Below are 116,067 nucleotides of genomic sequence, written 5' to 3'. Positions count from 1 at the left end.
ATAATGAATTTCTCATCTAAATTTAAATATGTTCATACAACATGCATGATCTATTTTCTCATAATTTTTTTTTTTTTTTGTCTTATATGAGTTAAATTTTTTGGAATGAGCCGATTTTTTGTGAGAATGATCTGTATGGTCTGGAGATCATCCTTACAAAAAATCAATCCATTTTGAAATTTCTAACTACATCAAAACTGATTTCTAAAAAAATGGACAATTTACAATTCTTGAACTTGTTTTGATAGGGTGAGAAGTTTTGCAATGAGCTGATGTTCTGCGAGGATGATCTCTTCATTATAGAGATCATCCTCACCAAAAATGACCTTATTCCGAAAGTTTTAACCCATATAAGACAAAACAATTTGACTATGGTGTGGATTGTCATACTAATTTGTGGGGGTACTTATATAATTATTTATGGAAACATAAGAGATAATATCCTTTTAAGTTTAAAGGCATATTTACTCGTGTCAAAAAAAATCAGTGCTTATTGCTTCAATGAAAAAATTAAGTGACCCAACTTCACTTAATTTTCAGTCATAAATATTAAAAATATAGAATAAACAAACATATTGATTTGATAAAAATAATTTTTTTTTAGCATTAAATACTGAAAATAAGTGCAAACAAACAGTTACTTAGCAAATTTTTAATAATCCAAATTGAGTGGGGTTAGTTTTTTTATTTTAAGTTTTGTTGGTTTCCTTCCAGAGCTCTGTATTTAGCTTGATTAATTGAAAATTTTACTTAGATAAATAATAATAATAATAAAAAACTGAAATATGGGTCAATATATTGGATGTGGATCCACATGGATCTGACCCATTGAGAGAGAGAAAAGCTGCACCTGCACGCATTAAATAGCATATCCCAGTAACGTGAGGCGTGGCCTAAGCAGATCCAAACCATCGTTATCATGCTCATTACATTTGCATATTTGGGGCGCTCTCTCTCTCTCTCTTTTTTAATTGTGCGAGGCCCATTTATCATCCCAACACATTAAAGTTTTGTCTACTCACACTCACACAGTGGTCTAGTATAGTAGCCGTGTGGTAGAGTAGTATATAGATAGGAATAGGACCACCCACCCTATTCTCCTTCAAAAGCAAACTGCATCTGTCCTAGGTTCAAGTATTCGGGTTTCGCAGGCCACACCCAACCAAAAAAATACAACTTCGTCTGCAATGCCTCTCTCTCTCTCTCTCTCTCACACACACACAACACGCACACACAGGGGAGCTACTTTGTCTTAGCTATTTGTCTTAGCTATAGATCACCAGTAAAGTAAAGGGTTGTTAAATCCAAATCTTTTGCCGCATTATACTTCAAACGGACAATGGTTGTCGAAATTTTCAGGACTAAACGATTATCGATTGTAATTATTCTTTAAAAAATCATTCAATATTTTCAATATTCTATTAAATATCTTTTCTTGAAAATGTATATATATATATATATATATATATATATATATATGGTCCCGTTCGCCACCCTTAGTTTTACCACACACTTTAACAAACGCGTTTTGTCTTACATGGGTTAGAAGTTTCGGAATGAGCTGATTTTTGGTGAGGATGATCTCTATGGTGAGGAGATCATCCTCACCAAAAATCAGCTCATTCCAAAACTTCTAACCCCATCAAAATTGATTTACAAAAAATGGACGGTCCACGATTTTTCAACGTGTAAACATGGGGCTAAACATTTTGGAATGGGCTGATTTTTGGGGAGGATGATCTTCTAATCATAGAGATCATTCTCACCAAAAATCAGCTCATTCCAAAACTTCTAACCCATGTAGGACAAAAAACATTTGTTAAAGTGTGTGGTAAAACTTAGGGTGCTGAACATTTCCCATATATATATATATATATATGGGTCCCGTTCAGCACCCTAAGTTTTACCACACACTTTAACAAACGTGTTTTGTCTTACATGGGTTAGAAGTTTTGGAATGGGCTGATTTTTTGTGAGGATGATCTCTATGGTGAGGAGATCATCCTCACCAAAAATCAGCTCATTCCAAAACTTCTAACCCCATCAAAAATTGTTTGCAAAAAATGGACGGTCCACAATTTTCCAACGTGTAAACATGGGGCTAAACATTTCGGAATGGGCTGATTTTTGGGGAGGATGATCTTCTAATCATAGAAATCATCCTCACCAAAAATCAGCTCATTTCAAAACTTCTAACCCATGTAGGACAAAAAACGTTTGTTAAAATGTGTGGTAAAACTTAGGGTGCTGAACATTTCCCTATATATATATATATGGGTCCCGTTCGGCACCCTAAGTTTTACCACACACTTTAACAAACGCGTTTTGTCTTACATGGGTTAGAAGTTTCGGAATGGGCTGATTTTTGGTGAGGATGATCTCTATTGTGAGGAGATCATCCTCACCAAAAATCATCTCATTCCAAAACTTCTAACCCCATCAAAAATTATTTACAAAAAATGGACGGTCCACGATTTTTCAACCTGTAAACATGGGGCTAAACATTTCGGAATGGGCTGATTTTTGGGGAGGATGATCTTCTAAGATCATCCTCCCCAAAAATCAGCCCATTCCAAAACTTCTAACCCATGTAAGACAAAAAACGTTTGTTAAAGTGTGTGGTAAAACTTAGGGTGCTGAACATTTCCCTATATATATATGAGTCCCGTTCAGCAACAAACATTTTGGCAAAACATTTTTCAAAATAGGGGTTAGAGATTTTGGAATGGGCTAATTTTTTGTGAGGATGATCTTTACGGTGAAGAGATCATCCTCACCAAAAATCAGCTCATTCCAAAACTTTTAGCCCCAGTTTACAAGTTGAAAAATCGTGGACCGTCCATTTTTTGTAAACCATTTTTGATGGTGTTAGAAGTTTTGGAATGGGCTGATTTTTGGTGAGGATGATCTCCTCATCATAGAGATCATCCTCACCAAAAATCAGCCCATTCCAAAACCTCTAACCCATGTTTTAAAAAATGTTTGTCAAAATGTTTGTTGCTGAACATTTCCCTATATATATATATATACGGTCAGGATTAAGGGACATATGAAAAAACGTATGTAAAAATAATATAACATTAATAAAATTTTAAAATATGAGTTAGAAGTTTTGGATTGAGTTGATTTTTTATGAGGATGATCTCTATGATGGAAAAATTATCCGAAAAAAAATCAGTCCAATCTGAAACTTCTAAACCCATTCAAAATGATTTAGAATGTGGACCATCGATTTTTTATCAATTTTTGTCAATAATTTGTAAATCACTTTTAATGGATTTAGAAGTTTTAGATTAAGCTGATTTTTTGTGATGATGATCTTCTCATCATAGTGACCATCCTCGCAAAAAATCAGCTCAATCAAAAACCTCTAACCCATATTTTGAAAAACCATTGTTTTTACATATGTCCCTTGAACCGCCTCGATATATATATACTTCACCTAAAACATTATTAGGTGTAGGGATGTCTATGGGTACCCATTTACCTGGAACCGAACCGAAACCGAAATCAAAAATCCCGATTCCGATTCCCTTTTTATTGGAACCGATTAGAGTCGGGTCTAATATGGAATCGAACTGATAGGAACCAGAACCATTAGGTTCTATCCAATGGGTACCCACAGGGTACCTGGAATCGATTTATTTTGTCATTTATTTTTATATTATACATGATTCAAGGTAATCCTATATTTTAAATTAACATGTATGATATAAAATTCTTCAAATTTCATATAAACTAAATATTTGAGTTTAAGAAGAGTCATTTCTTTTTAAATTTATAACTCGTAAAGGAAATACATTTTAATGTTTGGAAATAAAAGTCATTAAATCATCATTTTAGTGGAACAAATTATTATTAAGTTGATACTTTACAAATAATATGTTATTTTTTAGAAGAAATTTTTTACTATAATGATTTTGAAATAATTTTTCTCATTCGATTGTTGAGAATCGGAACTGACGGGTACCCATGATTTTTGATGGTTCCGGTTCCGATTTCATTTATTTTAAAATCGAAATCGGAATCGACAAAAATCAAAACCGATAAAATATAAAGGTTATGGTTTCAAATATCATAGGAACCGAACCGGAACCAAACCATTGACACCCCTAATTGGGTGCTGCTTGGACATAGAGAACACGATTTTAATAACTCTATCAAAAAGTAAACTAAAAAGAAATTTGACTAAAATCTTTGATCATGTATTTTTCTAATTGAATATAGATAATCAACTCCAGAGGCTTGAGGTGTCATTTGGACCAACATTGGCAGTTGAGATAATCTAAATAAGGATCTCAATGTAGGCTTCAGTAGATCTTTTGGTCCATATAACATTTTTCGTATATATTTCTTAATTGCTTATCAAAGAAGAAAATTTGATGCAATAAACTAAAGATGATCCCATAATATTCAAGATAATTAAAGATGAGACTATAAGGTTAAAGAATGGAGGAAAACCCCTTCAAAGCAATTATTATGAGGAAGATCTCCTTGAAACAATCACCTTTATTTTTTTCTACGATTCGTGTAATACATGGAGTTCAGGTGAAAATTTGAAATCAACAAAGACTTGAAAAATTGACTATGATTAACGAAACATTTGAAGGTTGTATAATGATTTCTCAAATTTCAATCTTAAGGACAAGGTTGTCTGTAAAACGGATGGAATGGTACATACTTAAATTATATAGGGTAGGAGGTGATTTATTTTTAGTGTATTAGTTGTATGGGATCATTATTAATTGTGTTTATGCAGGAAATGAGAAAGCATCATTTGTACGTGAGTTGATTAGGTAGGCGATTAGGTTCCTTGAGTGGGTAGGCTCGTTAGAGAGTTATTCTATTTTTAGGGAGTAGTAGTTATTTTAGGAGAGGGGATTCTATATATTTAAATCTATAGGATTGTATGGAATATTAAATAGAAAAATAAATGAGAATTCTATTTGAATTTGGAGACTATTTCAAAGTTCGTTATGAAGGTCCAATCTCCCTCAAATGATATCATATTTATCTTTTTTCTTATTTTTATTTTTAATGTTTTCTAAATTTCTTTTGGCACGATCATCATGGTTGAACTACTTTTTTTAAAAGGTCAACAGGGTTAAGGCAAACCCAGACCAACTTTACAAACAACCTCCAAACAATGGGAGGAGAGAATTCACAAACAACCTAAAAACAAATGAGGATAAGTAAGGAAGTCAGCTACCTTATTGGCTTCCCTAAAAACATGGAAGAACTTCACTTCGATGAAGCTATTGGTCATAAGGTTTAAATGTCCAAAACCAAGTGAAGAACACACCATGGGGCAATCCATTTGTTATTCAACGCCTTGACAACCAAAAAGGAGTTTGATTGAACATGGATTCTGGATAAACCTTTGGAATGAACAAGACTAAGACCCTGAAAATACCTTGGAATTCATGGAATATCATAGATTTTGGCGCCTCACATTCTGCCAGAGCAGCCATGACTTCTTCCTCACGCTCCCGAAAAATAACACCAAACCCACCTCTAGTAGAAGAAAAAGACCCATCAGTGTTGAGCGCACAAACACCAAGAGTAGTAGAGTCTCGGCTTATGGACAAAGGAAGCCTTAACCCCCCAAGCATGCATGAAAGCTCTATTGTAATCAGAGTCCTCTACCCCCTCAATATCATCATCAAATATGATCCACACATCCTCAACTATTCGCTGAATGATTATGTCCGGGCTACTGAATTTGCCTTAGTATATTCTAATGCACCTTTCCCTCCACATGTGGTAGACAAAGGCATATAAGGCCACCTTCTTCATCCTTTGAATAGGGTTTTCTCCTTTGACATTGATAGTAGTCCACTCATCTTTGTCAAAACCCACTCTTTGACTATTCTTCTCACAAAACATCTCTTTAGGATCTTAGACCACACCCATTTAGCACAGGGGCAACCATTAAGAAGATGGCTTGTGTCCTCATCTTGATCTCTACACATATCACATGTAGTTACCATTGTAATGCCCCATTCCTTAAGTCTATTAAAGGTCTTCAATCTACCCTTAAGAGCCAACTAGGTAATGAAGCTTTGCCTGAGAATGCAACTATATATTGTCCCAAACAAGGTGGGACCCAAGAAGGAAAAGCAACTCGAGTAGTCGATGTTTTTACAACTAATCTGATCGAGAAGAGGCCATCAACATTTCCCTTCCACACCACACGGTCTGAGGCATTAGGAAGAATGGGAACTTGATTGAGGAGCATAGAGATAGTAAGCAAGGAATCATCCCTCATAGGAAGTAAATAGTCTTCCTTCAATCATGGTTGAACTTAAATAATATAAGCATTGTTCTTGCATATGTAATTCCAAAATGAATGAAATATTTATTTTTTCATCGATAAAGATAAGTTTATTGAATCAAATTTTCTAGTATATCAATTTAAAATATAATTATTAAAAGAGAAATATTTTTCTTACTTTTTAAGATTTTAAATCTTAGTAAGGGTTGCTTTGCTCAAATGGATTACCACATTGGCAATCCAACACCAGGGACCTCTAAATTTTATGAAAAAATTATTATTTAAAATAATTAAAAAAAAAACTTGAGCTTGATCCAACATTTTGAAAATTGACAATTATCGAACTTTCACGGAATTCTCAAATTTAAAATTAAAATTCAATGATAAAAAATAATTATCTTTTTTAAATTCATAAAATTTTATTCTCTACAATCCTGTGGCATTGGATTGTGTTTTTGGATGCCACCAGATTAGGTCAATGATCCTTAATAAGAGTTGAAATCTTAATAAGATAGTAAGAATAGTTGGACAGTTTATCAAAACCTAAGTATTGGGTGTCATTATCACGTATGGGTTGTGAGGTCCACATTTGACCATAATTACCATAGATCAGTTTCCTTGATCAAATCTTAAAAAGCCAAAAAAAAAAAAATTTAGGATTCGACTCTAACAATCCAAAGTCTAAACCCTATAACACTAATGTTGATAGGGATCCTAACTTCATCATTAAAACTACATCCAAACTTCCATCCTAGTTTTTAGGTCCAATTTGACTAAATCAGCTATTTTATAACATATGCTACTGCTAGGACCTCTAAAGATATGAGTAAAAAGTTTGCTCCTTCAGAATTTGGGGATATCTGATTCCACAGAGATTTAAAGTAATATTTTCTTTTAACCACAATTTCATAATCCCAAATTAAAATCTGAGATGATTATTTTTATTTATTTTTTTACTAAGGATTAAATTAATACAGAAAATTGTCAATATCAAATATTAGAGGGGCATGCATGTCCCTACAAAAGATTTGATAAAATTTGCATTGTCTAAAGAACTTGTAAAAATAAGAAAAGAACAAAAATATATTTTAATTGCACATAATTTATGATGTAGATGACTTGTCTAAATCATCTCTAACATCGTTTGTGAATGAGATGAGACACCATATTTGATATTTGCGAACAAAGTAATAATGCAACAAAAAAATGGAGATTGAACAAAACATATAAAATCAAATCACTATATTTTTGGAAAAAATTATAGTCTTTGAGAATCCAAACCATTATGAGGTGGCGAAAGTCTTTTCTCTATTTTAGATACTAATTTATTCACCTAAGAATACTTGTATAAAAAATATAAAAGAGTCATGATAATCTAACTTAGGCACGTGTCATACTCAATAAACTTATTTGACGTGACAAACTTGCAAACTGTAGATGTGCTCTCATCGGGATACAAAATTGCACCTTTTATGAAAAATCATAGTTCTGTATTCTAAGGAGAGTACATCTACGATTCTCAAAGTTGTCACATGTCAAAGTTCAATCGAAGTAGTTCTTTGTTTTAATCTGCAAGATATGAGATACTTATCACAACAAAGATCCACCTTCTTCTCCTCCTCTTTTTCAATTGGTAAAATTATACAGATAACCTTTGTCTCGCTTGCGCGTGTAAAAAAATATTAACCAATAAGAACAATTCCCATGAATCAACAATTTCAATTAAAGAGGATAAGATTTTAAGGAATCTAGATCGCCAAGTAAGCTTGCACGCGACAAAAAGCCAAATTACTTTATTCAAAATCAGGTACCTTAGTCTAGGAGTTAACATCCCACAAACTGAGTACGTTGGGATGTTATAAATTGAACAAGCAGTCGTGAGAAATGGAAAAAGGTCCACAATCACAAGCGAAAAGATATAGTACTATATAAATAACCAAAAAAGGTACACACTAATTCCCACCATAAGAGGTTCGTAAAACTAGTTTTTGACTTTAAGCATCGGGTTGTTTTGTAGCGACCGACATCTCCACACACTATCCTCAAAGTTCATGTGGTTAAATCTAAACCTCACATTGCCTAAGATATAGATGGAGTCATCTTAAAGTCATTCGTGCCCATACAAGATGGGAATCCAAGATTTAAAATCAAGTATATAAATGAATTTTTTGATAAATCGTTAAAATAAAAAACCTTTAATGATAATCAAATATGTGTCGATAGTAGGATCAACCGACTAAATTAATATTTTATCAGTATGATGAATTTTTTATATTATCAATCCCTTCTATCAAAATTAAAATCTAGTTTTACTTTTACAACTATATGCATATCATCCTTCAATAATCAAACCTATTTGTCAAAATTAAAATCAACTTGTACAATTATACATGCATTCCACCCTTCCAAGTATACATGTCAACTTTTGTCTGAATAAAGGTTGGTTTCCTAAATCCACAAAATGTGAAGGTGTCTTTGTGATTAGCTATATTTCTTAGAGGGAGTGGTATTAAAATAAGTTTTTCTTTTATGATATTAAATAAATAGAAGCTAAGACCTAATCAAAGATCCATAGGTATACCCAGCGCCCCCACCTCCTTTCCTGCCACGCCACCCTATTCTTTCCCTCTACTTCTGCCCTATAGTCGGCTCCCCAGCGTTCCGTCTCCATCTTTCTGTCTCTTCCGTACATCTGTCTCATCTTTCCTTCTCTCTCTCTCTCTCTCTCTCTCTCTCTCTATATATATATATATAACATACTTCAAACATCATGTAATCCAATCCAGCACCACTCATCAAGTCCTTCTTTGGGTTTCGTTATTTCTTTCAAAACTAAACCCTATTTTGTTATTTTATTTGTTCTTATTCTTCTTTTGTGCCGTGGTCTTCGTTCTGTGGACCCCTTAACAGCATCATTCTATTTAGAAAGATAAACAAATGTAAAGAAAATTTCATTCCATTGTTGTTTGAATTATAGCGGAGTATTGGGTTTCTTTGTCTCCTCTCTTGTTATTTAGGCCTCTCTACTTTCTTTCTCTTTTCTTCATTGAAGATGGGAAGCTGAACCCGAGTTTCAACGTAGACATGATTTTTCCTACTAAGTCTCTAGGGGAATTAGTGAAGCTGCCAGCATGATCTAGCTTTGGATGGTGAAAAGGAATTACATTAGAGAAGAATATACTAACCCTAGCTAGGTCATGCTCTGACAGCTTCATTTGTTCCCCTTTTAGGGGCACAGATTCTTACACCACAAGAGAAGAAAAGAAAAGAAAAGAAGTCAGATTGTAGAGAATCAGCTGTAAGTATATTCCTTGCCTTATGTTCTGCATGTGAGCCAACATTCACCTAAATATGAACAATTTTGCTTTTAGAGTACAGTAGAAGCACCTATTGATCTATGGTGGTATATACATAATAGGCTACTAGTTATTATCATTCTTGGGCCAAAAGATAGAACATGACCTGTTTTTGATGATGTGCTCGCTACCAATTTTATGAAAGATTTCTGTTAAATTGGAGACTATCACATGAGTCTGGTTGGATCGACGATTTTCAGTGATAAATACTTGAATGGATCAAGATGTCTTGTTGACCAATAAATGGATGGTTTTTTTTTTTAAAACTTTTATTTGGTTATATTGGTAAAAATTAATTTTTAATCATTTGTCAATTAATTATTATAAAATACAATATTATTTTTGTAACGAAGTTCCTTTATTTTTAGGGAATGAACACAATTATTTTAATTATTTGTAAGTACTAATTTTTTTAAAATAAATATAGTAAGTATAAGAAATTAAATATTGTAAAATACCAGTAACATTTAATTATCAATATTATTAATATAACAGATAACATTGATAATATTTAATAATCGATATTTTTTATTTTTCAATATTCTTTTTAAGGATTATATTTAAAAATAAATTTTAAGATTATATTGCAAAGTAAAAAATAAAGAATTAAATATTTATAAGTAGGGAAAATTATAGAAATTAATATCTAATTTATAGTTACAAAAAAAAATATAATGAAAATTATAAGATTGTAATTATAGAATATAAATACTAATTTTTTTTTTTGACACTTAGAAAGAATTATATTTTTCCATTATTTTTTAATAATTATAAAATAATATAATTTTGGGAAGTTACTATAAATAATCTTTAGGAATGGTAATAATGTTACTAATGAGAAATAATTATAATTATTTATCATAAAAGTTAGAAAATAAATTATTAAAGAAGTCATATTAATTTATAATCAGTAGAAAAATTATTTGTATTCATGTGTATTTATATCGATGGTTGTGCCTTTGAATTTTGCAAAAGTAAATCGAGTTTAAAATTGACGGTTTATTAATTTTGTAATGATAATTTTACATAATAATATTAATTATTTTTAATAATTTTTCTTAATGTCTAAAAGTCCCACTAGGTTAATTTAAGTTAGTTTGGTGTTCACTCACTAAATGTCCTCGGAATATCTTTTGAGGTATTCAAAAAATAATTTTGAACTGTTTAATTTTAATTTTAATTCTAAATTTGGGAGTTTGGTAGTCCTTCAATTTCTAAAGCTTTGGATCCAGTCCATATTTGGTGGTTGTTGGTTCAGAAATTTTCCATTAAATCTAGATGGTTGTGTATTTAGATTGCTTATGTTGTCATTCATTTTGGGTAAAGTGAAAATGACCTTAGTAATCCTTAAAATGGTACTTTTTTTCTGGGGAGTTAATGTTAGATGTGTACATTTGTGTTTGTTGGATCAATTTTCAGAGAAAATGTAACTAATCAATGTTGGCCGTTTTGTGAAGTGCTTTTATTTTATATTAAATTAATGCTGGAGTGATCTCAGTGGGAAACACACAGGGACATCTCGATGTGCTGACGTGTACGTAATTTTATTTTCATCTAATTTAATTTTGTAGTAAATGTTAGAAATTAATATTTTTATTTCGAAAGAAAATTTGAAACTATGTATATAAGAAACGACTAAAAGAATTATTATATTTTAGTATGAAAACCCTTAACCCTGATTTGTGGTTTAGTTTAAATCTTCCAACTGAGGCTTGAGCCAGTTTCTATAGAACATAGTAAGCTTTTGAAACGTCTCTTGTTTGAATTCCACAAATGAACAAGCATGAACACGTAGCTGAACAGAAGAATCACGTTAGTCGACAGAGTTGGTGGAAGGTAATTGTTAGGTGTTCGTCTTTTTCTCCATTAAGGGTTAGGTGGGAAGCAAAGTGTTGAAGCCATGCCATGTAGAGCTATTAAAGTAAAATGGAGCTTACAATCAATCACCTTCTTATTTCCATCGTACATTGAAATATATTTTAATATGTTCGTACTATAGACATCGGTGCGACTACAAGAAGCAACACTTTTCTCAAGTCCATATTTTTTCATGTAGGTTAACACTTAAATTCCATTGAATTCTTGATCTAGATGAAGATAAAGTAAAGGAAAAAGGACTTGCCTATTAATATAAGTTAGGCGGCATAAACTTCCAAAAAATATAAATAATAATGACAGTTGGCGTTCAGGTTGATGACCTCAGCGTGTGACATATGGCGATACTTGGCATGATTATATATATGTGGATGTGTTTTACTCGTATCTTGTAGAAATGCGTTTATGTTGTGTGGTGGCGCATTCCCATCTTTGTCCCCCTACTGAGGTCACTCCAGCATTAATCTAATAACAACTAGGCTGCGTAAATGTAGTTTTGATATGTCCGTATAAGTGTTGTCTTGTGTCACGTCATTGCTTGTACAACGTAGATGAGTCTTTTTAAGGCATTTGGCACATGTTTCTATAGCAATTCTGTGCCACATTTTAATCGGTTTCTATAGGAAATGTGTGCTACGGAGGATTGGCTCCAATTTTATCGTTGATGTGGTATTCTTCCAGTCGTGTAAAATGTGATACAGGGTTTCTATTGGAATCTTGTGCTATTAAGGATTTACTAACCTAAATCGAGCAATGAGTCAAGAGACCAAATTCATAATGCCCTCCGCATGCCCACCAGCTTCTGTTTTGGTGAATCAGAGCCCTTTGAAGGGTATTCAACACAATCTGCAACCCTCACTTTTCAAGCAAATTTTGGAAAATAATTAAAACAATATGGTACAATATGTGTGGGCGGTAAATATTGGGCAGCAGGTTTGGAGTGTATGCCCCTTATCTGTCAGGTTTGACTCCACAATGGAATTCGAAGTCACAACAATGACTAGTCTTTAACACTAAATGCCTTGGGAATAATCGTAGTTCTTTTACATAAGAGAGATTTGCCACCAAACCTTGGTCCTCGTAATTAAGAAGGAAAAGAAAAGAAACATTCTTCTGGAAAACGATCAGAGGAAGTTGAAGGGAATGGGATCATACTTGCAAGCGAGGAGGAAATGCAAGCGAGGAGGAAATGAAGGTTTTAATTACTCATTCATTTTGGAAGGAGGGAGACGAAATAAAGAAACTATTTCTATCCTCAATTCTAATAAGACTCCATTGAATTAGACGGTTAGGATATATATATATATAGGGAAATGTTCAGCAACAAACATTTTGGCAAAACATTTTTCAAATATGGGTTAGAGGTTTTGGAATGGGCTGATTTTTGGTAATGATGATCTTTACGGTGTAGAGATCATCCTCACCAAATATCAGCCCATTCCAAAACTTCTAACCCCATCAAAAATGGTTTACAAAAAATGGACGGTCCACGATTTTTCAACTTGTAAACTAGGACTAGAAGTTTTGGAATGGGTTGATTCTTGGTGAGGATGATCTCCTCACCGTAGAGATCATCCTCACCAAAAATCAGCCAATTCTAAGACCTCTAACCCATGTTTTGAAAAATGTTTTGCCAAAATGTTTGTTGCTGAACGGGACCCATATACAATATATATATATATATATATATATATATATATATATATATAGGGTCCCGTTCGCCACCCTTAGTTTTACCACACTTTAACAAACGCGTTTTGTCTTACATGGGTTAGAAGTTTCGGAATGAGCTGATTTTTGGTGAGGATGATCTCTATGGTGAGAAGATCATTCTCACCAAAAATCAGCTCATTCCAAAACTTATAACCCCATCAAAATTGATTTACAAAAAATGGACGGTCCACGATTTTTCAACGTGTAAACATGGGGCTAAACATTTCGGAATGGACTGATTTTTGGGGAGGATGATCTTCTAATCATAGAGATCATCCTCACCAAAAATCAGCCCATTCCAAAACTTCTAACCCATGTAGGACAAAAAACGTTTGTTAAAGTGTGTGGTAAAACATAGGGTGCTGAACATTTCCCTATATATATATAGGGAAATGTTCAGCACCCTATGTTTTACCACACACTTTAACAAACGTTTTTTGTCCTACATGGGTTAGAAGTTTTGGAATGGGCTGATTTTTGGTGAGGATGATCTCTATGATTAGAAGATCATCCTCCCCAAAAATCAGTCCATTCCGAAATGTTTAGCCCCATGTTACACGTTGAAAAATCGTGGACCGTCCATTTTTTGTAAATAATTTTTGATGGGGTTAGAAGTTTTGGAATGAGCTGATTTTTGTTGAGGATGATCTCCTCACCATAGAGATCATCTTCACCAAAAATCAGCTCATTCCAAAACTTCTAACCCATGTAAGACAAAACACGTTTGTTAAAGTGTGTGGTAAAGCTTAGGGTGCTGAACGGGACCCATATAAATATATATGGGTCCCGTTCGGCACCCTAAGTTTTACCACACAATTTAACAAACGCGTTTTGTCCTACATGGGTTAGAAGTTTCGGAAGGAGCTGATTTTTGGTGAGGATGATCTCTATGGTGAGGAGATCATCCTCACCAAAAATCAGCTCATTCCAAAACTTCTAACCCCATCGAAAATGGTTTACAAAATATGGACGGTCCACGATTATTCAACTTGTAAACATGGGGCTAAACATTTCGGAATGGGCTGATTTTTGGGGAGGATGATCTTCTAATCATAGAGATCATCCTCACCAAAAATCAGCCCATTCCAAAACTTCTAACCCATGTAGGACAAAAAACGTTTGTTAAAGTGTGTGGTAAAACTTAGGGTGCTGAACATTTCCCTATATATATATAGGGAAATGTTCAGCACCCTAAGTTTTACCACACACTTTAACAAACGTTTTTTGTCCTACATGGGTTAGAAGTTTTGGAATGGGCTGATTTTTGGTGAGGATGATCTCTATGATTAGAAGATCATCCTCCCCAAAAATCAGCCCATTCCGAAATGTTTAGCCCCATGTTTACAAGTTGAATAATCGTGGACCGTCCATATTTTGTAAACCATTTTCGATGGGGTTAGAAGTTTTGGAATGAGCTGATTTTTGGTGAGGATGATCTCCTCACCATAGAGATCATCCTCACCAAAATTCAGCCCATTCCGAAACTTCTAACCCATGTAGGACAAAACGCGTTTGTTATAGTGTGTGGTAAAACTTAGGGTGCCGAACGGGACCATATATATATAGGGTGCCGAACGGGACCATATATATATAGGGTCCCGTTCGGCACCCTAAGTTTTACCACACACTTTAACAAACGTGTGTGTATATATATATATATATATATATGTGGGAAATGTTCAGCACCCTAAGTTTTACCACACACTTTAACAAACGTTTTTTGTCCTACATGGGTTAGAAGTTTTGGAATGAGTTGATTTTTGGTGAGGATGATCTCTATGATTAGAAGATCATCTTCCCCAAAAATCAGCCCATTCCGAAATGTTTAGCCCCATGTTTACACGTTGAAAAATCGTGGACCGTCCATTTTTTGTAAATCAATTTTGATGGGGTAGAAGTTTTGGAATGAGCTGATTTTTGGTGAGGATGATCTCCTCACCCTAGAGATCATCCTCACCAAAAATCAGCTCATTCCGAAACTTCTAACCCATGTAAGACAAAACGCGTTTGTTAAAGTGTGTGGTAAAACTAAGGGTGGCGAACGGGACCCTATATATATATATATGGGTAGCGTTCAAGGGCAAACTTTTTAGCAAACTTTTTGGCAAAACATTTTTCAAAACATGGGTTAGAGGTTTTGGAATGGGCTGATTTTTGGTGAGGATGATCTCTACGGTGAGGAGATCAATCTCACAAAAAATCAGCCCATTCCAAAACTTCTAACCCCATCAAAAGCAGTTTACAAAAAATGGACGGTCCACGATGTTTCAGCTTGTAAACATGGGTTAGAAGTTTTGGAATGGGCTGATTTTTGGTGATGATGATCTCCTCACCATAGAGATCATCCTCACCAAAAATCAGCCCATTCCAAAACCTCTAACTCATGTTTTGAAAAATGTTTTGCCAAAAAGTTTGCCAAAAAGTTGGCCATTGAACGCCCCCTTATATATATATATATATATATATAGGGAAATGTTCAGCACCCTAAGTTTTACCACACACTTTAACAAACGTTTTTTGTCCTACATGGTTAGAAGTTTTGGAATGGGCTGATTTTTGGTGAGGATGATCTCTATGATTAGAAGATCATCCTCCCCAAAAATCAGCCCATTCCGAAATGTTTAGCCCCATGTTTACAAGTTGAAAAATCGTGGACCGTCCATTTTTTGTAAATCATTTTCGATGGGGTTAGAAGTTTTGGAATGAGCTGATTTTTGGTGAGGATGATCTCCTCACCATAGAGATCATCCTCACCAAAAATCAGCCCATTCCGAAACTTCTAAACCATGTAGGACCAAACGCGTTTCCCGTTCGGCACCCTAAGTTTTACCACACACTTTAACAAACGCGTTTGGTCCTACATTGTTTAGAAGTTTTGGAATGGGATGATTTTTGGTGAGGATGATCTCTATGGTGAGGAGATCATCCTCACCAAAAATCAGCTCATTCCAAAACTTCTAACCCCATCGAAAATGATTTACAAAAAATGGACGGTCCACGATTTTTCAACTTGTAAACATGGGGCTAAACATTTCGGAATGGGCTGATTTTTGGGGAGGATGATCTTCTAATCATAGAGATCATCCTCACCAAAAATCAGCCCATTCCAAAACTTCTAACCCATGTAGGACAAAAAACGTTTGTTAAAGTGTGTGGTAAAACTTAGGGTGCTGGACATTTCCCATATATATATATATATATATATTGAATTAGACAGTTAGGATATATATATATATATATGGGAATGGTTCAACAGTCCTAATGTTTGTCAAGTTTAGTGTCAAATATTTTTTGTAAATCATTTTTGATGGGGTTGGAAGTTTTGGAATTGTTTGATTTTTGTTGAGGATGATCTCCTCTTCACAAGGATTATCCTCACAAAAAATCAGTTCTAAAGTTTTTAACCCATATTTTGAAAAATGTTTGGCACCAAACTTGGCAAATGTTAGGGTCGTTGAACCGTCCCTTATATGTATTTGTATATGGGAGGGTTGTTGAACCGTCCCTTGTATATGTATTTGTATATGGGAGCGGTGCGGCAGTCTTAAAGTTTGGTGTCAAATATGAAACTTTTAACCTTAGTTTACAAGTTGAAGAATCGTGGACCGTCTAATTTTTGTAAATCACTTTTGATGGGGTAAGAAATTTTGGAATAGGCTGATTTTCGGTGAGGATGATCTCCTCATCGTTGAGATCATCCTTACAAAAAATCACCCCATTCTAAAGTTTTTAACCCATATTTTGAAAAATGTTTGGCACCAAACTTGGTAAACATTAGGGTTGGTGAATCGTCTTATATGTATATGTATATGTGGATGGATGGATGGATGGATGGAAATGCCCTAATTGGGATAGAAGTTTTGGAATGGGTTGATTTTTATGTTATATATATATGTGGATGGATGGATGGAAATGCCCTAATTGGGTTAGAAGTTTTGGAATGGGTTGATTTTTGATGAGGATGATATCTATGATTAAATCATTCTCATCAAAATCAGTTTATTCCAAAATTTTAAGTCCCATGTTTACAAGTTGAAAAATTGTAGATCTTTTTTTTTGATGGGGGGGGGGGGGGGGGGGGGGTTAGAAGTATTGAAATGAGTTGATTTTTGATGAGGATCATTTCTTCATTTTGATGAGGATGATCTCTTCATGAAGAGATGACCTTCACCAAAAGTCAGTTCATTCCAAAATTTCTAACACGGGCTTGTTTAGTAAAATAAATTTTGTTTTCTATCTGATAGATCAATTTCGGCTTCAAATTTTAACTATCCACAAATTTTAACTATCCATTGATTCAACCCTATAGTTGGGAACAATGTTTACCCAATTCGTAGGACTAATTGTAATCACAATCTCCCAAGTAGTAGGATTATTTGTATTAGGTTAGTATATTCAAGCGAATAACAATCCCATCAAATTTTGGGAGGGTTGGCAAATCGTAGTGAGAAAATTTGGCTTTGTCAGGTGAAACAAACAAAATTTTTGATTGATTTTTTTAAAATATATTTAAAATTTAGATTATTTTATTTATTATAATTTTATAATATTATAATTTTAATTTGTATACTTCAATTATATATATATAATGTATATAATGCACAAGCGAACCCAGAACCTAACAAGGAAATCAAAGCGGACACAAAAATGAAATTTCTCTACTGCTACGGAACCATTTAATTCAAGATTGGCAAATAACGAACTCCAAACCCTAATTCGAACCCACGAACCGAGTATCATAGCTCAGGCAAAGTAATGACGTTTCCTCCCATCTCATGTCTCAACCACAATTCGGCTACGAGCCTTAAAAGTGGTTTAGAGGTTAGAAAAGATTTTTGTAAGAGATAAAAAGTCTCAGATTCGAGTTTGGAAGCGTCTCCAGTTGGGGACATCTCGACGTGGTGACATCTTCGTAGAAGCGTTTTACTTTGTGTCTTGGAGAAAACAGATCTATGGACATGTGTGGGCCACCACATCAAGATGTACTCCCACTAAGGTCCGTCCAGCATTAACCTTATAATAAAAGGGGCTTGGACAGGGTGACAGCTAAAAACCTGAAACCCATTTCTGTGGGCCCAAATTGTTTCTAAAATGCCCGTCTTGTGGGCCCAAATTGTTTTTAAGATGGCCATCCCAATCACACAATCCAAAAGTAATTCCATCGTCTAAGCACCCATTTATCAAGTAAACCAAAGCCCTAGTAGCATTAGTCAATCCAACTAAATCAAATCGTTTTTGATAGGGAAATTCTACAATTGATTTTTCATTGAAAATTTGAAAAACTACTTGAATTGATTTTTCATTGATTTTTAGAGTATATACCATGTAATTAATTATCATTTTATGAGATTTTACCTAATTAAAAAAATCTAATAATGTTGAAGCCACTAATGACGATAAGACCAAAGTCAATGTTAATGACACTTTCACCCCCTCATCATTGCATATTTGACTAGCATAAGTCAAGATTACAAATGTAATTGATAATCTTGAAGGAGTACATTTGGGAATTGACTTCATTTTTATCCTCATTTGAAGTACATTATTAAGCCAAATTTTTTTACAAGTACAAGAAAGAGATCTATGATCATGAAGTTGTTTATAAGAACATCACCTTCGATTATATGAGACATATGGTTTGCAAATACTCGTTAAGATGTATGTATTTGCTACCAATGCAGTTTGGGATGTAGGTGATTTTAATTTTGTGGGCAAGTTCGTTTCAAGATGGGCCAGATATTAGGTATAAAATTTTTAGTAGTTAAGAATATACCAATATTATACATTAAATTGTGTGATACTAAAATTTAATTTCGTATTTTTAGATTAAGATGAAGGATATTTGCAATGGAAACTCACTAAAAATTTCATGAAATATGGTAGGAGGTCTCCAAACTTTGGAGGCGATATCATTTCATCCTCTTTATTTTTATCTTTGTTTTCATATTATTTAGAATTGTTAGGAAGATAGGTTCTTAGCAAGCCGAAGGTGATTGGAGATGATGAACCTAAATAAATGATAGGCAATGGTGATGTAGTTCACTATGTGTAGAAAATTTGATGGTCTAGGGTCGTTGTAACTTGTGTTGTTCCATAGATTCGATGGTCTAGAGTCATCAAATTTCAAATTGTCATATTGATGTTTCTGACCCGTCCTGAAGAAAAAATTTGACAATGAAAAATTTGATGCCATGATCAATCAAATTTTATGAAATTTGTCGGTTCTGGGCCGTTGAATGAGTTTTTTTCACCTTGTGGTTGTCCTTCAATGTCATTGAACATCAGAGGATGAGGTCTACTTGTTAGAATGGTGTTGTCATCAGGACTCTTGTGATATCAAAGCAAATCACTGTGAGAGGCATGTGACAATGGATAATAGTGTTGGCAACGGTTTTGTATCTTTTGCTTATGATTCCAAAAGATAAACATGTGTAAGTGATTGATTGATCATAAGAACTAGAAAGTGTTATTTCTGTGTTGTAAGATTGGAAAAAATATACAGAATTTTTAGGCTGTCATCCTCCATTAATTTGATGTTTTCGATCTGTTGGAAGAAAAACTTCAACAATGAAAAATTTGATGCCATGATTTGTCAAACTTTACGAAATTTGACGGCTTAGGGCTGTCGGATATGTGCTTTTTTCACCTTATGGTTGTCCTTCAATGTCTTTGAACATTAGAGGATGAGGTCTACTTGGTAAACTGGTGTTGTATCTTTTGGTAAAATGGAGAGGTAACGTGGATAAAAGTTTTGGTAACAATATTGTATCGGTTGCTTATGATTCCAAGATAAGCATGTGGAAGTGATCGGTTGATCATAAGAACTAGAAAGTGTTATTTTAGTGATGTAAGAGTAGAAAAATAAGCAGAAAAATGATGTGGAATGAAGTACCAAAATAAATTATAAATATTAAATATTGTAAAAATATTATATTAATGTTGAAATGGGCGAATCTTGTATTGGACACAATAGTCTTAGTCTTAAGACATATTTCGTCCCTATAATGTGCTAACAATCTTTGGACGTTTATTTTTTAAGATACAATATTCTATACGTGTACAAGACAACACTCCTAATTTAAATGTACAGAATGGCATTATGCAAGTAATAACTCGAAAACAAATAAGAATTAGAAGTCTCTCCAGGTTGAAAAGTGTGTTTGGGTTGACTTTTCGAATAGTCACACATGTTTGTAGAGTTTGGGTTGTTATTGTTTGATCGAATCTCTTAGAATAGTCACGAGTTGTAATACATTGAGTTCAATTTGGTTCAACAAAGTTTTAACAAAAGTGGACTTTTCACATGCATTTACGCGTGATTTAAATTTGAAGATTTTCACCTCCCATGTGTGTGTATTGCATGCGCACACACGCACTAAGATTTTTCGGATCAATGGGTCTAATTTTCTTTTAGAACTCATGGGCCTCCACGTAGGCTTGACCTATATCTTTATCACACTTACTACACTATGTGAGAGTTTCTAGATAAAAGTTACACTCTTTAGTAGTTTCTATTAAATGTGGGACTAAAATTTTACATCACAACATTTGTTCTAAGGATTTTCATAAAATGATTGCACCATCAAGTGTAAATATATAATCACTGGTAGATTTTGACTCTTCAGAATTTGATATCCTATTGGCATCACTATTTCTTCAAGTACAATCAAATATCTATTATAGTCCAATTCATATTTTAAGGTGTACCTCAAGTATCTTAAAATCTTATCTAATGCTTCCTAATGAGTAATTCCAAGGTTATTCGTAAATCTATTTGGTTTTTCAATTAAGTAAGCAATATCCGATTTGTGTAGTTTTTCAAACAAATTATGTAACTCTTACTTTCACTTTTTTTACTTTTACTTTTACTTCTACTTCTATTAGGATAAATCTCACATTAATCTAACAGAAAGTACAAAGTAAAGGGTATGAGGCAATAAGCTAATCAATTATGTTGTAGCAATGAGAAGATAGATGTATCTAAAGAGATAAGACACAAGATAATGGTAGAATTATAAAAAGAGTCTTGCTGGGGCGACATTGGATTTATTGCGACATTTTACATTTCTAACGTGAAGGTGCACACATAATTGTAGATGTTGTTTCTTTGCGTTGCGAGTAAACACATCTATGGTTACGCGCACACCTCCACATTGGAAATGTAAAAATCGTAGTAAATCCCATGTCCCTCCAGCATTGGTGTTAAAAAAAATAAATGCAATATTAGTACCATTGACAATGATGAAAGTGGGAATGAAAGGGGCGGATGGAAATTGAGTGGGAAAGTTTCGGAAGTCGCAACAACTTTGCTCTAACTCTCAAGGCAAAGAGGTCTAAAGAATCCTAAATATTCTTATAGGTCATAAGATGCAACTTTTCCATTTTAATGATATAATCAAAAGTGACTGTCTCTCACGCACATTTATTCAATACACCTCTATAATCTAATAAATTGGATGATTATTATATGAACCCTAATAGGAATGTTATAGAAAATTAAATTGATTAAATAAGAAAGTAAACCTAATCTGAAGAATCCATATTGGCCTAGATCTTTTCTAGTTTTGAAAATGTGAACTATTTCAAACCCCAATTAGACAATTTTAATTAGTTCTAACCCAACTTAATATTTTTCCATTCATCATAGCCTGTCATTGGTAATGACATACATCAGTGATGATTCAATGCATCTTATGTATCATATTACATTGCATCATTTATATGTATCTTGCCAACTCATGATATCAGTGATCTTGACGAGTTTGATGAAATCTAAAACCTTGAAATTAGTTGAAAAACCCTTGAGATGAAAAGTTGCCCAACTAGATCAGAAAAATGCAAATTTTGATCCTAGTTCCATCTATATATAAACCCACTAAAGGAATCAAAATAAAATAGAGAAAAAGAAATAAGTGTCCTAATCACAATAACTTTATCAAAATATATCATTTTCTTAATTCCCTAACGAGGTTGATCACTTTGCAGTCTAATGTTCCAAGTGTTACCTAATCCATGGTAATGTCTTTATAACTACTTCTAATGTTTAACTGGCACCAACCAGATGCAAGAGTAGCTGGCATTCAACAAATGGCAAACAATGTTAACAAAGATAAAGTTGATCATCACTGAAGAAAGAGAAAGATGCTTATTAGGACTGAAATAAACACATCAAATAACAGAGAGAGAGAGAGAGACTTTTCTTTTCTTTATGTGTGAACCTTATGCAATACCTTAGAAGCCATGCAAGATGGTCCCCCATATATCCCTTGTGTTTTACACCCTTTTGCTTACATTGTGTGTGTGTGTGAGAGAGAGAGAGAGAGAGGGAGAGAGAGAGAGAGGTGCATGAGAGGGTCCCCCCACCAAAAGTTATTAAAAGCTTATTGTAAATCTAGAAACCTTCACTAACCTGTCTGCATGGTTGTGGCGTGGGCACGACAATATTCAATATGTTTCACTTGTTGGGACCACTTCTTCCTTTGTTTATTACTACTAATCTTTTCAGTCCTTAATACTTACAAAATCACTGATAACTAATATAATTAAAAAATATATTTCACTTTGATCCCTTTCTTCTACATCTATTTATATCCATCATCACACTATCTTCTCTTGTGGAAGAGCCCAAGAGAGAGAAGATAAGGGAGTGATGGAAAAACATCTCTATCAACTTCTTTACATGTGGGGTGCGTATTCTCTTATCGTGCATCACTAACAGTTGAAGCTGCCAGCATGATCTAAACTACCCTCTTTTTAGGGAAGATCAGATCATGTGGTAGTTTCACCTGTTGATGGAAGCATGAGAAACCCTAATCACCACTTTGGTTTCTCCCTAAAGTTTCAAGATGATAAATGTTCATTATGGTTTTCTTTCACGAACCCTAAAAAAAAAGGTTTGTGATCCTCTCTTATTTTTCATTTTTTGCTCATATGGGTATCCTTGATTTTGTATGTTTATAGTATTTTAAGGTATTTTATAGATTTTTTGAGTATTATTTTGTTCTTTTTCAGTCTAAGATACGGGAGAATCTTATCAGTTGGCATGGGTTGAGGTTTGCTAGGGTTTTGAGTGACAGAATTTCTCTGTTAAACACTGTTGGTTCTTTTGATAGCTCTTTGTAGCCTGGGGGAGAGAGCTTTTTTATTCTTTCTTGTACTATTTCTGTGTCGAGTATGTCTTGCTTTTTCATATATTTTGATATTTTATTCTCTACTGTTCTCTGTTGAACATTTCATGAAGTGGGGTTGGTTTGTTTTTGAAAGGTCACAGGGGGGTTAAGGCAGACCCAGACCAGCTACAACCTAAGGAAGAGGAAACCTCTTTTATCCTGACAAACAAGAAAAGCTAGAGAGCAAGATATAGACCCACCATCAATTTCTAAACTACTCACAATACTAATGAACGAGGCAAGATGATCCGCCACCTTGTTGGTTTCCCTGAAGACATGAAGAACTGAAACTTTTTGGAAGCAAGGTAAAAGCTTTTTAATCGACAAAACCAAATGAAGAACTCTCCACGGGGAATTCCACATACCATTGGATTTTTATTATTAAAAACAAAAAAAAATTCTTACAAACTTGTAATTTGATTGATCCAAATGGCTAGATTCACACCTCTTAACCTCGAATGTTAAAGTAGAGTACCTACTCCAAGAGGTTTGGGGTAAAAGTTTGTCTTCCCACCCTATCCATTGATTTTCTTCTATAATGCATGTTTTGGGACCCATTATTATCTCTCTTTCTAAACCTTTTAGCCTAATTGACATTATTCTTAGAGAGGTCATCTAATTAAAGACTGGTTTATGGATAAAAGTCTCAAGTCATCTTAAATTTGTTCTTCTTCTGAAAAAAGAAGGAAGAATTGCATGTAGTAAATCTCTTAGTAGACTACAATAAATTAATAAGAAGCAACAAATATTACTGATATGTTGAACTGTTCTTGTTGCAGGTTTAATTGGTTATAAGAAATCTCTATTTGAGTTTGGGAAAGATTGAATTATGGGTTGTAAAGCATTTTATGAAATTAATATTTTCTTCTTTGGGTTTGGTGAACCTTCTTGTATTTTCCTCTGAGTAAGAGCAAAGAAGAACTATTTCTTGTAATTTCAAGTCTCCATAAATGCCAGCAAATCTAGTTATTTTTTCTGAATGTGGAAACAAAAGGGGGAATCATTTGAAGTAATTCTCAAATCTCTTGAGTAATAGCTTGCTCTCTCTCTCTCTCCCTAATCTTTCTATTTCTTGAAAACTTTGATGACTAATTGATATTAATTCATCTTTAGAGTTTATCGCATTAAAGTTGAGTTTTGGATTATGAGTATCAGACACTTTTGATTTGTTCATTTTATAGGGGTCAAAGGTTTTCATGAAACAGAAGGAAGAACACCTACATCAAGAATAATGAATCCCACTAGAGAGATTTTGCAAATTAATTTGTTTGACAAATTTTAATTAATAAAGGTTAGGGGGGAAGATTGAGTTTAGACCTGATATCAAAATAAAATTTTATGTTCTAAGTTTTGTAAGCCCACTATTATTCACTCCCCCCCCCCCCCCCCCCCACCCCCCACCACCACCACCCTCCTTTAGGTCTCAGAAGCAAAAGATAAACCCATTTCAAGCAATTTCAATTTTCAAGTTTCCAAGAGGAGCCAGTAAGTCCAGTTGTCTTTGTTTCTAAATGTTGAAGCAAAATAGGCAACCATTTCAAGTGATTCTCATCTCTCTCTAGAAATAGCCTGTATACACATGTTGTATTTTGATTGTTTTCTCATTATAGAAGTGAATCAGACTGCAATTTTGGGTATTATTATTAGGTCTCCTGAAAATAGCTTGTAAGCCCACTTATGATTTCTTAATTTAGGAGTAAAATAGACACCCAATTGATATAATTTTTACTTTGAAAAAGAACTGACAAAACCACTTGTCTTTTCTCATGGTGTTAGTTCATAAAACCTGTTGGAATCTCTCTCTCTCTCTCTCTCTCTCTCTCTTATTTATGTGTGTATTTCACTGTTTTGAATTTCAAGACTAATTTGATTTTCGCTTTAAAGTATGTTTGATTGCACATGAAAAATAAGATGAAAAATCAATTTTCATAGAAAATGATATTTTTTGTGTTTGATTGCATTTTTCTATGAAAATTGATTTTTTACCCCAATTAAAAAATTCACCAAAATATGGATTTTACTTTCCACACCCATATAGTTGGGAAAGTGAAATCAACGCATATTTTGCATCTTCAAAATATCATCTTTTTCTTCTCCACTCATATTTTCTTCTTCCCTACCACCACTATTACTAATATAGTCACCATCACACTAACTCGCTGTCGTCACCAACGTTGTCGTCGTTGTCGTAATTACCATCTCCCATCACCTTCTCTCTCTTCGTCTTCGTCTTCTTCTCCTTCTCCTTCTCCTTCTCCTTCTCCTTCCCTCACCTCCGTCGCCACCACGTCCTCCCCCTCCGTCTTATCATTTCCCAAACCTCTTCTTCTCCGCCTTAAGCCTCTCCCCTCTTCTCTCATTTTCTTTTTTTCACTACGTGAAAACTAGAAAATTTGACAGGAAAATTTGATGGGTCAAAGTCCATGAATTTTAGAAATAGAATTTTGATGGCCTAGGACTGTCAATTTTTTTATATTCCCCAAATTTGATAGTTTAGAGTTTTCAAATTTCTTCGATCCTCCATTAATTTGACGGTTTCAACCCGTCAGAAAAAAAAATTCGACAATGAAAAAATTGATGGAAAAAAAAGCCTTGGTCTGTCGAATTTTATGAAATTTGACGGCCTTAGACTGTCAAATATAGGTTTTTTTTACATTGTGTTTTTTCCATCTATCTTAGATAATTTTTTCATAATTTTATCCAACTAAAATCAAACAATGGAATTTGATTTTTCCAACCCTACCTATTTTCCACTATTATTTTTTTCATGGATTTCAAAGTCCATGAAAAGTTATTTTCCATGCAATCAAACATACCCTTAGTTTTCTCTTATTTGAGGGTCGTGAGTAGAAAATGATTTTCCTAGAAAAATGTCATTTCCACCTCATGATTACACCTTTTTTTTTTGTAAAATTATTTTCTCGAGGAAATCAATTATCTACTCTTGGTGGGAAAATAGTTTCCCACATAGCCCCTCAAAAAGATTTTTTCATATGTTTTGTTCCCTTACTATTACTCCCACTCTAAAATTAAAAACCAACTCTCTTTTTGACATTAATATCCTTGCAACCATCATTATCAAAGCCTTATCCTAACTATTTGAGATTACTTAAATGGATCTTTTTCCTCCATTCCACTCGTCCAAGTCACATCTTCTTGATTTTATTGAAATTTCCTATGGCCAATTAAATATTAGAATTCATTTTCCCTAGAAGTTTATTTTTCCATATACTATTTTCTAAAGAATCCATTGTCCCTCTTAAACATTTCTCTACGATCATAGAGACCCCAAGTTTCAAATAGGCTAGTTTGATACTCTCTGTCTTGGTGGTTGGGGTTGGCACCTAATTTTTGGCAGGAAGCTGTATTAGGCTAGAGTCCTGATGCCTTCTATGATTCTCTTAGTACCCATTTATCCAAAAGCATTACTTATTTGATTCCTTCTCTCTTTCTATGGTTTTGATTTGTCTTAACTCGTCAATGAAGGTATCATTGGTTGAGAGATCAATTCTAGGGTTTGTTAAATTCTATTTATGGAAACTTCCCATGAATTATTTTTGTGGTGTGTTGCCATCACTTTAAGGGTGGTAGTTGTCTTATGGTGTGAAGGGTTAAGTTAAGACCATTGGCAGAACTTGTGATGGGGTGACGTGGGTACTTGTAGAACAGAAAGTTGAAATTGACAAGTATTTGCTATTTTTGGGAAGTGTTTGGTGTAGGAATGTGAGCCTTAGAGAGGAGTTATTTTTACTAACTAGGAGAACAATATGAGGATTAAGCTTGCATTGTGGGCCTGAAGATTATGTAAAGGAGGCTAATAATTGGTGTAAAAAGGATGTCACTACTACAAAAGGGGCATGTTCGGCACCGTACTATATATCCTACGTTTTGCCCTATGTGTTTGACTCTACATGGGTTAGAAATTTTGGAATAGGCTGATTTTTGGTGAGTATGATCTTTATGATGAGGAGATCATCCTCACCAAAAATCAGTCCATTCCAAGCCTTCTAACCCCATAAAAAATGGTTTACAAAAAATGGATGATTCACAGTTCTTCAATTTGCAAACAAGAAGTTTCGGAATGGGCTGATTTTTGGTGAGGATGATCTTCTCACCATAGAGATAATCAGTTCATTCCAAAATTTTTAACCCATGTAGGACAAAACACGTAAGGCAAAACGTAAGGCACATAGTAGAGTGTTGAACATTTTCCACTACAAAAGGTGTATAGATGACACCGTATAATAACATTTTCCACTAGAAAAAGGTGTATGATATTGTTATGGTCATCGATCAAATAGACTTCTTATCAGATTTGGTCTTCATTGGATCCCAAATCCATGTAGCTAGGGCTTATTCCGAGGTCCTCATTTGGCTTCTACTTACTGCAATGTAGGTGTAAAAGATACCTCAACCCTATGGTCAATTTCAGGTCTAGACTACATTGAAAACAAATTCAATATATATATATATTTTGTGATCTAATTAGGAGGGTCAATGGGTACCCATTTAATCGGAATCAAAACTGAAAACTCCAGTTCGATTCCCTTTTTATTGGAACCGATTAGAGCTGGGTTTAAAATGGAACCTAAATGATAAGAATCAGAACTGTTATGTTCTATCTAATGGGTACCTGAAATCGATTTATTGTATAATTTTTTTAATATTATAGATGATTTAAGATTTTCTTTTATTTTAAAATTAATACATGTTATATAAAACTCTTCAATTTTTCATATAAATTATGCATTGGAGTCTAATATGGGCCATTTCTTCTAAAAATTTATTACTTGCAGAGATGATAACTTTTAATTTTCAAATTTTAATTTATGTCTTTAGTAGAACAAATTATAATTAAGTTGATAATTTGATAGATAATTCGTTAATTTTTTGAAAGGAAAGAAAATATTTTATAGTGATTTGATATAATTTTTCTCTTTCTATTTTTCGGAACTGGAACTGATGAGTACCTATGTTTTCTGGAGGTTCCAATTCTATCTATGTTAGAAGAACTAGAACAAACAATAATCAGAACCGAAAGAAATAAAGCCGACCCATTGACACCCCTAAATCTAATACTTGAAAAATGGATGGCCATGGAGTTGATCTCAAATTTAAAATCAAAATTCAACAGTGAAAACTCAGTAGAACTATTAAAATTTTATGCTATATGGCTTTACAACCATATGTCACCCAATCATGTTTTTGGGCGATCCATTGAAGTGGGTTCCATATAGATAGGTGGCGTATACACACATACATATATTGATAGATTAGTAGGTACGTGAGATTAGTAATCAGTAATTATTAAGTGAAGGCAAGTTTTGAATCCAGTTTCTTAGGGAAGAAACACCTGCTTTGCAAAGGCACCTAGAGTAAAGTCTTCTTAAGCCATGTTTGTTACTTATTTGAAGAATTTTAAAAGATAAAATATTGTTTTATTTATATTATAATAGTACAGATATTTTTAATTTATTAATATATTTATTCAAGTGAGATTTTAATTTTAAAAAGGAATTAATGTGAATTTCAATCAAGAGTACTCATCTTCTCTCATACATACATATACATCAGATACTAACATCCAAGACTTCAATGTGACATTAGCAACAACATGTAATTTTCATATTTGATCATAAGTTTCTGAGCTTTTGTGACATTTACAAAAGAGTCGGGATTTTCTGACACACATCCTCATACTCCCCCTGACATGACATGGCATGTGCTAGAGTCATAGATTTTTCTCTTGGGATACACAGCTGTACATCCCCATAAATATGTACAATTGTGTATCCCAAGGAAAGGAATCTATGATTTTAGCACATTTCACGTCAGGGGTGTCAAAAAATCGTTATTCTTTGCAAAAATATCATAACACAATTACAATAGCTTTTTAACCAAAAGATAAAACAGGAAATAATTTTTAGGGGTAAATATAAAAAATGCATATTTTTGGAGGTTAATGTTCTTGTAAAGTCCTCAATTTTAGCAATAAACAGAATTAAGTCACAAAATATACGATATAATTTTCATATAATATTTGATTAGAGGATGGTTGATCCACAATTTTGATCACTTATTGGATTGGGGCCTTGTCAGGTCCTAAAACCTTGACTTGGATCCTAAATTATGGGATTAGATCAAAGAATCCTTATGTGTTCTCCCTAATGTTTGTTCTTATCAGCTTAATCTTTACATTTGAGATGAAAAAAAATAAATTCACACCCTAATGATGTGTTACGGACTTCACATCATTTTTATTATGCGAGGAGTACGTAAATCACACTCTGACTCGAAGGTGCCAAGTTAGCTAAGTTGGTAAGACATGTGGAGAGTTAATCCCACGACCGAGGTTCAAAATTAGTTGAACCTACTTTCATATTGACCACTAAGAGCAACTCCAACAAAATAGGGCTCGGGTTCTGTATATTCTCTGAATTGTCATTTTATAGAGTTAGAACCTTCCAAAAGCACTCCAACACACTCACGCTCTGACTCTTTAGTTTGAAATATTTTGGAATGTGATTTTTTTTCTCTCACTCTCTCACTACTGGTTGGCGTTAAAAAACGGTAGCAGTTGTGAAACATTTTATTATATCTGTAGCTGAATTTGTGGAGAATCATTTAATTTTGGCTAGTATGATTGGAGTGAAGACCCCTACTTGCCTAGCCAAAAAAAAAAAAAAATCGGCTATAATAATAGTAAAGTTGTTTAATTATGTTATATCCTTATTTTCGAATGCATTTTATATTATGTTCACATGGATTAAAGTAGTAAGAAACGATATAAATTAAGGAACACTTGAACATCAAATATGTGATCCATGATAGAGTTGAATGACTAAATAAGATTCATGTTGGGCTCAGGATGACTTGCTTATGCAGAATCCTTATATAGATTGGATTTAATCTATGGGCTTGATAATTATGAGCCTGTGCGGGTTTATTACTGAGTGGGCTGCCCATGTTTATGGGTCAATTTGGGGAAGCCCAACCAATCCGGATCTACGATCCTTCCATTAACGTAATACATTTACAGCCCAAAACGTTTGTTTTGGGCTTTTTGTATGTTTATTCGTTTGGCTCATAGCAGTTTGATTAATTATAGAGAGAAGGTCATAAAAATGGGTTCTCCCAATTGACAAGAGTATCTAAGTCTAACTAGGAGTGAAACTTGATTCAGTTTGAGGTCAAATTGGAATCGAACCAACATAAGTCAGTTCCACTAAATAAGAACTAGAACCGAATCAAATTTCATTGAAACCAAATCAACTCAAACCGAACTAAAATCGGTTTGATTCTACATATTGTCAATATTCTATAAATTATAAGTAATATTTTTTAATGTAAAAATAAATATAAAATTTCATACAATAATCATTAATCTATTCATAAAAAATCATTAGTTTGTCCATAAAAATACTAATCCATATCCTATCTCTTAAAATAATTCATAATAATAATTATCTTCATATATATTTATTTATTGCATAGGAGTTTGGTTTGATTCTTTACAAGTTTGATCCGAGAATCGAACCAAATTAATCAGTTCTCCATTTTTATAATCCGGAACCGAATCACAACTTGTTCCAAATCGAATCAAATCACTCCAAAACGATTGGTTTGATTTGATTTTCGGTTGGAAGCGGACCAAGTTGCACCCCTAATTCTAACCCAAGAGGTCGAAGACGGAGCTATTTTCGTTATTTGACATTTGTCTCTCATAGAAGACCGCAGTAAGATGAACCAGCTTTCCTTCTCTTCCCCGCACGTTCCTGGAATTGGAAACCAGTTTCAAGAAGTTTTGCAACACGATCTGACATAAGGGTTTAAGCCACGTGGCACAATCGGAAGGTTGACGCTGCATAGAGAGAAGAACGATAGTTGGAAACCCAGCTTGACATCACTGTAAAAGAAGAGTGGGAACTCTCTCCTCCTTCCTCTTTAAACAGAAAACTCAACCTTATTTGGGTTTTAAGGTAAGAAAAATTGGTTCTAAGTTTAATAAATTTCTGGGTTTAAAACTTTTTCATCTCTGAATTTTGCCCAAATGTACAAAATTTATGTAAGAGCTTTGGATTTCCATATCTTCTTAGACTAATGGGTATCCTCTGATTATGATTTTATTTTGAATCCAGGTTTGCTAAATATGATGTGAAACCACGTATCGATAGAGATTTAGTTTAGGGAGATTTACAATTTGATTATGAAGATTGATTGATTGCTAGTATGAATATTTTAAATCACTTGAATTGAGAAAAAATAAAATAAAAAAATTAATGGGTATTCTTGTGTGAATTGTTACAAAAATTTGAGAACAATCTTCAAATAAGGGACCAGCCAATTAAATTGACAAACTAATCATCTTCAAAAGCTTCTAAATTTCACTCTTACTTGAGATTATTTAACCTTTACAAGTAATTGTCATTTGTTGTTGGTGTTTGAATGTGTGTGTTACCATTGTTTGTCATTGCAAGCCATTTGAAGAAGATTTATTACGTATATCTGTTTGAGATGTTAATCATATATACTCTTTGGTTTATTATTGATTTGTGTATGGGTCTTTTATCTTGTATGCATTATGATGAGTAATATGTGCTTTCTTCGGAAATCATTCTCCTTATTACTTAGATTTCATTTTGTGGGCATCCTTGACTGTACCATTGTAAGAACTATATCTAACAATTTTAAGGCATTTTGGAGAGCTTTGAATGTAAATGTTGAAATATTGGAATAATTTGAGCAAACCATATGGACTGATTTCTTTTACCCATAATAAAAACGTTCACTTAAGACTCTTTGTAATAGGTAACCTGTTCAATGTTGTAAATTGGCTCATTGAGTCTCGTATTAGTCATGGAATCACTTCCTAGGATTGGGTCTGTTGTCATGTGGGATGGGCGAGCTATCAAGATAGGACCTCAATTTGCATAAGGTGAATGAAACTTGGTTGGGAAACTTTGACTGGTAGAAAAAAACGCGGTCATTCTTTGAAGAAATACTTTAACCCATAGACTTTTATTCAGCTAAAGCTACATGTCGAGCCTTCTTGCACCGAGGCACATATTAAAGGGAAGACAACTGATATATAACTAGGCAATGTGCATAGGATCTGGGGATAAGGTCAAGTTGTGGTTAGGTAGAGAACTGGGTTTCCCAATGCCTACTTCTAGGCCAAATCACACCAAATAGAGTTGGGGATACGGATATGTCGGGGGCATCGGGCATTACAGATGGAAACCATACTTGTGCAGATGCCACATGTTTATTATGTTACATAAGATTTTGGTATGAGCAATAATTCCTTGGGGCCAGCCGCGAGGACGCACCCTCACTTACCTAGTGTGTGTGATGTGCGGGCATTGCATGTGCCCGGGGGATGGGACCCACATGCCTTGGCCCAGCCTTTGGCTCTCACTCTTCCGGTCCAACTAGTCGGATCTAAGTTCGGATACACCCGTCATAAAAAATAAAAATAAAATTGTTGCATATGATTTGTACTCTTTAAGGTTTTTAAGTTGGGTACTTTAGGTTAACCCCAAGGGGTTGGCCTAGTGGCAAGCTGAACCTTGATAAGCTCCTCAGGAAGGGTAGGTCAAGTGTTCGAAACTTCACAAAGCTATGAATTCCTTGGGGCCACCCTCCAGGGTCTGGTTGACCCTCGACTCAACCAATTGCACGTAGGACTTTCCGAGGGGGTGGTGCGTGTGATCGTGGTATTAGTCTCACCCAAAGGGTGGGGATACCCACGTTAAGCAAAAAAGTTGGGTACTTCAGGTTTTTCATAATGTTTAATCATCGACATCATCAAAGTCCAAAAACTGTGGTCGGCTAAACGAATCCTGTTCCTCCATTTAATTCTGTCTAAATCCATGTCTTCTATTAATTCAGATGTATCACTACTGCAATCCTCATCTTTTTAGGTCTTCCTTTTTCGTTTATAACATTTAACTTTCTTTCTCATTATGCTTAATTCGATTCTTAATTTTAAGCAAACAAAAAAATATTTTTTCCAACAAAAGTAGACTACCTAAGTTACACCACTCACTAATGGTATTCTACTAAAGCCATTAGTCAAGAACATAAACCAAACAAAGAAAACCCTTATAAAATGTAGTGGAAGACATACAATTATATAAAAATATCTGGCAAATGAATTATGATAGAAGCACTCTTTTACCTTATTTTTTATTTTTCCATCCCAAAAGAATTCATATCAAGACTGAGGATTCTTCTGTCATCACTTCATGAGCTCCATTCCTTGAGAAGATTGAGAATTGGTTTATCAGGAACTGGAATGAACTTGACAGCCCAACCAATTGGCCAAGTCACAGATGCAATTCCGATACACGCACCCCATTGCACCCAATTCAACCTCTCTGTATCTGCAAACGTCTTTAGAAACTCCACCATCACCACCTGAAGAACAACCGTAATCCCCACAATCCCTAGAAACAACGTGTTCTTATGTATTCCCTTGAACACATTCTTTTTCTCCATCTTCCTTGCATTGAACTCGTTAAATACTTGACAAAGAACGAACGTATTGAAGATTAATGTGTCCTTAACCTTATCATTTACACCGAATATAGTCTCACCTTTAAACTGTAGAGTCAAGAGGACTGTTATCTGATATAGAGCCTGAGCAATAAGGTTCCGCCACATTACATTGGTTATTAGTGGTTCGGTTCGACCAACGGGTGGCTTCTCCATGAGCTCTTTTGTGGGCTGCTCCGTGGCTAAAGCCAGAGCCCCGAGTGTGTCCATGATCAGGTTCACCCACAATAGTTGGACAGCTGTCAGTGGAACTTCGCCGGCAGAAACTGCAGCAATGAAGTTTATAACGAGAGCTGCAACATTCACAGTGAGTTGAAACTGTATGAATTTCTGAATGTTGTTATAAACACATCTCCCCCACCTTACAACTGTGGCCATGGAAGCGAAATTGTCATCCAAGATTATGATATCTGAACTCTCTTTCGCAACTTCAGTTCCTTGAATCCCCATCGAAAGACCAATGTCCGCCTCTTTTAGTGCTGGCGCGTCATTTGTGCCATCTCCTGTGACCGCAACCACGTGTCCTTTTTGTTTCAAACACTGTACCATCAAAAGCTTGTCAAAAGGGGAGGACCTCGCCATCACACGTATTATGTCCACCTTTTGCATTCTTTCCTCCGTTGTGTAATTTCTGAATTCGAATCCTTCCACGACTACTCCACTGTTTAATTCCTGATTGGGATCAAGTATCCCGCATTCAAAGGCTATGGCTTTTGCAGTGTAAACATTATCTCCAGTGATCATTTTGACGTTTACTCCGGCTTCTTGGCAAGCTTCCACAGCTCTTCTCACACCCGGTCGACATGGATCCTTTATACCAACTAGCCCTAATAAGGTGAGCCCATCTTCTTTTAACGATTCGTGGGTCATTCCATCTTCTTCTAGAATTTGTTTATGGGCAAAAGCAATGCAGCGGAGGCTATTAGCTGCCATGCCCTTAATGATTTCTTCAAAGATTGTCCTTTCACCTTCATCCATTGTTTTCATCAGTCCATCACTCTCATAATACTGTGAACACATAGCTAATATCATCTCAGCGGCACCCTTCCAGTGCACATGGGTTGTGTTCTCTTCATTCTTCCTAATCAAAATTCCGCTTCTTTTCTTCTCTGAGTTAAAGGTTTCGACATGAACAATGGAGCAATTATGTTTCAGTTCTTCCATATTCATTCCCATTTCGAACACAGCCCAAGACAGAATGGCTTTCTCAGTTGGGCTACCCGAGAATTCGGGCTCTTTTCCTGATGTCGGTCTGTAAACACTACCTGTTGTGTTCAGACCGACTCCTTGGTGAAGCAATTTGAGAATGGCTGGCGCAATTTTAGAGAAATCATCGTCTCTCATTTCTTGTTGGCCGAGCCAAAACTTGGTCACCTTCATCTGGTTCAATGTTAGGGTACCTGTTTTATCGGTACAAATCGTGGTGGCCGAACCCATGGTCTCACATGCTGGTAGTTTCCGAACCAAAGCTTGATCAGCCATCATTTTTTTCATGGAGTAAGCAAGAGTTAGTGTGACAGCTAATGGTAATCCCTCCGGAATTGCCACGACCACGATCGTAATCGCAGCAGCGAAAATTCGCAGAACCGAGTTCATCACAGCGTTGAACTCTGTCTTGCCACCATAGAACTCCCGATTTCCATTCTCGTCTTGTGTGTTCCCAGTGAAGTAACGCACCAACAAAACTATGAGAACAAGTAGTGCCACAACCAAACCAACTATCCCAATATATGAGGTCAGTTTGTTGAGCCGAGCTTGCAATGGGGTTTGTTCGTTGGTATCTCTGCTTATTGTACTCATCATCTCACCCCATGTAGTGTTCATGCCCACTGATGTTACAAGCATGCGAGCATACCCATCTACTACCTTGGAGCCAGAGAACAAGAACGGATTCCTACGTCCATCAACTTCTACATGATCGCTCTCTCCTGTCATGCTTGATTCATCCACTTGTAAAGAGTGGCCATCTAAGAACAACCCCTCAGCCGGAATCTGATCTCCGACACTTAAATATACGATTTCTCCCACAACAATGTTGAAAATGGATATTTTTTGTCGCCGACCATTTCTTATGACATCAACTTGGATGTTATTGCTGACACTCGATAGCTTATCAAATTGCTTCGACTGTCTAAAGTTACTTACTGCAGAGACCAAGACCACTATAAAAACAGCAACAAATATACTCCCGCCATCGTACCATCCGTCTTTTGCCCCGTGTTCCCTGATACCAAACCCAAGAGAGAGAGTTGCACAGGCCAAAAGTATGATAATGGTTGTATCCTTGAATGCTTCCAATACAAAATAAAAAAAGCCCTTTGTAGGAGGCTTGTGATAAGTGTTGGAACCAAAATCATTCTGTCGGCGGAAGATATCTTCAACGTCACCACATATTCCATTCTCCTTATCAGAAACAAGAGCGTTGGCGACACCTTCAACTCCTCCTATTTGACATAGACGATTCAAATCCTTCTCCTTAACTATTCCAATGAGGTTTTCCTTGTCGACTTTGGGGAAACTTCTTACCTCATCGATGATAATATTTATGTCATCTCTATCGAGATTAGTGTAAGATGGGATATCTAAGATTCCAGTGTAGAACTGATTGTTCCTCTTGGTCAGAGAGAGAAGAACTCTAGTGGTGTAAATGGCTATGAAAGCCAATCGCCATTTCTTTGCAGACTTGGCAAGGGTGCTCATCGATCCTACAATAGCCGTTGTGACACCTTCAAGTCCTCCGAACTGATGTAGACCGTTTGAATTCTTCTCCTCAAGCATTTCATATACGCTTTTCTTGTTGACATCAGGGAGACATGTGTGATCAACACTACCATTTTTATCGTCAAGTAGTATTTCGAGTGCGGTGTAAGACGGAGTATTTAAGATTCCGGAGAATAATTGTTGGTTATTCTTCTTCTTCTTGGAAATGATCTCTTTTGCTAGAGAAACAAGAACTCTAGACGAATAAATGGCCGCGAAAGCTAATCGCCATTTATTCCTAGGCTTAAGGAAATAATCATCAGAATCGTAACGATGTTGTGGATGGTTTTGATGGAGTTTAGAGCTTTGCATTGTGATGGGTGTTTATTGACTGTAAAAACAAAGCGACGATAAGAAACCAAAGCAATTGTTGTTGTGTACAGCCTGATTCAGTCAACAAAATGAAGCTCTTGTTGTCAAAATGGTCTGCCGTGTCCATGCTTCTTATAATGTGGGAAGAAGATTGACAGTGAAGCCTAAAAGCTTTGAGTCATGCTGGGGTGACACAAGGGTGAGAATAAGCAGTGGTGGCTCACACATCACCGTATATGCTTTTCCGTAAGATACAAGTAAAAAGCATTTATGGTTATGTGCACGCCACCACATCATTTTTCTCACCTCATTTGTGTCATTCCAGCATTTTCCAAAAGCTTTTGCTGTTTTACTGGGGCCATGTTTGCTGGACTGTCCAATAAAAAAATTGCCACGTGTCTAGATTATTGTGGGTCCAAGGCTTTTATACTTTTAAATTTTCCAAAAGCTTTTGCTGTTTTACTGGGGCCATGTTTGCTGGACTGTCCAATAAAAAAATTGCCAGGTGTCTAGATTATTGTGGGTCCAAGGCTTTTATACTTTTAAATTTTCTTCTGTATCAAATACAGTTTTTTTTTGCCTATGGGGCACAAGATATGTTGTACGTTGGACTTTTCTAATATCCAACTACAATTGACGTAGTGTGCAAGGTAATCGGTGGACTGATTCTATAATAAGCTTGAGAAGAATGGTGGATTTTAACTAAGTCCGTCTAAGCTGGACAAGAATGTTCCGGCACCTTATTTGCTGGCGATGTCCTGGTTTTCTGTTGCCATAAATATATGAAAATAGTTTGAGAGATACTTAGATACAAAATATCAATTCTTAAAATAATAAATAATATTTTCTAAAAAAAAAAAAAATCATAAAAACATGTTGAAAAATGAAACATAGAAGAACAAGAGGCATTTAATGAGCTATGTATTTATTATTATTATTTTGATAGAAATCAGCTATATATACTTCCAAGTGTTTCAAAATTTTGAAGGAACCCTCATCGTTACAAGATATGTGACATTTTGAATTTATTTCACATCCTTACATTTCTGTCAAAATTTGAAATACCTCCTTGGAAATGCCCCGTGTGATGCAATGGAGAGGGTTCTTTCAAAATTTTGAAGCGGCCTGCCCCCTTCAAAGTTTTTTCCAATTTTAAAGGGATACTCTTGGAGAATAAGGCACGTGATACTTTGTATTTGTTTTGTGTCGCTACATTTTTATGAATATTTAGAATACCTCCTTAGAAATGCCACTTGTAATCCAATAGAGAGAGTTTCTTCAAAATTTTGAAGTGAGATGGCATGTTCAAAGTTTTTTCCTATGTACTATTATCAAATATAAATGATTGAATCTAAAATTGATAGATCCCATTGTAATTGTTTCGCCCAATGTTTTAGAAACAAAACATTGATTCAACCGAAATTCATGGTAAGTCCAACACTATGGTTGGATTGATTTATATTAATTAAAAAATTAAAAATATGTAAAAGAAAATTTTAAAATAACAATTTTTTTTTTCCTTTGGTCTCATACAAAATTCATTCGAATTTATTTGGCCTAAATTGACTAAAAAGAGTTGTTCTAAGCTGACTTCCTTTGACATTGCAATCAACATTGTGCAAACCATAGAATTCTTTTCCTCGAGATTTTAGTGACCTCAAGATTGAACCTCATTTTGCACACCTTGACTTGAAAGAGGATACTTTCGAGGTTACTCTAGCATTATTCTTTTGACCCATCACTCAAGGCGTAAATTTGCTTCCTGTTTTCGTTGTGCCTTTCACCCTCTCGTTGTTTCAAAACCGATGTCATGCTTTCCTTAACTCAGTCTTCTGCTATATATTAATAGAAAATGACATAAATACCCTATTAAAGAAAAAATCCCTCTTTTCCTTCTTCTAAACCAGTCATCATCAACCTTAATATTCTACAAGATAGAATTTTTGTGGAGGTAGAAAACAAGAGGATTATAGGGGTAGAAAAATAAATGAATTTTTTTTTTTTCTTCTTTTTACATAAATAAATTGAAAGATGAGGCTGAATGGATTTTTTTTTTATATTAAAGTCTTGAAGATGATGTATTTTGGGAGAAAAATCAGGGTTTTCTATGTTAGAGATTGAAGTTAGCATTAGTCTATAATAATGTTGTGTTGCATATTTGCTAGATTGATTGGTGATTGGTGATTGATGATTTGTGAGAACAAGTCGGTGGAAATATTTGTAAACAATTAATCTATAAAAGTATTTTTGACATTTTATGGGACGGACCTAAAGTCTCTCGAAACCTAAAGTAGTGTCTCCAAAGGAGGTATCCCAAAAAGAAAAAGGGAAATGCTGAAATGACACAATGTATTAGTGTGATTCTCCCAAGTCTGACGTGCGATGTGCACATAACTATAGATGTGTTTACTCATGATACGAGTAAAATCCATCTACAGTTATGTACGCATCTCTACATCAGAATTTTTGGAGTGTGAAACAAGTACAAAATGCCACTTAAACAAGACTCACCTAAACTTCTCTTTAAAGATCATTTCCCACCTAAAAAGTGGTTGCATTATTGAAGTAAAACCGCAAAGATAGACCTTACATTATTAAAGTAAAAGGATTGATGATTCAGTACCCACCTCCACATCAGGAAGATATGAAATTAGGTTATACCTACACAACTCTGTCTTCTTCTTAATGGATCTTCTCAAATTAGACAATATCAAAATATTTTTTTAGAATAGTGTTGGAGTGACCTTAAGTTGGAATCTTGTATCGCACATCTTGACGTGAAAGTGTATGGGAATCATATATGCTTTTTCACTCATATATGATTCTCATACATTTTCACGTCAAGATGTGCGATATGAGATTCCAGCTTGAAGTCACTTCAGTATTATTCTATTTTTTTAAGAGATGTACTGGAGTAACATTAAAATACTTGATAAAAAACATCTATGATTCTGACACACATCCACGTCAGAAATGTCCCTCACGATGTACATTTTAATGTTATTTCAGCATTATCCATTTTTTAATTAAAATTAAATATTAAATCTTTCTTATTACATTTTTCTAATCTTTGATTTTTCAAAATTTTTCTTTTAAAAAAAAAAAAACTTATTCAAGTGATTCATTGTTGATGTAGTTTATTAAGAATAGTAGTATGTGGATGGCCTTTCAATTTTATTTACCTTACAATCACTTGTGTTTATGAGGGCCATTATTTTCCTTATATCTATGTTTAACATACACATTTCCAATCTATACTTTTAACTATGTTTGGAGAAGTTTTTAAACTTCTTAGTAATGATAATGGGTGTTTTTTGATGTAAGAAATCCACCCCCCCCCCCCCCCACCCGACACTCCTAACATGGCATGTGATAGAATCATATATTATTTTTCTTGGGATACACAACAACACATATTTATGAGGATGTACAATTATGTATTTTGTTAATAAAAAAATCTATGGTTCTAACCCATGCCATATCTCGAGTGTGTGTCAGAGGGGAATCACGACTATTTTATTAGAGGGATTTGAAGGAATATTATCTTTCTCTTGAAATGAAAGAAAATGTTCTACTATAGTAAAGTTTGACGATAATGTGGAAAGGTCTCAAGAAGGATAAACATGACCTTCGAGAATTGTTGGATTACTATGAACTTGATCATATAAGAAACCGATTGGATTCTTTGAAAAAAAATATATATATTTCTTTCAAATTTTGATTTTTAGAATTCTATCATATAATAATATATGCGTATGTGTATATAAAACTTTTGTAGGGACTCATAAAATATATTTAAATTACAGATAGGTTGCTTCAGACATGACGGATGACTTTTTGGTGGAAAAAAAAAAAAAAAGGTGAATCTTCCCATTAATTTCCAAGTAACTTCCGTGAGAACCCTTTTTTCTTTTTTCAAAGAATATGACGCGTCGTACATCCCAGAAGTCTAAAATAAAATTTTTTCTGTAGAAAAGTCGGTTGGTCACAGCAGCACAAGAACAATGATGAATACACACGGGAAACATACGTGGCTGATGTGGTAAGGTGTAAAATTGTAAATCTTTTTCCCTGTGTATCCCGAGAAAAAAGATCAGTGGTTCTGTGCCCTTACCATGTCAACTGAGTATCATTTACCGCGTACAGTCAGCTCAACTATTATAAAAGGGGGCACATTTTAAAAAGTCATGCTGGAGTGACCTGCGAATGTACCTTATATCACATCCTGACGTGGAAGTGGGTAGGAATCATAGGTGCTTTTTGACTTGTATCTCGATGAAAAACTTCTATGGTTCTTACACACTTTCACGTCACAATGTGCGATATGAGGTATAATATTAGAGAAGATCACTTCAGCATCCACAATGTGAAAAAACCTATATTTAACGATTTTCGACCGTCAAATTTCATAAAATTTGATAGACCAAGATGTCAAAATTTTATTATCAATGAATTGAAATCGTCAAATTAATGGAGGATGAGAGAAATTTGATAGTTCTAAACCATTGATGTGCGATTTGACGTATAATATTGATAGGGTCACTTCAGCATTCTCAATGTGAAAAAAGCTTATATTTTTGAATTTCATAAAATTTGACAATCAAAGCATCAAATATTTGTTTTCGACGGATCGAAACTATCAAGTTAATGGAGGATGAGAGAAATTTGATCGTTCTAAGCCAATGAATTGGGGAATATAAAAAATTTAAACGGCCAAGGGCCGTCAATCGACTTACCTGACTTACCTTATGTGACATGCTTGGAAATCATAGATCTACTCTCCTCAGAATACAAAATTGCAGTTCCCCATAAAAATGTATAGTTTTGTTTCCCGAGGAGAGCAAATTTACAATTCTTGAGCCTGTCATGTCAGGTAAATCAATAGAGTAAATCAATTGATTATCACAACTCTTTAAATAAAGAAGCATTGATAATACATGGCCCCACACAATTTCAAACTGATGATGACATGGCTTTATACAAATGAAAATTGTATCTTCAATTATGGACTAATGAAAAATGTTTATAATGCTCTCATCGTCAATCACAATGATAAAATATTCCTTACTTCTCGAACTAAGAGGTTCACTTGGGATCTTGATGCGTATAGATATGAATGGTTCAATAGGAGTAAGAATTTTCTGAAACATTTCATTTATGAACAAAAGAGTTGTTTTCAAGTGGTATTCGATTGATTACGTATTATTTAATATTTGTTTGATTAGTCTGAGATTATCTACAAATAAGATTTGTCTAAGTAATTTCATTTATTTTTATTTATGAGAAAGAAATTGCGTGAATGAGAAAGTTGATTTGACTCAATCGATGTGATATTATCGTTTATTATTGTACTCATCAAATAGGATTTGACACTTTACATATTCCACCTCGTGAATCACCTTCCTTACTAACATAGTAACATTTTAAGACTTACTAAGAGTCATTTTGCTCAAATGGAATATCACATCCGCAATCCAACACCACAACTCACTACTCACTAGGTTTCGTTGACAAACTCAGATAAAAGATAATGTTACTGCTTAATTGTGGAAGAGTTAAGGGTGGCAATTTTACAACAAATATTGTCTGGGTGTTTTGTTTTCTGTTCAGTTTCTTGACATTATGAATGTACCTAGAACAATTGTCGAAGCATAATCTCTTGACATGAACGTCAAAAATTGATTAACATTATTGCTTGATTGTTGAACATGAAATAATAGGTATGATGAAGGTGCTACTTAGCTAAGTGGTAAAAAAGCTCGAGGAGAGTTGATCCCATGACCTAGGTTCAAATCTCGTTGAACCCAATTTCACCTTCATTAACCACTAATCACTTAGCGAAAAAAAAGACGTTACAAGTATGATGGTTGCCGGACACATTACAAACTATTAGCCACGGCAATGTTATCCAAGAAATATTCTTATTAAAGAAGTCAAGTTTACACGTAAATATTATTTAATATTCAAAAGTAAAATTTTATTGAAAATAAATTGACTTGAACATCATAATGTGATTTGTAAATCTCACCACAATTTAAAGGAAAGAAAAAAAAAGGCAATCTTAAGGTGTTAAGATGGTTTTTACCTTAACACCTACTAAGGGGAGGATATTCATTTTGCCACCCCAAGTAGGGACACATTCATTCTGGGGTCACCGGCCTATTAAAATTTGTTCACCTTTTGTTTGTTTGATAGACAACATTGTCTGTATTTATTTGACCTATCTGAACATATACTTCGAATAATTTAAAAGCCGAAATAGGTAAAATACGGGCAGGTGTTCTCATTGGGATCATAACACACGTTGGGGGTTCGGCTCCATGCTTGCTTGCAAGGAATTGGAGGCGAAAAAATACACATTTGAGTACCATTTTAGTTTTGTTATTCTTCCATGGGGTTTTAAAACTTGTTTGTAGGTCTCATCTAGTCCATGAACGAGACTGAGTTATCTCAAATGAGTTTTCCGATACATTTGAGTTGTCTCATTTAACAATGAGAAAAATGAATTGTGGATTTAAATCCTATCGGATACATTTGACTTGTCTACCCGGTCTGTTTGGTGAGCGATACTGATCGAGACATATCGGAGGAGTCATCTTGGTCTCGGACGAGATTTATAATCATGTATTCGATGGATCTTCCATAAAAGGTGAATGATTTTCGGACTCAATTTTTTCACTTGATCTATACTCGGCTGGCAAGGCAAGGGTACAGAACAATAGATCTTTTTCCTTGTGTATCCTGAAGAAAACAATCTATGGATCGCCATGTCAGTTGAGTACAAATTGAGGGAAAAAAAATTGAGTTTGGAAATCACGACTCTTCATAAAACTCTCATAATTTTCAACAATGGATTAAAATGAGATTGAAGACGATGAATCGAAGTTGAGGTTAAATATATTAAAAATAATTTACCACATAGTAATAAAATTAAGTATGGGTTTTTGGTTAAAAAAGATATTGAGTTCAGTTTTAATTGATCTATAAAAGAAGACCAACGTCAAGAAATATGCCATCATCAGCTTTAAAAGTACGGGACATCTCAAAAAACATAAATAATCACATTTCTTTACTTCACGTCTTCTCCAAACTTGTGGGATGCTACTTTGACTAAGTCAACACAGACCAATTAGTTTCTAAACACATGGATTGGACCAATGATGTGGTTGGTTGGTTACTTGAAGAAACCTCAACCCCCATATTCAAAGAAGTAGGTACATTTCTTATATTCATGAGTTCCCATGGATTGTACGACCTATGTTATCTGGTTCGTGGACTCGAGCACTCAGGTTCAAATGTGGGTTCATGAGTTGTTTTTCTAAATCTAAACTAGCTTGTAAGGGTACAGAGAGAATTCGTTTTATAATTTGTTCGCTTTTGTTATTTCGATTCAATTTCGTCACGAAAATAAATTATTTGTTGTTAGGTTTGAATGTTTTTTAGTTAACTGTTTATCATTGATTTTTATAATTAATTTTGAAGATTCAATTTCCTTATTAAATCTAGTATCTTTCAACCAAATAAAAAATAAAAATAAAAAAAAACTTATTTATAGTCAAATTAGAAGATTAAGATGGGTGACAACGCAATTAAAAAACATTAAAAAAAGAAATTATTATAGAAAATGAGGTCTGGATGGTAGTATTGACCAGGTATATGCAGTCCGGATTAGAGGTAGACTGGGCTCACCTTGCTTATTAGATGTGTGGGCTTGGGTTAAGATTTGAGGCCTGATCATCATTAGCCCACTTATGATTGGGTCCATAGTGAGCAGTTCCTCGAATTGATCACGAATTATATTCTAATTTACCAAATAATACAAAAATTGATTAAAACTATCATTGTACTCCTTAGAAGAATTCACGATTTTTTGAAGTTTTCCAAATTATTCACGATTTATTCATTTTTTAATAAAGAAAAAAACAAGACTTTATTGCTAAAGAGGGATAAAAATTAGGGGTGCAACTTGGTTCCGGTTCAAACCGAGAACCAAACCAAACTGATAGCTTTGGGGTGGTTTGGTTCGGTTTGGAATAAGACGCAGTTCGGTTCAAGGTTACGAAAATGGAAAACCGATCAATTTGGTTTGGTTCTCGGATCAAGCTTGTGTAGAACCGAAAACCAAACCAAACTGAGAACCAAACTAAATATATATGTATATTATAATTATTATGAATTATTTTAGGTGTTAGGATATAGATTAATGATCTTCTATGGATAAATTAATGAATTTTTATAGATAGATTAATGATTTGTTGTATGAGATTTTATGTTTATTATATATTTATTTTTTTCATTAAAAAATGTTACTTACAATTTATAAAACATTGGCAATCCATAGAACCGTACTGACTTTATTTTGGTTTGGTTACAATGGAATTTGGTTCGGTTCTAGTTCTTATTTAGTGGAACCGACCTATTTTGGTTCGATTCCAATTTGACCTCAAACCAAATCAAGCCGAACCAAACTTCACCCCTAATAAAAACACACGAGCTCCTTTTATAATATATACTTTTCTTTCTATCTCAATTTCCATGGTCTTTTGTTCATTATTCTTTCCCCATGTTTCACGGTTTCTCGCTATTTAACAATTACTAATTATCTAAGTCAACCCCGAGGGAGTGGCTCAATGGCAATTTTGGATCCAATAAGCGGTGAGAGTCCATATGTTGTGAGTTCAATACCCAATATGAGCAATATTTCCTCGAGGCCACCCGTCAGGGCGCACCCTCACTTACCCGGTACATGTGATGTGCAGGCATTGCACACGTCCGGGGGAGGGACCCATATGCCTTGGCTCAAGCCCTAGCTCTTCGGATCCCCCTAGTCGTTTGTAAGTTCAAAGACCCCCATCATTCAAATCTTTTTTATCTAAGCCCAAGGTTATCAATCAACATTTTGGTTGTTTACTCTCTTTTTTTTATTTCTTTGTTCCTTCTCCTCCACCTAGTATTTCTAGAAAGGAGTCTTGGTGGAAAATCTTATTCAATTAAGTAAGAGAGTCAATAATGCAATTAGCTTATAGAAAACTTTCAAATTGTTTTAATTTCAAATTTATTATATATTAGTTTAGTATACAAAAAGTTAAAATATCGAACAAAAATCTATAGAAGTATATCCAAGTATTTTTGGTTTGTAGAACTTCATAAAGTTTCAATTGCACTCTTTGGCTGAATTTTAAACGAATTGTTGATTTTATACTCCGAATCGTACATGAATTAATTTTATAATGAATTTTCTTCTTTTACACTTAATCGCTAACTATGGTCCGTCCCCGCTTCGTTGAGAGCCCTAAGTTTGATCTGAAATTTAATGAATATTAGTTCAATTCAAATAGAACCAGAAAATAAATCAGGTTTTTTTTCGAGCGAAGATGCAGTCCAAGATAAAAGCCTAGCAAATAATGGATTAGAGTAAGGCCCAGCAAGAAAATGGGTGGGATTCAAAAGCCTAGCAAAATGTAATGGACCAGGATAACTTGCTTAGCAAATTAATGGGCCGAGCAAATAAGTAATGCACAGAGCATAAGAGTCTTTGATCCAAGAGCCTCTTTATAGGCCTGAAATTGATAAAGAAAGCCCAATAATATGTTCATCTTCAACCTTGAGATGTTAGAATGAAATGTGGTGAGCACATGGTTTTAATAGTTGTTCGAGTCCGAAATAACTCAGGGGCACCGACCGATATATCCCCTGTGAATCACCATTCACATCTCAGACAATTTTTTTATAACTCGGCCCAGTTGACTGATTTTGATTTTAATCAGCCTAAAAACTATTCAAGGCCTGTCCCATTTAATAATTGGGCCGGGACTCCGAAAACGTCACATTGTTTTGGGTCTTCTGGTTTTTAAAGGATCTACAATTTTAAATTTTCTTTTAATTAGAGAAATAATAGACCTTTATTGAATATACCCTAATCATCCCATTCGATTTATTTTTTTTATATTCTATCGTCCATGAATGTTGATATGTATATGTTCCATAAGAAAATCAAACTTTTTAAAATTTTAATTACTGACTAATTATTTCTGATTTGTTTTGTAAATTTTCAAATTTTTAACGTCAACGAAACTCGAGGAAAAACAGATGTACACATACGTTGTGTTGGAATTCCTTATCGTACATGACACTAATTCAATGAACTTATGAATTAGATCTAGGAATAAATCGGCTGACACCTCCTTTAACCTTGCCTTGCTATGGTATATAATATTTGTAAATATTTCACTTTTGATAGCTTCGTATGAAACTTTTAGCTACTCATGTATTTTCTTATATGCTTAACATTTTAATTTTATTTTTTCTAATCTTTCCACTAATCTATATCAACATGTTTATTTTTTCTGTGCTCAATTTAATAATATGATACTCAAACTCACTGACATCTTAGGAAATGGTGATTATGACATAAACTTATTTAACTTCGCTTCAACTTTTTAATTAAATTCTAGAGTCCTTTTGGAGAAAAAGTAGAAAGTAGTTAGCCCTTTCAAGAGAAAGTAACTTTTAGAAAATAGAAAATAATTTTTTTTTGTTTAAAAAAAAATTAAGATTCTTAATTTTTTAAAAGTAATTTTTTAAAATGAATTGCTCAAATTGATCCCAATCATACAACTTTTCAATGTAACGAAGTATATCACCACACCAAAAAAGACACATCGAAATACTTCTTAGCGTTAATTGAGATTCCTTTTGAGCCAAAATCAGTTGAGTTTTAAGCTCTTCACCAAAATGGTACATGAGAATTAGTTCCTGGTGACCTTGCTAAGAACTTTTTAGAGTGTAAATGCGTCTTTAAAAGCAAACTTCACTAAGATCGGTCATAGATCCCATTAATATTGAGATGCCTAGATACAACAGCATGATCGAATGAAGATGCCAATTAACTTAGTTGGTAAAGTCTATGAGTGATATTCACCAAGGGTTAGTTGAGATGGTAAGAAGCAACTAGGTGTGCTCCACTGATCGTGACTTTGAATCTCTACATGCCCCTCCACTGAAAAGGTGGCTACTTATTTGGCTTTACGTGACATGGTGGGATGGTGCGTGTTGTCCGAGGATTAGTCTTGTTGGATAAGGTTGGTTGCTTGGGTCAAGCAAAGCCTGAAGAATCAAACTAGGCCGCCACTACAACAAGAATCATCTTGTTCAAAAGAAAAAAAAAAGTCTATGGGTGACGACACCGATGTACAAATCTCATTAAAAAAAAAAATAGATTTATCAATAAATAATAATAATAATAACTAATAATCTGATATGATCAGATCAGATTGATATGCAATTTCTCTTTTGCCTTCCCTTAGGTGGGTCCCCTAACCGTGATTCATAAGAACCACTATTATAAAGGGTCAGGTCCACCCTTGTCCATGAACAAAGGATTGGTTTTCATTTTTTTTCTTTATTGGTCATACTTGCCACATGCAAAATATCTTTTGACTTGAAAAAATGACTATAATGTATTATTTTTTTTCCTTAGAATAGAGGGTTTTTTATTCTAGTTAGTCATAATGAAAAATATTTAATAAAATCCATACCAAATTAAAACAGACTTTTTAAGGCAAAAGTAGCCATTGAAAAAAGGTAGTTTTTTTTTTTTTTTTTTTTTAAATTTTTTGTCCGGATGCGTGTGTGGGGGTGGCGTGGGGGGCTTTTTTCTTTTTTGTGTGTGGGGGGTTGGGTTGGTGTGTGTGTAGTTATCGTGCATATCCCCACCTTCTGGTAACACTGGTTCCACGGTTGCACGCACCTCCCTCTCGAAAAGTCTTATGTGCAATAAATTGAGTCAAGCCTAACCCTGGAGGGTGGCCCTAAAGAATTTATTGTTTCGTGTGGTTTCAAACTCTTAACCTACTCTTTGTGGGTTCGGGTGCTTGATTGCTCTTTGTCAACCACAAATGATTGCAAATTTGCATGCATACTCGCAAATTCCCTTGAGAAATCATAATATGAGTTTGGATTTCTAGATATAAAAAAAAAAGTTGCACTTTTTTAATCTAGAAATGCCAAGAAAAAAGAAACAAATATTTCCCTACCTTCCTTTTTCTTTTCCTTTATGATAAAGGCTTTTTGTTTATTGAAATATGTTACTTAATTCATATTACATGAGGAAGAAAAGGAGTAGAAAGATGGAAATCAAGTTATGATTATGGGAATGTAAATAAAAATAACAAGGAGAGTGGGTACTCTGATTTTAATCACCTCCAACAACAAATACAATAATTGATTCCTAGAAATAAGAAAACAAATTAAATTAATTAATAAGCCTTGTTTCTTCCATCCGTTTTTATCGAATTATCAATCAAACAGCCATCATCATCCTAACAAATTCCTCATAGTTAACTTGGCCGTCACCATCTAAGTCGGCCTCTCGAATCATCTGTTCCACCTCTTCGTCCGTTAATTTCTCTCCTAGATTGATCATCACATGCCTCAGCTACAAACATACAAATTATAATATAAAAAAAATCAAATCATCAATAAAATGGCAGAATAAGAATGATTAATTGGTTTAATGAAAATGATTTTCTGTAAATTCACCTCGGTAGCTGATATGTAACCATTTTGATCCTTGTCGAATACTTTGAAAGCTTCTTTTAGTTCCTCTTCGGCATCGGTCTCCTACAAGAAAAACAAACAGATTAAGACTTACCACCATCTCTAATATGATTATTTGGGTTAAAGATGATAATTTTTAACAAAGTTTTATAAATAAAAAAATGCATTATATGGATCTTAATATTCGAGATAAGACATTGATGATGATAATTAAAACTTGATATATAAAAGCATTAAAGGTAGAATTTATTGTAATAAGGTGTATATGAATACATCGTATCGTGAATTATGGCATATATTTTAATAAGATATGTAATTTATATATCAAATTATGATCTCATTAAGATTACTTGATTAGATATAAACGTCCCATTTAATAGAATTTCATTTTCTTGACAAAAAATGTGTCACTGGGACTTATTTTGCCGATCTCAATATTTTGGGTAAGACATGATTAATAGCAGTTATTGCATGGTTTTAAAACGTGTTTTGACGTCTTGTCTTGTCTATGAATGTGACTGAGTTGTCTCGGACGAGATTTTCAATACGTTTGAATTGTCTTGTTCAACAATGATAAAAAATGAGCTGTGATTTTAAATCTCCTCCAACATGTTTGACTAGTCTATCCGTCTTGTTGGTGGATGTTACTGAGACATATCGGACAAGTAGTCTTGATGAGATTTAAAACCATAATTATTAAAGATTTGATTTAGAATTCATAAACGTCTTGAAGGAAAAGTACTTAGTGGTGAGGCATACCTAAATGGTCGAGTATTTTGTGAGTAATATATCTATTTTCATAAACATTTATTTTTAACTTGAGTTTACCCTTATACCCTTCTTTTCAAATTCAAACAAATAAGTTTTCTTTTAAAAAAAAGAAAGAAAAGAAAACTACCAATTTAGCTGAATTCACCTTTATATCCTTATTTTCAACATGAAAGAAAGCCTAAATATAGTTTAGACTTTTCCATAATTTTGTTAAAAAAGACACATGGTCTTTTATTTGAGGTTCACAAGAAGGCTAAAAAAATGGTAAAATCACAAATGTGACACCATACCAGATATCTGTCTTGGTAAAAATAACTGAATACCAAAATGGGTGCGTGGCTCTTTTGACAAATATTTTTAAAAACATGCTGATCTAGTCATTTTGATCTCATACATGACTGTTTTGGTACTTTTCCCTTTTAAAAAAATTGTTTCATTATCTCACCTTCATTTTTCTTGCCATGAGATTCAAGAACTCCCCAAATTCTATAGTCCCATTCCCATCCACATCAACTTCAGTTATCATGTCTTGGAGTTCTTCCTCTGTTGGATTTTGATCCAGTGATCTGATCACTGTAGCTAACTCTTCAATTGTAATGCAACCTATACCAGATCAAAACCCAATTAATCAATAATTTAAAAATAAGAAAAAACTAAAAAATATTTTACTAAAAAGAGAGGGGCATCAAAAGGAAGAAATAAAAACAAACAAATTATAACTCTTGAAGTAGAATCTTCAAAAACTCCACAGACCCATATAAGAAAAGAAATAAAAATAAGAAACAAAGAAAGATAATTAACATAAGAGTATAACAGAACACACCATCTCCATCTTTGTCAAACAGACAAAAAGCTTCCTGAAACTCAGCAATTTGTTCTTCATTCAAGATATCTGTCATCTTCTGTTTGATTTTGAAACAAAGAAACAAAGAAATTTGCAGGAAAACAAAGAGAAAGATAGAGAGAAGTTCTCAATAAAGAGGAGAGAAGGAACCTTGGAATGATAAGGGTAACTCAACCTTCATTGGTCTTTATGTAGAGTTCTTCTTGGGAGTTAGTAAGAATTTCTTGTATTATAATTAAGGACAAATATAAGAGTCAAATACACTTTAAGAATTTTTTATTTAGTTTTTCTTAAAAGTATTATTCAATGGCCATGATGTTGTGGTCTTGGCTCAACAACTTAGTCGACAAGACCACGACCTTTCTTTTATTTTATATTTTGTTTAGAGGATCTTTGGGGTTGATCACTAAGACCTGATCCACATATGATCACACCAAATACTGCCAAATAAAACTCTCTTTGGACTCACTAACATATGCTCTCATGGTAGAGAACCAAGACATGATCACCAATCAGATGTAGTAGTGAACAATATCAAAGGTTTCCCTATTTTTTATTTTGGACTTTATTTATTTATTGATTGATAATTAGTTTTTTGTTGATGAGACAGCTGTATGGTCGGATGTTTTGGAGACAAAACCATTCAAAGAGAGGAAGGAGAAGATATAGGGAGATGTGCACCAATTTTCAAGAGTCAAAGTTTCAAAGCTGTGGAGTATGCTCACTTGCTTGGACAAAGGAAGGGTATTTAAAGTGCATAGACTTGGTATTTTCATCAAAATTACTTGAATGGCATTTTTTTTTTTATTTATAGATTTTCAATTTAAATATTTTTTTTAATTGAGAATTTAATCGTTGAAGATTAAATAAACTTAATTTATTAACGTATACTAGATTAACCACTATGCACGGAACCTTGATCGTCATTATTGTAGTATTAGAGTTCAACATCAGAAGAAGAATAAGATCGATAAAAAAAAAAATGATCTAATAGTGTATTATTATGGATCCATTTTTATTCAAGTTTGACCGCAATTGAAACATAAATAATATTTACGACATTTTTAATACAATAGAGGAGTACTTGAAGGTACCAATTTGGTAAGTTGGTAAAGTCTATAAGCGATAATAATATCAAAGATCTGGGTTCATCACCTTTGTGTATGAAAATAACAAATCAAGTAAGTGATCAATATACAAGATACACGATAATAATATCTTGTATAGATCTACTAAAATAGAAATTATGTACCTATCAAATCTAATTCAAGGATTATTGTTTTAATTTAAAATAAAAAAGCTTCATCTATATACCAAGTCAAGCAATAATTATATTATCATTTAAATCCATGGTTTTAAAATTTGGTTTCGCGTCTCGTTCAAAAAAATCAAAAAATTGAATGTGATGTATTAAATCTCGATAAAAAAAAGTGACTTATGAGTTGTTCTCGTTCAGTTCTGATATCGAGTTAGCTCGAGCAATACATCTCAGTATTGAACGAATTTTAAAATCACGTTTAAATCAAAATCAATCCATTAACAATCCTATAATAATTTTTTGAGTAATTATCAATGCACATGACAAAGGCACATAATCATAGATCTTTTTCTTTGAGATACACAAGGGAAAAGATCTACGTTCTGTGCCCTTACCACATCAACCACTTACACATTAGACTGCTTATGATTTATTGCGTGCATTCATCATTTTTTTTTTTTTTTTTTTTTGTGTGCATGTGTGTCTTTTTTTCCTAATAGGGAAGTGGATGAAGGTGGATTACGAGCCTGAATTTACTGTATTAGATTTGTGTAATTTACAACACGGTCACCTTCGATCTTTCATGGACATTTTGGACAATTTAATAATTTACCAAATCACGTGAGATCAACTTTAAAAGATTCATCAATTAAGAACAAAGCTCATATATATATATTTTTTAAATCTGAGTCAGAAAATGGTTGTAAACTTGTCGGTCTTATTTTAAAAATTGACACCTTGAAAATGTCGTGCAATCTCTATTTTATGATATATATTTTTTAATTATTTATTAAAATATATAGAAATACAACTAAGATAAAATTTAATATTTATTTAATTTTATATTCCATAAGCTTCACCTATTCTTTTGGATAGTTGAAAATAATGTGATAAATTAGAATAAAAACAAGTTTGATTCCTCAGACATTTGTATCGTAATTGATGAATGTATGATAAGGAGTGTGACACGTGTTATTTGATTACTGTATCCTCTTTGTACGTAAGAAAATCCACTAAAAATCACCACGTGGCAAACGTATATATTGAATCATCGTGGCAGCATCATAGGATCACTACTAACATGGAATTTCTTTGATGACGTGGAACCCACATAAACGTTTTGTACGGTTGGTACGGGATTCGAGTATATGGTAACGCGGTTTCTCTCTCATCACGCGGCTTGTTGACTTCTTAAGCGTTGTCGCGTGCAATGAATGTGAGTGAAGGGAGTCTAAGTTTGATGCGATCTTTTTCATCAAAAATAAGATACAAACACGCTAGAAATCAACACGTCTTGTTATCAAGAATGGGCGAATGGGTCTAACGATGGCGTTTGTGAAGCAAATGTGGAAACTAGAGAATTCACACGTGTAAGGACTTTTACTACACAGCATGGTCCACACGTAGGGCTTTCAAAGTTCAACAATTGCGAAGGATCTGGACTCTTTTTAAAATGTCAAAAAAAAAAATAAAACAGATGAGAGTAACACGTGGCAAGAGATATGGAGTAAGAAGACCGATTGTCTAGGTAGCCTATATTTTCTAACCACGTGTCATTATATTATTGGTTAGTTTGACATTTTAATTTTCGCAGCAACTAGAAGTGCTCTTGTTGAAGTTCGTCGTACCAAATAACACGTCTTCCTTGTCCCCTAAAATGTTTTGAATCAAACAGAAACTTGGTAAACACTTTTATGTAGAAGGTAAAGACTGGAGACAACAATGTCTTATTATGAGAAAATGTGTTGTGTATTTAACCATATTATTTTGTATAAAATTTGTATTATTTTAAGTCCTACGTTATTAGGAGTGCATATGATTCGAATTGATTCTGATTTATTGTAAAATCAAACGTAATCGGTTCTATAAATTTGAAATTGAACCAATTCAATTACCCTATAAAATCGAATCAATCCAAATCAACCTTGGTTCGGATCGATTCTCGATTCTCATACTTATTATTTTCAATAGTAAAATTTAAAATTAAATTAAATAAATATTATCTCTTCGTGACACACTAACACAATTGAGAGAGAGAGAGAGAAAGAGAGGTGGCGAGTGGCGAGGTGAGAGAGACGAACGGCTAGATTTTCTTCAAAGAACTTGAAGAAAAGAGAATAGATGAAAGAAACTAAGAAAGAGGTTTGAGACTTTGAGTATTGTTTGAATGTTTTTACCTATGATCTTTTAAGATTATATTATATATATATATATAGTAAATATAAAAATTGATTCGGTTCTTGGATTGATTTGGTTCTATTATATCCCTAATCCGAAATCGAACCAAATCAATCGATTTTTTTTACAATTTGTACTTGAACCAAACCATGCTCAATCCAAACCACTCCAATCTAAAAGATTTCGGATTGGTTTGGTTCTCGAATTTACCCGATTCAGTGTGCACCCCTACTACGTATAAATCTCTATATCTTAACCTCATTCCATAAGGTCGTAATTCTTAGAATAATTTATGAATTATATCTTGAATAAAGCATAATATTCTTCAATATATAAATGAAAGTTAACAATATCCAAAATCGCACAAACAAGAAGGAGAAATAGAATGCACCATATACATTAGAGGACTTGTACAAACTATGTTTTCGTTTTCTTTGGAAACTACAAAGAATGATTTAGATTCGACAGCTTCAACCTCCAACCAAAAACACTTGTCTTTTCTCTTTGAAATATGGTTATTCAATCTCAGGATAACTTTTTTTTCTATCTCCTTTGACCATCAGACCTCACTAAGAGTAACTCCAATCGATATCTATATCTCTATATTTAGAGATAGAGACATCTGAACCTAACACCAATTGGTATCTTAATTTTTGACACACCCTCTAAATCACTATTCATGTCTCTAGAATTGGAGACGAAAAAAAATAGATGGTCTCTATTTCACTATTCATCTTGTACAAATACCAATTGTGTCCCCATCATTTTACATAAATGCCATTCTCAATTCTTTTTTTCAATAAAAATATGTTTTAAATATAATTTTTGTCATTTACTTATTTTTAATTATTATTATTCAATATTTTTAATTTTTTATTAAATATTTTAAAATTCAGATTTAATCAATTGTTCTATCAAATTCGACAAAAATTATAATAAAAAATAAGTTTGATCATAATATATTTTTTTTGAATTTGTAATAACTTTTCGAAATAATCTTGGGATTTCCAAAAGCCTTGTTGGTGGCCAAATTGCTACCATGTTCCTCCTTTTAATGCCACCATTATTTTAGGATATGTTCTGGTTCCAATAATAAGGTTGCCTATATCGCCTTCCAAACTTCAACAATCCCTTCTGATGGGTCAATATTTTATGGAAACTTGTTAGCCATACTGCTTGCCTTATATATAACTTTTGAATAATGGCCAGATTCTTTATTGTTTAATTGACCCTTTCAGAGGTTAAACCTTTAATCCAAACTCCATCATAGAGAAAGCACACACACCAACAACCCTTTCTGTTCGCCCCCTCTTGCATAGGAAATTTCATGTGGTAGGGAAAATGAGAATGAAACATTATATATAACTTTAAATTGCATAATAAAAAGAGAACCATCACAATTCCCCACACTATCAAGCTACCGAGTCATTTTTTTAATGGGTACAAGTCATATAATTTCCTTGTTTTTTGTTATTATATGAGTCCAAGTAAATAGAATTTCTCAATAAAATACATTGGTCCTTCACAACTCAAATGTAACATTGAGCTCACAAGCTTGTTGCATTCCCATGGGTCCAAAGTGAATCTCCCACAAACTTGGGAGCAAGCCCCAGATCTTGCTGGTACAAGACTGAGATCAAATCTAGGACTAATTTCAGGTCCTATTAGTATGTAAAGTTGGGTTTATAAGTAAGTCGAACTTGGGAGCAAGCCCCAGATTTCCTACTTTAATTTCAAAATTTTGTATACGCAAAATAGTTTTCAATTGTCTTCTCTCAATCTCATCTGTCGGATCACGCGGTATCTAATGGTTTTTAAAACTTGATACGATCCTTGGTTAACATTAGGGCCTCCAAGCAACTCATATATATATATATATAACTTGGGGTGTAACAAGTAAAGTTGAGTTGCCAATAACAAACTTTATATATTTAACTTGAGGTGAAATAAGTAAAATTGGGTTGCCAATAGCAAGTTTATCATTTTTTATCATATGAATAGTGAATTAGAGAAATGAATAATGATTTCGAGGTTGGGATCCGTTGGAATTCTTTTAGGTTCGGAGGAAAGATTCATCTTTATAATGAGAGAATATGCCAAAATAGAGATAACAGTTGGAATTGCTCTACTAAGGTAGAATTTTTGGAGAAAGTCGGAGAAATTGGATTTTCGAGTGAAAAAAGGATTCCCTTCAAATGAATTGAATAAGAGGTAGATTAGCTTAAAGAGCGTCAAATATGGGCTCAAGACGAAGGCATTTAAATCAATTTTTGTTGATCTTTTTAAGTGGGAAGAGGTTTGGATATCTCATTTTGATTTTTTTAGAAGGGGCAATGATGTTAAAAACCATTATGTTACGAGTGATTACCATAGTAATTTTATTATAGAATTAGGATCCAGAACGGTGTCCCATTCTTATGGCATAGGATCGGTGTCCACGAAGCATATTTTGGTATGAGTTTAAGTCACATTGGGCTCTAATCAAGTTGTTTTTCTATATGACACGCACTCCAATGTGTTTATTATCCAATAAACAAGTGGCACACAAACACCTTATTTTGTTATACAAACATGACCCTGTTTTACATCCCAACTCTTTATTATATAATATGATTTTCAATAAAATCATTTGTGATGCTTATTCATAATGTCCCCCAAAAAAAAAAAAAAATTGCAATTAGAAGGATGATTTATCCAAAATTTCAAAATATGGTCGTCTTTTCAGGTGTTATGACTATATACGGTCACAACCTGCTTCGCTACCTATAGAATTAGAGCGTGTGGATTATCGTGTCGACTATGTTCACATCCGACTTTGGTCTAGAGCCTTTGCTTTGACGGGATTTATTTCAATTCCTCTTTGACTGAGAATAAAGTTAAAACTTTCCTGATGTGGGCATCAAAGAGGCACTCTGATCGTAGTCTCTATTTCCCGAGACTATTAAAAAAAACTTCTACAAGTTAAATAGATGATCCTCTCTTTCTTAGGATTTTGCTGTAATAATAATTTTTCTTTAAAGACTAACTATACCAACTGGTACATCATTTGGCCACCTGACTACAGTTGGATTATATTGGAATAGGTCAACGTGTATGGTTGAATGGAAAAGGTCGTTTTGACATGTTCAATATTATGAAGAAGACACGTGTCTTATACGTACGATTTTAAATCTCTTCCAAAACCAAGACGATTTGTCCAATACATCTTGGTATCGTTTACCAACGAGACAGATAGAAAAGTTGGGCATTTCGGACGAGATTTAAAAACCATAGTTCATTTGTCTCATTGTTAAACGAGAAGACTCAAATGTACCAGAAAACTTATCCAAGACGACTCGATCTCGTTTATGGAGAAGACGAGATGTCAAAATGAGTCTTAAAACCATGCTTTCATGAATTGTCCAATTAGACGGTCATTGATACTGACATAGATTATTGGTGACATTCAATTTTTTTTTCACAAAAATAATCCTACTTAATATTGGAGTCATAAGTGATTTTATTATGAAACCACACTGCACATAAATGAGATTTTTTTAATTCAACATCCACTCACTTTTGATATGAGCTTATAACAAAATCACTTATTATTCATATTTTTATGGTGTGGTAATATCCCAATTTTATTATTATAAGCTTTTAATAGTATTATTATTTAACTTACTTCATAGTAATGTTAGAACTTTTTCGAGGGTTTTGCTCTGGCGTAGTTCGGGAGAGTTTTTTTTTCCTTCTAGAGATAAAGACCGAAGTCTTCTATATAATATACTTATAATAAACTGGAACCACGACACCTAATATAGTTCTCTTACCTTCCTAAATTATATTACTTTTATATAAAATATATATATTAAAAAAAAACATTACCTAGAAACTTTATTAAAATGATGGGTACAAGGGGTGTAAAGCATGATTTTAAAACTTGTTTTCATGTCTCATCCATAAACGAGACCGAGTCGTCTAGAAAAAGACATCTGATTTATTTGATTCATTTCGGACAAAATTTTTAAAAAATGCCTTAAAATTAAAACAAACCATACCTTTGAGACGACTTTTCAATTCGTCTTGTTGGTGGACGATACCAAGACAACTAGGACAAGATTTAAAACCATGGTGTCAAGTGTCAACCACCAAAACCCATCATTTCTCTTAATCATTAAAAAGTCTACCATATATGCACCTCATAGAGAGTATATAATCTTAAAAGCATGCTAGTCTAGAGAACTAAGACAGGAAAAAAGATAAAAACTGATTGGATTCTTATTAAAAAAAATTTGTGAAGGCAGTCTCAACAAGTATAGAATCTTTGCATCGAGAAGAGAAAAGCACGCTAATCTGTAACTGAGAATCAAAAGCAGTTTTGTACAGATTCAAAGTGAACACAAATGACTCATCAAAATCTAAAATCAAATGGGCTTACCCTTGGGAACAATTTGATCTTTGATCCACATGTAAATGGGAACCAGCACATAGTACGTTGCCGCCATGGCACCAAGAAGGAATCGCAGAAAGAACACGAATGGATTTACGGGCTTTGAAACATCCTCCACCTTTGGACCAAGCTGCATCCATCATCATGACAAGATTATAATAATAATCCCATTAGAATAACGAAAACCAAGGAAGAAAGCTTCATAATTAAAGCAGTTTCTTATGCTAATTAATCAGAAATGTAAATAAGAATATCTTGGTGGGAAGACCAAACTTAAAGTTACGAGCTTTCTGAAAAATAATTCTCGTAATTTCTTTTGATGACAAATACCCTCAAGAATGTTTCTAAAATATTAATATTAGATCAATGACCAAAAAAAAATATATAATTACCAAAACCTCCAACAAAGTTTCCCATAAAGCTCCTCCAAAAACTACCAAATGACGAATTTTGTAACACCGGTCGTTACAGACGCGGTCCCAAAACAAGGCCTTAAGTCTGTCCAAAAGATTTTGACAAAGCCTACAACCCAATAGCCATTAGAATCTCCAATGATCCATATCATCTCAGATTGTATCTCTACACAAACCATCAATATTAAGTATAAATATGTGTGCACTTCTACTGATGTAAAGGAGCAATCTTAGGATCTGTCATGGGAACAATTTTTCTCCCAAGATGTCATACTTAAATGTATCAAAAGAAATTCATCACCCCTTCTCGCTGCACCAACTCATCTTCATCGTATCCCAAAGATTTGGGGTCAACTAAACAAATCTTCTTCCTCCATTCAATTTTGTCTGAAGCCACGTCTTTCTTCATTGAAAGGGTGTTCAGATCCTCCTTCACTATATCATTTCATATTTGTTTGGGACTTTTGCCTTTTTAGAACCTTCAACTTGTATATCCCTTCTATCTGGGACTGTAATCAACGTTAGTCCAACACACCCAAACTATCTCAATTAACTTTCTCCTAGTTTTTCGCCTAGTGGAGCTTATTCTACATTTTCTTGAATATGTTCATTTCTAATTTTATCTTTCCTAGCCTTTCCACTCAACATCCTCATCTCTGTTACACTCCATTTGTTCACATGGTGCTCCTTGATTACCCAACATTCAGCTACATAAAGCATGGTTCCTTTCTATCATCTTATAAATCTTCTTTTTTTAATTCGATTGGTGTGTGTTACTAACACAGCACTTTACAAGTGTAACTTCATTTAATCATCTAGTTCTGATTTTATGGGTAACATCTTTCTCAATCTCTTCATCCTTATGTATGATAGTACCGTGACTCCAACCTATTAGCAGGAATCTTCTAACCATCATGCCACTTCCACTTCGGAATCTAGCTCTAGTTCCTGCTTCCGGTAGTAAAGTAGTTCATTTTCTAAATTTTGGCAACACTCTTGTTTCCAACATAGAGCCGCTTCTAGTAACTAAGATGCCAACACCTTTCTCTATAATTATAGTTTTTTGTTGACTTCTTCTCTAAACATATCAACTAATAGAACATCATCTGCAGACTACAAATAACATGTACCCAGGTATATATACTCTTGGACATGAGTAATTATTTCATCTATAACTAGAGCAAGCAAATATGGACTCAAAGCTGATCTCTAATGTAAATCATTGTATTTAGAAACTCATTTTCCTACTCTCCATTTATTCTTAACCCTTATGTCCTTAATGTCAATGTAGCCATTCAAAACTCTTTTCTTTCTCAATACCCACCAAATTAAATCTCTAGGTACTTCACCATATAGTTTCTCCAGGCCAATAAAACTCTATAGAGATTTTATACTTCTCTATCATTTGTGTAAGAGAAAAAGATTGTATTGATGGTTGAGTCATAATATTAGTCTTTGAATTAACCTTTCTTCAACTACTCTTTCACATAATTTCATAGTATGGTTCATAAGTTTAATACCTCGATACGTGGTATAACATAATAGCTCTATTCATTTAACATTTTTTAGACTTTAAATATTATTAAATAACATAGTTAGCTAGGACAAAATCCAAAACTTTCCATACTTCTATGGGAATAACATCCAGCCCAAAAGCCATACTTGGTGTATGTATATAAGGATACACTAACGTCCAAGACTACAAAGGGACATTAACATCCTCCACACTATAATTCTTCCAAAAATACCAGGAGAAAAAATTCTTATTTTGTCTTTTAATGCAAAAAATTAGGATTTTATAGTCCTTGCTCAATGACATTTTTGTAAATTTTTTTTTTTACTTTGTAATATTTACAAAAATATTATTGAATAATGACAACAAAATCCTTACTTTTTTTGCACTAAAAGACAAAATAGGAACATTTTTCTAAAAGGTATTTATGAAAGAAACATATTTGAGAAAAATGTCAACATCCCCATGAAGTCGTGAACGTTAGCATTCTCATATATATCAATAACAAAAACGTGGTTCTCGACATAATTAATGGAGGAACAAGATCGTTTAGCCAACCCCAAATCTTTGTGATAAGGCTTTGATGATGATGATAATGACATATGTATACGTCATGGAGAGTTTAGTAACCTCTATAACTATAGGTTTTCCATACGTGCTCTTTAAAAGCATCCATTAGTGTTTTTTTAGAACAAAAAGAAAGGGTATTATTATCTTCATGCAATGACATTTTTGTAAATATAATAAAACCTCCAAAAGTTATTTACAAAAATGCGTTACATAAAGACAAGAGCACCCTTGTTTTTTTTTGCACCAAAAGATAAAATGGACTTTTTTTTTCATGAGCATTTATGGAAGAATGATGATTGTGGAGGTTCCTAACATCCCCATGATGTCATGAACTTTAGCAACTTCTATAACCTTAAGTTTTTCAAAAATACCCTTAAAAACATTTATTATTTTGTCTTTTAGTGAAAATAGTATGGTTGTCTTTGACATTGTGCATGACATTTCTATAAATATCAAATATATATAGAAAATTGCCATTGCACAATGTCAAAGACGCCATTTCTATTTACACTAAAAGACAAAATAATAAATGTTTTTTAGGAGTAGTTTTGAAAAATTCAAGACTGTGTAGGTTGCTAATGTACCCTTAAGGTCTTAGAACTTAGCAACAAAGACCCAATCTCAAGCATCCATCTATAATAAACCCAATATGATTATAATGACCAAGTACGCTCCAATTTTCATTAATCATACTGTACCCAAACTTCCTCAACTTCGAAGCACAAAACATCATAATATCAAGAACAATTGTGAAATAGTTATTATAGACCTTGAAACAAGCTTTCCAATATATCCATTGACTTCTCAATCAAAGATCTGAGTAAGAGTTTATTTCTCTTGGCCAGGTAGGATTTTAGAATATGGACCTTTTTTTTTCTCATCATCTACTTGTGCTTCACATGAATATTGATCTTTGATCATCTTCTATATAATTCAGAAGGCCAACTGCCTTTCTTTGTATCACTTGACCTTGAATCTATAAACTAATCTGCTATTAGGGCTCCACCCAAGATTTTTTTCTATCTTTTACAATATTCTTGGTATAGGAAAATTTCTTGATGTGACAACCTCATCAATAATTGTATACACTCTGCCAATTAAACTAATAGAAATATAGAACAATAGTCTTTAAGATGAGAGTGATCATTGTCGTATTCTTCCTCTAGTTTAAGAAGATTACTAAAATCCCTTAACTACCTCCATGAAGTGTCCACACAAAAAAGAACAAATATTTTTAAAGAATGCCATGGGACAAACATTTGGGATTGGAGCTCTATCACCACTCAAATCCTCCAGATATAATACAATATCCTCCTCACCAAAAAAATTCTCCAACCAAATGCTTTGTTTTAAACTCAACTGATAGAAATCAACATTCTTACGGGTAGGCCTCCACATGCAAGATTCAAATTAACAATTGACAATGTGATTCCAGATGACAAATTGTTTTGGTCTAATACCAACCACAAAATGCAATTGCTTCTCTTTCTTACATTTTCAACACTATGGAAGAACAAAGTATTTTGTTGCCTCCATCAACTACTTGACCTTGGATTTTTGTTCCTAACTGATTTATTCAAGAACTCCGAACGTAATATTTTTGTCCTTCCATCAGCTATTTCATCATGGAATTGTCCCCTACCTAGAGCTCCATTTTAGCTTCTACTCTACTTCGAAATGGAGCAATCATTACCCTTCTCAATGGAAGCCATCACCAAATAAGATTTTCCACTTCCTTGTCTACTTTGACAAAAGCGTCCTCATCCATTTTTTTTAACTTCTCTTTCAACGCTTTTCCTCCAAGACATGAAGTTAGCCATGCTAGTGAATGAGGATTTGAAACAGTTCTCGATTTTCCCCACAAGATTAGGGACTTGAAACCAAATCAACTCGTTCACGAAAGGATAAGAGAATATGGTGGCGCCTCATGTTGGGGAAACATGACTTTCCTATCTATATGTGTATCAAGGAAACATGGAAGCAACAACACACCATGGGAAGGAGGAAACCATAACCAAAATCTGAATCTATTACGACTCAAGAAAATAACAAATTTCCCCTCAAGTATGAGGGATTACAAGAAGAAGAAAAAAAAATTGCCCAAACAAAGTGCTTTCTCACCCCATTTTGATATTGAAATCACCAAAGAAAACACATAACTAGGAACTATGAACACATAAGTAGAGGGAAACAAAAGCAATAACAAAAGGGTTGTTCTCACACGCTTTATATGTTTAAATGACATAATAAATGATATCTCGATAAATTACCTGTAGTGGAGAATCCCCTGATGCAGGCTTCACACCTGTCACAGAGCATCCCATGATCAAACCATGCCGGCGCACTCCACGATACCACTTTGGGCCAATCCTTTTTAGTTGAACATCTTTAAATCCAGCTTTCTCAAACCACTCAATGTACTCTTCCTCCGTTGGGAAGAGCATCCACACGTCTGCAAAGAATCGAGACAACCAAAAGGTTGGATGCACAGGACCAATCAAGCAGGCTTTACCACCTAATTTCACAACCCTGTATGCTTCCCTGATGCCCCGTTGTGGGTCTGGCCAGTACTCAATACTGAAGAAAGAAAATCATAAAACCTCAATGAGAGAGCAACAATTATAAAAACACAAGATTTATTGTGATCATTTCCCCCTAAAATTGCAAATAACAGGAATTAACATTTATCAAATATTTTGAATTCAACCACTTTCAAATAGAAATCATAGAATCTCCATGAGAGAGCAACAAATATAAAAAACCCAAGATTTATTATGATTTTTTCTCCCTAAAATTGTAAATAACAGGACTTTAACATTTATCAAATATTTTGAATTCAACCATTTTCAAATAGAAATCACAGAATCTCCATGAGAGAGCAACAACTATACAAACCCAAGATTTATCATGATTTTTTCTCCCTAAAATTGAATATAACAGACAACATTTATCAAATATGTTGAATTCAATCATTTTCAAATAGAAATCATAGAATCTCCATGAGAGAGCAACAAATATAAAAACCCAAGATTTATTATGTTCTTTTCTCCTTAAAATTGCAAATAAAAGGACTTCACATTTATCAAATATTTTGAATTCTACCATTTTCAAATACCAATCATAGAATCTCCATGAGAGAGAAACAATTATAAAAGCCCAAGATTGATTATAATCTTTTCTCCCTAAAATTTTAAATAACAAGATTTAACATTTATCAAATATTTTGAATTTCTACCAGTTACAAACATAAATCTTCGGCAATTAAGAGAACTAAACATTACCTTCCAGCAGACACATATCTATCTGCGTAATCAGTGGGGAACGGAAGATCTTCAGCATCACCTTCAATTATCTTGCAATCCTTCAAGGCGGGCTTCTGCTTAGCCTTGGCAAGTTGGTGTGGCGATTGGTCAAGAATTGTAACGTTCTTGGCATCGACGTGCTTAACTATACCCAAAGTAGTGAAACCAGTGCCACCGCCAACATCAACCACTATCAAATTACGGTCACAGAGATCAGCGGGCTCAAGCGCCTCATCCCTCATATCTTCAGTCCAATGCCCAGGGTTTATGACATGGTCATAGACAATTGAGAGGAATCTATAGAACCAAAATGCCTCCTTTTTGTGTTGTATGAACCTAGGCTGAGAAGCCGGCCTGGACGAAGAAGTACTACATTTGGGTACTAGGGTTTTAGTTCTAGCTTTGAGATTCCTACCATAAGACACCATACCCATCTTAGGGAAAGACTTCCCATTGATGTCTGAACCAAGAAAACCCAACCCCTTTGGGGCTATTCCTCTAAAGTGAGTGAGACATTCAGCACCACTTAGCATTGACGAAGCCATGAAGTGAAATAAAGGAAGCAAACCCAAAGAACAAAAACAAGAATTTCTTACTTTTGATTCAGTAATTGATGCCTAGGAAGAAAACCCACTCTCAAAATCAACTGATATTTAGTTTTCTTTGTGGTGAAGTTTATCTGGAAGCGTATCGATATAGGTCTTAATTTGTTCTACTAGAGAGAAAAATAACAACAACAAAAGAAAAAATGGAAGATTAAAAGGTAGAACAGCTGAAATTGCTCACCAGTTCAGGGTTCTCTCTCATGACAGAGCGAGAGAGAGAGAGAGAGAAAGGGGTTGGTCCGTAAAGATACACGACTTTATGGGTTTGTTGGGGGGGTCTTACTCTTATCTCTCACGCGAGAAGGTTTTTTCGATGTTAGATTTCATGCAAATGAGTTGGTTTGTTGGTGGGGCTCAATTATTCCCACTTGTTTGCGATACTCACCTTACCTTTAAATGCCTAAATTGTACATATCTAATAAATGGACTTTAACCTAAATTATTTATTTCATCCACCTAAAATTATCGAATGATTTTTTTTTTCTTTTTTAGCATCTTGAAAATTTTCAATGAGAGTTTTAAGCTTTAATCTTACTTATTTTTCTTACCTTAACATTTCCAATTGCATCGAAATTGTTCATATGAGAAATTTTCATTCGATAGATACCTACTGAATCAATTTTGTAATGTTCGGTAGATACTTACCGAATTTGCTAAGACAAATTTAATTTGAACCTAACGAACAAAATTTGACTTCTTCAAATCAAAATCCTCATTTTTAAATTTTAATAATGGTTTTCCATCTTCTTGATGATTAAATGTAAAATAGTACAAGAAATTTCAATGAAATAAGGTAATTTGAAAAAAAAAATCATAAAACCTAGTCTCTATTGATTCAATCTCTCACAACTCAAAAAAAGAAGTGAAAGGAGGGAAGGAAGAAGAAGGATGAATAAGGAAGAAGAAGAAGTGGGTTATGAGTTTTTTGTTTGATAAGTGGTAATGTGTGCAATAAGTAATAACAGAAGGGTAAAATGGTAATTCACTTTTTTATAATAAAAATCACTTAAGTGGGTGCAATTGGTCATTTCGATGTATGCAAATAAAGTGACCCTTTAGTAATCCCTTGGATCTAAACAAAATTTCTATTTACATATTTTCCCTTGAAATTGAAACAATTTTTTTTCCACTAAAATAAAGATTCCCTTTCACAAACCTTTTTCCGTTGATGATTTATTCAACTAAGATTCAAGACAGAGGCCTTTAGGTCATCTATGATAATTACTTTAAGAGGACCCAACTCGGGTATGTCTAAAAAGAGTTGCAATCTAAAACGTGGAGGGGTATGTCTAAGGAGTTGCAATCCAAAACGATATCCCATTCCTATAGCAACATCCAGTACCTACATGGTGCATTTTAATTGAAGATAAAACACATCGGGGTTGCGTGTCATGTAGAAAACGATTTGATTAGGAGTTTGATGAGTTTTAAACTCCAACTAAAATGTGCCATGTAGGCACCATTCCTTCTTCTTTTTTTTCACAAAGGGTAATTATAGAGTTCAGTGATGTTGGAGAGAAGATATCCAAATCATTTATTTTCAATCCGATGGTTAAGATTGCATTATATGTATATTGTAAACCTGAAAGTTATGGTTGGAAAGTATCACAAATGATGTGGGTTCTCCAATAATTGATTATTGTGTTTGAGATTCTATGATATCTTTATATGAAAAATCATAATTTGTTGAAATTGATGACAAAGTAGACTTTCCACTTTACGAAAATGGATTTGTTGTTTTTTTTTTTTTTCAAGTTTACTTTATCTCCACGCAGACAACACTTAAAACGATTTGATTTCAACATAATTTTCAAACAAAATAATTTATAAGTTTTTTAGAAGACCATTGATAAACGCTCTCTGACATGGCATGTGAACAGAACCATAGATCCTTTTCCTTGTGTATCCCAAAGAAAAAGATTTATGATTCTATGTACTGCCACGTCAAAGAGCTTCAGTTTAGAAGAAACTTTTCCTTGTGTATCCCAAAGAAAAAGATTTATGGTTCTATGTACTGCCACGTCAAAGAGCTTCAGTTTAGAAGAAAATTAAAACTGATTGGCATCCATGGTTTCATATTCAACATTTAAAGTGCAATAGCCACAATCCTTTATGGGATAAGATTGGATCTGTTTGATAGTGAAAATGCCATAAAGCACGAACCAACAACCATGATATGAAACCTAAATCAGAACAAGGAAGAACAAAAATATCGTGATGTAAGTCAAAGAGTAAGAGATATTGCTCAGTTAGAAAATCAACAAGAGGTTTGAAAATATTGGACAAAAATAATAGGTGAAACATGGATATTTTGTTAAAGAATTTTTTAAGCCTATAAAATGTAGTATTTGTGCCCATGAAGATTATGGTAATATACATAATTAAGGACCTTTATATCATTGTTATGACAGATGTATGTCTAACTCGGAAGGCGCCAAAAGACGTACACCCCCCCAAGCTATTTCAACGCCATTTTGAATAAGGCATTAAGCCTTCAAGAAAAAAAAAAAGTTTTTACGTTAATTTTTTTAATAGGAGCTTTGCCCCAAGGCAAAGCTTTGAAGCACATGCCTCCAACACATTTGACATTACTTCTCATATGCAGTTGAATGCTTGTATTATGTCCTCTAAACAAAAACACATTAAGCAAAATAAGCTCATATGCAGGTCATGTTGTCCACACAAAGTTCATAGACACGCCCATTAATCTCCCTAAAGAAACAGCTGAAAAGACTCTTATGCATACCCAGTTTGAACAAGGATACAAAATACATCATACACAAGTACAATCATTTGTCTTGATTACGGACTTATTTCAAAAAAGGGTCTTCATTTCTAGGGGAGACACATAGTTTTATGTTCGTCAAACTAACACCAACAATACAACCATGCCTAGCAAAGATCCTATAATGGACAATCCAAATTACGTATCCATCGAATGGTTATGGATATCTGCTCCTATAAACCATTCTGGATTTATGAGTGGAGGGGTTCATGGTGAGATACGGCAAGACACATCTATCTAATTATTAGGGTAGGATCTTCATGGTTCTGTTTCAAGCGGTTTACCAACTTCACGGAGATGAATGGAGTTCTCAAAGCAATGATGGAAACCGAAGTGTGGGTACCTCTCATACCAAGTGTCTTGCTGCACATGAGTGTCCCAATGTTCCCCGCAGCTGCTCTTTCCATACTTGTGTATCCACCCGGAGCCATTGTGATGCTCCCCCCACGTGCGGTTCCACTGTTCTCCATACTTGCCTTGCCACCACGTTTCCCCTTGCTTGACACCTTGGCTATACTGATTGAAATTTTCATCCCATTTGTCACCCCATTTGGTCCATCCATCACCCTCCAAGCGCTCAGCCCACTTGTCGGTGTACTTCGTGCTGCCACCTTGCCCATCGTACTTCTCACCCCATCTGCCAAAATAAAATAATAAAAGACAAAAACATGAGATGGAAAGGAAATTTCTTACAATCCAAGGGTTGTGGTATATTCTTTTCAAAAAAGTTTCGATAAATTAATTATTTTCCTTCATTTTTATAAAACAATAATCTTGTTCCCCACTTTAACCAAAATGTTTTAATTCCAAAAACGGTAATTTACCATTTTCAGAAATAAAATGAATAGGTATACAGTTATGGGAATTGTTCAATTTTCAGCGCATGTTTCGGTAAAACAGCCATTAACAGAAGTACCCACACTAATTGGAGAACGAAAACCATGGAGTGGAGGTTCTTAACTGTTCTAGAGAACAGGAGAAGGATCTATCTTTATTCAAAAGTACTAAACCGACATGCAGTTCGTATTTGGTTTCATTTGAAAACATAAACTTACTACCTATATTTTTGGCATTATGATAACCACAACTAAAGAAAGGAAGAATGGAAGTAAAGTTTTGAACCAATTTGGAAGTGACGTGACATTTTGGTACCTCTCATGCCAAACATGAGCATGGCCAGCCTCGAGGGGTGTGTAGGGATCAATGCTGCACCACTTATCGGCCCACTTCTCTGCTTGCCCAGAAGCATCATAATGTTCCCACCATTTCTCATGCCACTGGCCACCCATTCCGTTCTTCCCCCACTTGTCCGCAGTTTTCTCCATATGTACAAGCCCACTCCCAAGATCCTATACAAATCAAAACCCGCAGTTCAGCTTGTAATGTAACAATTAGCCACATAAGTACAAGCATATAAATTTGAAGCTCTAGGCATGAACATGGGACACTAGACAACTCTAAAACTTCCTAGATATACAACTTCTGTCCACAATACAACAATTTAGGTCTTGTACAATACAATGAAGCATACGTGGCATAGGTACTAAATCAAGTTCTGGCATGCAAGTCATGCTAACCTGCCACATGGATTCTTTCCAATATTCACGCCAAACATTTCCTTCCGTATCACGTCCAGATTTTTCTGAACCAAGCTCCTTATGACCAAACTGGTCCGCAGCCTCCCAAAACTTATCTTCCCACTCAATGCTTTTGTCAGCACTAACTCCCCTAGTTAGTGTCCACCGGCAAACAACCCCATCAGGTCGTTGTTCGACCCCTGTCTCCTTCCACCACTTTGAGCCATCAGGTTTCACTCCTTGAGATAAAGCTTCACCAACCTTATTAAGAGCCTCGGCTGCCTCTGCTGCATTTACTGAATATGGCAATCCAATTTCATGTTTCTCACCCAAGTTAGGAAGCTCTACATTGGTATCAGAAACATCTGCTTTTTGAACCTCCACGAGTGACTGAAAAGGTGGAAGTGGAGGATTGTGGCTTTCAATTGAGGTACTCTCAAAGGGAATTGGCAAAAAATCTAGGGACCGATCTTTCTCTAACACTGACTGGATTGGGTTTGGAGGTGCGGCTGTTCCTGCTGGTTTTAAGGTACTGATATCCTCTGAAGTTGTAGTACTATCCAGAGGAGGTGTCCAAGACCAAAAATCAGGACCTGGTGTTGCACCCCCCAAAGTTCCTGATGGAGGCACAAATACATCCCCACCCAGTATTCCTGATCAGAATAGATGCAAACAAACTATAAATTCAAATTTAAGAACTTTGGTTTGCATGGTTATAGTAAGGAAGAATTATAATGTTCGACTTAAGTGAATTATTAAACGAACAATTTCCAGCATTCCAAGTTTAACAATAAAAATCTAGTTAAGTGCATAGGTCTGCAATATGGACCAAAGGAACATGCCAACAACTTATTCATAAAGTACTAAATTACAACCTATATGCTCAAATGAGGAAATAACGTCAAGAACATTCATGATATGGGAAGTTTCCTTTCCACAATTCAGATCTGAATAATCAACAGCAAAGTGTAGACCTAGGAAAAAATTCAGAAAAGTTGGCATGGACTAACAACAACTGCAATGGCCCCAAATTCAGATAGGAACTCCACCATGATGAGAGAATAATTTATCAAATGGAAGACATAATTCAGGCAGAAAATTCTCGTGAAGAACTCAAATTCCAGATCATTAGTAGTGATTTTTCACCAATAAATTATTATGCTCAGCCTCGGTCTACATGAATCGTTTATCTTGCCATATTGGAGGGTATCAACGAAAGGATGGTATTGCAATCAAAATGTCATGAACAGTTGTACCCAATGCTCAAATTTACTTATAATTTAGTTTATATAAATCAGAATCCCCCCCCCCCCCCCCCCCCTTTTCTCCTCCTCCTCCTCATGTCTCAGACCAGTTTGCTTTTGATGGAGCATCTAACAACAAGGTGTATGTTACTTCTCTACCTTGATTCTTACGTCAAAGTTTCAAGGTATCAATTCATTTTTATTTATTTTGGTTGATGGGTAAAAATTCGGTTCATTTAACTGTCAAGTTTTTCAAATGAAAAGCTCGGTTTACCATCTAGAATTGCTACAACACACATCCACTTAGTTGTTAAGTGGGATATGCATCTTGGACAATAATGTACACGATGAAATTGGATTACCCATTACTCCCATTCCTATAAATAACTCACTGATCACTGTTGAAAATTGGAAATGATCACCTGAGGTATGGAGATTCTGTTATTCTAAATTCCGTATTTGTAGTAGAAAATTTGGTTGGGGCGGGTGAGCCTTTTTCCTTTATCACGACGCCCTTCGGGTACTTAATCAATGAAAACAAGTTGACGTCAAAGAAGAACTATGAAAGTTGAAAATGGAGGAGTCCCATAGAAAAATCAATGCTTGGATAATCTAAAATATTCTCACAGCAATCAACACAATTCTTATTTGAAATACTTCCACCCCCCCTCCACCAAAAATAAATAAATAAATAAATAAGATCATTTGAAAATGCTCCCAATTAAAGACTCAAACATAAAGCCCTATCAAGAAACAATTTTTCAAACAAAAAGAAAAAAGAATTAAGCTTAATTACCTCCTTTTTGAGTACCCATTGATCCATTACTGTCTATCTTCGACAAATCCAACCCAGAAGATCCCGAATCAACAGAATCCTCCTTCGGGGGAGGACTCTCCTCAAGAAGAGCTCGAGCAGCAGCGATCGCTGCCGCGGCTCGATCAATAACCTGCATTCGCTGAATCCGATCTCTCTCTTCCTTGGGAACCTCAAGAATCTTCTTGAACTGATCACTCTTCCGCTCCAACGCTTCCGGATCCTCCTCCTCCTCCTCCTCATCTTTACTGGAATTCTCAGCGATTCTCTGAAATTCAATCTCTTCTCTTTCTCGATCCACCGCTTTCTTCCACATACCAAGATACGAATCCTCATTTAAAACCCTAATTGCAAAGCTTCTCCTTTTACAAGCTCTCCTGTTTTTGGGTACAATGGGTTGTTCCGGTTTCGCTAAAGCTGAAACGAAGTGGAGGGTTCTGCGGTTGCGAGGGATGAAAAGGGTGCGTAGGTTAGCGCGAGCACAGAAGCTAAAATTTTCCGCCATTAATGATGATCAGCAGAGAGAGAGAAAGAGAGAGAGAGAGAGAGAGAGAGAGATGTATTTAAACTAACTTTGAAAGGAGTGAGTTTTGGGAATCGCGAAAATTGCTTTTTCTTGTAATCGAAGGAAGGTTGAGATGCTCTTGAAAAGCTTTTCTAGAGCGGGAAGAAGAAGCTTCTCTGTAACGGATTTTTTCCGGTTTTTATACGAAATTAACGATATTAAAGGAAGCTGAAGAGTTGGAACTTGAAACACGTGAACTGAGTTGTCTCAAAGTGCTTTAGCACGTGGACGGTTCTAGTTCAATCACTTGTCGATAATCAAATAGATTTGATCTGATTAGGTTTTTGAAAAAAATTTGAGTTTGACGTGAGTGATGTATAAAAAAATGATAATTCAACCACCCCCTCAACCTTTGAGAAATATTTTGCTCACAAACTATTTCCTCACAGGCTCTCCATTGAGTGACACGTGGTTTTGTATAGTTGGATGCCCAATACATACGGGCTAAAGTGATTGGCCGATCTCAGATCCTATGAGAACTGTGAGGAAAAGGTCTGAGTAAAAACAAATTTCTTAAGCGTATTGGTGAATATTGCCCCTTAAGTTCCCAAAGTGATGATAGAGTTTAATGAAAAATGACTTAAAAACCTTCAATTTTAATCTCCAATATATAAAAAAAATCATGATTTTTCTATAATAAAAAAAAAAATCTAGGACATAAAGTGATTTAACTTGTACCATAAATTATTTTTCATATTTTCACTCTTATCTCAAATCCATGGATTTCAACCTTCCCTTAATATTTTTTGTTTAAAATTTTGTCATTTTTTAATTCTAAAAGAGGTAGTCGAGTGTCTGAGAGTGGAAGGTCGAATAATAAGGTGGTATGGTTAGTCGTCAATACATTATATAAATAGAAAATGTTAGTTAAGTCTATTTGACTAATAGTCATTTTTTTTTCTTCAATTGACAAGGTTTCAGACTTGTAGGTCTGATTAGTAGGAGCCAGGCAATTAGCCTCTTAGACTTCATATCTCTCCCCAAACATTTTATCTTAGGAAGTTTGGAGGTTGAAAATGAGGGCATTTGGATCATTTATATCGTGCAATAGAGATGACTAAGGTCTAAGAGGCATGTCATCATTTTGAAATAAAATATGAGATGTATCTACTTATCTGATAATTTATGTATAAACCTACCAAGATGTATTTTGTTTCAGATAAAATAGCAAATTTGATCTTAAATTTGCATCAAATTTGATCTTAAATTTGCATCAAATTTGAACTTTCTATCATCAATTAATAGGCTCATTACAGACTAATTAATAGGACAAGAAAAAGGTTTCGTGGACATACTCAAATATGGACAAATAAATATGGGTCAGGTTCAAGGGCCATATGAGAAAACATATAAGAAAACTTTCGTTTTTCAAAATAAGGGTTAGAGGTTTTGGATTGAGCTGATTTTTTGCAAGGATGGTCACTATGATGAGAAGATCATCCTCACAAAAAATCAGCTCAATCAGAAACTTTTAAATCCATCAAAAGTGATTTACAAATTAGTGATAAAAATTGGTAAAAAATCGACGGTCCACATTCTAAATCACTTTTAATGGGGTTAGAAGTTTCAGATTGAGCTGATTTTTTTTTTTTTTTTTGGATGATCTTCCCATCATAGAGATCATCCTCACAAAAAATCAGCTCAATCCAAAATTTCTAACCCATAGTTTAAAATTTTATTTACCGTCGAAAGTTTTCTTATATGTTTTCTCATATGGCCCTTGAACCTGACCCAATAAATATACATATATATATATATATTCAACAAGTCTCGGGCCCACACCCATCAATCAAATCTACAAAAAAGATAGAAAGCTCTACTCGGACACATCCAAAATACCACATGGCATGATTGAATAAAATTGGCAAATGAATCACTCACCACTGTAATCATTGGGGCACATGTAGACCCCTCTCCTCACACACACCAAGTAATTTCTACGATAATTATGTGAGAGTAGACGATTCGATTAGTCTACTCTATTAATTGTATGATTTTGAAAATCATTCGAAATCAAAAAGACTTACTTGAGTCATCTTGATAATATTGTTCATGAATAAGACGAGATACTCTGGCCAAGATTAATTTACTCTCAAGTTTCTTATTTTTCTTTCCGGTTAGTAGAACTCGAAGGAAAAAAAAAAAACTATATATCCAAACTAAAGAGATGACGTTTCTTGAAAGTGACAAATAATTAAATCACGATCATCTAAAGAACCCCATAAAATCTCAAATAAAGGACATTTTTTAATTTTATTATTTTTCTTCTTTGATTATTACTTTCGTTCTTTTAATTTTATTGTATTTTCTCTTCCACCCATTTTCTATATATTTTTTTTAATTTTATTGTATTTTTCAACTTTTATTAAAAATAATAATAATTTAAATTATAAAAAAAGTTATGCATTGTTGAACATATCAATATGACTCGGACTACGATATATGCATGCAATTAATGTCAATGTTTTTTTAACACATTATAATGGCCCAAATTCTAAAAACCACTTAGAATTATTGAAAATGAATAAATCTTTTAATGAAAATTTATAATTATCAATTAAAAATTGCGTAAACTTTAGTAAAATAATCAGGATAAGTTATTGATTACAAATTTTCAAAAAAAAAAAAAGAAAAGGCAACAACCATCTTCTTTTCATCTTCTATTTGGTAATGAGTAGGATTAAAGATACATAAAAAAAAAAAATTATGTTTACAAATTAAACACAATAGATATAGAGGTGAGGATGTCGAAAAGGATTAAGAAAAAGTCCTAAATGAGGGCATTTGTGAAAATATAGGAGTAGATTTAAGTATAAGGGACAAGATGATTTACCATTTACATCCCTTAACCCTAACCATAGAAAGTCCAAAATGATCTCCCATTAATATTCCTAATTTTATAGACCTCTATTCTATTTTATTTATTTATTTATTATTATTATTATTATGAACAATGTGACGATATATGAGTGAAAGAAACGTAATAATCTAACTTACCCATGTGACATACTCAATCAACACCCTTGACGAGCTAAATTCGGCTCGGAATAGAGAATTACGATTCCCCATAAAGAGTGTGGTTTTGTATCTCGAGAAAAGCATGAGAGAGCAAATCTACAATTTTCGAACCTATCAGGTCAAAGTTATCGATTGAGTATGCCACGTGGATAAGTTCAATGGACTCATAAGTCAATCCAAAATTTCATAGAATCTGAATTCGGACGGATCAACGAATCGCAAGATAGTGTAGTTAGGACATCTCAATTTAACAAAAACACCCACATTAGGAAAGTTCTCAATATACGTGGCATCCTACCATTAATCAATCCAAAATCGTATAAAATTTAAAATTGATTTTTCCATAATCCAAAAAAATTCTCAGAATGTGATACATGTACTTATCTAATGCCCAAAATCATGTAATCCTGCCATTAATAAACTTTTATTCTTTTAACATACATAAAATCAAATAGCAAACCAACATTAAAAAATAGAAAACTATTACTAACAACATTATAACAGCAGCTTCACCAACCTAGACAGAAAATAACTCAAAGGGCGCAGCCGTGGGTGGGATAATATTTGGTGGGACTGATGGTGGTGGAAAAATGTCCGGCGGAGTTGGTGGTAAAATATCAGGTGGAAGAGGTGGCAATATACCTGGTGGGGGCAATGGAATGTCAGGAACTGGTTGTGATGGAGTTGGTGGGCCTGGAAAATCTGGTCCTGGGTTAGGCCCAGGCCCAGTTCCAGGTGTCTGTGGTGGCAGTTCAGGGATCTTCTCTGGTGGTATTGTATCAAACTCTGGAGGTGTTTGAAATACTGGTACCTCTTTAGGAAAATAAGGTTCTGAGTTGGGAATTGTTGGGAACTCTGGGGGAGGTTTGGCTGGTGGGTCAGATTGGTTATGGGTCAGCAAATGATATGGGTTTTGGGTTGATTTGTGGGTCATATTGTTGATGTAGAATTTCTTTTTTAGTGAGAGAGATGGGTTTAGGTTTCTTGTAGTAGAATTAACTGTAAACAATGGGATGGATTTCTTGGCAAGGTAGATGGACATTGAAGAGGTAGACATGTTTCTCCTTCTTGAATGAAAAATTGAAAAAAAAATATGAAGTTTTGTATATAAGAGGAGGAATAGAGGGTACATGACACGTGTCTCATTGTGCATGTGTGGGACGTGTGTCAAGCATGCAATTAGGGTATTACATGTTGATCTACAGATCGTGTACTCCTGGTAGTTGGATTGTAAGCCAACTCCTCCCAATCTTATTTGCGCCATGGCACAAAAAAACAATGGAAATATAATAAGTTTTGAAATTGATAAAAAAAAAAGAAGCAAAGCAAGTTATAAATGAATGTAAATGTATTGGTTATAACGTTGGAGAGAGTAAAATATTTCTAAATAGTGGAACAAGTCACGGAAAGAAAATTGTTCCGGATGAAAAGTTGATTGGGTTGCAAAGTTTTTTATAAAAAAAATATAAGCAAAAAATATTATAGGAATTTTTATTTTATTTTTCAAAATCGGTTTGAAGTTGAGGTTATTATCTTGATTTTTAGATGTAAAATCAAGAGTTCTTACAATGAAGGATTAAGGAGAAGTTGAAAATGATAGATAAAATAGACAAAAGATAAGTATGAGGTTCAAGGTGAGATGCATTTTAAGGTCATAAGCATTGGAAAATCCAATGTCAGGTGCAATTACGATTATAACCTTCTTGTCTTAAGAATGCTTGGATGAAAAAAAATGATACCAGAATAGTTTCAATATATATAATTTGGATTCCAGTTCAAGAATTCAAATACATACATTATTATTATTATTATTATAATAGACCATGGTCTTGTCTAAGGATTAATCTCAGGGCATATGCAACACTTGCACATCACACACATCAAGTAAGTGAGGGTGTGTCCTCATGGGTGATCCTTGAGGAATTAATGCTCACATTGGATATCAAACTCGCGATCTATGGGCACTGATCGCTTATTGGTGTGAAATTGCCATTGAACCAACCCCTTAAGGTTAAATACATACATTATTATTTTATAATTGTTTGAGTCCATTTTTATACTTTGCTCTTTATGATTATCTCATTATATACTCATGGTTGACTCTAGATCAAGTGTGTTTCAAACATACCAGAGCTTAGTAGCTCACGACTTAGATCTTGAGATATTTAGATTTTCATAGAAATTCCCAAAACAGTAAAATATTTTATGATATATATGTGCATGTATATACATATATAGTTGATTTGTCCGAGTCAAATCATGTGTCATCAACTTAATTCAGTACATTGGGTATCCGAGTTGAGTTGATTATTCGAGTTTTAAGACATAGATTTTAACTAAGGATTCATCCAATAATGACAAAGAAAAAGTGTGAGGGGCAATCCAGTAATTCAATCGAACTACAAGAAGTCAAAATTTTCGTAACATCCAATGCAAATCACAAAGAAACACCATATCCAAGCAAATAACAGCTAGAATTAGTAACTCAGTCCCTTCTCTCCTATAAAACAAAACCATCTTCACCTTATATGTCAAAGTGCCTAACAAATAAACATGTACATATGGATAAGAGGAACAACAACAACAACAACTCTACATATATGTCCTTCTTAAAGTTAAATTCTTCCAAGTCAGCTCGGAAAAAATGTCGTACCCTTCAAACCTTATTCCTAACGAAGCAAATCCTGAATGGATGAACAAGGGTGACAATGCATGGCAACTCACCGCGGCTACACTAGTCGGTCTACAAAGTGTCCCAGGGCTTGTCATCCTCTATGGCAGCATTGTCAAGAAGAAATGGGCTGTGAACTCTGCATTCATGGCCCTTTATGCCTTTGCGGCCGTCCTAGTTTGTTGGGTTGGGTGGGGATTCAAAATGTCTTTCGGTGAAACAATGGTGTTTTTCTTAGGAAAGCCTGGGTTGTCTTTAGATCAAAAATTTCTTCTTGCACCGGCCTTCTCGGGGATGTTTCCTAACGCTACTATGGTGTTCTTTCAATTTGTGTTCGCAGCAATAACATTGATTTTGATCGCTGGTGCACTACTAGGGAGGATGAATTTCTATGCTTGGATGTTGTTTGTACCTCTATGGCTTACGTTTTCCTACACTGTCGGTGCGTTTAGTCTATGGTGTCCTCACGGATGGTTGTTTAAGATGGGAATTATCGATTATTCAGGTGGCTATGTCATTCACCTCTCATCTGGTGTTGCTGGATTCACTGCTGCTTATTGGGTAAGTATACTAAGAAATATTAATCAAATGAACTAAATGTCCTTGTCTCCGTTCTTCAACCTTTAGATTCTCTTTGTTTCGGCTTTCAAACCTTAAAAACAAGGTAGTATTTTGAGAGAAAAATGAATTATTTTTTGAAAATAAAAATGAAGGATTTATAGATTCTTCTTGACATGGAAAGGGTGATACATATCGTTTAAGACATTTTATAACTTTATAATTACTTTGAGAATGTTTCATTAAAAAAAAATGAATGTTTCATTCCATTTTGATGAATATTTCGATTTTTCTTTTACTGACCGAAGCATTCGAAAACTTGGAAAATTATAATCTAGACAACTATATTCAAATTATGGATCAATTGTGAAGGTTGGGCCTAGAATGTATAAGGATAGAGAGAGGTTCCCACCAAATAACATCCTTCTAATGCTTGCTGGGGCGGGCCTACTTTGGATGGGTTGGACTGGATTCAACGGTGGTGATCCTTACGTAGTCAGCATCGATGCATCACTAGCCATCATTAACACCCATGTGTGCGCTGCTACCAGTTTACTCGTCTGGATCTTGCTCGACGTCCTCTTCTACGGAAAGCCATCCATTATTGGAGCTGTACAGGGGTTGATCACAGGCCTAGTTTGTATCACCCCCGCGGCAGGTGAAAATGACTAAACTACCCTTTCGGTCGAAACTTAAACATAGGAAATAAGTCTTGGGCCAAACCCAAATCCTTTGAATAATTCCTAGAAAATGATGAAATGGGTCTATGTAGATGTAACTTAATTCCAAAAATACCCTTGAACAGGAGTTGTGGAATGTTGGGCTGCCATTCTCATGGGGATAATGTCAGGAAGCATTCCATGGTACAGCATGATGGTCCTCCACAAGAAGATCAATATGTTACAGGAAGTCGATGACACCATGGCCGTCTTCCACACACACGCGGTCGCTGGATGCTTGGGTGGCATTCTAACGGGCTTTTTCGCCAAACCCAACCTCAACAAACTCTTCTTTTCCGATAATTTGGAGAGATATATTGGGCTCGCTTACGGGTTCCAAACTGGCCGAACCACTGCTGGATTTCGCCAAATGACCGTTCAATTAGGAGGAATTGTTTTCATAATTGTCTTGAATATCGTTACCACGAGCTTAATATGTTTGCTTATAAGGTTAGTTACTCCTCTTCGACTGAGTGACGAGGAGTTGCAAATTGGCGACAATGCCGTACATGGTGAAGAGGCTTATGCTTTGTGGGACGATGAGGAGAAGCTCGAGTACTCGAAACATAGCCTGAGAGATTAATTGAAATTGAAATTGGTGACGATGTTCTACATAAGCTCGAGGCCTCTATGTTTAAATTATAACTATTTGTTACTAGTTAGGAGTTTTATGAACTAATATTTGCAATAATCAATTGAAATTTCTCGGATTTGGTTTTGTTTTATCGCGATTACAAAAATGGAAGAAATATTACTAAAATATACAAAGGAGTAAGATCACATTAAAAATATTTATAGAATGGAAAAAGAGAAGGAAGTGTGAGCTTATGTTAATTAATCGTATCTTGAAAATTAGCATTATTGAAACTGTTAAACGAAAAGAAAATTTGTTCGAAGCATGCTAAGATCGAACCTGCAAGTTCAAGCTAGTGATGCGAAGACTATGAGATTAAATTCTATAATCTAAATATTAACTCTTTAACGTTGAATTGAAATTTAATGTTGTCCCCATTAATTACAAAAGATAATTAAAAATATTTCAAAAGATTGTGTTTCAAAATGAAATTTCAACTTAAATAATTAAAAAATAATTTATTAAAATTTGAAAAATTACCTTTTATAAAATTGAAACATTTAACTATTGTCTTTACAAATCATCGCATCCAACTCGAAATTTTTTATTAATTTGATTACTATGGTTATTTATAAGACTAATGATGATCTAACTTGAAAATTTTCACTCGGTCAACATGGCACGTGCACAAAATTGTAGATCTTTTTCCTTGTGCACGTGCCACATCGACCAAGTATAGACCGAGTGAAGATTGTAAATGCATTTTAAGTATGGGTCAAGATCCATTGACTCAGCAAAACTACTTGATTAAAAAAATACGAAATCCCAATTAATAAAACAAAATTCAACGACCAAAATAAAACATTTCAACCTATTTAAATTGATGTTTTATCAGGGATTTAATATTCAACCAACTAGATTCCATATTTTTTATTAGTCAATTTTCTCTAACCTTTTAATTTATTCGATTACTGAGGTCTTAGATGACTTGCACATTTAATTAATCATATTTTTGAGAATTTGAATTTTTCTTCTAAAATATGATTAAATAATAGTATTTATGTATTCAGTCTCTCTTCTTGTCTACATTGCACCTTTGGAAGGATGTTTTCATATTAATATATATATATATATATATATGGGTCACGTTATTACGACCCCCTTTTGGACCCCCTTTGCGACACACCTTTTTGTCTTATATGGGCAAAAAGGTTTGGAATGGGCTGATTTTTTGTGAGGATGATCTCTATGGTGAGGGGATCATCCTGGCAAAAAATCATCCCATTCCAAAACTTCTAGACCGTCCGATTTTTGTTGAAAAATTATAGACCGTCCAATTTTTGTAAATCAATTTTGATGGGGTTAGAAGTTTTGGAATGGGATGATTTTTTTCGAGGATGATCCCCTCACCATAGAGATCATCCTCACAAAAAATCAGCCCATTCCAACCTTTTTGCCCATATAAGACAAAAAGGTGTGTCGCAAAGGGGGTCCAAAAGGGGGTCGTAATAACGTGACCCTATATATATATATATATATATGGGGGGCGTTCAATGGCCAACTTTTTAGCAAACTTTTTGGCAAAACATTTTTCAAAACATGAGTTAGAGATTTTGGAATGGGCTGATTTTTTGTGAGGATGATCTCTACGGTGAGGAGATCATCATCACCAAAAATCAGCACATTCCAAAACTTCTAACCCCATCAAAAACAGTTTACAAAAAGTGGACGGTCCACAATTTTTCAGCTTGTAAACATGGGTTAGAAGTTTTGGAATGGGCTGATTTTTGGTGAGGATGATCTCCTCACCGTAGAGATCATCCTCACCAAAAATCAGCCCATTCCAAAACCTCTAACCCATGTTTTGAAAAATGTTTTGCCAAAAAGTTTGCTAAAAAGTTTGCCCTTGAACGCTACCCTATATATATATATATGTGAAAGCTTAAAAAACAAAAAATTGGAAAAATAAAGAGGAAGAATGATTTGAAAATTCAGAAACTCGATCTGCGGCACACAAAAAATATCGTCATCTTTTAATCAATATACCTCAGCACATAAAAGGTGATCGATAATGGATTGTTGACAAAGTCGATTATAAGATATAATTAATCAAATCTGAATTCTTGTAATTGACTTATCGAATCTCATCACACTCTTTTTCTTCTAAACATCATTTAAAAATTTCTACGAAGGAGTCAATGGCACACCACAAAAGATTATTAGAAGATTTCAAAATGAAAAATGCTGATGTTGATGTATCGATAAAACCATAGATACTTTTCATTGAGATTCGAGTGAGGAGCATTTATGGTTATGTGCACACCAATGTCCCAGACGTGGTCAAGTTGAATTACTCGGCACGACTCTTTCAAAATTTGTTGGTGTGTGTGGGGGCCAATGACTAACGTTCAACAAGAAAATTATGACGTGGCAATTGGAGATGGCGATGGATGTTTCAAATTTCGAAGTAAGTGAGACAGCAAAAATTTACTCTACATGACCAAAGCGTCCAAAAGGAATCATAGAAAGAAAAACAGCTTTCAAGACTAACAGCAAAAACAAACAACTTTTGAGTTTCAGATTCTTGGCGAGATTTGAAATTTGATCGTTCTCTCGATGAGATGAGATGAGATGATTCTCTTTTAGTTCTTCGAGCGATTACCTGTTCCATTAATGGCGTCTTCGTTGTCGTTGTTGGTGTCGTAGAGATTGGTTTCTGTGTTTCTCTTAGGTTTAGTTTGAATTACTAATCGAATCGGAAGTGTAAGGTAGGGTTTCATGGCGACGGAGTCTGAAACTGCATCATCGATCGATCACCAACTTACTTTGGGGATCGCAACTGATACGCGAGGGAAGCATCGGTTTCTCGCTGAATTGAAGCGCCTCGAACAGGAAACTAGATTCTTGGAGGTCAGTTCTTTCTCTCTCTCTCTCTCGATTTCTCTCTATATATTGATTTCTATTTCAAGATTCTGAAAGTTTGACGAACTGATCTAATCGATGAGAAAGAAATCGAAATTTTCCATTTTGAATTTGAATCCGCCTATATACTTTTTGTTGTTTTTATTTTGGATTTTTTTTTTTCCTTTTTGGGATACTTTTGTGAATTTGGAAGAAATATTTATTTGTTTATGTTCGAATAATATGAAGTAAACTGTGCGGGATTAATCTAAGATGAATTCAACCATAATAGAAATTACAAAATTAAGAGGTTAATTCTCTAAATTCTTTAGGAGTAACATGCATCTCAAATACTCATAGAAAAATTAAACCTTTTATTTTTATTTTTTATAATTATCTAAATTTAGATAGAAAATAAATTAGCAAAAACCTTCCATTGGGAAATTTTAGAAGTCCCGAGGCATGTACACGGCCCAATATGGATTACTTTGCGAAATAAATTTAAATAAAAATGATAGAAAAAGTTATCTTTTTTTTGTTAGTGAAGACATTGAGGCACATGTTTAATACGATCTCCTTAAGATGCTAGTTTCCCCCACTTGGGTGTAGTTGTTGAGCCCATTAGGGTTGTGGCGGTTTTGAAGAGAGGAAAAAAAACATTGAAATGATTGAACCTAATAAATCTTTTGTTCAATTCTTTGAATCTCTCTATCTTGTGAGTTTTTGGAATATTAAGAGGACTTCTCTTCTCTCATCTCCTTTAGAGAACGGAAAATCTTATTGTGAAATCCAATGATCCCACATATCCCATTAAATATGTAAAAATAATAAATAGCAATAAAATTCGAGAAAAAACTATCCAAAATAAATAAGTATTGGTGAATAGATCACAACTAATGTTAAAAGTAGCTACGAAATGAATATATAAAATCCATTTAAAATCATGTGGGCCCCACTTAGAGCAACTCCAACGCAAATAGGCATATCTGTAAGGCATCTCTGCTAGGTATTTTATTGTGGAGAGTCATTTTGCCTATTCAAGAGGTCCTCACTCCAACCGTACTAGCAAAAATACTCTCCACAAATTCAGCTACAGTAAGATGTGTCACAATTGCTATCATTTTTTACCGCCAACAAGTAGAGAGAGAAATCCACTATCTTCTTTTGTCTCTCGCACTTTCTTTCTCTAGAAAATTTCAAAGTAGAGAGCCCAAGTGCATTGGAGCTCTTTTGGAGGGCTTTGGCTCTATATAACGATAGTTGGGAAAGAATACGGAACGAGAGTCCAAGTGCGTTAGAGTTGCTCTGAGTATGTCATTAATGCTTCCGGACACTAAAGCCTCACTCAAACTATAAAGTTTATGGATTGTAATTTAACTTATTATAATTTTGAACCAGGGGAGTAGCCTTATGAGTTCGTCATTGACTTGAATTCGGAGATTTAAGCCACTAAGAATCATTTCCATGGATAGTTTGATTTGAATTAATGCACAAAAGCTTTTTATTGATGAACGGAAACTAGAATTTCATTGGATCAAGGGCGACCATCTTTTACTACTATGGGTGTTGTATTTGCCTGGTTGGGAAGAAGTTGTCAATTTCCTCAGTCCTGAGGTGAAATTGCACAACGGATGGGTGATAGGAAATATACAATTGATGTGCATCGTATGCATTATAATAAGGTTTTCATGAGATACACCATAACTTTATGGGTGTATCTCATCCAAGATTAGGATATTTCACAATGAGAGTAAGAATAAAATCTATATATATATATATATTCCTTTCTAGATTAGGATTAATTGCTATTTTTCCTATAATTAAACCTGTCTTAGTGTTATTGTAAATCATCAAGAATTAATGGAACTCCATTCTGTACATGCTATTGGAGCCATGGCAGCTCTAATCCTACGATCGGATCAGTCATTGTCTTGCCGAATCCATATGGATTTTGCAATCCATCTCTCATTGCCATCCGACTTTCATTTCCATTAGACTTTTTTTCCTCCTTTCATTCAAAAAATAAAACCCTCACCTATTCAACAATTTCAACCTCCCTCAATAATATAAAATATTTTCAATCCGATGATCTCTACTTCTCATCATCATCAAGATATAATCAAGCTGAACAATCCAATCAAATGCCCTTGGGAGAGATCTTGATGACCTAATCTAATAGGTTGTCTACATCACAATCTTCAAGATGAGCTGGATGTGGCAGTGATGAGCTTTGCAGATATGCAATGGTCAATTGATCACCACCACTACGATGGACATTTTCTGGCTATGTCAGCCATTCAACCAATGTGAGCAATGGATAATATTACATATAACCAATTGCATGTTCCTTATTTAAAGGAACATACAATTGTGGGAGGGTGATTGAGAATGCATCGTAAACTAATAAGTTATATGTGAGGTACACCATACATTAAGGGTTGTATCTCATCCCTTTTTAAGATAGGATATTTGATATTAAGATTAGGATGTAGATATATTCCATTCTAGATTAGGACTGATAGTTTTCTTCTATTTAATCCCTTCTCAAGGTTGTAAATCATCCATAATTAATAAAACACCATTTCTCTCCAAAGAGGGCTGCTTAATTCAACTTGATTCAGTCGTCAGGCTTCTTAGATGATGTTCGTGAAAAAAACAAGTGGACTTCATTTTACTCTGTTACCAGTTCTCTCAGTCTAGTTTCTATAGAAGCGTTGCTGATGGCCAAGAAAAATGTATTCAATGAGAGATGGCTTTGGAGAGCATAGAGGATTGTTGCTGGATGGCATGTGAGTACCACTATTTCAGACTGTAGGCTGTGTGGAAATTTCCACTCTTAGTTTTCAACCCCATAAATACAGATCGAGAAAAAGTTAATTCTAGATATTAACCTTCCCTGCACTTTATTGGGTTAAGGAAGGGTATCTTGCTCTTAGATGTCAGGTTGTGTGGTCACTTCCTTGAGGAAATGAGACATGAAAAAATCTAACTCTTTTAGGTTGATGTTATTGGGGGTATGAAGAAGATGTTTCTTGAGGATGAGAAACTCATTTTGTATCAGCAAATAGAGGGGTTACTGAGGGGTTGTACTTGAGATAACATCTTCAATTGGTATTCCATGTACATAGCAATCAAACTTAAAAAAAGGGCTTCCCTAGTCTTCTAGATGAGTGACCAAGGAAAAAGAGGTCAAGTTTAAGGATAGAGTTGTGTTGGCATACTACTAAACTACTAATGCAGATTCTGGAAAAGAAAGTGTGCATGCCGTAACGGTGATGAGCTTCCCTAGTCTCCTAATAAAGGCTTTCTCTCAACTTCTTTGTTAAAAGAAGCCAAAAACCTCCCATGGCTCTAGCCCATATAAAACTGGAAGAAAACTGTTGTGGAGGAGATGAATGCTTTTGGACTGGTATAGTAATCGTCACAGATATTTATCAATTTTTTATCCACTTCCGTACTTTATAAATATAGATCTAAATCCTTTTGTGCAACTTCTCATCAATGCCGCAGCTGCAGTAACATTGTTATATATATATATAACCCACAAACCTAACAGAAGATTTATTGCTTCCATTTATCTTCTTGAAAAGCATTCCAAAAGAGAGCATTATAGGTGAATATCAACTTAAAACATTTAATCTTCCAAACAAGATATGAATTTTAGCTGTTGTTTGGATGTGTCCGAAACATGTTGTCTCATCAATCACTTCTGATACTCTACAACTTTCATGTTATCTAGATTGTGAACTCATTTGTCTTCTATTCTACCCAAGCATTTCTGGTTTGATTGTTTCCTTGGAGTTATGTAATTCCTGAACCAGCTGATTCCTTGAATCTTTTGTTGGTTTTGTATTTGACTGAGTATGCGTTGTTGTTTTTTAACCATATAGTATTCAGCATATTTCAATAAGGACGGTATGGAAAAAATCTGGTGTTCGTTCGGCTATATAATAAAAAATATGATCAGATAAAGCAGGCATGATTGATATACAATTTATTAAATTCATGTTTAATTCAATTTTGATTAAAAAATTCGGGACAAAAAATACATGTCTATATGCACGTACATATATAAGTTAATATGACGTTAATATCATATATCTTGTAAAGATAAATATTACTTCATTCATTTTACTTAATTGCAAAACATTTTTTTTTAAAGTAACACTATCCTAGAAAAGCTTATGAAATAAGCATAAAACAGCAGGGAATAGTGATGAACGGCCATTACTCGAACCGAAGAAGTATAAACAAAGAGAGAGCAGCACAACCTTCTTACAATCATTGCCTAATTGAAAACAAAATTGGTGAATCTTGGACCCCAAAAAACATAAAAATTTGTAATCCTCTCCTTCTCTTGGCAATGTCTCAATTTTTTTTATTTTTTTTAAACCAAAAAAGCAGAATTCCTGTTATTTCACGTAAGAAAAACGTTTAGTACATCATCGCTTTTGAGATCACACACAATGGACTATCAAAATACTAAAGGGCTGGCAAATGGGAAAAAAGTCATGCCATTGTGGAGGACCAAAGAAGAGGGATCAAGAGGGAGCGGTGTTTAGCAATTTTTTAGGCCCATTAAAAGGCCTTATCCCAAAGGGCCAGGTTCAACAAAACAAATCATGTTCATCTGTTCCACTCTGTCCAGAGCCAAGCAGAGGACACCCTAGTTAACCCTTCTCTACTCATTGCAACGTGATCCGTTGCTACATGTTGCTGCAGGGAAATGCCTAGTATGAATGGAATGAAATGTTTGATCAGGATTCATTCTAGAGGTTGGCATTTTTTTACGCTGATTGCCAACCTGATGCATCCCTTTTTATCCAAGCTTGGCATTGGCAATGTAGTACACAAAAAACACTGCATATTTAGGAAAATGATTTTTAAAGTTTTGATTCAAGAATACATATTTTATAACCTTCTTGAGAAATTTTGGGAACTTAACCCTTTTAAGAATATGCCAAAGTCGTATATTAACTTGCATAGTACATGGCTAAGGTAACTTGGATTGTGAAGTTATGCAATTGTGGATCTTTGTATCGTTTCTCAATTAAATATTGGCTTCCTTTTCTTGCAATGTTTAACAAGCATATATATTAAAATGCATTTCTTCGTCTTCATACCTTTATTTGCCACTACTCTACATTTTTCTTAGAGATTTGTTGTCATCAAATTTTATGTCCACAAGGTACGTACACAATTGAGTTGTGATTACTCTCATCCTTACCTCTGAACAAGTTGCCTTGTAGTTTGTCTCAAAGTCAATTTGGACTTGGACTAGTATTTCTCTATAATTTCATCCAATGCCTTCACACGTGGAAGCATTTTGCACCTGGTACTTACAGAGAAAGAATCATTGTACTTATATATAAGAATAAATGAGACATTTAGAGTTATACCAACTATCGAGGTATTAACTTACGAGTTACATTATAAAAAGATATGAAAGAATGATCGAACAAAGTTTAAGAAAAGGGCTTAAAGCCATAGCACAGTTGGTTTGACACATTGCAAAGCAACTCTGAAAGTCGTGTTTTCAAGTCCAGCTTACCCATAAAAAAAGAGTTTTAGGCAAGAAATGAATATATTGGAGATCCAATTTGATTTTATCTCAGGTAGTTCAACCATCGAGGCAATCTTTCTACGATGACAAATGATAGAAGAGTATAGAGATAAAAGAAAGAATCTCCAAAAAAATTTTGCCTCCATGATTTTTATTTATCTAGAGAAAGCATATGACAATGTACCTAGAGAGTTAATTTGGTTGGTATTAGAAAAGAAATGTCTCAAACGAATATATTGAGATAAGTAAGGACATGTACACGTCTATGACTAGTATGAGAGCAAATATAGAGGAGACAAATGAGCTCCTAGTACAATTGGTATACATAAGGATCGACTTTTGAGTCCATATTTGTTTGCTCTAGCTATAAATGAAGTAACTGCTCATACTCAAGAACACATGCCTTGGTGTATATTATTTGCATAAGGATGTAGTATTAGTTGATGAGTATAGAGAGGTAGTCAACACAAAGCTAGAATAACAGAGAGAGGTGTTGTTAAAGTCCAAGGGATTTAGAATTAGTTAAAACCAAGACCGAGTATGTTGAGTGTGTTATGTATTTCCGTACTTGGGGTGTATTATGCATAAGGATTGATAGATTGAGGAAGATGTTGCCCACAAAATCAAAGTTGGATGGTTAAAGTGGAGGTGCGCATACGGAGTTCTATGTGAGCAACACATACCAATCAAATTTAAAGGAAAATTCTATAAGAAAGAAGGTTGTAAAAAACCAGCTATGCTTTTCGGTATTAAAAAAAGCTATGCTTTCTGGAGTTGAATGTTTAGCGGTTAAGGACGTTAATAGATTGAGTGTGTGTAGCAAATATGAGGTTGTTGAGATGGATGAGTGGAGAGACTCGGAAAGATTAAATTTTAAATGTACGCATTTGAGGAAATATGGGAGTAGCTCAGAGAAAGTTGATTGAGATGGTTTATGACGTTCGACAAAGGCCGATTAAATCCCCCGTTTATAGGAATATACAAATTGAAGGTTCTATAAGAATAAAAGGGGAAAGCCCCAAAGAATGTGGATGAGATAATGAAAGTGGATATGAGTCACTTTCATAACTGGCTCTGGGCAAAATTGAATGGAGGAACACGATTCATTTAGTCAACCCCAAATCCTTGGGATGAGGCTTCATTGATGATGATGAGGATGTCATTAATTGATCTGAAAACAATGCACTAAGTGTTAACTTTCACCTAATTGTTTATGACGAAAAGGCCATTTCAGGAATGGTCGTCTCCAAAGTCACATTTAATTCCATTAGTGCTGGTGTTGGGTCAATAATTTTGACAAAAAGAAATCTCATTTTTAGGATATAGTCAGAGGTTTTGCATTTTCTCTTTGTAGCTTTATTCCCCCTTTTTTATGTTTCCTGATGTTACTTGGGTACTGCAGAGACACATCTCAGGTATGTCATGGTTAGTTCGTAGTTGGGTACTTTTACACTTAAAAAGAGTTTATGTATAAAACATGGGTATGGCATGTGTTTTAGTGTCTGATTAACATAGATGTCTCATTTCTCGGGAGGGCTCTAACTAGTACACGTTATCAAAGTGATGTTAGGTTTGGACACTTGTGAGACCCAAAGCAATAGGTGTATTTAACGGGTATGGCTGTGGATCAAAGATTAATAGTCATCTCCTGCCACAACGTATAGATATCAGCATATGAGGTCCACATTGTCAAATGTCATCAAACCTAGACGTTGCTAACTTCTAAGATGCATTTTTCTTTACTAAAATATCTAACTGAGAAGCCAATATACGTGTTGTAAAACTTGTTCTAGAATCTACAACAACTATTTTCAATTTCTTTCGACATCTGATGCCTTTGACTATTTGATGCAGCTCTATCTTGAACACTACCATCTTTCAAATTCTTTCTAAATCAGTAAATCTTGATCTCTAATACCACTTTCATAACCGTAGCTACAAACATTAGATCTTTATTGAGATCACGTTCTTCACCTAAGCTACCTCTTCTAACCTATGGTTTCTGTCCTAGATGACCTAAAACGAAGCCAAGAAAATGATCCTAGAGAAAATATGCTCCAAAGGTTAGAATTCAAACACACCACCTTGTCAATTCAATTACACTTCCCTAATGACCTAGCCTATTTTACCTAGATGTAGTTAGGTAATATCAAATGCATAAACTAGCATCTCTCGAAGAACAAACCCACCCACCACTCACACATGGTGTTTCTTGTTTCTGGGAAAATTTGTAAACTACCTACTATTGTTAGCAGCTTAAGACTGCAAGTCATGTAAGTAAATAGAAATAATGTTAGTTAGCATTACAAGAACAAATCATGCTTCCTTTTAATTTATTTTTTATAATTTACTGAATTTCTATGTAACGAGATGGGAGTTACTGTTCATTGCCTCTCACACCATACACACACACACACTATATATATATATATTCTATTGCAATACCCATGGTTGCTTTTTTTAGGAAAAAAAAAAGTCAGTGATTTTCTGACTCCTCCCTCTCCTCTCTGATATGCATGCCTGACGTAGCATATGCCAGAACCATAGATTTTTCCTTGGGATACACAATGGCACATCCCCATAAACATGTGCAGTTGTGTATCCCGAGGAAAGCTATGGTTCTAACACATGCGACGTTAGGGGTGTATGACAGAGGGGGGTGTCAGTTTATCGTTATTAAAAAAAAAAAAAAATTGATTAGAATGAGTATTCTTGACTTCTGGTGGGTAACATCTTTTCATAAAATTCATTCACAGGAAGAGCTTGAAGAGCTAGAGAAAACAGCAAAAGTCTCAGCTGCATGCCAAGAGTAAGTGTGGAAGTGCAACATAGAGAGCCAAATAAGACTTCATCTCTTTTACATGGCTTTTAGATTTTTGATTAGAGACATTTTTTATATTTGGAGACTGAATTTGCTTTTGTTTTCCTTTCCGCCAGATTACTGATTAATGTAGAAACCAGACCGGATGCACTGCTGCCATTGTAATGACTCTTTCATCCTTATTTTGAACCCGAGAAAATGATCTGTTAATCCCAACTAATTTCTTTTGTTTTATACGATATGACAGTACAAATGGCCCTATAAACCCAGGATGGGATCGATGGTTCGAAGGACCCCAAGATTCAAGAGGTTGCAGATGTTGGTTTCTCTAATTCTCATTGTTTCCAAGATCTAACCATTGCAACCATCTGAATATTTCTTTCATTACAGACTAGTTGGAAAATACCTGAGAGTTTAGTGAATGATAGACCATTTGTCGAAGCTTGAAATTTTAGTTAATTCAATCTTTGTTATCTATAGGAATAGATATCTGCAAATAACAATGGAGATCTGGAAATACTTTTTATTGTTTCTTTTAATAGAGAGCCTGTATTGCAACAACAAAAAACATTTTTGTACGCCAAATTTGATCTTATAACAATTGAATTGTGTCAAACCTGATTCGATATTCAAAACCAAGTAAAGTTCATATATTTAAACTACATATTATATATTTTCTCTCATTTTATCTGATGCAATCTTTATCAGATCATCCAAGAATTCATCGGATCAGGTCCTCAACAAAATCCAGACCCGAAGTTATAATTTGATGCAGTTTCCAACTGATGGCTAAGATATTCATAAGAAAAAAAGTTGGGCGCGGCAAAATATTTTCCCCAAAAAATTCCAAGAAATGGTTTCCACATGAAGGCCTTTTCCCATTGCACACATAGACAAGGAATTCATTTTTTAAACCAATTGAAATAAAAATACAATCACACCCTCTCATGAAGGCATCCCACAAACATAGATGGAAGCTTCTATTTTCCCAACCCACCTTCCAACAAACTCAAGAATGAAAATACTTTTTCCTGGAAAAAAGTAAAGATATAACTGTCCGTTGATCACTCTTTTTTAACTGGTAGCCTTGCCGGTGACTCGCTGAGCGATCCATCCCAAACCATCATATAAACCTTCACCGGTGAGGGCGCAGCATGCTTGGATGTGCCAGTCATGGTTCTTGATGCTGTGGAGTGAAAGTGCGTCAGTGATCTCAGCTGGGGGCATGGCATCTTTGAGATCCTGCTTGTTAGCAAATACGAGTATAACGGAATGTTCAAGATCCTCATGTTGAAGCAGCCTGAAAAGTTCATCTTTCATTATGGAAATCCTGGCTCTGTCCGTGCTGTCGATCACTGCTATAATTGCGTGAGTTCCACGATAATATGTTGCCCATGACGTCCTTAATCGTTCTTGGCCGCCTAGATCCCATACCTGATCAACAAAATCAGAAATAAATGAATAGATCTAGAGAGCATATATTCTCTGACTGACAGTACAAAGATGTGTGTTGATCAGGAAAAGCTTATATGCACAGGCCGCGAAACCAAATGGCAATAACTCAGATAGAGCAAATAATAAATTCATCCATATTGACAGAATGAGACTATGGTTTTCAGTTACACTCTGGCGGGTGACAAGTGTTCAACTAAATGTAGGCTTCAGGAATATCAACGTTTCACGTGTACATACTTGAAATCGTGTCAAAAATAGTTATGCGGTTTTTTATCCAAGAGAGATGATTAATCTTTAATTAAGCACCATCTGTAATCTTTAAATTTATTATCTATCCTTGTTTACCATGCCGGCACATATATATATATTAACACGAGAATTGGAGAAGGTTAATTTGGGAGCTATTGTGGGAAGAGAAGGAAAATGAATTTAAGAATGAACATCTCCAATGTTCTTTATGATTTCGAAAGTGGAATGATATTTCATGTAGGGATCTGATAGATTCAGGGTGCTTTGGAGAAAGATATTTCCTTCCATCTTCATTGTTTCGAATGTTAAAGCAGCTTCGGTGAAGGATTGTTGGTCCCCATTCATCAACCAAGGTCACTTCCCCCACATTTTTTTTGACACAATGTCTATAAATAGTTTATTGGGAAAGATGGAAATTAATTATTTCAGTTGAAATACTAAGTGCTTTTGACAAAGTTGATCTAGAGCTTTAAGTTTAATGAATTCAAAGCAGCGAACGAAATGTGAAAAGAGGATAGATCCATGCTAGCACATGCATAATCACCAAGTCAGTATACAGGTTTAAAACGGCAAGGGAAAACTTCGGGAAAAAATGGGAAAAACAAGACTTTTACACACATAATTATACATTTTATGATAAAAACAAGTGCAACCATCAATGCACTTTTAGAGCAAAATGACACTATATTGAAAAAAATTTAAAAACCATAACATCAAGACATTATTATAAAATCCACATTAGATAACATTTATGAACTAAATCACAAACAACCATAAGACCATAAAAATTAATCATAGGCCAACAAAAAAAAATTGGTTCTTATTATTATGTTTTAAGAAAGCGTGTTTAAAACGAAAAAATGCATCTTTTGAAAAAGACAAGTTTTTTTTATTGTTTTAATCGTTAGAGGTGTGAGATGCATTTTAAATGAGACTTTTTCTAAAAAAATGTAGCTTTTGTTACTACAAGGACATGTACACTTACTTCATTTCCATTAATGAGCTCTCCAAGTATGTTTGTTTGTTCCCTCCTTCATTACCATGGAAAGTCTTTGAAAAATCACTCCAATGAGAAGGAAAAGCACCATAAGTTCTTATAATTTAGATGGAGAATCAGCGATTAGTTAAAACATTCCTCTCCTTTTTTTATGGATATAAAGGTCTGATATTTAAAGATTTTCTATTTATATGGCAAGCAATTGTTCCTCCAAACTAGCAAAAAATACAACAAAATCAAAGCTACAATAAACAGATAAATATATTACAGATAAAAATCATGAATTTTACTATTCGAAAACCAATACTAACAAGCAAGAATGATAATCTCACCTCAAACCGAATGTTCTTGTAGACAAGTTCTTCTACGTTGCTCCCGACTGTAGGATGCGTAGTTACAACCTCTCCTAGATGCAATTTGTAAAGCGTCGTCGTCTTTCCAGCGTTATCTAATCCTACAACCACAATCTTATACTCTTTCGCAGGAAACAACATAAACCAGAATCTCGATGCAAACGCCCCCATTTTCTATCAAATCGATCTCAGATTTCAATCTAAGGAAAAAAAAATCAAGGAAATCTCATCAAACAAGAGAATTTAATCCAAAAAAGTATTAATTTAGGAAAGAAAAAGTTCAGATCATGATGAATCGCATATATAAATCGAAAAAATGATTCAATCAAAGAAGATCTTCATTTCTACTAGAAAAACGTGCAAATCAACATAAAACACAGATCGAAATCGAACAGAATCTAATTCCAAACCTAAGTTTAGATACGAGGGACGACGCAAGAGATGAGAGTTCTTGAATTACTCTTTAATGGCGGATCTTTGCGGGACTCTGAGAGAGAGAGAGAGAAAGATTTCTCTGGTTTTTGCTTCGAAGAGAAGGAGAAAAATATAGAAACCAGAGAAACCCTATTTGGAGCTGAAACTTCTCCCCCAACCTCACAGAAGAAATCTTTTTTATATCTTCTGTTGTCGGTTACGTGTTGCTAATGGTGGGACCCACAATAATATGGCACGTGAGATCCGGCCCCGCCATCCAGAGTTGAAGGTCAAACTAATTGACCAAGCTTTTGTCAACTAATATCAATATTTTTTTAAAAAAATATAATTTTATTAAAATTAAATAAAAATTAAATATTTTTTATTGAACATTAAACCATCAGTTTATTTTCAGGTAAGCTTCGGATAAGGAAAATAAATCTGAATTACATTTTTGGGTGGTAGCCAAGGTTAGGGCTGTCAATGGACTGGGCTTTTTTAAAAACTTCACCTGAACTCAACCCATCTAAATATCGGGCCAGGCGGGGCTGGGCTTAAGAAATGAAATCATAGTCTAAGCCCTGTCCACCTATATTGAGGCCATTTGCGGGCCGGGCCAAACCTATTTTAAACTATTTTTTATTGTATCAATTACCAAAAGCATACCAAATAACAATAAATCGATTAAAATAATATTTTATAATTAGATTTGACAAAACTAATTTCATTTTATACAATAAAATACAATAATATTTTATGATAAAAAAAAATTATTATGCAATATATTTTAATATAATATAACGGGTCAGGCCGTCTAACAGGCTTACACTCAAAACCAAAACCCGATCCTATAGTGAAACAGGCTTAGTCCGGCCTGATACCTAAATGGACTAAATTACTAAATCCAAATCTGATCCATGTCAGACCGGATCAGGTCAAAACCCGAACCATTGACAGTCCTAGCTAAGGCCAGATTAGTGATTGGTAATTAGTAGGTGAAGGGGAATTTTGAACCCAAGTCATGGTATCACCACTCATAGACTAACCAACTTAATAGACATATTACAAGAGATATTCAAGCCTCATAACACTTCATAGTCAGCACATGCAAACCAGCAATGAAACTTTTAAATAAAAAACAATTTCCAATTGTAAATTGATCTCATAATCTCAATTTCTAGCAAACAAAATGTATTTCAAGAAAACATAGAACAGAAAAAAAAAAAATTATTTCAAGAAATTTAAGACTACTTGAACATAGAACTATAACAACTAAAGAAGCAGACATTTTATTAATGCAACATAAATTTACACGAATTAACATTCAGGGCATGGACTGCTTGATGGTCTAAATAACTAAAACAGTAGAAACTAGATTTTTTTTTTTTGCAAACATTTACATTTGGATGGCAATCAACGATTGCCTGAATATCTCATAGAATTCATTTGAAAATTGATCTACCCTAACCTGCTAAATGGTTCCTGCTTCGCCGCGTAGCATAACAAAATCAATAAATAAAACAAGACAACCATTTCAAAAAGTGTCAAGTGATGATCGAAGTAGAAAATTCGAACATTGGTAGGGATGATCAAAGAACTTGAGCAGATAAGAGTTGCCTCAACTGAAGAAGATGTTCCTCATTTGAAATGTTAAGAGAGAGCCGAAGATTTGTCAAGAGAGATTCCTGTTCCCAACTTAAAGGACCCGAAGCATAAAGAGCTTGTACGGTTGTTTTATATGCATGTAACTCTAGTTTATGGACTTTGGCTTCTGATTCGTCTTCAGTACATGAAGGTAAGTACTTTCTCCTCGATACAGATGGACACATTGATTCAGCATCATCAAAAGAACTATTAGCAACATCCCTAAATGATTTACGGGAATTTCGAGTAGTGTATTCTGGCAAGTCAGTGCTACTACAACTAGCAACGGAGCACTCGTCAGTCTCTTCAGAAACCCGAAAAATGGAAAATGGGTGCAAGGAATAATTGTTTTTTTTCTCTGTTTCGTCCATTTCGGAAGATCCAACTGTGCATCTCTTACCCACTTTTGCTTTTGGGTTAGAAACGCATCCTCCCACTTGTATGGTAGTCTTTCTTTTCCGATCACTTAAACCCATTACTGCATCGTTGAGTGACGAATTGAAACGGTTGTCAAGATTTATTTGCAAGGTACTCGTATTGGGGAAAGTCTTGAGTTGTTCTTGATCCCCTTTTCCTCTTGGAAAAGTTTCTTCATGGATACTTTGTTGTGGGACCCCATAACCCAACGCTCGGGAATATTTTGAACCATTTTGGATTATATTGTTATCGATTAGTTTATCTCCACCAACCTGCAAGTAGATATACTCATTAACTTCAAAACAACAAGAGAAGCCCAAATACATGTGAGATTAAAATTGGACACGTAAAACTTAACCAGAAGGTATAAGAAATGAACAGAAAATCCAACAGTTACTATCTTTGTGAAAGCCAATAAGACATGAGTTTTAGAGAAAATACCACCAAGGAACACCATATCCTAATAAAGAGAAATCACTCCGTTAACAATTAAATAAATTATATAAATAAATTTCACAGAAAAAATGAAGATTTCTTAGAATTCCCAAATCAAACAAAATTAGTGGAACCCACCTAACATATTACGCGTATTGAACTTTGGGACATCCATAAACTGTTATGGTGTTGCTAAACAACTCCTGTACCTCCATTCAATTTTGTCCAAATCTACATTTTGTTCTTGAAAGTGTGTTCATATTCGCTTTTAGTATCTAAATCCATGTTCTTTTGGGCCTTCCTATCGCTCCTTTATAACCTTCAACTTGTATATTCCTTCTAACTAAGGCTGTAATCGGCCTTTATTGAATGTGCCCAAACCATCTCAATTGACTTTATCTAAGTTTATTACCTATTGGATCTAATCCCAAATTTTCTCAAATGAGTTTATAAATCTAATTTTAACTTTCCTAGTATTTCCACTCATCAATCTCAACATCTTCATCTTTGTTACACTCAATTTATTAACATGGTGCATCTGGACTCCCCCAACTTTCAATCCCATAAACCATAGCTGGTCTTATTGTCGTCTTATAAAATTTTACTTTTGGATTGGTATTCATCAATCACATAGCACTCCAGAAGCACATATCCATTGTAACCATCCAACTTTGATTCTATGGGCAACATCCTCCTCAATACCTCAATCCTTATGTACAACAATTGATTGAGGTACCACAAATGGTCGTTTTAGGGTATTTTTAGACCATCAATATTTAATGTACATTCCACATGGATGTTAGTACAAAATTTACACTCCACATTCTCAATTTTGGTTTTACTTATCATAAAGCCCTTGGCCTCCAATGCCTCTCTCTATAATTCTAGTTTTGCATTGTTTTTCTCTCTATTCTCATTAACTAATACTACATCATCTGCAAAAAAAACATATATCAAGGAATATGCTCTTGAATATGAGCAATCACTTCATTTATAACTAAAACAAACAAAATAGACTTTAGGTCGATTTCTTGTGTAAACCAATTTTAACTGAGAACTCATTTGTCACCTCTCTACATGATCTCACCTAGTCACAAGTACATGTCCTTAATATTCAAATCTGTCCATTTGGGACTCCATTTTTCCAATACCCATCACAAATTAACTCTCCAAGTATTTTGTCATATGCTTTCTTTAGGTCTATAAAAAACCATATGCATTTTCAACCTGGCATAATGCATTAAAAACGCAAAATTTTGGGATAAGGTTTTGTTGCTTCGTGTTGTTTACAATTACAAATGCATGTCAAACAAAAATTTCAATGGGTGCAAACCAAGGTAATTTCATCAAACCATGAGACTTTAAAAAACATTAATTTACATAACAATAAACACTCATCATCAGGATTTCAGGCAACGTTCTTGAAGGACTTAATCCTCTCCTCCATATCCACCAATGATCACTTTGTGATACCCATAAACCCATGAGGGGCTCTAGTTACTCCTACTAAGAATTGTGCCCCAAGGAACATTGTGAAATTCCTTTAGAATACCAAGACCTTTTTATTAGTCTACTCAGAGGTCAAGATCATATTCAAATGGCTTTTTATGTGATATTGCTTTCTTAACAGAAATAATGGTTGGATGATAGTTGCTAAGACTACCATAGAAAAGCAATCAAGCCCAGAGCTGAACCTTGGGACGATATAACATGAGCAACAAGAACAAACAAAATTTACCACATGTGCTAGAAGTTGAAAATTACGATGGAATTTCACAGTTCCTCTGCAGTGTTAGATCTATCTCTCTAATAAGTTCACCTTACTGAACAAACATCAAAAAAATTATATCCTATTAATACCATACCCTAGCCACAAGAATGTATTTAGATAAGATGATGGACAATAGAATCATTCAAAAATTTCTTTGGTGAAGTGAAGTGAGTTCTAGTGAAACACATGGATACGAAAAGGTGCCTGATCCAGAAAATGAAGTGTCCTTAACAAATAGGTACAATTGAGCCACACGTGATATAGAGAACATAAACATACCTGCATGAGAAATGAAAACAAATACATGACACTCTTGATAGGTTGATAGGTCAAAGTGTAGGTCCTGGGGGAGTGATCAACCACTTAGGAAAAACCAATCTAAGACTCAACCGTGTTTCCATTAAACACAAATTCTTCACCATGATCTCAATCCTTTCAAACAATTATTGGACTTCCCAAGTGTCAATAGATATCATAATCTTCATCATCGTCTCATTCCCTATCCCGAACATTGGGGTCAGCAGCATAAATCCTAATGCACCATTCCACTCTACCTTAGGCTGTATGTTCAGTTAAGACATTTCATACCACCTCCATAATGATATTTTACCTCAATTTGCACCAAAGCTTATAACTAACTTAAATGAAAATGTCATAAAAAGATATAAATCTTTGAATAATGCTATAATGTTCCACGAAGTTTTATTTAAGAGAATTAAAGAACCTCTATACGCCGAGGCTTCCTACCCAGTACAGAACATACTGTGAGGCTTGACAATGGAAAATGAGGGACTAGCAAATTTGGACAATTTCCGGGTAAATCTTTTTTTTTTATATATATAAAAAAAGACCTATCAGGAAGACTATCAACACCGGGAAGTCTTTTAAGTTCATCAAAGTTAATAAAACTATTTAGGGGAAGATAAAACAAAAAACAATTCATGTGGAGATTGTTTGGCCAGTTGTGCAAGTAAGCAAACACACAACAAACAAAACAAAACCCTGATTTGAAAACCATAAGTGTGTTCTAGACAAAATTAAACAGTAATTACAGAAACAAACCGAGAAAATAAACTTGATTAGAAATAAAGAACGACTATGATAATATTAGCCATTGGGCGATAAAGATAATTTGGTCTGTACCTTCCCGATCACAACCCACTTGTTGTTGTGCCAAGCTTGCCGAATCCTTAGACTAGATTTGTGAAATTCTTTTAGCTGAATAGACCCTAAAAGTCTAATTACAAACCGATTATTCTTCAAAACCTTTGCAATCTTCCCGACCCTCCAACAATGAATATCGAACACCTCAGCTATATCACCAAGTACCCATTTTTCTTCTCCCTTCAAAGGTGGTGGCTGAGGCCTAACATCTACCCGCCACACATTTTCGACAATTGGATCACCTTCACGATTTAGAAACATCTCGTATCTAACAGTGTATTTATCTCCATTGGCTGAAATTATTTTACCAGGAAACCAAGCACCACACTTCTCCTTTGTTCTTCTCAACACCTCCACATTATTGCCTTCTTTGAACTTCATGATTCTACAATCCCTTACTCTTGACTCTGCTTAATGAAATAAATCAGTATAACGGTTAATGGAATCTACATAAGAACTTATTTGATTCAAAATATTTTAACAAAAGAAAATAACTACTTTTTTAATGCATCGAAACACCAACGCCGATAACTAGCTCATACAATAAGAATTCCTCCCAGAACAAACTTTAGAAATACCCAAAAAAATTGGACTTTGCACCACAAGATCTCTTCGAAGAACCCCAAATTAAGAATCACTAAGCAAAGTATGATCTTACATTTTTACCAACTTATGAGTTTGATAGACAAAACTAGCTCATACTATAGCTTTTACATATAATTAGATAGAAATCTCAAACACAATCAAACTAAGAAAAGATATATCTGACTCAAAAGAACCCATAAACCTCTGAAAAGTTAAAAAGAACAAAGAAAAAAAAAAGAAAAAAACAGCAAAACCAAGAACCATTCACCAAACACTCAACTATAACTGGTTCAAAACCAAACTTGGAGAAAACCCATAATATTAACAAATAAATTATTTACTAGTAAAATCAGCAAATAAAATAAAATACAAGAATAATGCAAAAAATCAAAACCACCAAAGCATCAAAACTACCACAATTTTAGCTCAATTTGATAAATACCCAACAACCATCTCAATCAAAAATCACTATATATCTTCCAAAAAGAACACCAACCCATGATTGAGAAACGTAAAGAACATCAAAAATCAAGGATTTCATCCAAAACTAAAGTTACCCATATAAGTTCTTGGATTTAAACAAAAAGTAAGGGAAAAAACTACATATTGAAATGTAAGAATAAAACTTACAAATTTTCAGCCATTTTGACTGCTAAAAAAACTGAAAATTCAAGAAAAATTAATTGGACTGACCTGGGTTGGATGCAAATAGAGGAATCATGGTTGAAAACGGATTCAACGTTGCTTGTTGTGTTCATGACCACATCTTTTCGATGAATGGTGTGCTGTTCTTTTACATGAATAGTTTATCTTAGTAAATTCTAAATCTGCTTTTAATTAGAGATAATTACCAAATTAATTTTCTCATTTTGCGAAATTACTAAGACCACCTTGTATTAAACATTTATCACGTTCATACCCTCCTATGTTTTATTACCTTTCCTATTAAAATACAACTCTATATATATGAGTCAAGTATACATCGATCGATCCTGACCGTTAATGCGTAGAAAACTATGATATCTATGATTTTAACCATCTTCCAATAATTTCTGATGGTTTAGTGTGGGACCCACGTAAAGGTGGCAAATAGCAATTTGAGGAATCTGGATTAGATCAAAATTTGGAGTCTGTGTGAGGTGTGCCACTTCAACAACAGATAGAGTTGTGTGACACACGTGATAGAGGGCCCAAATGAACCCACAATTAGCCACGTGGCTAAATTGGTGCTTCACTCCAAAGTCAGGTTTGGCATTATTCTTACTTTAGTATTTGATCTTGTACTCCAAGAAGCTGGATAGCTACACAACTCCAGGTCTCCTTTTGTATTTTGCATTATTCATAGTCTGGGCCCACTAAGTAATGGTGATTTCTGACCTCTAGATTCTACAAAAGATTCCATAAGATGGTTGGCATCAAACTTTTAGTGTCTACGACTTACAGTAAAATTGTTGTTTGATTATGTGTCAATCTCTTGGCTCTTAATACAGCTTTTATATGAGGAGTGGCTCACACTTGGTCGAATACATTGTTTGACGTTTGTAAATGTAAATGACTTATTATTTTTTTAATTGCACTTTCGGGAGTGCTTATTGGCACAACAAAAATTCTCATGAACCACCTAAGACTTGAAGAAATTTAAAAAATTATCATAAATTATTTACAAATGTTACTCATCTTCAATTGCTGCATTATCTTACTAATTAAAATTAAAGTCGGCTTCGACCTCATATCGCACATCTTGACGTGAAAATGGATAGAAATCATAAATGTTTTCACTGTATATCTCAAAGAAAGCATTTATGGTTCTCATGCACTTTCGTGCCAGGATGTGCGATGTAAGGTCCAATCTTGAGGTCACTTCAGCATTATTCTTAAAATTACCATAATTTGTAGAATAATTTAGATGCATGCAAGAGTGTAATTATTGCCATACCATCTTTTACTAATATCACACTAAGGGTATGTTTGATTGCATGGAAAGTCACTTTCCATGGAATTTGAAATCCATGAAAATTTAGTTGTGAAAAATAGATAGGGTTGGAAAATCAAATTTCATTGTTTGATTTCACTTGGATAAAATCATAGAAAAATATGAGAAAAAAGAATAAGAGGATAAGGAGGAAGAAGATGAGAGGAGGGGGAAAGGAAGAAGAAGATGTAGAGGAAGAGGGAGGGGGGAGGATGTGGTGATGAAGGTGGCGGCGACGATGACGATGACGACTACGGCAGCGGCGATGACAGTGACGGTGGCGGCGACGACGATGGCGACAATAGAGGTAAGTGAGGAAGATGAGGGGAGAACGTCGTGGTGGTGGTGCCGGAGGAGGTGAGGGATGGAGAAGAAGGAGAAGAAGAGAGAGAGAGAGAGAAAGTGGTCGGAGACGGAACCGACGGCTACGGTGATGGTGACGACAGCGAGGTTAGTGTAATGGTGGTGGTGGTGGTAGGGAAGAATTGAGGATGGAAAATATTGGTGGATTTCATTTTCCCACCCATATGGGTGGGAAAGTGAAATCTATGATTTAGTGGACTTTTTGAATGGGGTGGAAAATGAATTTCCATTTCCATGTGCAATCAAACACTTGAAAAATGTCATTTTCCATGGAAATTAATTTTCCACCCTATTTTCCATGTGCAATCAAACATACCCTAAGTGTGGTAATAGCAGCTCTCTACAAAACATATACTATAACTTTTCTTTAATGATATCTCACGATGGAGATAATCGATTGAATCCCGTGAAATTATTTCATTAATTTTATTTTTCTAAAACAAATCGACTTTCGCTGATAACTTTTGATTTTATTGTAACAAAAGAACCTGCTTTTATACTATTAGATTCAAAATTATTTATTTTTGAAAGAAATTATTAAAGTAATGGATCTTTTAACTCCTTATCGCCATGGAGGAAAAATTGGACTACATGAGGAAAATAGTAGTCATAATAGAATTAGTCAATAACATTACCTAAACGAATGATATTTATTATCCTCATCCTCAACCTTGAGTATTATTTTTTGACCTTCAAACCTTAATAAGAATAAGTTAGGATAATATGACGACAATGAATTTTTAAAAAAGAATACTAAGAATTTCTAAAGAGAAATTTCAGAAATTTCAACCTTTTATGTCATACTAGCACTTATACATCGGATCCCATCAGAACTTCGCAATTAAACGTGTTAAGACAAACGAGAGCAATAATAGAATGGATGATCTCTTGAGAAGTCCTCGTCTTGCATCCCTCTAACACATTTTAATATTCAATATGAGCATTAATTCCTCATAAGCCACCTACAAAGACCCTCACTTACCTGTACGTGTGATGTGCGAGCATTGCACTTGCCCCGCCTTGGACATGATCAGGGTCTATGGACTGGATACGCCCGGTTCAATGTCTACAAGGATATCCGATTATCAAAAATAAAAATAAAACACAACAAATTTTTATATTGCAAAAAACAAGAAGTACAATAAATGGTTTTGTAGGTCTTCTTATGGCCACCAAGCAATGGTAAATATTACGATGCAAAACTTTGACATGCAAATCATTTTTATATACGGATTTGCTTGTGTACTAAGTGATAAATAATGCCCAAGTATTAAAACTTGGGTGTAGAGAAATTAATCAACTCAACTTAGAAATTAAATGAGAGAACTCATCAACTCAGATTAAAAAACCCAGCCAGAATTCGGGATTATTATCAATATATATTTAATTTAACTCGCTGAGGCAACTAATTAGTGATCACGTTGACTGTACACCAGGGAGTTGGGCCCACGCATTTTTGCCAACTCATGACCTCAGCATCATCCCACACAACAGGTATTACCCACAGTGTCAATCCTGAAGACCAGTATAAAAGATCAATGGTTACGATTCACCACATCAATCCTTCACACTCTTAAAGAAAAACCCAGCATTGCAGTGAAGAGGTCTAATGTTTAAAAAAAAAAAAACACCAAAATAAGTTTTAAATTAGCTAACAATTTTCTTCTTCTAGACAACAAACTACCAGATTCACATTAGAGAGTGTTAAAAGTAAAATCAGAAACAGAAAGATAGAACCACAAAGTGTCCATCAGTAAGGAATAATTAGAGAAACTCAGCAGAAAACCAAGCATTTAATCTTTAGAAGACTTGTTGATGAGTGATTTGTGGATGTGAGGGATCACACCACCTCCCGCGATCGTTCCTTTTATCAGTGTGTCGAGCTCTTCATCTCCTCTGATGGCCAACTGCAGATGTCTTGGTGTAATACGCTTCACCTTCAGATCTTTGCTTGCGTTCCCAGCCAACTCGAGTACCTCTGCAGTCAGGTATTCAAGTATTGCTGCCGAGTACACCGCTGCGGTCGCTCCCACACGACCATGAGCAGCAATTCTTGATTTCAGATGTCGGTGAATCCGACCCACGGGAAACTAGGGTTCCATGTATGACATTGAGAATCAGAAAAGTTTAATCAGAACTAACAAAATCCTTCACAAATGCCAGGAAAAAATTGGCCCCGAGACCGTTTAAAATATTAATTATCATCATTGAAGAGTTATCCCAAAGGTTTGGGTTTGGCTAAATAAATCATATTACTTCATTCAATTACGTGCAGAAAAAGTCTTCTACAAAAAATAATACAAAATTATTAAAGAAAAAAAATGAAATAGTGATAGATGGGTATGGCATGGTATAATCATATTCAAGCAGTCAACACTTAATTTCTAAATGTAGGCAGCAGCCACCAAGCCATTTAAGAACCAATATATTTAATGGTTTAAAAAACGAATAATAATAACAATAACAAATAAGCAAGCAATCACAAAGATTATCTAACATAAAGACAATATCAAGATGACAACTTAAAATACAAAATCTAATCACATATGCCTATGAGAATTAATAGTGACGTTCTTGTTGTGCAAATATTAAGCAAATAGCAACTAACCATTAAAAAAAAAAAATTAATCTGAAAAGAAAAGGTGCAAGAGTAGCTTGTATCGTTACCATCATCGAAACATATAATCATAATTTGCATTCCCAACATCAGATGATTTGTCACCTACCCCCAATTTATTCTTTCCTATTTTATCTTTTATCAGCCTCTCAAGGGACCACACTAAAGCCCTTGTTTTGTCTTTTGTCTTTGCCATTGAACTTGATTGTGGTCTAGTTCATGCTTGGTAATGCAACAAATAGTTACATTGCAGCATAATTACAGTTTTATAATGCTTGGTGTTGTGTCACGAAATCATATTGCTGTAAAACAATTGCACCTAGGGCCATAATTTTGAAACAAAATAGTTGTTAAATACTTGCAGCCAAACGTAGCTTCAAATATTTTCAAAACCTCTCATGCTTGATGAAATTATATATCTCCCTCTACCTTCGGAGGGCAGGTTTACCCTCCACATTTAGGTTTATGTATCTATAAATAGAAGAATAATGATCTCCTGACGCCCCCCCCCCCCCCCCGGCCTACACCCCATCACAGAACCATAGATCATTTGCCTCGGGATACGCAGAACCATAAATCTTTTCTTGTGTATCCCAAGGCAAATGGTCTATGGTTCTGTAAAGGGGGCGTATGTCAGAGGGGGGCATCAGATTATCACAACTCTAAATAGAATTAAGAATAGCCAACTACGATTGATAAGCTAACCTAATGTAATGAATGTACAAGGAATTTGCTCGGATAACATGACGAATTAAGAAAACAGGTTGATCAAACTTCTACCCACAAAACTTATGGTTGTTTGGTTGTTGTGACACTAAAGAGAACATGAGGGAGATAAGTCAAAGTTGGTGGGAGGAGAAAAAAGTGGGTAATACCTTTGACAGAGGCTAACATTCCACCACATTTGAGCTATGAAAAACTAGTTCTAGCCTACTTAAAACCCAAAGATGACCTAATGTAATAAACAGATAAGGTTGTATTAAACAGATAAGGTGGTATGATTAACAAGAGAAACAGGTTCTTCTGACTTCGCCAACCAAAATTAATGGTCATTCGGGTCCTCGTGACACTAAACAAAGCATGAGGAGAAAAGTCAAAAGTTGGGGAAAGGAGAAGAAAAAAGTAGGCAACAACTCCCATCTTTCCGTGGAAAAATGTCTTTTGTAACTAAGGAACCAGGTATTCATACCTATCGGTGACGTGTGAATGTCAAAAATACCCATGGTGGCTGGCTATTTTTCTTGTTTTAGCCGTTAGTTGAATTCTGTCATAAGAATGACTCCTGAATCAGACATCTGCATAGGTCCTGCATATGGAACTCGTACGATTCTATCAAACATTTTGCACTTCCTCAGGCAACTTTTCAAGGCTATTTTTGCTTCTCAAGTGCCATAACAATGAGCATTGCCGCATGGACAATGGGATTCCATCTTTCAGGTCCTCCTAATAGACTCCAAACCTTGATCCCTGTTATTCCCAGGTTCCAAACAGTTGTGCCTTTAAGCAGAGGCACGTGATGCCTCGTCAATAGGTGTCGCATGACCATGTGGCATATCACATGACATGACACCCGGAAGGTCATACTTTCCCCCAACAAGAAGGTGCATGTGGTGAAGGCATCAACACCTGATTCAGTAAAACTAAAAATCCTACAAAGTAATCACCTAATACATAAGTAGAGAACGTAGATTCAATGGACCTAAAACATATCCTAAATTGTCTTAACTTAGCCTTAAAGTTACCCAATCAGCTAGCTTGGTGTAGGAGTTGCAAGATAAGAAGTGTTTGGATTATAGTTTCAATAGTACTTTTGTGGCTCTAATCCCAAAGAGAGTAGAGGCGAATAAGCTAGGAGATTTCAGACCCATTAGTTTAGTGAGTTCGGTGTACAAGATAATATCTAAAGTGCTTGCTTCGCGGTTGAAAGTAGTTCTCCCGAATCTTATCGATAATGAGCAAGGGGCCTTCATTAAGGGGAGACAAATTCTGGATGGAGTATTGATGGCCAATGAATGCCTTGACTCGAGGATTAAGGACAATAAAAATGGGATAATTGGGAAAATTGACTTGCAGAAGGCTTATGATCACGTGAGTTGGAATTTCTTAGAATACATGATGGGTAGGATGGGTTTTGGAGTGAAGTGGATCAGTTGGATTATGAAATGTGTTACAACAGTGTCTTATTCGATCCTAGTCAACGGGAGTCCAGCTGGTTTCTTTAGGGGTTCGAGAGGGTTGAGGCAGGGGGATCCGTTATCCCCATTTCTATTCCTTATTGTTGCAGAAGCTGTGGGTAGACTGTTTAGAAGAGCGGTTGAGTTAGGTAAGCTTTCGGGGTTTAGAGTGAATGATGGTCCTCTAATTTCTCACTTACAATTTGCGGACGATACTCTGGTTTTCTTGGAACACTCGAGGGATCAAGTGAGAGTTTTGCGGGTTTTACTTTGCTGCTTTGAGGCTATTTCAGGTTTACATATCAATCTGCAGAAAAGTAAGCTGTTTGGAGTAGGTGAAATGAATGACATGCATTTGATGGCCGCAACTTTGGGATGTGGGTATGACACCTTACCCACGACTTACTTGGGATTACCATTAGGAGCACCCTACAATAGTGTCAAAATTTGGGAAGGGGTGATTGAGAGATTGGAAAAGAGATTGAGCACGTGGAAAGCCAAATACCTTTCTAAAGGAGGGAAAGTTACATTGATTAAAAGCACTTTGACGAGTATCCCAGTGTACTTTCTTTCCCTTTTTACGCTTCCTAGGTCCGTTGAAAATAAGTTGGAAAAGCTCATGAGAAATTTTCTGTGGAATGATAAGAATGGTAAGAAGAAATATCATTTGGTTAGATGGAAGGTTATTTGCACGCCCAAGAAGAATGGAGGTCTGGGGATTAGGGGTCTTAGACTAGCCAATAGAGCACTTTTAGGAAAATGGCTTTGGAGGTTCGGTGAAGAAAGGGATAATTTGTGGAGGAGGGTCATAATGGCTAAGTACGGGGAGAAGAGGCTAGGTTGGTATAGTGGTGAGGCGAAAGGTTCATACGCGTGTAGCGTTTGGAAGGGGATTCTTAAAGTGAGTGAGGATTTCGAGAGAGGGATTAGATATAAAGTGGGCATGGGAGACAAAATCAGATTCTGGGAGGATAGGTGGTGCGGCACATCGTCTCTGGCAGCTCAATTTCCGTCCTTGTACGCTTGTTCTTTGAAAAAGAACCGCTCGATCCAGCAGTGTGTGATTCGCAACGATTCTAACTCTACCTGGGACCTGGGTTTTAGGAGGAACTTCAATGATTGGGAGCTAACTGAGGTAACATCTTTCCTTGATCTCTTGCATTCGTTTCAACTCAACGAGAGCGAACAGGACAGGTGGGAATGGACGAGGGCTAAGGATTTGAGATTCTCTGTCAGATCATTTCATAGGTCACTCATCCCTTTAGATGAGCGAGCATCCTCGAGGTCCCTCATTTGGTCCAAATCAATTCCTCCTAAAATCTGCTTTTTTGTTTGGTTAGTTTCCCTCGGGAGGATTCTTACTTTGGATAACTTGATTGCTCGGGGTTGGATCACTCCAAACTGTTGTCCACTTTGTCTAGGGGATGGGGAATCTGTTGATCATATATTAATTCATTGCTCTTATTCTTATAATATTTGGTCTTTTTTCCTTGATCTTTTTCGAATCAATTGGGTCTTTCCTCGTAAGTTCTCCTCGTTGTTAGAAGAGTGGGATTGTAATGTCTTTTCATCCAAAAAAAGATTCCTTTGGGTGATGCTTCCATCGGCTATTGCTTGGGGGGTTTGGACCGAAAGAAATAACAGGGTGTTCAATAGTAAGAGTAGAAGCTCTCACGGTGGTTTTTTGGAGATCTTGGGCCTATTGTACCATTGGTCAAAACAAAACATAGACTTTGCTGGGATTACTTTTGAAGACTTTGTTTTTAGATGGAACACTTTTTTGTGATTTTTGATTTTTTTCCTTGTTTGGTTTCTTTTAGAGGCCATCTCGGCCTCCTTGATTGTTGTTTCTCTCCTTTTTATTAATATATTACAATTATAAAAAAAAAAAGTTGATTGCGACTCTTCATCAAAAACCTCAGCATTGACAATCCTTTTGAGGTGCAAAAGGCTTGTCAGATTTGACGTCCACAGATTCTTTGTTGCGGCCATTTCAATACTGTTTTATTGTATGTAATAGTGTTGCAACATTTGATCCATCACACAAGCCAAGTCATCAACCTCCAACAACAAATCTTTTTCCATATCAGCTTTCTAGAAATTTGGATCCATATTCGCAATCAACTAGTCATCACTTTTATCAACATATTTTAATCAATTACACCTCAATTTCCAATAGCATTGCAGTGAGATTTTAAGTTATAACTGTAGCCAACTCATTCAAATATTATCTTTCAATCAAATAAACTACAGTAAAATTAAACGGTTTTAATGCTTCCTCCAACAATTTTGATTGATCTCCCCCCCCCCCCCCAACTAGAATATGGTAGAAAATGTCTTCAAAAGAGACTGCCTTATAGCTCTTACACATTTCATTCTCTTTTTTATCAAATGATTGGATTGTAACTGCATACATATATTTAGATTTTCTCCACATAGTTACATATTAGAGGGTTATTATTTCTTTATATTAACTTAATTCTCACAAAAGAATTGGAAGAACATCTAGGTTTAGGTCTATATCCTTTTCGACAATACCTGTCTTTTATTCTCAAGTACAAATGAGAAAGATAAATGGCCTCTCCAATACAAGGACGAATGAGACTAAGCAATTCCTATCACCCATTTAAACAAAATAAACAATTGGATATTGTGGGACATTTTTTTTTGGATTCCCATTGATGCCGCAAGACATGTCCCAATCACAATCTCCAATTTCATACCTTCATTCACTCATAAAAAATAAACACAATGGGGGAGAAGAAGAGGTAGTGAGAAAATACCTTTTCTTACATATTACATCGCCTATAAAAGCAACTACATCCACAGACAGAACAGAGCCAATTCACTAAACAACCTCGTATTACAAACTTTTCACCACAACCCTTACTAACTCTCGAGGGACTAAACTTAAAAACATTATAAAACTATAGGAAAGAGTGATAGAACAAAGGCTACGGCAAGAAACAAATATGTTAGAAAGTCAATATGACCACTTATAATAGTTTCCCCTAGATCAATGAATGACCCATTTTCTAAAACAATCTCCATCAGTCAAGTTTCACTTCTTTTCTTCCTTACATGTCACACCATTTCCAATCCCCCAATTTCAATTTTTTGAAATCTTCTCGGGAGTCTTTGATGCACAATGCACTTATATCTAGTTTACACTTACCCAACATAGATTGCACGTAATTTATTGAACCCAGAATATAGTTTATTCAAATTTTAACATTTTTATAAGAAAAGTTGACATCTTAATAGTAAAGTGGACTTGAGTTGAAGATGGGTATTTTACTTTCTGACTTATTTTTCTTGAATTTAGGTCAAATCTCTCATTTAACAGTATTTAAAAATTAATTTCGTATCTCTCCATCAGATTGCCCTAAGCATTCCCTTCAAAATACGCAAAAATTGTTCCATAAACTTCTGAAAATTTACAAATTTAAGATCACAAGTAGCAAGAAATACAGTCTAGATCGGAAGTATAGATGAAGTAAAGAGAGAAGTTGTTTGGTTACCTGAAGACCGGCACGTGATGACCGAGAAACCGGCTTCTTCTTATCTTTATCCTTGTTAGCAGCTGTTGTCTTTCCCGCCAAAAGCCCTTTCCCTCCTTTTCCCGCCATTTCCCGCCTAAAATCACACCAATAAGGGCAAAACCCCATTATTTCCCATAAAAAAAATAAGAAGAAAAAAAAAACTGGAACAAAACCCAAAAATCAAGGACTGAGATCTCTTGATTCGATCATGAAATCTGTTCCAATAAGCATTTTTATGGGCAAAAAAAAACCTAAAAAGTACAAACTTCACGATCGAAAAACCATTACGGAAGCTTGAATCAACGTTTCAGATTCAATGGAAAGATTGAACAACAACTAAGAATCCTTAAACCTAGATTTGTGAGAACTCGCACGTGAGAGGGGGAGAGGTACCTGGTAAGGTCGCACGCAAGGAAGAAAGAGAACTACGGAAACAAAAGGAAACGAGTTCTGAGTCTCACAGAGTCATTTTATCACTTAGAAGAACTCTTCAACTTCGTCTTTCAAAATTTACACCCTTTACCATACTACCCTTTGCTTTTTCTTTAATTACCATTTGCTACAACTCTATGGGCTCGCTTTCAAATATTGGACATACTCCTTGACGTCGGTCTTCTTATATTGATTAACGAGAAATGACCTAATGCCCTCATCTTCAATACCTATGAAAAAACTCTTTATTTTTCTTACAAATCTAGTCATTTTCAAGTTCTTTGACCTGAACTTCATTTTCAAATCATCCCAAAGTAGAAAACAGTTGATTTTTCTATGGAAAATTCCATCTTTGTATATTTCAAAAGTCCTATTTTTTCTTGAGGTTTGATTCTTATATTTATATAGTTGATGAAGATACAATATTTAGGTTGAAGAGTGGGGTAAAACTATTACTTGGGATATTAAATATGACTAGTTTTGCAAAGAAAAAATAAGGATTGTAATCAGTTGTTATTTGTTGAAGATGAGGGCATTTGTGCGATTTTAATTTGTCTATTAAAGAAGATGAGATCCTTTGTTAAGTGAAAATTTTACTTTTTTAATTTAGAAAATGAATAAAAAATGATTTTTTGAGGAAACGAATAAAGTAGATTTTTTTATAAAAATTATAATAATTGACAAAAAAATTTTGATATAAACCAACAAAGTTCCAGTCTCATCCGCCGGTTGGACTTATCAATCTCTCCATCATCTCCAATCTCCTAAAACTCATTAAAAAATCTCCTTAACACACATTCGAGTTCAAGGGATGTTCATATATTTTATGGATTTTTTTTAGTTTATTATGTTTTGGATTTTTTCGATCATTGCTTGAGATCTAAGTTGTAATTTTTTTAATTAAATTTAAATATTTTCGATTGTTCAAATCTTTTCAAAGAAGAGTCAAGATCTAGAACGGTGTTTATGTGAGAAGATTTGATTAGTGTTTAAAGCACTCTTGTGAGTTTTAAATCCAAACAATGTCTATCATGTAGACACCGGTTGTTGCTGTTAGAACACCGTTTTGGACTGTGACTCTTCCAGAAATGATATGATTAAGAATTTTATAAATCTTATATTGGATTTTTAGATTTATTATTAAATCATTCTAATTGTTTACTCAATTGCTTAAGTGGCAGAAAAATTAATTATTTTTTTAATTTTAAATTTTATTATATGTATGCTATGTATTTTAAAATAAGAAAATTTTGATAAATTAGATAAATAAAAAAAATACTCAAATATACTCAATCGGCATAGACATAGATTTTTCCTTGTGGATCTCAAGGAAAATCTGTGATATTGTGCACATGTCATGTCAATTGAGTTTTTTTGTTTTTTGTTTTTTTTTAATCGGTTAGTCACGACCCGAAGAAAAATTAAGGATTGTAGCTGCTATTTATTGAAGATGAGGGCATTATGTAATTTTAATTTATCTATGACTAATGATAAAATGACTCACTAAAACATATATTCTCAGTATGTGGTTGGTGTGGCAAGTGCACAGAATCGTAGATCTTTTTCCTTGTGTATCCCAAAGAAAAAGATATATGATTTTGTGCACTTTTCCAAGTCAAGGGCATACAAATCAAGTACACTTTTTCGAGTCAGTATGTCACGACTCTCTGTCTATTAAAGAAGAAGAAGTCAAGTCAAGGGCGTGAAAGTCAAATCAACAAGACTGGTGGCTGACTCATCATTGCGATTTATAAGAAGAAAATCCTAATTAGTATACCCAAAGGCGTTTTTTATTTCCTAACCGAACGAAGGGGGCAAAAAGTAAGAAAAAATCAGACCGTAAATTCTAATAGAGAATATGTGATCTCTTAAAATATTTTTTATAAAAAAAAAATATTTATAAAGCTTAGATTGTTTTGGACATGGATAGTCCATTTGATTTGGGCTAGCCCATCTACAATATGGATAATCAAACCAAAGATTCTAATAGTTTTCCTCCCATGGTAGTCCCACCACGGCTTAAGACAACTTAGTCATTTGCAAATCTATAATAAATTGATACTTGTAATCTTTGTTATAAACAAAAGAAAATTCAAAATAAATTTAATCCAATTGCCCTCTCTTTTTTTCTTTTCTTTTTATGATGGTGGTATCCGAGCTTGCATCCGACTAGTGGGACCAAAAGGGTCAAAGGCTGGGCCAAGGTGTGTGGGTCTCATCCCCCAGGCACGTGCAACGCCCACACATCACACGAACCAGGTAGGGCTGCAATGGGTCGAATAAGATTTCTACCGACTCCACACCCAAAATGAAACATACACACAAATACCCAATTTCTTACCTGAATTTTAAGATGATACTCAAATCTAAATTTTACCCAAGTTTTAGATGGATAATCATACCCGATTTCTTAACCGATTCTTATGTCACCCAAAATTTTACCCTCTCGTCTGAACTTTTTTACTTTAATAACAAAAATTATATAATTATATTTTTGTTATTGGGTAAACAAGTAATCAGGTAGGATATGACGTATATTCATACTCAACCCTACAAAACTTTTAGGCAAATGGGTATCGAGTAGTGTTACCCGAATTCTTAATTGGGGTAAAACCTTGTCCATATCCGATATATTCAAGTCGAATGAGTCGGGTAGAGTGATGTTATCGGACACATTGCCAGTCCTAGCACCAGGTAAGTGAGGATGCGCCCTTTTGGGTGGCCCCGAGGAATTATTGCTTATACTGGGAATTGAACTCACAACCTACAGGCACCAACCTTCAAACCAAGAGTACCGATAAATTGCCTCCTTTCTTACCAAGATTCTCATCATTCTACTACCATCAATCGTGTTTTTGGAGAAATATTCATCATTGATCACATAAGATGTTGTTTTTAATTCGCTATTTTTTTAAGGGTATTAAAATATATAAGTATATAATTTCCTTGGAAATTAATGTCAATTATAGACCTAAGAAATTCAATAACATTATTTCCAAAGATGGTAATAGAAGAGCTTGATTATAAGTGAAAGATTCCAAATAGAATCCATCAATAAAAAATGTCACATTCTTAAAAAAGAATTAGAAAGTTTTTTATTATTATTTATGTATATTTTATTTCAATCATTAGATGAAGTTTTAATCTAGCTGTTGGGATAAGTTTCATTTTAGTAACCCTACAAATAACATTATATGGGACAGCTTCTATTATCGATTATTTTTCTTTTAGTGTTTGAGAGAGACAAGAATAGGGGTATACAAGAATTTCAGGGTTTGGGTTTAGGAGTAAACGTAATTTTTTTTTACAGTATTGCTCTCTTTTGATTCTCATTGCGAAGAAGATTTAATCTCGTCTCATGGACATAAGCTTCAAAAGTGAATCACGTAAACTCTTGATATTCTTTGATTTGATCTTTATTTACGTTTATTAGAATTGTGCATCATGTTGATTAGGTTGCCTCAAAAGTTTCAGTAAAAAACATAATCTGAAATATTAAAAGGAGATGAACCAAAAAGACATAATTGTATAAAAGAATGAAAAAAAATATTCTAGAGTCAATGACACTATCTAAAAAAGTTCAAACCCAAGCCACCCCCCTCCCCCACCAAAAAAGCAATAAAGGACAAGTTTAACAAACCAAAATATAACACATTTAAACAAAAATATAATCCATGAAAGATTTATTTTAAGAACTTTTAGCATACTCAATGCAGGGCTATTTGTTACACTAAATCATATTTTTGGACAGTAATACCCCCATCTACAATTTCTTTAATAAATCCTAAATTCTTCTAAATTATAATTTCCTCCCTCCCAACTTTTTATACCATGGACATAGAGAGAGATCTTCATTCTATCAACCAAAACTCACCAAAAAGTCATTTAAGTTCATCAAAGATGCTCTAGTTTTGAGGAACGACAATGAATCTTGTAGATCTGTTCACTCTCGTGTTCAATCCACGATTTATTGGAATTTTTCATCAAATGTTATCATCCCTTTTTGCCAAGTTTTAAAAAATCTTTTATATGTTCTTATCAAGTTTGATATATTTTCCTCCATAAATGAAAATGATAGTCAAAATTCAATAACTTTGTGAAACCTTTATAGTTTAGTTCATAACATTTACCCAGTGTCGAACCTCAACGTTGGAATGTATTACAACATCGAGGATCAAAATTGAACCTCGATGAATATAAAATAACATATGTC

At 34.5% G+C, this 116,067-nt stretch overlaps 7 protein-coding genes, 1 long non-coding RNA gene and 2 pseudogenes across 13 annotated transcripts; 3 read left to right on the top strand and 7 right to left on the bottom strand.

Moving 5' to 3' along the window:
- The first annotated feature begins 22,292 nt into the window (after positions 1–22,292).
- On the top strand, positions 22,293–24,367 carry LOC147402231 (uncharacterized). 2 transcript variants are annotated; one of them, XR_015178852.1, is made up of 3 exons: positions 22,492–23,111; positions 23,230–23,389; positions 23,482–24,367. It is a non-coding gene; the product is annotated as an uncharacterized LOC147402231 (long non-coding RNA). The 2 variants fall into 2 exon arrangements; XR_015178851.1 differs by having other exon boundaries at positions 22,293–23,111; positions 23,230–24,367.
- An 8,627-nt stretch (positions 24,368–32,994) lies between these two features.
- On the bottom strand, positions 32,995–37,192 carry LOC147402230 (calcium-transporting ATPase 12, plasma membrane-type pseudogene; annotated as a pseudogene).
- An 11,949-nt stretch (positions 37,193–49,141) lies between these two features.
- On the bottom strand, positions 49,142–51,366 carry LOC147402229 (calmodulin-1-like). Its single transcript, XM_086443808.1, has 4 exons — positions 51,169–51,366; positions 50,791–50,948; positions 49,557–49,637; positions 49,142–49,452 (listed from the first exon to the last, which is right to left on the bottom strand). Exons 1-4 carry the CDS (start codon positions 51,242–51,244, stop codon positions 49,318–49,320), a joined length of 450 nt encoding a protein of 149 aa, XP_086299934.1. The 5' UTR covers positions 51,245–51,366; the 3' UTR covers positions 49,142–49,317.
- Positions 51,367–58,865: 7,499 nt separating this feature from the next.
- On the bottom strand, positions 58,866–65,761 carry LOC147402228 (2-methyl-6-phytyl-1,4-hydroquinone methyltransferase, chloroplastic-like). Its single transcript, XM_086443807.1, has 3 exons — positions 64,835–65,761; positions 63,824–64,130; positions 58,866–59,187 (listed from the first exon to the last, which is right to left on the bottom strand). Exons 1-3 carry the CDS (start codon positions 65,398–65,400, stop codon positions 59,032–59,034), a joined length of 1,029 nt encoding a protein of 342 aa, XP_086299933.1. The 5' UTR covers positions 65,401–65,761; the 3' UTR covers positions 58,866–59,031.
- A 2,417-nt stretch (positions 65,762–68,178) lies between these two features.
- LOC147402227 (protein LIKE EARLY STARVATION, chloroplastic) lies at positions 68,179–72,582 on the bottom strand. 2 transcript variants are annotated; one of them, XM_086443806.1, is made up of 4 exons: positions 71,863–72,582; positions 69,823–70,439; positions 69,398–69,594; positions 68,179–68,882 (listed from the first exon to the last, which is right to left on the bottom strand). In XM_086443806.1, the coding sequence occupies exons 1-4, from the start codon at positions 72,383–72,385 to the stop codon at positions 68,504–68,506; spliced, it is 1,716 nt and encodes a 571-aa protein (XP_086299932.1). In that variant the 5' UTR covers positions 72,386–72,582; the 3' UTR covers positions 68,179–68,503. The 2 variants fall into 2 exon arrangements, with proteins under 2 accessions (XP_086299932.1, XP_086299931.1); XM_086443805.1 differs by having other exon boundaries at positions 69,823–70,475; positions 71,863–72,581.
- Positions 72,583–78,107: 5,525 nt separating this feature from the next.
- LOC147402226 (ammonium transporter 2 member 5 pseudogene) lies at positions 78,108–79,994 on the top strand (annotated as a pseudogene).
- A 2,511-nt stretch (positions 79,995–82,505) lies between these two features.
- On the top strand, positions 82,506–91,886 carry LOC147402225 (guanine nucleotide-binding protein subunit gamma 1-like). The gene is made up of 4 exons (XM_086443804.1): positions 82,506–82,895; positions 91,206–91,258; positions 91,387–91,431; positions 91,518–91,886. The coding sequence occupies exons 1-4, from the start codon at positions 82,764–82,766 to the stop codon at positions 91,600–91,602; spliced, it is 315 nt and encodes a 104-aa protein (XP_086299930.1). The 5' UTR covers positions 82,506–82,763; the 3' UTR covers positions 91,603–91,886.
- Positions 91,887–92,165: 279 nt separating this feature from the next.
- LOC147402224 (uncharacterized) lies at positions 92,166–94,932 on the bottom strand. 2 transcript variants are annotated; one of them, XM_086443802.1, is made up of 3 exons: positions 94,785–94,932; positions 94,304–94,524; positions 92,166–92,704 (listed from the first exon to the last, which is right to left on the bottom strand). In XM_086443802.1, exons 2-3 carry the CDS (start codon positions 94,493–94,495, stop codon positions 92,345–92,347), a joined length of 552 nt encoding a protein of 183 aa, XP_086299928.1. In that variant the 5' UTR covers positions 94,496–94,524; positions 94,785–94,932; the 3' UTR covers positions 92,166–92,344. The 2 variants fall into 2 exon arrangements, with proteins under 2 accessions (XP_086299928.1, XP_086299927.1); XM_086443801.1 differs by having other exon boundaries at positions 94,735–94,931.
- A 147-nt stretch (positions 94,933–95,079) lies between these two features.
- LOC147402223 (uncharacterized) lies at positions 95,080–101,602 on the bottom strand. 3 transcript variants are annotated; one of them, XM_086443798.1, is made up of 3 exons: positions 101,448–101,602; positions 100,149–100,576; positions 95,080–97,071 (listed from the first exon to the last, which is right to left on the bottom strand). In XM_086443798.1, exons 1-3 carry the CDS (start codon positions 101,473–101,475, stop codon positions 96,328–96,330), a joined length of 1,200 nt encoding a protein of 399 aa, XP_086299924.1. In that variant the 5' UTR covers positions 101,476–101,602; the 3' UTR covers positions 95,080–96,327. The 3 variants fall into 3 exon arrangements, with proteins under 3 accessions (XP_086299924.1, XP_086299925.1, XP_086299926.1); XM_086443799.1 differs by having other exon boundaries at positions 101,385–101,454; XM_086443800.1 differs by lacking the exon at positions 101,448–101,602 and adding an exon at positions 100,668–101,354.
- A 3,113-nt stretch (positions 101,603–104,715) lies between these two features.
- LOC147402222 (putative histone H2A variant 1) lies at positions 104,716–111,951 on the bottom strand. Its single transcript, XM_086443797.1, has 3 exons — positions 111,816–111,951; positions 111,402–111,516; positions 104,716–105,179 (listed from the first exon to the last, which is right to left on the bottom strand). Exons 2-3 carry the CDS (start codon positions 111,507–111,509, stop codon positions 104,883–104,885), a joined length of 405 nt encoding a protein of 134 aa, XP_086299923.1. The 5' UTR covers positions 111,510–111,516; positions 111,816–111,951; the 3' UTR covers positions 104,716–104,882.
- Positions 111,952–116,067: the final 4,116 nt, after the last annotated feature.

This window comes from Akebia trifoliata, chromosome 5, assembly GCF_017979445.1.
Source record: "Akebia trifoliata isolate Shusen 1 chromosome 5, ASM1797944v1, whole genome shotgun sequence".
Classification (NCBI taxonomy): Eukaryota; Viridiplantae; Streptophyta; class Magnoliopsida; order Ranunculales; family Lardizabalaceae; genus Akebia; species Akebia trifoliata.
This window is presented reverse-complemented; position numbering and strand designations above follow the sequence as displayed.

What these genes read in the sequence shown, in the direction of transcription:
- LOC147402229 (XM_086443808.1), bottom strand. Translation starts at nt 51,244, where the DNA reads ATGACAGATATCTTGAATGAAGAACAAATTGCTGAGTTTCAGGAAGCT. An exon ending in GTTTGACAAAGATGGAGATG is followed by an intron (nt 50,949 to 51,168) that starts GTGTGTTCTGTT and finishes GATCTGGTATAG; the next exon opens with GTTGCATTACAATTGAAGAG. An exon ending in GTTACATATCAGCTACCGAG is followed by an intron (nt 49,453 to 49,556) that starts GTGAATTTACAG and finishes GTATGTTTGTAG; the next exon opens with CTGAGGCATGTGATGATCAA.
- LOC147402228 (XM_086443807.1), bottom strand. Translation starts at nt 65,400, where the DNA reads ATGGCTTCGTCAATGCTAAGTGGTGCTGAATGTCTCACTCACTTTAGA. An exon ending in AGATATGTGTCTGCTGGAAG is followed by an intron (nt 64,131 to 64,834) that starts GTAATGTTTAGT and finishes TTCTTTCTTCAG; the next exon opens with TATTGAGTACTGGCCAGACC. An exon ending in CAGGGGATTCTCCACTACAG is followed by an intron (nt 59,188 to 63,823) that starts GTAATTTATCGA and finishes TGATGGATGCAG; the next exon opens with CTTGGTCCAAAGGTGGAGGA.
- LOC147402227 (XM_086443805.1), bottom strand. Translation starts at nt 72,385, where the DNA reads ATGGCGGAAAATTTTAGCTTCTGTGCTCGCGCTAACCTACGCACCCTT. An exon ending in GGAAAGAATCCATGTGGCAG is followed by an intron (nt 69,595 to 69,822) that starts GTTAGCATGACT and finishes TGATTTGTATAG; the next exon opens with GATCTTGGGAGTGGGCTTGT. An exon ending in GCTCATGTTTGGCATGAGAG is followed by an intron (nt 68,883 to 69,397) that starts GTACCAAAATGT and finishes TTATTTTGGCAG; the next exon opens with ATGGGGTGAGAAGTACGATG.
- LOC147402225 (XM_086443804.1), top strand. Translation starts at nt 82,764, where the DNA reads ATGGCGACGGAGTCTGAAACTGCATCATCGATCGATCACCAACTTACT. An exon ending in GTCTCAGCTGCATGCCAAGA is followed by an intron (nt 91,259 to 91,386) that starts GTAAGTGTGGAA and finishes CCTTTCCGCCAG; the next exon opens with ATTACTGATTAATGTAGAAA. An exon ending in CCGGATGCACTGCTGCCATT is followed by an intron (nt 91,432 to 91,517) that starts GTAATGACTCTT and finishes ACGATATGACAG; the next exon opens with TACAAATGGCCCTATAAACC.
- LOC147402224 (XM_086443802.1), bottom strand. Translation starts at nt 94,495, where the DNA reads ATGGGGGCGTTTGCATCGAGATTCTGGTTTATGTTGTTTCCTGCGAAA. An exon ending in ACAAGAACATTCGGTTTGAG is followed by an intron (nt 92,705 to 94,303) that starts GTGAGATTATCA and finishes TTTGTTGATCAG; the next exon opens with GTATGGGATCTAGGCGGCCA.
- LOC147402223 (XM_086443798.1), bottom strand. Translation starts at nt 101,475, where the DNA reads ATGATTCCTCTATTTGCATCCAACCCAG. An exon ending in TCTATTTGCATCCAACCCAG is followed by an intron (nt 100,577 to 101,447) that starts GTCAGTCCAATT and finishes TTCATTAAGCAG; the next exon opens with AGTCAAGAGTAAGGGATTGT. An exon ending in AGTGGGTTGTGATCGGGAAG is followed by an intron (nt 97,072 to 100,148) that starts GTACAGACCAAA and finishes ATCTACTTGCAG; the next exon opens with GTTGGTGGAGATAAACTAAT.
- LOC147402222 (XM_086443797.1), bottom strand. Translation starts at nt 111,509, where the DNA reads ATGGCGGGAAAAGGAGGGAAAGGGCTTTTGGCGGGAAAGACAACAGCT. An exon ending in CATCACGTGCCGGTCTTCAG is followed by an intron (nt 105,180 to 111,401) that starts GTAACCAAACAA and finishes ATGGAACCCTAG; the next exon opens with TTTCCCGTGGGTCGGATTCA.